The 114,635-nt window shown below is 41.8% G+C and overlaps 5 pseudogenes; 3 read left to right on the plus strand and 2 right to left on the minus strand.

Annotated features, from left to right (window-relative positions):
• Positions 1–10,626: 10,626 nt before the first annotated feature.
• Positions 10,627–54,554, minus strand: LOC143389696 (CD5 antigen-like; annotated as a pseudogene).
• On the plus strand, positions 13,656–14,372 carry LOC143389616 (neuromodulin pseudogene; annotated as a pseudogene).
• Positions 54,555–60,838: 6,284 nt separating the features above from the next.
• LOC143389449 (2',5'-phosphodiesterase 12 pseudogene) lies at positions 60,839–61,307 on the minus strand (annotated as a pseudogene).
• Positions 61,308–67,176: 5,869 nt separating this feature from the next.
• Positions 67,177–69,180, plus strand: LOC143389466 (voltage-gated potassium channel KCNC4-like; annotated as a pseudogene).
• Positions 69,181–80,499: 11,319 nt separating this feature from the next.
• Positions 80,500–90,119, plus strand: LOC143389695 (Fc receptor-like protein 2; annotated as a pseudogene).
• The last annotated feature ends 24,516 nt before the right edge of the window (positions 90,120–114,635 follow it).

Genomic DNA, 114,635 nt, shown 5'->3' on the forward strand with positions numbered 1-114,635 from the left:
CGATGCTCGAGATTCTGATGAAGTAAATGGGGATAAAATCTGCTTCTGGGGGTCATCAGGAGAAGAGTATCACATAGGGCAGAGGAATGCGGCAGAGCTCATCCCTGGGACCTACCATCAGGAGAAGAATTCTCATCACAGGAAGTATCTGAAGGCTCCATGGAAAAGCAGAACCCTTTGCTCCATGAAGCAGTGATGAAAACACAGAGGAGACCCGGGCTGAGATGCAGAGTCTGGAGAATAAGGTACCACTGGCCTGGTCTCACAAGCTGGGCTTGCCTGCTAGAGGGGTAGCTGTGATGTGACTTTCATATGCTGTCTCAGTTGAGCCATGGTGTCCAGATATGTGGCCACACATCCCAGATGTTTCCATGATAGTGTTTTCAGTTGATATTAGCATTTAGATGGCTGGACACTGGATAGAGCAGATTGACCTCCATAATGTGGGTGAACTTCATCTAATTAGTTGAAGGCCTGAACAGAAGACTGGCACCCCCCTCCCCTGGCTGTGACAGCACACTTTCCTTCACACTTGAACTGCAACATCAGCTCATTCCTCATTTTCAGCCGTTGACCCACCTTGCAGATTTTGGACCTAACAACTTCCATAATCCACATAGCCAATTCCTTGAAATAAATCTTCCCTAAATATACAGTCCTTCCTCAATATCCACAGGGATTTAATTCCAGACTTGTATGAATATCAAAATCCACAGATGCTCAAATCCCCCATATGAAATAGCATAGTACTTGCATACAACCTATATAAATATCCTCCTTTATACTTTAAAATCTCTGGATTGCTTAAAATACTGTCTATAATATGAATACTTTATGAATAATAATAATAACAGATATATTGTATTGTTTAGGGAACAGTCAGCTTGGTTCAATCTGTGGTTGCAGAATCAATGGGTATAGGGGATCTATTGTAAAAATATACTCTATTGTTTATATTTCTCCAAAGAACCCTAATACAGAAGCTAACAAACTTTCAGAGGAAGAGTCTTGATATTTTTTGAGTGGATAAAATGTCACTCACAGAGTAGAAACTGGTTTCACAGCACTGTAATAGGTTAGATTATTGCTCCCTTCCTATAAAAGAAGTATATGGGTTTTCTCATTGTCAGATGATCTTCTCAAGTATTTTGGGGGAGAAGTATATGTTCCTGATTCACTGGTCTTTGGCCTGGCTGTGTGACATATTTTGGGCAAAAAGATGTCAGAATTCAAGCATTTGATGTATCCAACAAGACACCACTTGCAGTTCCATGGTTGGGCTTGGCTGCTGCTTCAATCCAGACCCCAGAACAATAAAATAGTTGGAAAAAAATTAAACAGAGCCCACATCCTAGAGCCAAATCCAACTTAGGCCAGCTGAGTCAAGCAAAACTTCAGATGATTTGCAGCACTTAATTTGCCTGAGCAAAACAACAAAAATTTACATTGTAAGTCATGAGATATTGGTGAGGTTTATTATCACAGAAAAAGTTACCAAAATCGGCTGGGTGCCATGGTGCACGCCTGTAATTCCAGTGGCTTCCAAGGCTGAGGCAGGAGGATTGCAAGTTCAAAACCAGCCTCAACAATGGCAAGGTACTAAGCAACTCAGTGACACTCTGTCTCTAAATAAAATACAAAACAGGACTGGGGATGAGTGGTGGAGTGCTCCTGAGTCCAATCCCCAGTACCCACCTCCCCGCCACCCCCAAAAAAACTTACCAAAATTGCACTTTGCATTTGTAGCTGAGCATTAACATACACTATCACTTTGATTTTATTTTCAAAATAATACTAGTCTTTTAAACTTTCTGCTCTGTACTATTAGGGGTACATATTTTCTGCTCCTCATATTTCCATAAAAGGTAGGAATTTGTCTCTATATACCTCAGGAAGAAAATTTTCAAGGAGACTTAGTACTTGATTGGTGAATTCATCCTAGAATCACATAAGATTAGCCCTGGCAAGGTCAAAATACAGGAAAGAAAATATCAACAGTAATCCCTGATTATCTGATGAAACAGGGGAAACATCTTTGAAAACATGAGTTTAGGGAAGGGCTTTACCAATTTGTGAAGTCTTAACGAGATTTCTTTAAGAAACCCAATTTGCTTTATGGAGACTTCCAGTTGATATATTAATCCCATCCAGAAATATTCCCACAGACACATCCAGAAATAATGTTTAATCAAACAGCGGAACACCTCACGACTCAGCAAGTCAACATGTAAAATTAACCACTACAAGTCCCCTCGCCAACTTGGCAACCATCTCCTTAAACCTCACTTAATCTAAATAAAAACAATAACGAGGCCCTCATTCCACCTAACGTGATAAAATTACCTTGCGAAAAAACCGAAAACACTCTAGCCTCTAATTCTAAAGAGGAGATAAAAATCCTTGAGTTAAAACTTCTTTATATCCCACAGTTTACTTTCATGCTAATTCAACTATACTTAAATATTGTGATAATAAGTAATACATTTTGTGTTATAGGATAAAGGAATAAAAATGGGGAAAAAAGCAGAGATATTGTGTATATGTCAAATATCTTTATTTTCCTCCCTTTATGGCACACACACCTACACACAAATACATATTCATACAAAAAGAGAAAGAGTATTCAAAGCATTTATCCTCACCTGCTCTAAAATACAAAAATTTTCCAGATCATATCTGCAAGGCCAAACCTCTACCCTGAACTTTTTTGTTTTGTTTTGTTTTTTGATACCAGGGATTCAACTCAGGGGTGCTGGACCACTGAGTCACATCTCAGCCCTATTTTTTGTGTATTTTTTTGTTAGAGACAGGGTCTTACTGAGTTGCTTAGCACCTTGCCATTGAACTCGTGATCCTCCTGCCTCAGCCTCCCAAAACACTGGGATCATAAGTGTGCACCACAGTGCCCAGATTCCCCTAAACTTTTAATGAATCTCTTCACATGGAGATTCAGTATGTATCAGACTCAATATGTTCAAATAGAGCTTCTGATAGTTGCTCTGCCAAAAACCTGTTCTTCTGGAAGATTTACCACAGGTCAGTAAGTTTGATGTGTCTTAGGAAGGGATAGAAAACCCATGTGGTTGGAATGAGCTGATAGGAAAGACATAGTTTGGAGACATTGAGAATTGGAGTTTCAGATCACAGTAATAAAAAATATATATATAATAAATTGAATAGTGAATTTTTTGGTTTCCCAATACATATAAAAATTATGTCCCCACTATACTGTAGTCTATTAAGTATGCAATAGCAAGTATGTCTGAGAAGCAATGGATGTGCCTTAATAAAATATGCTTTATTGCCACAAAATGCTAACGATCATCTGAGCTGTTGGGAAAATGGTGACAATGGACTTGTTTAATGCAGAGTTGCCACAAATCTTCAATCTGTGAAAAGAAATAAATAAAACAATATCTGGGAAACACAGTAAAGCAAAGCAAGTAAATAAAGTAAAATAAGGGGAGGGGAGGGGAGGGGAGGGGGGATAGTAAAGGATAGGAAAGGCAGCAGAATACAACAGACACTAATATGGCAATATATAAATCAATGGAAGTGTAACTGATGTGATTCTGCAATCTGTATACGGGGTAAAAATGGGAGTTCATAATCCACTTGAATCAAAGTGTGAAATATGATATATCAAGAACTATGTAATGTTTTGAACAACCAACAATTAAAAAAAAAAGAAAGTAAAATAAGGCATGCTTGTATGAGATAAGATTGGGAGAGTAAGTTGGGGCCAGGTCATGCCAAGCCTCTTAAGCCAGAATGAGACATTTCCATTTAACTTATGCACAATGGGAAACTCTCAAAGGGATTTAAGCAAGGTTTTGTAACCTGATTTAAATTACAACAAGTTCTAATTACCTGATTTAGATTACTACAACTTCTAATCATCAAAAATGATTAAAATTTCACCAGATAGTAAAATTTAAGAGAGCCTTTTTGGAGCTGGAGATGTGGCTCAAGCGGTAACGCGCTTGCCTGGCATGAGCAGAGCTCTAGGTTCTATCCTCAGCACCACATAAAAATAGAATAAAAAGATGTTGTGTCCACTGAAAACTGAAAAATAGATATTAAAAAAATTCTCTCTCTCTCTCTCTCTCTCTCTCTCTCTCTCTCACTAAAAAAAAAGAGAGAGCCTTTTCAACATAAAATAGGCAGAAAACATGTCACTTCTGAGTTGTCTATTTTCTGTACCCCACCTTCATTGGATCTCTAATTAATATATTTTTTAATATGGAGGTGATGAGCTTTAAATTCCACTTATGGAGAAGAGATAGATTGGACATTCATCCAGCCAGGGGCACTCAAGAGCAGTATCTCTAAGTGGTACCTCAGCCGTAGGCTGTTTCCTGTGTTTCCAGTTCCATAAATATGATTTCATGAATGCAAAGGAAATTTATTTATTATTAATAATTGAGCTGATACAATCAACCTTGTAAAAGATGAATGAATCATCTCTTTATTAACTTGAAAATAAGAAAACTGTCTGTGGTTCTTTTGGTTGGAAGCACAAAAACCAACATAAGATGAACTCAACCAAAACATTTTAAAAATTATTATGAACTCCCAGCAGTCTGTCACAGAGCCTAATGCCAGGAATGCTGTCGAAGCCCAGGAAAAGAAAAGAAGTGGAAAATGCTATCCAGGATGTCTGTGTCTCTAATGTATGCTGCTCCCTGTGCACATTTTATTATTATCTATCTCTGTGAAAGGACTTCCTCTGGTTCTCTGATCCATGTGGTATGTGCCTCCTCCAGGTCCTAGGCTGACTGACTAGACAACCAGCTACTTGGAGAAACTAATCTACTTTTGGTCACAGTTCCCAATTCCTGGAAAGGACTAATTGATCCAGCTTGGGACAGATGTTCCAAATAACTGTCATCGGGAGGAAGGACTGTGTTGTTTAAAAATGTCTGTGAAGCTCTCTCCATGGACATAGTTGGGATAGTTTTTAGTGGAAAAAAGGCTTAGGAGACTATTAAAAATAAGCATCAAAAATATAGCTAATTAGTAGTGAAAATATAATTAGGAACAATCTCACATTTCCTGATTAGCACAGAAAATATGTTTAGAGGTTTTTAAGAAAGCCAAATGATAACCAGAAAGACTTTAGTGAGCCTTGAAGCAGTGCAATTGATTTCTTCAAACAATCTTCCTGTGTCTGTCCTGCTACATGTGCTGGAAATATACCATCCTGATCTCTGAGTGCTCTAATACAAACCACGTCTGTTTCCTATTAGTGTCGCAGTTGGCTGAGTTTGGGTGAGAGACTCTGTTCTACCCTCCCATTCAGAAATCAGGCTCTTCCATGGTTGGACTCAGCCTCCCTCATGTGTACCTGGGATTTTCTCCAGTCAGTCAGCAGGCAGGGAGAGAGTTCATGGTGAAGGGAAGCCTCTGCCAAGGATGATAAATTCTTATTAGACTTTCTAACACTCTGTCAGACTTCCACCAGATCTTGCTTTCAGTGTGGGAATCGCTCTGTGTTGTTGTTTAGATATGAGGTAGCCCCAGAAGCTCTGGGTGAGACATTGCAAGAAAGTTTATAGGTGAAATGATTGGGTAATGAGAGTTTGAACCTGGTCAGTGCAGTGATCCCTGATAGGGATTAACTGGGTGATAACTGTAAGCAGCGAGGGTGTGGCTGGAGGAGGTGGGTCATCAGGATTACTTTTGGGCATATATTTTGTGCATGATAAGAGGAGTGTCTCCTTCTTCTTCTTCTTCTTCTTCTTCTTCTTCTTCTTCTTCTTCTTCTTCTTCTTCTTCTTTTCTCCCTCTCTCTCTCTCTCTCTCTCTCTCTCTCTCTCTCTCTCTCTCTCTCTCTCTCCCATGTTCCCAGTGGCTTTCCTCTACCACACTCTTCCACCATGATGTTCTGCCTCCTCTTGGGCCCTGAGAAATGGAGTTGGCCATCTGTGGACTGAGACCTCTGAAACCGTGAGCCCCAAATAAACTTCCCCTCCTTTAAAATTGTTGTTGTCAGGTCTTTTGGTCATAACAGTGGGGGGGGGTGGAATTAGCTAAAACATTCGGTCTCTGGCACAAGCATTTTTAAGGTTGGCTCCCAGGAGTAGTCTTACTGGGTTGGGATTCTACAAAACAAATTTTATTGTAGAAATTAGGAAGAAACTAAAGTTATTTTTGTGAAATTCTAACCCTATTCTGCTCTATTAAGCATAAAGGGACTTTTCAATTGAGAAACTGATGTGACTCCATTTTTAAAAATAAATAAATAACAGCAGCTTCTACCTCAAGGCCTGTCTAAGGAAGGGGGCGTGACCCTTGTCCTTGGAAAGACCCACAGAGCACTCCTAAGCACATACCCACCCTGCTGAGTTGTTTGTCTGTAAATAACAGGAGAGATCTGAGGCACCAGGTGTCCCTGACTCAGTCAGGCTAGGTAAGGGCCCATAGCAACCCCCTAGCAGCCACCAATCAGCATGAGACAGAGAAAGTACCTGGGATGCCAGATGACCCCCCAGTAGTCTATGGTGGTTGATAACATGTTGGGAAACCATGTAGTTTAGCATGTACACCCCTTGTGGCCTAAACCAATCAGTTCAAATGAATCCCCCTCTTGTACTAACCTATCACCCCTACCCAACTTGTTCCTGCCATTGAATGTGCTAATCAATGTTGAGAGTTGTCGTTTGATTTTCCTTTGGTATGGAATGATATGCTGTGTGATGTTATGACGCATAGTGTCTCCCCAAAACCTATAAAATATCACTGAACAAAGGCCCGGGACTCACTCCCTGGGACCGCTGCGTCGGGAATGGTTGTGAGTCCAGGCTGGAGCTTGCAATGAAGACTCGTGTGATTGCATCGGATTTGGCTCCTGGAGGTCTATTGGGGTCCCACAAATCTGGCATAACACAATGACTCAATCAAGGCAGTTTAGTTTGCCCATGGATTAGAGGTACAGAATCTTAGTCCTTAGGGAAAATCAGGAAGACTTGTGAGAGCTGATCGTTTAAAGGCAAAGTATGTTTGAGGAAACAGGATAGATCTCATAATGTCTGTTAAGACTTGTTTCTCTTTTAAAAAACAATGTTTCTCTACCTATTTTCCCATTCATTAAACTATTTGAGCTACAGTGGAATAGCTAGTTGGGAGGTGGAAACACTCTCCAGTATCATTAGTAGCCACAGGATCCCACAACCAATATGGAAGACTCTAGCACCCTCTGTTAGTAGTTGGTTAGATTTGATCAGTGCATGTTGCATGCATGTATTGAAATTTCACACTGAAGACCATTAATAAGTACAATTAATACACATTAATCAAAATGAATTTTTTTTCCTAAAAAAGTGTAAGAGTGGCAGAACTTTTAGTTTCAAGCTAGAGCAGGAAATAGGAAGAAAGTTCCCCACCTAGAGGAGATAGCTATGTTACACATGTGGTTGCATTTACAGGCAGGTTCTCTTTTACCTAATCCTGTGTAAAATAAAAGACATACCTGTTATGGGCCAGGCTATACAGGCAATGACCAAACAGACTGCATGTAAGAAATGCTTCTCCCATAGGAAAGTCCCACCTCTGTGCCCATTAATAGTTACCTAGCACAACATACTTGGCAACACAAATGAGCAATTCTTATCTAATGTGAAATTGTTCTCTTTGGTTTCCATTTTTCTTGGGCAATGTACCTTGTCAGAGATTGATTGTGTAGACATTAATAACCATTCTCTAACGTGTACTGAACTAGGGTCATTTTGACCCACTTCCCTTCTGCTTGCTTGCTGCTGTGCCAACCTGGAAAGTCCCGTGGGAAATACCAAGGTGCCCACTGCATTGTCTCGCTAACTGCCCAATTCAGTTTCTGTGCCTGCTTGCTTGCTGCTGTGTCAACCCAGATATGGTTTTTGTCTTTAGATATCCTAAAATGCTCAGGCTCAGGCTGTTCCTTGCAGAGACAGTTATGGGTCCTGTGGGGGGCAGTCACTGACTGGCCAGCTAAATAAAGACTCTTCAATTTGGTACAAAACTGAGACTTGGTGTGTGTTCTGAGTGACCTGTCCCACCACAATTCCTGCTTCCCTGTTGGCGGAAAGAGCACATCACACAAAACAGCAACTGTCGAGATTGCGAGATCTGATTTATTATGCAGTGTAATCCTCAGCATAGCATAAGTTTGGACTTAGCCTCTGAGTCTAGAGTGGCTGATTTTTACAGTTAAACCTTTATTGTCTCCTTAGTGTCATTCTGTACCTTAGGTTTACAGGTCTCCATTAATAAGATAAAAATGGTACTTTTTGATTGGTATACGACACAACTGTAGCTCTCCCCAATTTCTGTCCACCTCTCTCCTGCCTTTTTCCAGGAACCAAGCACAGTTTTCTTTGGATGCATTTCTGAGATTCCTTTGGTTAAACGACAACTATGTTGGCAGGTTGTCCTGGGGTAGACGACAGAAGTATTTCCTGGGAACCATCAGAAGGTGAAATATCTTTCTCTGATGTTATGAAAAGGTTCAGGACTACAGATGGCCGCTGTGCTACTCTCTTGAAATGGCAAACTGCCCTTTTCGAGGACAGGCAGAGAAGTGTGGGCTCACTGTTATGATCAGCTGAAACTTGAGATGAAGATTTCAAAAAGCCTCTGTCTCATCCCCCACCCCAGTTCCAAAGATTTTTCTCCACACGCTTCCTTTAAAATGTTCCCTCTGTCTTTTTCATTCCTGTAATGAGCAGATGAAGATCTTGCCTTAGCAAGGCCTGTGCTTTTGGTCAGAGCGGCCAGCCTGAGGATTCCAGGCAGGTGAGGAAGGGGCAGGCAAGGTCAGAAGCGATGCCAAGAGAAGGTCATCTTTCCCAGCAGGGAAATCAACAACTATATCTCAGGACAGGTGGCGGGGAGCATGCTTGACCCCAAGAACAAGGTGTTGAGTCTCCACAGCACTCAGACTCCTGAGAGACTGAGGTCCAATGTGACCACCAGGATAATCAGGGGCCCGGGGAACAAGGAGGGGCAACTGGGGCCAGTGGGAGCCAGGTCAAGCATCAAGGCCCAGATACTGTCCTGTAAAGAGAAGAGGAACATGTAGTAAGGAGCGGGGAGAGGCCTTGAATTATTCCATTCAAGCTAAATTGGCTAAGGAAGCAGACTGGTGCTCAGAACAGGAAAGAGCTCAGCTACATGGATATCCCACACCGGTGGATGTCACCTGGGTCAGAATCTGGTGTAGTGACCCAGGGGCCAATTGAACCAGTTCCTGGGTGAGGCACAAACTGTACAGTTGTTCCTCTGTATCCACAGAAAATTGGTGCTAGGACCCTCAAGGACAGCAAAAAAAAAAAAAAAAAAAAAAAAAAAGATGCTCTAAACCCGTAGGTAAAATGACATTGTAAAAATTTTCATCGAACTGAAGCACATCCTCCCAAATATTCTAACTCATCTCTAAGTCACTTATAATACCTACCACAATGTAAATGCCACATAAATAACTGTTATGCTAAATTGTTTAGGGAGTAATGATAAGAAAATCCTGTACATGTTCAGGACTGATGTGATTTCTTTTTTCAGTAGAGTAATTGAATCCTTTATTCTATTTTGAAAGAACATCAATATGGAATAAATAGCCAAAATGTACCAGAAATAAAGTTGGTGACACATCAAATATGCATTTTTCAATTCACAATTGGTTGAACCCACAGATGCAGAAGCCACGGAAACAGAGGGCTAACTGTGTTCATGTCTTACACAAAAGTCTTTGAGGGACAGTGTCTATTTTACCGATGAAAACCCAGAAGTTCAAAGTAGTTTAGTGACTACATAAAATTTAACAATTTCAAAGTAGCAGCAGCAAATGTAAGCGTTGGCCTATTGCCACTAAATCTGTCCTTTTCTAGGCATTAACTGTTCCTCGTATTTCTTGGTTAAATATCAGCTCTTCCCTAGCTGCAGCTTTATAGCTAAGCCAAAGAGACCTGCACGGTGGGTCCCCTCTCTAATTCCGCTTGTGACTCTCTTGAGTCAGCCACCCAGAGACCCAGAGGCTACACTACAGGGCTTCCTCCTGCATACTCCCTATAGGGGTCTATTTCAGATCTTATTCTCGCCAATAAGACTCCCAAGGAGGGACTGGGGTTATGGCTCAGTGGTAGAGTGCTGGCCTTGCATGTTTGAAACCCTGGGTTTGATTCTCAGCACCACATAAAAATAAATAAGCAAAATAAAGGTATTGTGTCCAACTACAACTAGAAAATAAAAATATTTTAAAAAATTAAAAGAAAGACTCCCAAGAACATCCTCAAAGTGCCCTTGCCCATAGCCTCACTGCCACTGGAAATAAAATCTGGGGAGTAACAATAAAAAGAATGAGGTGGGAGCATCTGCCATGGTTCAGACTTTAGCCTTTGAGGACTGAAGAGAACTAACCCTGAATTGAGAGGAAAGCTGGGTCGTTATGGTTCTGCTATATGATTGGAAACAATTTTGATGATTTTGAAAAGTGGCGTATATCCTTTCACACTTTTGTTCACACTTAATATAAAGATGTTCATCCGATAATTTTCAAGACACATTCAAACTGTATTTTTTATTATATACCAGCCCAATTCCTCTAGAAAAAAAATAAAAACCAAAATCAAAACAACAACAACAAAAAACATATCAGAAAGCCTCAGTCCTATCCCCAGAAATAGTCACAGGGTAAGGAAGAACTATGAGCAGCTCTGTGGCACAGGCAGAGCCACCCTTGTCCCCAGACTTCACCCCACCAACCCTTCTTCCTCCATTGTCCTCCACAGCAGCCCTACAGGACTTAACTGAGCAGATCACAGCCACATCTTCTTTATGGGTACAGTCATGATACCCCCAAAACCTGTGCTTGCACTGCTCCAGGGACTCCTCCTGCCCCAACAATGAACGTCATCCAGCCAGATGCGGCCAACCCCAGGGCCGTAGGTTTTCCGGGCTTTGAAGGGTAGAGTGAGGGGTTCCCCACAGCCCAGTTGCTTGCACACCACTAGGTACTCCTTTTCTCCCCAGCCATCGTCACAGACAGAGCCCCACACGCCCTTGTGCAGCACTTCCAGTCTCCCAGAGCACTGATTATCTCTTCCTACCAGCCTCAGGTCAAAGGCATCTGCAGGGTGGAGGAGGAAGTTGGAGATTGAAGAGAAAAAGGGAAAAGAGAAAACAATAAGATCATGGGTTGGGGTCCTGGCTCTGCGGTAAAGCATTCTCCTAGCACGTGCAAGGCCCTGGGTTGGACCCTCGGCATCACATAAAAATAAATAAATAAAATAAAGGTGTTATGTTCAGCTACAACTAAAAGTTAAATATTAAAAAAAAAAATCATCTGCGTCCTCCCCAACCAAACCCCATCAGCACATCTGAAACCCTCCACGTGTTTCTGTGACTGCAGTTGCTCTCCACCACTCCATCAGCTTTCAACCCCTGTGGCCAGGTATGTTCCTTCAGCTAGGATCTTTTTGCTTCCTCCACCTATTTTATAAATCTAATATTTATGAATGGCTTTCTAGTAGTTTTTAAAAATTGAAGAACAGATACAGAGTAATGTGCTGTGCTCTATCATATGGAATTCAGTATGATAACAGTTCATATTAATATAGCACATAATATCACTTAAAACATTTTAAGCATTTCACATTCAAAGAAGTTATTAAAAAAAAAAAAACTTTTTTTTTGGGAGGGTGGTATTGGGGATTGAACCCAGTAGTGCTCTACAATGGAGCTACATTCGGAGTCCTTTTTACTTTTTATTTTGAGACAGGGTTTTGCCCAGGCTGGCCTTGAACTTGGGATCATCCTGCCTCCGCCTTTCAGGTAGATGGGATTCCAGGTGTGCACCACCGTGCCCAGCACTGAAAGGCAGTTATGGTAATTGCCATTTTAAAAGAAGAGAATTGACAGTAAGCACAGTAGGTTGGCAGTGATCCTCTGGTGCAGGAGTAGTTCTCGTGAATAATGCTGAATAGAATTCCATTTAACCTCACCCATGACCTTGGTCTCTGGATGTAGGAGCATCACCTTCCATTACCTTCACATTCCACCCATGCGTCCTCGTCATGGGTGCAATTGTGCTTCTCCCAAGGCCCAGAGGGGCAATCCTGAAGGGCTGCTTCTCTTCTCGAGCAGAACATCTCCCTCTCCCAGATGGGACCTTGGCCCTGGGCAGCCTTGTTACAGTGGCTATGGGTCTGCAGGGCCCTGCCGCACCCCAGTTGCCGGCAAACCACCTTCGCAGCCCGGAGGTCCCAGCCCGTTTTGCACATGGTGCTCCACTGGCCCTCATACTGCACCTCCACTCGCTCCTTGCAAGGCCCAGGGCCATTGACCAGCTACATACTTTCTGGGACTGGAGACAAATCTGGGTCTGTGGAGCAAAAACAGGAAGGGTCTACTCCCTGCAAGCACATGGTCGTCTCAGAAAAGGGGGCTCACTGCCCAGGGGCTGTTTCTGGTGTTCAGTACCCTGTGCACTGGAGTGCGAGGCACTGACCAAGAGATGCTCATGGAGAAGTGAGGGAGCGGATCAAGGAAGTGCATGCTCATCCCAGGGCGAGTCATTATCGTGGGATTTTACTCTTTCAAATTGTTTTCCCGTTCAACTCCTCACTGCTCTTCACAAGAGGCAGAGGCAAAAAAAAAAAAAAAAATATATATATATATATATATATATATATATATATATATATGAATGAGACATTTATATCATATTATATGTATAGTATAATTATATGTAAAATTTATATTATTATAATGATGTTACATAAATAAAAATATATAAGCATATTTATAATTATAATATATTATAAATATAAATATAATTGTTTTTACATGTTATAAATTCATTATGTATTATATATTAAAATATAGCATATGTATTTTGGTATTGGGCATTGAACCCAGGGGCACTCTACCACTGAGCAACATCCACAGTCCTTTTTATATATAATAAATATAGTATATATTTTAATACATAATTACAATGTATCATATATTATCATAATTACACACAAAATATTTAATACATTATTATACATATATCTATGTATAAATAATGAATTTACATTAAATATTATATCAGACATTATAAATAAAATATGCATATTACATAATTACTACACATGATATAATCCATTTATGTCATAATTAATATATAATAAATATTGATCATTTTATATAATATGAAATTATAATAATATATAATGTATATAATGTGTGTATTCTATGTCATTATAACTATATTATATATGTTGTTTGTATATTAAATATATGGAGTGAACAATTCTGAGAAAGAGACCAGGAGAGAAGAAAAATCAGGGATCTGGGGCGGGTGGAGAAGAGGGAAAAGAGGGAAAAGAAGAGAAGAGAGAAGAGGGAGAGAGGAAGAGAGAGAGAGAGAGAGAGAGAGAGAGAGAGAGAGAGAGAGAGAGAGAGAAATCGAGAGCGAGCATGTGCGATGAGCAATAGCTGTGGACCTTACAGTTGCTGCTAACTGCCCTGGTGTGTGTGAGGGAGAGAGAGAGAGAGAGAGGGAGGGAGGGAGAGAGAGCGCGCTAGCGCGAGAGAGCGAGTGAGCAAGCGAGCAGAAAAAAGGTGGAGAGGGGGGAATAAGAAAGAGAGAGGAGGAAAGGAGAGAAGGCAGGAAGAAGGCAAGGGACGTTACAACCATGCTGTGCTGTATGAGAAGAACCAAACAGGTGGAAAAAAATGATGAGGACCAAAAGATTGAACAAGATGGAATCAAACCAGAAGACAAAGCTCATAAGGCCGCGACCAAAATTCAGGCTAGCTTCCGTGGACACATAACAAGGAAAAAGCTCAAAGGAGAGAAGAAGGGCGATGCCCAAGCTGCTGAGGCCGAAGCTAATGAGAAGAAGGAGGAAGCCCCCGCTGCCGACGGGGTGGGGAAGAAGGAGGGAGAAGGCCCGGCTGCCTAAGGGGCCCCAGCCAAGGCTGACGAGGCCGGCAAAGCAGGAGACACCCCTTCCCAGGAGAAGAAAGCGGAGGGCGCCCCCGATGCTGCCCCCGAGCAGGCGGCCACCCAGGCGCCTGCCCCCTCGGAGGAGAAGGCCGGCTCTGCTGAGACAGAAAGTGCCGCTAAAGCTTCCACTGACAACTCGCCGTCCTCCAAGGCCGAAGACGTGCCCGCCAAGGAGGAGCCTAAACAAGCCGATGTGCCTGCTGCTGTCACTGCTGCTGCTGCCACCACCCCTGCTGCAGAGGATGCTGCCGTCAAGGCAACAGCCCAGCCTCCGACGGAGACTGCTGAGAGCAGCCAAGCCGAAGAGAAGATAGAAGCTGTAGATGAAACCAAACCTAAGGAAAGTGCCCGGCAGGATGAGGGTAAAGAAGAAGAACGTGAGGCTGACCAGGAACATGCCTGAACTTTAAGAAATGGCTTTCCACGTCCCCACCCTCCCCTCTCCTGAGCCCTGTCTCTCCTGCCCTCTCTCAACTCCACTCTGAAATTTCCCTTCCTGTCCTGCTCACGTCTGTGAGTCTGTCCTCTCCCGCCCACTAGCCCTCTTCCTCTCTGTGTGGCAAACATTAAAAAAAAAAAAAAAGCAGGAAAGATCCCAAGTCAAACAGTGTGGCTTAAAAATTTTTTGTTTCTTGGTGTTGTTATGGTGAGTTTTTGGTAATGATGATCCAATCATTTTGGGAAATTCTTGCACTGTATCCCAGTTTTTTGATCTGGTGCGTGTGGCCCTGTGGGAGTCCACTTTCCTCTCTATCTCTCTGTTCCAAGTGTGTGTGCAATGTTCCATTCATCTGAGGAGTCCAAAGTATTGAGTGAATTCAAGACCATTTTGTTTTCCTCCTTTAATGTGATGGAATGAACAAAAAGGAAAAAAATTCAAAAACCCAGTTTGTTTTAAAAATAAATAAATAAAGCAAATGTGCCAATTAGCGTAACTTGCAGCTCTAAGGCTCCTTTTTCAATCTGAATATTAATAAATCATGAGAGTAATGAAAAAATATGTATTATCTATTTATATATAAATGTATATGTATCATTTCTATATGTACACACATATCTGCATATATGTGTGTATATACATACATTATACAGGTAATTAGATACATAAGCATACATACATAAAAGGTTAAAAAAAATCTTTGTTTTTAAGTAGGAAGGTGGCATGTTCTTTATTTTATTTATTCATTTTATGTGGTGCTGATGATTCACCCCAGTGCCTCACGTTCGAGGCAAGTGCTCCACCCCTGAGCCCCAGCCTCAGCCCAGTAAAAAGCATTTGGATTCAATGTTGACATTAACGAAGTATTCCAGATTAGTGTTTCCAACCCTCACCAATCCTCAGTCTTTCTAACTTATAGTATTAAGGCAAAAAGTGATTGTTTCTCTGATAAATTCTGTGGGGAGACAGAGAAGGAGGAGACATAGACTCGCCTCTCATAAATCACAGGAGGAGAAAAGATACACAGAGACACAGAAAATATTAAAAGTACATAGAAAGCAAATATTTGCTCTCTCTGTGTATGGAAATAAAGGAATATAGATTCATGAATGTGTCTATCAGTCTATCATCTCTCTTAAATTGTGTTGCTTTCCTCTGAGCATGCCCTGTCTACCTGACCGGAGGTAGACTTCTTGAGAACTGGAACTATCAAAAAAGCACAGATTACATCTTGGGGGCTCATTTCTTCACCCACGACCTCAGGCACAGCCCCAGATATAAGATACACCAGTCAACAAGGATTTAGTGGTTGCTGGATCTGTGCATATTTTTTTCATTTCTAAAAATAAGAGAAATACCTTCTCATTTCTATTTAAACTTAAAAATAAAAAAAGCACTAATACAACCAAGTAATAGTAACATTCTAAGTGAGGATGATCTATCTCCAGAGTTGATGGTTAAGGAAGTGTGGGTGAGACGAGAGGACAGGGAGGCAGTTACCGCTGTGTGGAAGTCTATGACAGGGAATAAAATCCAACAAGAGTGGCCAGGGCGGGGTATGGGCATCGAGCAGAGGGCCCTGGAGCCTTGCCCTATTTACTCTGGCAAATTGCCCCGGCATCCTCGTCGTGTGAGCAGCTGTAAACATCTTCGTCTTGGTCACATTGAGCCAGGCTGTCTTCCATTCCACTGCACCTGACCCCTTGAATGAGGACTTCTTGCCCTTTTTCTGTGTATGGCCCATATAAACGACCACTGGGGGTTTTCTTGGCTGCTCCACAGCCCAGCTCCCGGCACACCACAGCCACATCATTCAGGTCCCAGCCATCATCACACACGGTGCCCCACTGGCCGTTCCGTTCTACCTCCACTCTCCCTTCGCAGCCGTGGGGACCCCCCACCAGCTGCACTCTAGATGTCTCTGCAAAGAGACGGGATGTTAGCTGGAGATCCGGGAGGAGTGCAGAGGATGCTCAGGGACACTTCCACCCTGGACAGAAGGTGTGGGGAGTAGGGGACTAGAAAAGAGGGGTCAGAAGGGAAGGGGAGGGAGAGGCACTTCGGGACCCCATTTCTGAGTTCTGATTCTACCACATCTTTAATTGCACCCTACCAAGAAATTCCCCTTCAAGGACCCAGACATGACTGTAGCCTTGAAGATTAAGGGAAAGATTAGTCAAAGAGCCAGCAGAGTTTTTAGACTCTGATGGTCAGAACCATTATAATCCACAGAGATCATCATGTCCACCCCTGTATCCCACAAAGGAGGGAAAGGATGCTCATGGAAGTGATGATCCAGGGGTCACACTGTCCAATAGTGAAAGCCCAGGACAGATCAGCTCCAAGTACTTAACTAGAGGATTTCAGGGGTCCAGGTGGGAGAAAGGCACCGCCGGACAAGTTCTGAGAAATTAGAACTCTGGGTATGGAAAAGATGAAGAGAAATTCTTTCCCTTCCACCACCACACAGAAGTAGAGGAGAAATGGCTGTGTCAAGTGACGAGGGAAGAATGCATCAGACATTAAATATTTGCTAAGCACCTACCATGTTTGGGGTATTGTTTTATGAACTCAGAGAACAGTGATGAACAAGAAAGAGAGGACTTCTATCCTCAAAGAGCTAATATTTAGAGGCTTAAAACAATCTCACCAAGTCTATGGTAGCCTCAAAGCAAGAGAGCAGAGAGCTGAATTTGCCACAGATTTGTGTAATGGGACCATTAACTGAGAGACATGTCTGGGGTTCTAGATAATGTCACATTTGGACTTGTGGTCTGTGCCCTAATGGAATATGAACAGCTTAATAAGGGCCAATGTGGGTGACATGACTCCTGAGGATTTCCCACTTCCTGTCTTAACTCTACACAAACTCCCCCAGAACATGAAATCAACCCAGAGGAGTGGTTAAGTGAGAAAACTCCAATTTGACTGATTTTTAAACTACAGTGAGAAGTTTATGTCTGGTTTATTGATTTGTTTTTGCTTCATTTCCTTAATTGGTGGTGGAGGAAGGGATATAAAGAATGAAGATTAGCTGGAAACAGTGGCACACACCTGTAAGCCCAGTATTTTGGGATACAGAGGCAGGAGGATTTTTTTTTTGAGAGAGAGAGAGAGAGAGAGAGAGAGAGAGAGAGAGAGAGAGAGAATTTTAATATTTATTTAGTTTTCGGCGGACACAAAATCTTTGTTTGTATGTGGTGCTGAGGATCGAACCCGGGCCGCACGCATGCCAGGTGGGCTCCCTACTGCTTGAGCCACATCCCCAGCCCAATTTCAAAATTTTGAAAAGGCTGGGCACAGTAGCCCATGCCTATAATCCAGGCAGCTTGGGAGGCTGAGGCAGGAGAATTGTAGGTTCAAAGCCAGCCTCAGCAATTTACAAGACCCTTAACAACTTAGTGAGACCCTCTCTCAAAATAAAAACTAAAAAGGGCTGAAGATGTGGCTCAGTGGTAAAGCACCCCAGCGTTCAATCCCCCAGTACCAAAAAGAAAAATTAAACAAGGATGGAGATATATCTCAGTGACACAGCACTCCTGGATTCAATCCCTAGTACTGAAAAAAGAAACTAGAGATAGAATTTAAAATCATTTTAAAAAGTTAAAAAAAAGGTTTATACTTTTTACACATTTGAATTTAAAGCTTACTTATCTGAATAAAATATAATTCAAGAGAGTCACCCAGAAATGGCTTTTGGGTCATTGGATTTAGATTAGAGTTTGGATTGTTATTATTGTGTACTCTGGAAAGAAGCTGCCTTCAGAATTATACACAGGTTATCATTTTATTTTGGATTGTAAAATTCTCACTTTCAATGAATTTTCATTTTTTTCCTTCTTTTTGGGGGGAGCGAGGTACTAGGGATTGAACTCAGGGCCACTCGACCACTGAGCAACATCCCCAGCCGTATTTTGTATTTTAATTAGAGACAGGGTCTCCATGAGTTGCTTAGTGCCTCACCTTTGCTGAGGTTGACTTTGAACTCTCAATCCTCCTGTCTTAGCCTCCCAAGCCAATGGGATTGCAGGCATCCACCACCACGCCTGGCTTGAATTTTCAGTTTCTATGAAATAGACAAGAGCAGTTCCCAGGAAAGAAGAAATAAGCAGTGATTGCAATAGTAATAACAACAACCACCACAACAAAAGAAATTCAGCTGGAGGAAATAGAAGAGCTGGGAAAAGATGTGAAAGGAAAGAGTTGAGGGCTCCCCAGAGTGGTGTGCCGACACCAGCCTGCTTTATCAGCACAGAGCTTGAGAGAGACCCAGGGGTGGAGAGCAACATCCCTGGGAAGGGGGAGGCTGTGACAAAAACAGTTGTCCTCCCACACTGGCAGTGAGGGACAGCCCTGAAGACCAAGAAAAAAGAGCAAGTAATTTAAGTTTCTGGACAAGATCCCGTAAGGGGAACTCTAAGGAATCAAATTGCATCCATCAGGGCAGAGGATCTGCCACACCAGTAGCAGATTTTGTAGCTGCCTCTCTCTGGCAAAGGCACCACCATCCAGTGAGAGCATAGACTGGAGGAACGGTGCAAAAGCAGCTGATAATCCACAAACAACCTCCTTGGCTTTGGACGGTCACAGCCTTCCACTCCTGCATACTTATTCCACGCTCCCTTGCTCTCCTTGGGTGCACAAGGGTGTATCGCCCAGATTCCTCCAGGAGGCAGCCGGTAGAGGCCGAGCTCCATCCTTCCCTCTACTGGTGAAGTCATGAACTTCACAGAAGCTGACGCATTTCTAATTTAAAAGTGCCAGGAAGACTAGGAGGAGGACCTGGATTTGCTGGAACCCATCAGGGCACAAGAAGTTCATTCCGGAGTTACACCCCAGCCAGTGAAATGCCTCTGGGCTTTTTTTTTTTTTTTTTAAATGAAGCTGTCTCATTTTTTGGATGCTGGCCAAGCTTCTCTGGCCACAGAGGCCAAGTGGGGAGAGAGGTTCCTTGGCTGGATAAAAACCATTCAAACCATTCTGTGCTCTGGAATGGAAATCCACCCACACAAGACTGACAGAGTGGGATGGGAAACCTGAAAAGAAAGGTACTCGGCCTGTTTGGGACCATAGTCTCTTTTCATAGCCCAGGAACCTTCAAAATCTCCCCTCTCCTAATCCTAGAGGCCTCCTGTCAGGACTCTTCCCACCACACCACCCCTTTGAAGTCTTACCTAAGAGGCCAGGTCCAGCGCAAATGACTGAGGGGAGAAAAAAAGAGGAGGTGAGTGAGATCATTGAGTAAATTTTAAAAAATAGAACTCTTTAGGGCTTTATTTTTAAACAATAGAACTCTCTAGAAGGCCCTTGCCAAACTTAGGGCAATAGATAGAGAACCTCCAAAATCCATCCAACTGTCACCTTCTCGTCCTGGGTCACAGTATCCTTTGATGACCGCCCTCAGAGAACACTGGACACTGACTAGAAACCAGAGACCAATTCTGTCACAGTTGGCCCGGCCCTCTCCCACTACAGTGGCATTGCTTTCAGCCCAGGTGAGGATAGGAGGGTCATAACTGCTGAAGTAGAAGTGTGGTAATGCAGAAAGGATTTCTTGGTTCTGCAGAAAGGAGCGGGTGGGGGGGGGCGGGGGGGGGCTGGAAAGATGCCCTGGTGGGGAAAGTCAAGGTAGCAGAGGGGCAGTGCAGAGAGTGGAGGGGAGTGGCAGGATCTGCCAGTGTTCAAGGACACCACCACTGTTCAGACTGGAGTTGGCAAACTCCTTCTGTCAAAGGCCAGATACTAAATATTTCAGGCTTTGTGGCCATAGGGTTTCTGACACAGCTATTTAGCTCTATCTTTATTTTTTTTTAATTTTTATTGTTGGTTGTTCAAAACATTACATAGTTCTTGACATATCATATTTCACACTTTGATTCAAGTGGGTTATGAACTCCCATTTTTACCCCGTATACAGATTGCAGAATCACATTGGTTACACATCCACTGATTTACATATTGACATACTAGTGTCTGTTGTATTCTGCTGCCTTTCCTATCCTCTATTATCCCCCCTCCCCTAGCTCTATCTTTATAATATGAGAGTATCCATGTCCATGTGGATACATGAACACAGTTGTGTTCTGATACACCTTGATTTATGGAGACACAGATTTAAATTTCATGTAATTTTCATGTGTCATGAAATATTAGATTTTTTTAAAGAAATTTTCCCCCACTGTTAAAAAATACAAAAGCCATTCTCAACTTGTAGGCTGTAGTTTACTGACACCTGATTATAGATTAACAGGTCAGAAGCAACTCAATGTTGAGTTTGGAATCTCCACATTTAAGTATCCAGTACATCTTTGGAACATCGGGCTTCTTCCTATAAGATCTCTGTATAATTGGATCCTTTTGTCCATTAGGCTCCCTCCTAGTCCTGTAAAGAATCGTGAACCCTATGACCTTCAGTAGTCCGTGAGACCTTGGTATTGCTACTGTAGAACTCACCTGCCACTCCCTAATATGTTTCTGAAAGAGTGACTGAATGTCTTTGGAACTCCATCCTATGGCTTTCCCGGCAAATCCAAATATTTTAGTGGTTAACCTGCAATATTTTCTTCTCTTAGTTTCTAGACTCTTTCTCATGAATCCCATGCCCTCCATCTTTCTCACATGGCTTCTCTCAGACTCAGTGAAGTCTTGTCTACAACTCTGGGAGACTCAAGGCAATATTGTACATATGTGACGAGCTGTTGCATAACCTCCCCCACAAAATTACACATGGAAAGGAAAGTGTCAAGCCTGGTGCATAGGTGCAAATGGTGGGTAGCCAGTGAGAACTGGGAGCTCCTCTGCAGGGTCAATAGATGCAACAGCAGCTGCAGACCAGAAAGAATCCATGGGACTGCAGATGAGCGTAGGAGAGCCAGCAATGCACCCTGAGAGGCAGCATCAGCTGTAGGGTGCAGTGGGAAATGCAGGGATGCTAAATATGGCAAGTGCCCTACACGGGACACCCAAGTGCTACATTGAAAGACTGTATGGGATTCAGCAATGCCTAGGCCATCAAGGCAATAAAAATGAATGTGATCAACTAGGATAGAGGTTTATCTGATGCTGTTAGATGCCCTGTAATAGTTACCTTATGAAACACCTCCTTTAAAAGAAAAAAAAAACTCTGAGAAACATAACATTAGTCTTACTGTATAGATTAGGGAGATTTCAGAGATATATGGTAATCTGCAAATTCATAAAGGTAAGAAATTGAAGAGCCGGGAGGGCTGAGGATGCAGCTCAGTGGCAGAGTGCTTGCCCAGCATGCCTAACGCCCTGGTTCATAGTCCCAGTACAAGGAAGGAAGAAAGGAATCCAGGGGCCAGGATTAAAACCTCCAGATCATTATGCCAATTTGTAGACTCGCCTAGGCAACAGGAAATTGGAGAAAATGAGAGAAACATTATGTGAAGCACCTTTCAGAGGAAATTAGACAAAATAGCCAATGAAAAGTAATTGTCTTACATCAGTACCTTCTTTCCTTGCTCTACCTGTTGCTACTTAGCATCTCATTAATTTGTCTTCTTATAATAGTATATTTGGGGGAAACAATGGAAAAGAGGAATGGGGAAAAATGTCATAAATCTGTTGGCATAACTATGGGGCAATAGAAAAAATATGGCAATTAAAATATATTATAAATTGGGTATGGATTACAGGGTTTTTAGGGCTTAGAATAGTTGCCAGGTATAGAAAGAAAGGAGAAAGCCATCCTTCAAAGATACTTGAATCTGGGCAGAGAAAAGATTCTCCTAATGAAATTTCCAGAAAAACCCTAAAATCTAAACCTACAGAAGCAAAGGTACTCACTAAGGATCAAGAAGAGTAGCGGAGCCATCACTCGGGTTGAAGTTGACGAACAGAAACAAGGCTGGTAATAAGCCCCCAGACAGCAGTGCTCAGTTTGGGCCACAAGTGTGCTCAGAGTAGGAAGAGAGGCAGGTCCCCTGTGCTGCAAGAGCCGTATCAGATGACCAGAAGCCAGTGGACTCAAGGGTCAGAAATGATAGAGCTGGACTTGCTGAATTCAGCATGTTCTAGATGAAGGAATGTGGCTATAACTGTCAAAAAAAAAGATGCTGAAACAAACAAACCAGTCTGTCATGTCCTGGTTCTGCTGCAAGTCTAGCTCCAACCATCTCTGCTCCTGCCACTTGCCCTTCCACAGAAAAAGGGGAGTGCCCAAGTGTGGCCCTCTCTCATTAGAAGGTCAGGTAATGCTTAGTCTCTAAGGATGATTTTGGGGTGAAGTAGGAGAATTTAGATTTATTTCATAAAGAATATGGAAGCCGGAGGTCATAGAATAAATGCAGAGATCCCCCTGAAGCCATAGTAGAGTCAAAGTGGTGATGTCCACCTGCAGAGTTGGCTTTCTTACCTTCCCACCAGCTTCCCCACGCAGGCCAGAGGGTCCAACAGGTCTGCTCTGCCTATGTGCTTGTGCCCATCTTTCAAAACTGAGTGGCAACAGGTCCCTGTGGTGATGGGCATCCTGATAACTGAACTTGGCTCAAGTGTTCTTTTTTTTTAACTTTATTTTGTTTATTTAATTTGTTTAAGTGGTGCTGAGGATGAAACGCAGTGCCTCACACAGGCTATCTAGGCAAGCGCTCTACCACTGGGCCACAACCCAGCCCCTCAAGTGTTCTTTACATCTATGATGGACAGAGATGGAGTAGCAAGACCCTCAGTGTTGCCAGGGCCCCTCTGCCTTGTTGTATTATTAAGCCGAGCTTGAAAAGTGATTCAACTCCATTAGTTAAACATTCAACATCACATGCTAACACAACCCCTGCTATTTCAAGCAGAGTCATTGTCCCTCTACAGTGGAATATCTTAGGTTCTTTATAATACTCAGGTCACTTGACACAATGCTTGGTTTGTTGCAGGCATTCATTTTTAAGCCTGTATTTCTTATTTACTTCTCTTATGTTGAAGAAAAAGTTTGGAGCAGCCGTGAGTGCCCGGTGACATGCTGGGTAGGGGGAGTATATCGATGAATGAGGTATAGTTTAGCACACCAAAAGAAAAAGGATTATTAATTGCAATCACACATAAAAACTACTGTGAGACGGGAAAGTATAAGATGCTTTGCAGACACAGTGGGAAAAATGATTATCTCTGCTTGGAGCTAATTGGAGAAGAGTTCACTAAGAGCAGGAATTAAAGGTGAGTAGAGTGGATAGTGAGGATGAATATATATATATATATATATATATATATATATATATATATATATATATATATATATATACACATATGAATGCAATGCATATGCAGATAAATGCAGCATTATCCATTTAAGGAATGACAAGTGGTTTGGAATGAATGGATCACATACTGCTGGTTTAGTGGTGTTATGGAAGATATATTATGAATGGGTTTGTAAATGCTAATTACTAACATTCTTCCCTCTCTAGTTTCTGTAGCGATGCAGTAGCAGATGCAGAATTTAGAAGAAGTTCAAAATAGTGGCAACTGGAACCCAAGATCCTATGCATTCAGCTCCATCCTTTAGGAGCCTGATGTGGACAACTGACTTCACACTTGAAGGATGAAAGCCTTCATATGACCTGTGAGCCGACAAGCCCACTGGGGAGCATAGGTCTCATGATACAGAAATATATTTCTCCCCCTCTCACTTGGACAATTGAGTGAAAGAAGTGGGAGGGGAAGATAAAGCACTTTGCCCCAATAAAATATTTTACAGGGGTTGGGGATATAGCTCAGTTGGTAGAGTGCTTGCCTTGCATGCACAGGGCCCTAGGTTCGATCCCCAACACCAAATATATATATATTATTTATTTATTTATTTTACAAGAACATTAAGAAAGGGAAACGAAGCCTCTGCAGCTGGAAAGGACATGATCCCAGAGGACATAAAGCCACTAAAGGGTGTTAGGCATGTGATGTGGCTATACAGCATGTAGGAGGATGTGGGATGGAGGTAGACCCTAGTGAGTCACAGAGACCCAGGAGGAGAGCACTCAGTACCAGTCCAGAGGTGCAGAGGAGAACTCAATCAGAAGGTATGAGACTTGCCCGACTGTCGCGGTGTCTGGCGGTGAAATGGGCAGTAAGTCGCTTCATGTGAGCCAGGGAGGCTGTATTAGGCTAGTAACCAGGGGAGTGGAGGAGAATGAAGATGGAAGATTGAGAAGCCAAGGGGTTAAGGGAATGGAGAAGAGGTTCTCAGTAAGAGATTTGCCCAGAGAAGGGTGCTGGGCGAGGGGACACAGACTGACTGGGGGAGCTCAAAGCTGTGTGGTGTGGATAATTATGACAGCAACTGAAGCCACTCTCTCTGATACTATCACGAAGGGAAGCTCCACGTCCCGCTGGACTGGCATCAAGGTGAAATCCCTCCGGCAAATAATGGTGTCCATTGTTAGTGGGCTTCATAAGAACAGTGGAGAACATCTGAGTTGTTCCTCTGAACAGTCCCTGTGCTAGGCGTGCCCTAAATGGTTGACAGTTCCATGAATGCATAAAGAGTGACCAGGTGGTGAGCATCGGTGAGCCCACAGATGTTCCAGAAATGCCAACTGTCGGCCCTGCTCCTGCTGTGTTCTATGGTCTGCTGGGACTGACATCCTGAGATGTTTATCAGGATAACTGGGTGTCTCCTGGAGGAGTTTTCTATGAGCAATGATCCAGAAACATGATTTTGGTGGTTTGGGTTGTTCTTTCCTGTGTTCATGAACCCCAATGAACAACAGCACTGATTTCCTTCTGTTTCTCTCATTTGTTAACCTGTCACCTTCCCCATAGTGACCATGAGAGCTAAAAATTATGAGGAATAGATCTGGGACTTAGGATTCAGAGAAATTGAAGAGTCTTCAGGCAATTAGAATAAATGTGTTCTGTGGAATTACTGAGGAGAAAATACCACTTATGTATGGAAATCACCCGGAAACATTTTTTTTTTTTTAACTAATCATGAGAGAAAAAAAAAAAATGAAGACAGAATAGGTTGTCACTGTCACCATAGTTTTTTGCAACTGTACATGTTGCAGTCACATGCATGGCCTGTTAATAGGCACTCCATTACTTATGGCTGGTTGATTATTATTAATATTAATATTCTACACCATCAAATTTCAGGGCTGTTTATTGCAAAAGATTCTAATCAATCCTAAGAAGTGCTAATGACTTCTTAAAATGCCAGCAGTGACCCTGTCATTCTGGATGCCCTTGTGGATGCTGAGGACAGACAGGATAGCACTGTGGTCTCCCCCAGGGGCACAGGAAACTCATAACTGTCTCCTATTTGACAGGTGTTTGCAATGAGAGGTCTAGGAGGAAGGAGGACAGGTGACGGTAGTACAAAGAGTAGAGTCTTCAGGGAGGAAAACCTATCAGCCTGGCTGCCCACTCTGCATCCAGCTAGCTGTCTATGTCCTGCTGGCATGAAAACTGGCCTTCACTGTCCTCATGTCCCCAGTGTGTTCAATTCTGGAACTTCAAGCTGTACTTTTCTGGACTTAACTGGAATCATCCCTAAACAGAAGCATTAAGCACAGAGGCCAAGCGCCTGGACGTTAGAGGTGGGCAGACCCGATTCCAGTTCATTTCAGTCACTTACCAGCTGTGTGACCTCCAACAAGATACTCTGACCCATTCTTGGAATTTTTGTTGAGTAGGATTCATACTTTTTTTTTTGCTAAGTTGATCAGTTTTCATTTCTGTCTTTTACTAAATATACATTTAACTAATTTAATCTTGCTTAATCCACCTTTGTGTTCCTCTTTTCACTGGAAATTCAAAAGTGATAGCAAAGCAAAGAGTTTATACATTGGCACCTCAGAGAAGCACCAAGCAGGCAAGGCTGCCCCCCTTCCAAAGTGAGTTGGCCTTGCACAGGCCCTGCATGCTCCAGGGCAGAGCTGCCCTGCTCCTGAATTTAGACTGCATGAAAGATAAAGCCCAAATTAACAGTCCACATTTTGATCATGTCAGAACAAATGGCTCAGTGTAGGGCCATGGGAAGAGAGGAAACAGGAGCTTTCTGAGAAGTTGGCCTCCGACTGGGAGGTGTCCCTGAGGTTACTGGACCTCACTGCACTATACTGCTTCAGCCTGGAGGGGGTAGGGGTTGTACCAGTGGTGACATGAAAGTCCCCTAAGGAGTCAGATGCACCGCTCACCCCGGCGCTTCCTCCCTAGCCTTGGGAATACTGAGCCGTGAAACTCCAGTCCCTCCTCACGCAGGGGTTGATGGTTTCCTTCATCTGCATGACCAAGTGGACGGTGTCTGTGTACCCAGCCCTGAGTCCTCTTCTTCAGGGTCTGCAGATCCCCTTCTGGGTCTGCATCAGTCCTGTTGCCTGTGACCTGGGCAGGAACAGCTTCCCTTTCAACTCCTCACTCTGCTTTTATTAACCAAAACGTGGTTGGAAATGGAAGAGAAGACAGAGATGGGAAGGATGTCTGAAAGCATGTAGGCGAGGAGGAATTCAAGACAATGAAAGACTAAATTTTCTGTTGCTCTGGGGCTTGGAATTCAAGCAGTGAAGTGCTGCATCTCAGCAAAGGGTGAAAGACAGGATTCAATGGGGTTCCATATTGGACAGTCTCCTAGAGACTCAGGAATTAGGGTCCTTGAACAAAGAACCAAGATGGTTGTGGCAGCATTCCAGCAGCGCTGGTTCATCACAGAGGGGAGGGACCACACACACACACACACACACACACACACACACACACACACACACAGAAACACAATGAACAAATTTGGCTGGAAAAACCTATAGAACAGAAAAGCAGCCTCAGCTGATCCAGAACTGAACTGATCCACAGGCTACCCAGTGAGCTGGTATTTGAAAAGCAGCCTGCCTTTCTCAGTTGGCAAGTGCAGAACTGGGGCAGGAGCCATGCGGAGGAGGCAGGAGCCTGGGAGATCACAGCACACGTGGCCATGTTGTCTCAGCAAGCCCCTACTGTGCGGCCTGTGGTGTACGTAGAAGAACATGAGTGAAACAGGCACAGAGAAGATTGCCCCATGGGGATTCAAGTCAGAGATACCAAGAGGAGTGCAACTCACTTCCTTTGAATCTGGGGCCATTCAATGATCAACTGAAGAGAGTGAGGAAACTGAGCAGGTGGGCGTGAATACCCTTGGGGATGAAGCCAGGAAGGGTTGTATTCATGGCAGCAGAATGTTCCAGACCCTTGGAGGATTGGCTCCCTTGCTCTGGCAGTAGAGCTCTTGGGAGGCTTCTGAGATCCAGACTTTCATCAGAGATGAGCCTCTGCCTGCTCCCAATCCAGATCTGCTGATCCCATCTCTCTAGACTAGATACTACCCAGCCTTGTTAGAGCTCAGTCCCAGCTGCTGAAGCTCCCCACTCTGACCTCTGCAGCAGCCCCCCGGGAGCGCACCCACCAGGTTGGTCGGGACCAAACTCCAATAGACAGTACTTTTCATGTGACTTCCTAGTGGAGAGAATTTTTTCGTTTTCATTGAGAATCGCACACGTTGATTGATCTGTGGATATAAAAGCCTGTAGGACAAGGAGAAAGGACAGCAGCCTGTGAAAGTCCTGCCAGCTTTATTCTCAGAACTCTCAAAGTTGGTAATAAGATTTTCAATGAAGCAATATTAATTTAACCATAGCTACTGATTATCTCCTAGGCATCAGGCACTGTCCTTAGCTCTAGGAAGGAGGAGCATATGAGTTCAAAATAAATTAATGACAATCTTTTCTTTTAAGACCCAAGTACCATATTTTCAATGTTGCAATATAAATTTATGAATTTTAAGAAAATTTTTATCCATAGTTCCTGTTGTATTCCTGATATTAATACAGCCTCCATACTTAATGTTTGCTTAATATTAATATTTGATCCATCATTTAGTTACTGTAACATTATTAATAATAAGTAATATGATTATGATTTATAATTGGTTTAACATTGTAATTGCTATTATTTTTAATTAGTATTTTGTTTTATTTGTTCTAATTAGTTGTACGTGAAAGTAGAATGCATTTTGACATATCATACACAAATGGAGTACAACTTCTCACTCTTCTGGTTGTACCCAATGTAGAATCACACTGGTTGTATAATCATACATGCACAGAGTAATAATATCCAATTCATTCCACTCTCTTTCCTACCCTCATATCCCCTCCCCTCTGTCTAACCCCAAGTACATCTATTCTTTCTTAGCCTCCACCCCGCAATTGTGTGTTAGCATCCGACTATCAGAGAAAACATTTGGCCTTTGGTTTGGGGGGATTGGCTTATTTCACATAGCATGAAATCCTCCAGCTCCGTTAGTTTACTTGCAAATGCCATAATTTCATTTTTCTTTAAGGCTGAGTAATATTCCATTGTGTATATATAACCTTTGTCTCTTGAAAATTACCAGTAAGTTGCAAACCATGGCATAAAGTAAGCTCAGTAATACAAGTCCCTTCTGTAAATGGGGGCAAGGGATAAAACTCTCTGTGGATATAGACAAATTTAGCTGTAGATTCAGACAAAGACCTAAGAATAGACACTGTTATCTTATATCTTGCTGGAAAAGAATCCAGATTCAATTTCAGTGAACTAAGACAAGGTAACTTTGGAAAGAATTGAAATGCTTAGTGGGGATTTATTTGGTGTTTGTCACTGTTGTGAGGAGCTAATGTAGATTCTCGTTTCTCCACTGTAAAATCTTTAGTATGTCTCTTAGTCATAAGTATGATTTTTCAAATGATCTCAGTTTGGGTAGAAGCACCAACACCTGGAACAATAAGTGCTAGAACACTTGTGCAAGACTTATTTAAAGAGTTAAACAGGTTACTGCCATCATTACTAGCCCCTCTTGCACATCCGTGCTTTATAATACTAAGCCAAGAATTCATCAAGTAATAAGAAATATGTAACAGGGAATTTCTTTAAGTAGAGTTTTTAGTGTACTATGTATTTTCTTTTTCATTCCCCCAAATAAACTAAGAGAGGAACCCAAATCATCCATGAGAAAGTTTCCCATGTGTCTTCTGGAGTTTGGAGGGCCATGGACCAGTCCTTGGCTCATATTTGCAATTGTCTGAAGGTGACTGTCTGGAGCCATACTGGAAGCAGCCTGTGCCCTAAGATTTCAGCTGGATATCTGTGTGTTTTTCAGGGTTTCACGTGTACCACCTGGATTATTTTGAAGGTGACCACACTGAGAGGACATCTAGGAAGGAATCTCCACAGGAATGAGGAATACCCGGAAGAGCAAGGGAGTAATAAGTAGCTGGATGGAGGAGACATCATTGATTGGGCACCTGCAAGTTCAGGTGGACAAGTCTCTAAAGAAGCTGCAAAAATACTGCTAAAGAGGAAGAGGCAGCCGTTGGACATGGGCCTTGTTACCAGCCCATTGTAACAGCCCCTCACAGTGGACTCTACCCTTTGTCATAAACACTCCCATCCTGTCCCCACTTCTTGAACACCACCCATCCCCAAATAGCAGATCATGAGTTTGCAAGGAAGTGAAGCAAAGAGAGAGAGGAAACAAACCCCACCCCCTCTTTCCTTGCTTCAGGTTTCCAAGAAGTCAGCCCTGAGCTAAGAGAGGACAAGGAAGGCTGTCACATGGGGAGGCCAAGTTTTAGAATGAACCAGGCTTATTCTTTTGACTTTCTTTCTTTTATTTTCTCTTTCTTTTTTTGGGGGGTTGGGTGGGTACCAGGGATTGAACTCAGGGGCACTTGACCATGGAGCCACATCCCCAGCCTTTTTGTTTGTATTTTATTTAGAGACAGGGTCTCCCTGAGTTGCTAGATAGAGGTGCAAAGGAGACAAAGTACAAGAAGATGATCATTTGACTTTCATTCGAGATAAAAAATAAAACTTATTTAGGCTAATAAATGTTTGTCTTGCAGACATCTGTGGTTTGATACTGCTTACATCAAGTGTCTTAATATCAGGTGTATGTGGAAGATAGAGTAAAATTATGTTAGGCTTATCACAACTCAGATGTACAAAGAATTGACACTTTCATTCTTATCTGTGGCCAAGTATATCTTATTTTTGAGTTTCTACCCTTGCTGATGTCTTAAGAAAATGTATACATAAATAAAAGGAAATGATGGCCTATTAAATAGGCCTGAGACTTGGCTAATTTTAAATGATCTCTTTTATCCAAATTCAGCCTCTTTTGCATACATACTCAGTGAATTCCAAATTTAAATTCCCCAAAGCCCTGTTTTATCTTTGTTTTGTTTCTTAAGATGACAGGTGAAAGTAGAAGAGAGATCTCAAGAGGGAGACCAGAGGAAAGAGGCTGCCTTCCTCTGGAATAGAAGGACCTGTGGGCAGTGAGCTTCCTCCCTGGTGTCCCTGAAAATCGGGTAGCCTGGATTTATCCCTGGACTCACTGGATTGGTTCCTGCTTAGTTCTGAATAATTCTGTCCAGTCTTTTTCTGGGGTATTTGGCGGATACCCATGGCCCATATCTATTATAGCTACATGTGCCTCAAATTATAATTTGTTTTATACTCTGTAGACTTTTCATCCAAACCACAGGCTTCTGCCCAAGCACAGGCCTTCTCATTCTCTCTGTGCTGCTACTGGATCTCTGGAAAGACCTGGGTCTCTGATATGCTCTGCCTTGGCCCATTTATTCAGCATCCTCCTCTGTACCTGCTATCTTGTGGATGCCATGATGGATGTGGCAAGGACAGTCATCTCCTTGGGTGAGACTATGTGAGACCTTAATGTGTTCTAGATGAGCACACAGCTAGGAGCCTAGTGAGAAAAATACATATTCTTCCAGAGTTCAAGCCTCCCCAGGCCTGAGGTGGGGATGGAAGGAAAGAAAGGGAAGGTGAAGATAGAAAAGATGGGCGTCTCCCTCACCACACTTCCTCCCTACTCTGCTCTGTGTGTCTTACAGATGAGATAAGTCAGGGTTCCCAAGTAGAAAGGGACAAATATTAGGCTTCTAGAAAATCCAACTAATCTGAGAAAATCAGCTACTCTGTGTTTATAGGATAAATTGACCATAGTTTTAAGATATTTTTTTAGTTGTATTTTATTTGTTTACCTTTTATGTGGTGTTGAGGTTACAACCCAATGTCTCACTCATGTGAGGCAAGTGCTCTGCCACTGAGCTACAGCCCCAGCCCCAACCATATATTTTTATATCATAAGAGTAGAGCAAGGAGAGCTGAGAACAAAAGGAACTTTTCAGACATTGAAGAAATATTCAGAGGCCCCATGCTCAGGGACTTTGAACATCATTGCTAGGTTTTGGCCAATGTCTGTCCCCCAGCTCAGGTGAACTTTGTCCTAAGAGTCACCAGGAAGCTTCATGAACACAGACTTATGGTAATGAGATGATGAGGCAGGACTCCTATTTTTAAATCCAGGGAAAAGTCAAAAAGTGAATTTTAGGTACAGAAAATAGACTTGCAACTCTATGACCTCTGTGACCCACTTGTGTTTATTTCCACTTAACTGTTGGCAGATTTTAGCAAAGTAAGAAACACAATAACCAGTTTTCAAGGCCAATGAGAACATTTCTTTTGACTACCTGAAAAAACTGATCGCATTTGGAAAATTCATTGCATATCAGTGAAGGTTGATTTTAAATGCCATGTACCAGACAGTAGAGTAGGAAACAGAAAGAACAAAGATAAATATGATACCAAATCTGCCCTCAAGAAGGTGACGAACAGTGGATAAAACTGGGTTCATAAATAACAGGTTACAGCAAAAGAAAACTTGGGACACTGCTAAAAAGAATTTGTGCAAGACAGAGAAAGGGGCATGGAGTCTGGTTAGGAGTGGTCCCTGAAGGATGGGTAGAGCAGCAACAGGGTTGCCTGAGGGCAGGGCATTTCACACTGGAGGAAGGGCCTCATCAAAATCACACAAGGGCAGAAGCTCAAGTATTCTTAGGGAGTGAGGAGGTGAGAAATGTGAGTCAAGTGAAGGATGTGGTGGGAGTTCCATGGAGTCTTCCATAAGGGCTCTGATGGTTGATTTGACTGCAGTCGTTAATGCTAGACTTCACAGGAGAAATTATGCAAATTAAGCCAGACTATCACTTTGGCAGATTGTAGGGGGGATCAAAGGAAGTGATGTCCTTAAGGAACAATATAACAATCTGGAGAGAGACACTGAGGGCTTGAACTGATAAAAAATGGATGTCAACCGAGCCAGAAGGCTCTCAATAAAGCAAAATCATTGTCTCCATCAAGATACAAATCTGAGACTCCACCCTTGGAGCTTCATTCATAGACTCAAATAATCAACAAGTGTCAAATCTGAAAGATATCATCTTTGCATTTATGTAGCTTTGACTGAAACTGAGATGCCAAAAGGGGTCAACTGATTCCTAGCCAGGCAATGTGTCAATTGTTCCACTGATTCCTTTACTATAGGAAAGGAAGCCAGTGGCCTGAGAGCGCTCCACTTTACACCATTTCCAGCTCACTTACCTTAGTATAAATGAGGCTTAGTTTCCATTCTTTTCTGAGGCTTTGGATAGACAAGAGTTTTTCAAAGAAAGGTTTAAATAACTAAGCAAGTAAAGAGACCCAGAATGAGGACAGTGTGAGAATTAGTTTCATGAGGCTGCTGTAACAAAGTACTATAAACTAGAGTGGTTTAAAAAAACAATAGAAATTTATTATTTCTCAGATCTGTGATTAGAAGTCTGTTGAGAGCCATCTGTGGGCGGTGTGTGGATTATATTGGCACCACAGCCTACTGAATAGAAACATCTGGTGTTTGGGAACTTCCTGTGGCAGTCCCACATACACGTGAATTTCTGTTCAGCTCTGCCTGGTCCCACACAGCGCCGGAGATGGGGTGACCTGCTGTAGCCACATAGCCCCTCAGTGATGGGTGTGACCTGCCAAGATTTCCATCAACCTGCTGACTGCAACACATCACAAAGCAAGACTTCACTGCTGAAACTTTATCTCTGCCTTTGATATAACCCCTTAAATAAACCACAGGAGCCATTTTCTAATTGCTCAACCCCAGTTCCTGCTGGGCTGAGTCTATCAGGGGCTCTGCTTTAAAACTATTTTTCTGACTCTGTGTCTTTTTTTTCTTCACTAATTATTTCTGATTTATTTTCTCCAGTGGCTTACACCCTCCTGGGCAGGAAGAAGGACCCCCTGGCAAGATGCTGGCAGCCTCCCCAGAGAAGTTCAAGATCAAGGTATTGACAGAGCCATTTGTCTCTGGATTAGAGGATCCTTTCTGGCTTCTTCCAGTATCTGCTGTCTCCAAGAGTTTCTTGGCTTATAAATAAATGTACCACTCCAGTCTCTGCCTCATTGTCACCTGGTGTTTTCCCCTGCTATCTGTATTACGTGTCCCCTTCTCATAAGGACACCATTCTTATCAATTAGGCTCCACTCTAATGATATCTTAATTACTTTTGCAAGCCTGTGGGTCAGGAGTGAGGACTTTAGCATATCTTTTGGGGGAGACATAACTCAGTGAGGGTCTAGAAACAAAACTTTCTTACCACACACTTACTTTTTCCAGGTTGGAGCTAGCAGTGGGGACCGTGCACACCAGTTATTCATGAAAGAAAAGGCAGAAGCCTGATTCACTATCAAAAGCTTCACCATTTTTGTCACATCTGCAGAGCTCTGATCTGAAAGTCAGAGAGCAAGCCCACAGTGAACACTGTCTTCTCATCTGGGTAACTAAGAATAGCAACATGATTTACATGTTCCTGCAACTAAACAGAACAACGACTGCTAGGGAAATCTTGGGGGAACTTTCTACTCAAAGAAATAAAACATTTTTATCTTTTCAGGGAAGGATGATTTGAATTGTAGATGCACATGAATTAGTATTGATGTTTTTGTGGTGGCTGGTAACAACAGGGCAGTCTTTTCCCCAGTTGTATGGAGAATATTATGAAGGCTCTAGGCTGTTCACCTTGCATAATTCAGCCAGCAAGTGGACCTCAGATCTGACCACATCCCGTCCAAATTTGGAGGCTTGGATAATAATGTCTTGAGTTGGTAATGTCCATTTACCAACTGAAAAATGCATTCTACTGAGTCCCACCTAGAGAGACACACAGCAAAGTTGGAGCCACATTCAGGGCAGGATCCAGCTATGGAGGCTCAGATCCGAAAACCTGTGTCCCCAAGGACTGGTTGGGCTCCCACCCACTCCAGTAGACTTCCTTCTTTGGCTTTTCTGTTTCTTCTAGGGTAAATCTGGAACATAAACTGATCAATAAATCATTGTCACAGTGAAGCAGATAGTAATGGAAATAGCAAATATTTGTCAAGTCCTTAACAGGTGACTGACATTGTTCTAAAAGCTCTGCATGAATCAACGCACTTAAACTTCACAATACAGGTTGTGTATCCCTTACCTAAAATGCTTAGGACCCGAAGTGTTTCAGATTTTGGATTTGTTTGCACTTTAAAATATTTGCATATACATAATGAGAGATCTCAGGGATATAACTCAAGTCTAAACACAAAATTCTTTTCTGAATATATACCCTATACTAATTAATATCCTGAAGGTAATTTTATACAATATTGTTAGTGTGCCTACATTTTGGGCTAAAACCTGTGACAGGTTGCAGCCAAAATGCAGGCACACATACAACCTGTCACTTGAAAACAGGTGCAGAATTTCCTACACGTAGCATCATGTCACAGCTCAAACAGTTTTGGACTTTGGAGCATTACAGATTTGGGAATTTTGGATTAGATGTGTTTAACTTGTTATTCTCATCTTTATTATTTTAAGGTAAGTAAAATTACTGAAATGACCAAGAGAATTTCTAGCCTTCTAACAGGCCCAGAAGGAAGATCATTCCATATATTCAGGATTGGAGAAGAAAACTTAGAAATCAACTGGTCCAAAGCATGTACAGCTAGAGGAATGAGAAGTTGTGCTCCATTTGTGTACTCTATGTCAAAATATGTTCTACTGTAAAATTAATTAATTAATTTAAAAAATTTATCTTTCCATGTGAAGAAGAACAAGGTTCATTATTCAATGAAGGAAAATACTGTTGATATTTGGAGGGTGGAAGAAGAAGCGAGAAAAAAAAATGTAAGGGATTTTTGAGGTAAAGAGTTCTCCCCATTGCCCATTTCTAACTCTTCTGCACCCCTTGAAGGGAACCTGATTGTGGCTTCTAGCCTGTGACTCATGGATTAAGCATTCTTGGTTTAATTCAAGTCCTTTATCTCCAAAGGGAAACTGGTCCAGAGACATGTAGTGACTTGGCAGATGTCACACAGTGATATGGTGGCACAGTTCTGGAGCCCTGGATCTTGATTCTCTCCAGCACATCATGGTAGTAATCACCCACAACTTGGTACACAACACACAACCACAAATGGATCTACCTGGCTTTGCCTTAACTGCTCAGTAAACAGCCAAATTCTAACGTAGAGGGAAAGTGGAGCATTGGTACAGATTTTTGAGAAAGTGACCACAAATATCCACTTTTGACCCTCTCCTCTGTGTGTATTTCAGTCTTGCTTGCTTTTACACTGCTTCCTCTAAGACATTATGCAAAATATTAACAGCTATTTTATGGAAATATTTATTTTACTGTGTACTCTGGGACAAGTTAGAAAATCTCAATGGGAGCCCAGTTTTCTCACTTGAAAAATAACAGGTATGAAGAACAAGAAAAACTCAAGCAAAACTCACTCTGCTAAGGTCTGTTGACCTCTTTCTACCAGTCGTATTGTTCACATAGATAACCCACACAGTTCATGGAACATAAATTAAGCACTTTTTATTCTAACAAACTCTAGGGGAACAAAGTCCAGAGTGTAGAATCTTCTTGATCACTCATTCAACCTCTATTTATGATTAAAACAAAACAGAACAACTCTCAATAAACTACAAATGAAAGACCTATCCTTAAGTTAATAAAGAATAACAATGTGATCCTGTATTAACGTATGCAGATCAAGAAAGAATCAAAGAATTCTACCTACTTGCCTTTATGGTATTGTATCATCTGCACTTAAACATTGTATCATCTGCACTTTAACACTGCAATATCATAAGACAAAAATGATAAAGGACATAAAAACTGAAAAAAAAAAAAACAAAAGTATTGTTATTTGAAGACAACATGGTTATGTTCACAGGAAGTCTAACCTTCTGAAATGAATAATTTAGCAAGGTTGGAGGACCCAAGACCAAAATACAAAATCATATGGATCTCAAAATATTAGGAAAGATATTGAAGATAACATTTCATAACAACATCATCATAATAACATCAAATAACAGGTATCTAGGAAACAATCTCATGAAATATGTACAAAACCTCTACTTTAATTTCTCAGAGAAATTAAAGACCTAAATTATAAAGAGTTATTCTATACTCATGGATGGGTAGACTCAACAATGTTAAAAATGTCTATTCTCTCTCAATTTATCAAGATTCATTTCAATCCCTATTGAAATTTCAGCATGCTTTTTTGAACATATCAAACAGTGAGTTCTAAAATTTATATAAGTTTAAAGGCTTACAATATCCAAAATAATTTTTTGAGAAAAGATGACAGTATGAGTTATTGTTGCAAGGATCAACAAATATATCAATGGAACATAATAGAGAGTTCAGAAATACCATCAGTTGATTATAAAAAAAAGGTGTGAACTCAATGCATTAAGGAGAAGAGAGATTTCTTTACAAAGAATGTTAGGTCAACTGAATATCTGAATGGAAAACAGGAACCTTGGTCTCTTTCTCACTTAATATCATCAACATCATCATAAAAATAGTAGCAATGACATTAGAGCTATGAAGAGGAAACTAAAGTTCAGGAAGGTTAACAGGAAGGTTGCCTGCATCACTTCCCCACTATTACCCCAACCAAATTTCTAAGAACTGACCAACAGTACTATGCCATCCCATCACCGCGTGATGGAGAAGAAACAGTTATGAAGACACTCAAGCCAGTCAATTTGTGATACGTATGAAGGTCTAACAAAAGGTTGAGATGAACAGATGGATTCTGAGAAACATGTACTTCAATTATGTAAGCTATATATGTTTCCCATTATGATGTCTGAACAGTTCATAACAATTAAGATGCAGATTTTTTTGGCCATTAATACAACCACATTTTGTAAATTGTGTAAAAATAACAATAATAATAGTAATTGATATTGATCACAGACCTAAGCACACAGTTCCATAAAGCTTCTAGAAAAAAACATAGGAAAATGTCCTGGTGACCTAAAGGTAATCAGAGATTTCTTAAACAGCAAAAAAAAGCTCTAATAATTTACAATAATTTGATAAATTAGACTTCATTACAAAATTTTCCATGTTAAAAAAGAAGACAATTTAGAAAAAATAGAGAAGCCATAATAGGGAAAAAGATTGTTCCTAGACTATATAAAGATTTCCTACAAAACAAGAATAAGAAATGAGCAATCCAATTAAAACTGAGCAAAACTTTGAACAAACACTTCACAAAAGAATATATATGATAGTCAATAATGAAAAGGTCCTTAATATCATTAGTCATCAGGGAAATGTGAATTAAAGTCATAATGAAATATACATCATACCCACCAGAATATCTTTAATTAAAAAAGACTGAAAACAGTGTTGGTGAAGATATGCAGCAACTGGAATGCTCAGGCATTGCTTAATGATAATAAAGTGGTACATTCACTTTGAAGGATTCTCTAGCATTTATAAAGTCAAAGATGCATCTACTCTGTGACCCAAAAATCCCCTTCCCAAATATTTATCCCAGATAAATACATTTTGTCTTCAAAAATACTTGTACATGCATGACCAATGTAATTTTGCAACCTGTGCACTCAGAAAAATGAGAAATTATATCCCATCTGATTCAAATGTATGATATGTCAAGATCATTGTACTGTCATGTGTAACTAATTAAAACAGATTAAAAAATACTTGTACAAGGTGGAGTTGTACCACTGAGGTAGAATGTTTTAGGTTCAATCCTCAGTACATCAAAATAAATAAATAAAATAAAGTGAATAATAAAATAAATAAAATAAAATATGGCATCCAGCTACAACTAAAAAAAAAAAATACTTGTACAAGAATGTCTACAATGACTTTATTCATCATAGCCCCAAACTAGAAACTACCCAAATGCTTAACAAGATATAAATAAACTGTAATAAATTCATACAGCGATGAAGTATCCAGCAACTTAAAAAATGTAATGACTGATATATGCAAAAACATGGATGTTTCTCACATTTTTTTATCCATTGAAATAAACCAGAACAAATGAGAATATGCTATATGGTTTGATTTATATGATATCCAACATCAGGTGAAATTGATTTATAGTATCAGAAAGAGTATAAAAACCAGAAGGAAGTTGTTCTAGGATGAGGAATGTGTACAGGACAGAAAGAATATAAGAGAACTTCTTGGTGTGAGGTACAAGTTCTCTGTTAGAGGGTGAATAGGCACCTTGTGGTCAAGATAGATCCAAGTGTAGACAGATTATGGATGTGTGTACATGTGTGTGCATGTGAAATAATGGGTCAACTCCATAATGATTAATTGATCATCCAACTTATGCACTAGGTACTTCTGTGAGCACTGAGATACATTAATGAATAACAGACAAAACCCCTTTGCTAATGGAGATCACATGACAGAGAGCAAATAATCAAACTCATTCCCTGCATCATTTTTTGAAACAGGTAACAACTAGACATAATCTTTATTTTTGTCAGAAGAGGGAAGGTTAATTTTCTTACACCTGTGCAATGAAACAGTATTCTGTGCCAGGTGTGGTGGCACACACCTGTAATCCCAGTGGCTCAGGAGGCTAAAGCAGGAGGATCCCGAGTTCAAAGCCAGCCTCTGTAATGGTGAGGTGCTAAGCAACTCAGTGAGACTCTGTCTCTAAATAAGATACAAAAATGGGCTGGGGATGTGCCTTGGTAGCTGAGTGCTCCTGAGTCCAACCCCTGGTACCAAAAAAAAAGACATAAAGAATAGTATTCTACTATAAAAATGAATACATAATTTGTATACCAAATTAGAATGATCTCTAAGAGCTACTGTTTAAAGAAAACAAGATGCACTACAATGTATGGATTTTGCCCAGAGATTTTTTCAATTAACGTAACATGTTACCGTTTTATAAAGGTAAGAGAAGCAAATGTGTGTACTTAGCTGCTTATGCATAAAAATTCTTCAAAATGTTATCTAAGCAATTAGTAAGACAGGTTGCTCCCAAAGATGGGAACTTAATAGTTCAAGATAAGAGTGCATGCCATCTTATCCATTTTTAATTAAAAACTATATAAATATGTAACTTATTAGCAAATAAATATAATTTAAATTGTTTGAAGTTTTTCACAATTGTAGAAACACACACACACATATTTCTGAATCATCTTTAAATCTTTCATAGCTAGCTGGTAGGATGATATGTTTGTTTCTAAACTTGGCTCTGCCTAAGTTCAAAGATTGGTGAGAGTACACTGCCCTCTGCTGGTATACACAAAACCTTTTATTTTCCCTTGAAGGAGAAAGCCTAGCTGTTGACCTACTCAGGCAAGGCTTATGCAGGGTAATTTTTTCCTATTCCTGGGTCATCCATATAGAAGCATCCTGCAGAGCACAACTCCAAGGAGACAATTCCATTGAGCATAACCCAACCCACCCAGGAGATGCACAGGGGACAGATTGCACCAAAGTATGTAGTGTCCCAAGGCTGCCCCTAGAGTGCAGGAGGGGGATAAAAAGATCTGAGAGTAAGTTCTAGTTCCACCTGAATCTTCCACATGTACCTCCTACAACTTGGGCCCAAATTCTTTGTAAGGCTTGGAGTCCAAGCTCTCCTAACTGAACATGTATGCTTAAAATTATATTTTAGTTTCAATTCAATCAGCCTTTTGATAGGCCTGACATACTGGCCAAATTCTCTCAATAGATAAAGATGTTGGGTGAGTCAAATAGTTTAAATGTGTCATGGCCAATGACTTAGGAAAATAAACAGAGTTTCATGGATTCACTCAGCATTTATTGAACACTTACTAGGTACCCTCAATTATGCCAAGATGTGGCAATTCTATGGAGAGTGTGATGAGGTCCTGCCTCTAATGAGACAGGCACCTAAACAGAGTTGTTAGATCACATAAAGGGTGGAGACCTACCTATCTCAAGCTCTGCTTATGTGTACCAAGACTAAAGAGCTTGTAGGTATCTGTGGAGAAGCTGGATTGTATACAGAATTTGAAGAATCTCTTGGTTGAGAAGTCAACCTGCCCTTACTGGTGGGATTCAGTTTCTCAGCATTTCGATGGAGTGATTGGACAGAAGTCTGTTTCCATATGTCATTCCTCTTTGGGACCTACATAATTCCCTCTGCGGGCTCATCTTCCTTCCTCTCACCTCCACAAAATTAATTACTGCATGTAAAAAACCATGAAGTAATCAGTAAGGATGTAGAAAATGTGAGCAACTCAACCAATAAACTTGATATAATAGAATTTATGTAACACTGCACTTAGCAAATGCAGGATGCCTTTTTCAAGCGTATACAGAGTATATTCAAGTTACATTCACTTTATGGCCTATAAAATGGGCATCAAAGGATTTTAATCATCATAAAGAAAATTCTCTGACCACAAAGGAATTAAATTAGAAATCAAGAGTGAAAATATCAATGAAAAATTCATGATATTTTGGAATTAAGTTCACACTTTTTTAATAAGCCATGGATCAAAGAAAAAAATCTCAAGGGGAATTAGATATTAAAAGCACAACATGTCAAAATTTGTGGATAGCAGCTACCGCGGAGCTGAGAGGAAATTTTCATAGCTTGAAATGCTTAAGCAGAAAGATCTATAATTCAATATCTCTACTTACATCTTAACCTAGAAAAAGTTCACATAAAGTCAAAATAACAGAATGAAGGAAATAATAAGGGTAAAAGCTGATGATAAGATCTCTGTTGAGGTCACCTCATCCTCTATGCATCCTTGTGCACAAGGTCACCTTCAAGATGGTCCCATCTGGTTCACAATGACCACAGGAAACATGTATCTTTCCTGCCAAACTCTGAATGAACCAGCTATTCCTAATGCAGCACTGTGCTTTCATGCTGTTATTACAGAGAACTCCAGCCATTTGCTCATGTTCATACAATTTCAGATGTGAGTCAGATAGCAGTTCCAAGGCCTTCTCAACTCCAGAAAGAACACGGTCATCTTTGTACACAAAGAGATTTTCTGAAGCCTCCGTCATTTAGTCTGAGGAGAGATGGTGGAGGAAAATGGAACACATAAAAACCTCTTAAAAGGAGTTCTTTACTACTAATCCATTTTTAGCAAATTCTTGGCCTTATCTTAGACGTCTAGAAGTTCACGAGGGCAGAAAGCAATTTCCCAATCTCTGAGCATTTCCTACATAAATGGTCTGTGACTTATTTTCCTTCACATGTGGACCAAAAATTATTTTCCTAGGTCTGTCAAAACTTCAATACTATGCATGGTAAAATCATAGTCAACAGTTTATGCAAGCAAAGTAGATGTTATTAGTTGTATAGTAAGGAAAATCGAGAAGAAAATTATATCACTTCCCCCCCCACAACAAAAGGCAAAATAAGTATTCCTTGGACATTTTGCTTCTCCTTAATGTTCTCATTTACAATGTGGTAGAAAATAAGCCTTGACCTTCACCCTGACTCAGGTAGATAGATGATAGGTAGGTAGAAGGAAGGATGGAGAGAGAGAGATAGATAAAGAGAAAGAGAGAGAGAATGAATGAATGTGTGGTAAGTATATTTTTCATCAGCTCTGTCACCTATTACAGATTTCAAAAATGACCACAAATTTTTCTGCCCAGACATCATGGGTAATTTGTCTTGAAACCTTCTCCCTTTGAGGAATGGTGTTTTTCTCTACCCTCAGAATCTGGGCTGCCTTTATTATTTGCTTTGGCCAATGAATGGTAGCAAACATGCTGCTGTGAGCAGAGTCTTGGAAAGTACTTGCATATTTACAGCTGCTCTGGGGAGCTCTGTTGTGTGGAAATACCATCGAGTTGGCTGATGGATGATGAGAGATCTGTGGCTCACCACTATTGCCCCACCCCCCTTGACAGTCAGCCAACTCATGAGAATCAGAGGTAACTATCTGTCCTACAGCCAACTGCAGAGTGAGCCCAGCTAATACAAGAACGGTTCTGCTACGCCCGGTCCAAGCTGCTGACCTATGAAATTATGGACTAAATAAACAATGGTTGTTGCAAGAGTTAATAAACAGTGATTATTTCAAAGTGATTGGCTCCATGCCGATAGATAACTGATAAGTCAGGTTTACATGCCCTTAATAAGTGCAATATTTTCAAGCATATTAAAGAAGGATGAATTCTTTATTACACTAAAAATTACAAGGAGACTATAAATAATTTTTTTCCTGTCACCTAAACTATAGCATTGCCAAGATTCTGCCTTTCCCTAATGATTATTTATCTTGGCAAAAGTCAGGGTTTATTCATACCTGTCTTTACATGGAACCTAACACCATGATTGACAGACAGTTGCTAACCTGCAAATACACTGCTATTATTTGGATGTAGTCTGTTCCTGTCAAAACATGTAATTTGGTTGCTAATGTACAGTACTGGGGATGGGTGTTTAAGAGGTTCTTAGGCCTCTAAGAGTAATCAATGTTTTCCTTGTGAGATTGTATTAGTTCTCACTGAAATGGATCAGTTTTCTCAAGAGCAAGTTGTTATAAAGCAAGGTCCTCTCTTTAACCACCCCTTGCCATTCTGTCATGCCCTTTGCCCATGTGACGGTATCTGACATGTTAAGACACAGAATGAGGGCTTCACCAGATGATCTTGAACTTTCTCTCCAGAACCATGAACTTTTTTCTTTATAAATCACCTAGCCTTAGATATTCTGTTATAACAACAGAACACAGACTAAGTAAGACACATAATATTGACTAAATTTATAGTGTATGAATAAAAAATGAAAAAAGACTATTTTAAGTGTGGAAATAACTAGGAAGGTCGAACACATTCTTAGTCATTTGTATTTAAAGGCTCTACTTCCATTCTATCTTTATCTTTTTAATAATGGATGCAAAACACTGAGGACTCCTCCACAGAGTTGGGGCCTTTAACTCATATGATTTCATCTTTTTACTCCATTCCATTCTCCTTCTAGAAGATAGCAATGTGCTCTGAAAATAGCAGTAAATGTCGTGACCTAAGGGAAGTGACAATTCCAGCCCACACAGTGTGGAAGGAGAATGGCCATCCATCATACAGGAGATGATCAGAAGAATTCATAATAATGGAATTCCAAGAAAGTTGTAATGAAAAGTAATTGGTCAAACTAATTAAGAAGAATTCAACATTTTCTAAGAGAGGAAACACTAAATTAAGCACCAAAAAGCAACTAAATCTTATACTTAGTTGCTAGGTAAGATGTATATTTGTGTTCCCGTATATACATCTCATCACAGAACATGGATTTAGCCACTTTTAATGAATTCCTTCACTGCAGGGGCAAGATATTGCCAATAAGACATGACAATACCCTGGTACATTTCTCAATCCCAGAGCAGATCCATATTTACTTTTTCTCTCCCTCTCTCTCATAAGCCCCTGAATTAAATAGTTTACTCTGGAGTAACCAGAGCAGGAGCTTTACTTCATATGAAAATGATAATCTTATAGAAGGTCTAAATTTAGAACAAAGCCTGTCAAACAATCCATATTGGAGCACAGGGAGTGGCTTAAGCAATCGAGATTAATAAATAATCTAAATACACCATGACCAAGCAAGCAAGGCTTATACGAGAGATTTGAAGATGGTTTATTTTGAAAAATAGATTAATGTGATTTGGCATAGAAATAGAATTAAAAGAGATAAATGTGATTTACCTTCATAGATGATGAAAAAAAGCCATTGAGGAAACAATATCCATTCTGCACAAAATCTCTTGAGAAAATAGGAAATCATGGGTAATTTCTTAACATGTTAAAAATATTTACCTAAATCCAAAATGTAATGAGGAAGCATTAAGAGCAGTCCCACTAAAATCAGGAAGAGTGCCTTGCTCAATGCAAGGCAGGACAGGGAGCAGCGGCAACACACCTGTAATCCTGGTGACCTGGGAATCTGAAACAGGAGTATTGCAAGTTCAAGGCCAGTCAGTCTGGGCAGCATAGCAAGAGTCGGTTTAAAAAAATAAAATAAATTAAAAGGGCTGGGAATGTAGGTTAGTGGTAAAGCATTCCCAGATTCACACTCCAGTACACACACATACACATACACACACACACACACACACACACACACACACACACAGAGAGAGAGAGAGAGAGAGAGAGAGAGAGAGAGGAGAGAAGGAGAGAAAATTAATTTAGAAGAACCTGAAGGAGAGTACCTGAGATCCCCAATCCACACCCTGTATTTTGAAGAGACAGAGGACAGTGAGGAAGGAGGTGTCTGGGGTGGGCATGTCCCCACATTCCTAGTGGCTTCTGAGGCAGTGTCTCAGTGACTGAGGCCCCTCCCTAGAGACTGGGCACAGCCCCAGCCTGTTCTGCACCGGGGCGAGATGCAGGTGAGGACCCTCCCTGGGACTGCTCCTGCCATCCAAGAAGGACTGAAGGAGGGACCATGAGAGAAGAACTGTGGAGGAAAAGGAAGGAAGGTGGGTAAAAAGTAAGAACCGAGAGTCAAGAACCACAGAGCAAGGAGACCGCCTGGGAGAGGGAAGTGAGAATGGAAATAGAAGGTCAGAGGAGCAGGGGACTGGAGAGGTCCAGGGAGGTGAAGGCCAGGGGGCCCAGAGGCTGGGCCTCTGCAGCACAGGGTGGAGGGTCTCTGGCCTCATTTAAAGGGTCTTGAGCTTTTAGGTCAAAGAAAAGGAGCGGAATCCTTGGGAAATGGAGGGTTTATGAGAGGATTAGTACTGGGTGTCAGAATCAATGTAGAAGGCAACCGAGGTCAGGGTCCAGCCTCTCCCACAAGCTAAGGCTGGTCCAGGTTCCACTGAGCCACTCCCTCCAGCAAGCAGCCCCCAGGGGCTGGACCCCTGCCTCGGAGGACCCAGGTCAGTTACCCCTTCATGTCCTGCTTTTAAACAGACCTCAACGCAAAGAGATCTGGGAAGCACTGGGCAGTGGTGAGAGCATCCTCTACCCTGGGACTGAAAGAGCCAGGAGGAAATCCAAGTCTTCTGATACCAGGCAGGTGCTCCTAGGAACATTTCACTGCTTCAAGTTTAATGAGCTTTTATGTTCCCTTAGCCCTGCCCCCTCCTTCTCCATTAAAAAGGAAGGAAGGAAGGAAGGAAGGGAGGGAGGAAAAAGATCCAGGTGTAGATATTATTATCCTTCCAGAATCCAGAACCATCATCACAGGTGACTCTGCAGGTTTCTCTGGCACTTCCAGGTGGTCTGTCTGAGCCCGTGAGCCAGGTGAGCAACCCAGATAGGGACAGGCCTGGGCTCTGTCGAATGCTCTCCACAAGGCACCTGGCTTTCCTCTAGTGCCTCTGTGAACGTCGGAGTTGACAGACACTTTACAAGCCCAGGTGTGTCCCCAGGCCCAGGACTGCACCTTCCATACAAACCGCAGGCCACACATGAGCATCTGTAGGTCCCAGGGAGCAGAGAGTTTTACTCACATAGGAACTTTCTAACAGCACATAACTGTGTCCCCCATTACCACAGGTACCCAAGATAAAGCTGGATAACCACCTGGCAGCCACGTTCCACAGGGCTCTCCATAATACACAGGATCCTTTTCAACTCTGGTGCATGGCAAAAGTGGACTTGAGTACGTGGAAAGACAACCACACTTTTGGTTAAGAAGTCTCATCATTGAGTTAGGTTGATACCAAAGTTCATAAGACGGAAAAGGAAAGACTCTTGCTTACAGTGTAAATGCTGAATAAATACCAAGTGGCAAATGTTCAGAGATTGCTGAAGGACGGGAAATCATCACATTTTCACCCTCATGGTAAAGATGGGCTTAGGCAACCAGCAGAGTGAATGTGTGAGGCAGAGCATGAGGCTTGTTGGTCTTAAAGTATCTCCCCTGAAATGACTTATCAGGGGAAACGACATCACCTGAACTGAATGATGAAAATCGACATTGTTGGAGGAGCACTTGGGCGTCATGGGCCTCAGCATGGAGAAGAGCATCACCTTCATAGTTTTCTGGCTGAGAATTCATATGAAACATCAGATTCAAATTAAGACATATCCTGGGGGCTGGGGTTGTGGCTCAGCGGTAGAGCGCTCGCCTGGCACATGCGGGGCGCTGGGTTTGATCCTCAGTGCCACATAAAAATATAATAAAGATATTGTGTCCAACTACAACTAAAACAAAATGTTAAAAAGAACAATAAGACACATCCTCAAAAAAGAAAAGAAAATGGAGACAAGGGGATAATAGTTTTTAAAATGCCAATGATATGGAAAAACCAAACACTGTGGAAATGCTCCAGATTGAAGGAGCCATAACAGTTAGAGGAGTAAACGGCATCCTCCACTGGATCCAGGAGGGGAAACTTTAATAAAATACATGACTCAATAAATTAACAAAAGTGCAATAGTTGTGATAGATTTCACCATGATCATCTCTTTATTCCATTCCTAACTTCTTTTCCAGGAAGAGTGGCATATCCCAGTTGATAAAAGAAAAACAAGGGCCCCGAGAAAAGGAAGCAGACACTCACACCCAGATAACATGGGAAAAAATCATGTGGGTACACAAAATATTGGCAGGTCCTCATGAAGAGAGACATTGGGGTTGGTTAGGACAAAGAGGAGGGACTGGAATTTCACGGCTCAGTATTCCCAAGGCTGGGGAAGAAGCACCAGGGGTGAGCTGTGCATGTGACTCCTTAGGGGACTCTCATGTCACCACTGTTACAACACCCCTTCCCCCAGGCAGGGGCAGCAGAGTGCAGTGATGTCCAGTAACCTCAGGGACACTTCCCAGTCTGGGGCCAGCTTCCCAGAAGGCTCCTCTCTTCCCATGGCCCTACCCGGAACCACTTATTCTGACATGATCAGAATGTGAACTCTTAACCGGGGCTCTCTGAGACCTCTTTCATGAGTTTAGCACATGGGGCCTGTGCAAGGCCAAGTCACTTTGGTAGTGAGCCAGGCCACCCCTGCTTGGAGCTTCTCTGAGATGTCAACATATTAACTGGCTTTGCTGCCACTTTTGAATTTCCATTGAAAAGAGGAACACGAAGGTGGATTAAGCAAGATTAAATTAGTTCAATGTGTATTTAGTAAGAGGCAGAAATGGAAACTGATCATCATGGGAAAATGAAGTGTGAATCCTATGCAAAGAAATGAGGAGAAAGGGCCCAGGTGTCTTGTTGGAGGTCACACAGCTAGAGAGTGACTGAATCACAACTGAAATTGGGTCTTCCCACCTCCAGAGCTCAGGCTCTGGGCCTCTGAGCCTTAATGCTTCTGTTCAAGGATAATTCCAATTAAGTCCAGAATAGCACAGGGTGAAATTCCAGGGCAGAGCACCCCTGAACCATAGGGGCAGCTATTTAAAAGTTAATTTTAGGCATTGCCCTGACAGGATTAAGGAATGCCTAGATAGCTAACTGGTAAACATTACTTCTGGAGGTATCGGTGAGGGTATTTCCAGAGGAGACTCCTGTGAGCGGGTGGGCCGAGTTGGGAAGATCAGTCTTCAGTGTGGGTGAGCATCGTCCAGTCAGCTCGGGACCTAAATAGATCAAAAAAGGAAAGAAAGGATTTCTTCTCTTTCTTTCTGTCCCAGAGTTGGAATGCTCTCCTCCTGTCATAGGACATCAGAACTCTGGGCTTTCTGGCTTTGGGACTCCATCCTCCTGGGTTATCAGGCCTTTGGCCAAATCAACTTTCCTGGTTTTAGGGCCTTTCAACTTGGACTTGGGTGTACGACCAGCGTTCCAGGGTCTCCAGCTTGCAGTCTGTCATGGAATTTCTCTACCCCCATAACAATGTGAACAAGGTTGTTTAATAAGCCCTCTGTCATCCATTTATCTATCTATCTATCATCTATCAGTCACCTACCTGTCACATCTCACCTCCATGCATCCTATTGATTCTGTCTCCTTGGAGACCTTGACAGACCAGCAGGACATAAACAGACAGATAAATACACACAGGCAGCCAGACTGACAGGGTTTCTTCCCGTGGACTCTACTCTTTGAGCTGCCATTGCCTGTCCTCTTTGGATCCCTCACTGCAGATACCTGAAGAATAGGAGAACATTACGGCTTTGTTGAAGGAGGTCACAGCTCAGATGTCCTGTGTGCTCCTCAGCATCCACGAGGGCCCCCTGACTGACAGGGTCGCTGTGGAAGTTGAAGTCTCCTTAGGATGTCTTTCCCATGAGTAATGAGATTTTTTTTTCAATAAGCAACTCTGATATTTAGTGATTTAAAAAAAAAACATTAATAACAGCCAATCAATCATAAATAATGCAGAATCAATTAATAGGTCACGTGGCAACACTTCCTGGAAACCCTACCTCTCTCCCCCAGCCCATATTAGCCCATGTGGCCATAATGGACAAGGAGCACAGTCAAGAGATGCCATTTCTAGGGTTTCTAAAATTTTGTGGGGTTCTCTGGCTGTGAACACATTATTCATTCATTCATTCATTCAGCAACTGTGTATTTCAGGCCAAGTGCTAGGAATATAAGTGGGGAGCATTTAAGATAGATGGTTTTCTCCTCCACAGCCTAGTAACTGACATATGAGATCCATAGAAATTTAGGTAAAAGGAAAGAGGCTTAGGGGGCTCTGTAAGTTCCCCACTTCCTTTAGGTTACTGAAAGTAGGACAATCAAATGGGGAGGGGGGTGGTGATTGGGAGCATAACATCTCACCCAGGTGTGAGCCGGGGGAGCTCCTATCACCAGAAATTTGGGAACTAATCAAATATTGTTGTGGATGGGAGTTTACCTTGGTGCCAAATAATTTAGTGCCCAGCAGAGTGCCTCCCACACTGATGTGTGTCAGATAGCACTGTGGTCTTGGCAAGTGTCTACCTCCACACAGCTTGGGACACCGCCTCCCACTGAGTCCCATGCCATCTGTTCTAGCTGGCCAAGTCTCAGTGCTGTCCTCTGCTCACTTCCTTAAATTCTACAACTTTCACCTTCACCCTCTCCCAGTCTCACGACCTGGGCTTGGTCCTTGGCCAGAACGGCTCTGTTTCTGAAATGTTGAATGCTGCCATTGAGACATCTGAGCACAGCTTTTAATTCCTTGAACTTTCTAACACACTTTCTGCTTCCACCATTTATCAGCCCGAGTTTACTCATCTGTAAGCCTGAAACCATGATTGGCAACTCGAATTGCTCTCTCAACTGGATCCCAACTTATTGGACATTTGGTTGCATGGCAAGTTGTCTTTTAGCTCTCTTTGTCTCAGTACAACACCAAGAAGACAATAAAGTGAACGTTTGCATCTGAACATTTTTACTGTTGCTATAAACCTTAAGGAGTCAGCACTTGATACCATTCTTAGCCTTAAAATTGAAGCCAATGTTTTTTAAGACATTCAAATGTCAAGGCATCAATCCTAAGCAAGGGTATCTTTGGCATTTTCTATACTTAGATCTAGCTCCCATGCTACCTCTAAAACTCCTTATAAGTGTAATCACACTCTATTATTAGAATTCACCTAAACCGCCTTGAAAAATTAGAACCACTTTCTTACATCTGCAGTGATCCTTCAGTCAGCAGAAATGTAAAAGTAAGTTTTCTAATATTAGACTTATCTAATCCAAAATCACATGAGAAAATCAATGATCCTGATAATCTCTCTTGGGGCTGGGGTGCATCTCAGTAGTGCAGTGCTACCTAGCATGAAAAGGACTGAGTTCTGTCCCCAGCACTGCCAAAAATAATAATAATAATATAGCTTAGAATCTGTGTTAATGCCAATCCAAATGCTAATCTTAATTATCAGGCAATATACTGACCTCAAGGTTATTCTAGAAGATCCCTGTCCAATGAGATTTGTAATCAGATGCCCTGGGTAAAAATATATGAAAGTCTTCAACAATGACAACTTTCTTAGTATTTGGATAAGGTAATTGCTATCTCTGATCTCCATCTGACCTATTGACAAATAAGTAAATAGACATTAACCTTTCCAATTCAAGTTAATTTCAGCTATCTCTTAGTTTTTTGGCTTGATCCAGTGGTTTTCCTTCTCACTTATGAGGATGACTCCAAGATCAGGGGCATTTATGCAGTGCAAGAGGGCAATAAATTGGGGACCTGGTCTTCAGCAGTCATTTTCTATCCATGTCGGCTTCTGGATCATGGCGTCTGAACTGCAGCTAAATCACCCCTCCGTGCTGACATCCGTTAAGGGGTCCATATTCTCATAGGCCTCAGGTCATCCTCCATCAAATTGGCTTCCTTGTTCTCAATGTGGCCCCCACAGGAGATGCAATGGGGTTGCCACGGGCTCACTAAATAAAGGTTCCTGCAGGGAGGGATGCTATCTCTTTCGCTCACCATTTTTCCTCCAGTATATAGAATAATACTTGCAATATTTTTCTGATAAATGTTTGCTGACTAATGGACTCTTTGTTCTTTGATGTCCCCACAGCGCCACCTCTAACCTACTATGCCTTGGTCAAATGGAGAACTTCTGTCAGTCTGTCGCTGCCCAGAGCTCTAGAAAAGAAACAGGCATGAGCTTTGTATTTCCTACAACTTATCTGGAGGTTGTGTGGAGCCTACCAGCCACAGCTGTGTCCTCACTTAGTTCAGTTGGGCAGATGTTGGGTAACCACAGGTCATGTTGTAACTGAACCCCAATAATGTAGATCTCTGCTTTCTCATCAAAACCCTTTTTACGGGGGCTGGAGTTGTAGCTCAGGGGTAGAGTACTTGCTCAGCACATGGGAGGCCATGCGTTGGATCCTCAGAACTGCATAAAAATAATAAAAAATAAAAATTAAAAAAAAATTTATAAGGAAGCTCCTTGGAAAAGTACAGATAAGCAATCCTCAGAAGTATTGATCAGTAGCACAGATCTTTAAAGACTGGCTCTAGAGGAGGTAGCAAAGGGGAGCGATGGTAAAATGTGATAGATATTGCAAGACACAGCACACAGCAAAACCTTCTAAAATTCGCTTTGAGAGACCTCTCTTACCAAAGATCCCTCATCATAACACTTGTTTGCTTCAAATCTCTTTTTTTTCCCCAAGTCTTCCGTTTCCTGATCTCACTCTAGATTTCCAATCCCAGTCTCCTCACTTCTCTTTTCCACCCTCCTACCTTCCAGAGTCTTCTATTGCTCGTCCTTACGTGTATTCAATTCTCCTCTCTTCCTTGGGAAGCCCCCAGAAGCTGTGTCTTCTGATCTAGAGGCGACAGTCATGCTGTGTCAATATCTATGACAGCTGTGCACCTGTCAGCTAACAATACGAAGGAAAATTGGGAAGTAATTAGTTGAATACAATCTATTAGCAAAGAGGTCTGGTAGAGAACAGGTGAGGGGTGGTCATAACATCCAACCAGACTTGGCATTTTGTTGAGATGTAATTTGTATCCAAGGACAGTGAACTGAAAACCCAGCTAACTTATAGGACATGGATTTGGGGTCTCTATTGGTATGAAAAGGTCTCAGCCAAAACCTCTTCTCTGTATGCAACATTGGTCCAAAGGCACAGGAAATCCGTGGTGCTGGACAGGGTGTAAGAGATGGCTGGTTGCCTGCCAGTCAATCTCCCTGTCTTGTTGAGTAACATCAGGGAGCAGCAATGTGACCAGATTTCTCTCCACCCCTTTGTAGACAGGGATAGCTACATGACTATGCTCTCAGCAACGGTATATAAATAGAAATTGATGGGTAGTACTTTTGAGAAAACCCCTTGAAGAAAAGGGATTAGTTTAACGCAACCTAGACATTTTTTGGTTCTCCTTCCTTCTTCTGCCTGTAATGAGAATGTCATAGTGGCCACCTTGAGGCACTCTTTAGGATGGAATCTATGTACCAAGCATGACACAATAGGAAACTAAGAGGAGCCCAGAACATTGAGAGAAGGACTGATGTCAAATTCAGTAGAAGGTAGATCAAGCGGAAAGGACCTGCAAGACCAATTAGATTTTGTGAACCTCTCTGGAAAGATTTAATCTTGGCAGAAATAGATCTTTTTAGTTGAAAGAAAACGCATTTCTAACATTTCAAAGCCATCATTATTCTAGGTGTCTGTAACTACCAATTTAGCAAATGCCTGATATTTTGTGACTCTGAATTATATCAAAATGCAAAAATTTTTCCTTTAGTGATGAAGGGGCTCTAGTTCAATGAAGATAGAAGTAAGAATTGGGATATTGAAATAAAGAAAATACATGTCATTTAATATTTTTCTACTGGAGAAATATTTTTGTATATTTAATATTTTGAGTACATAGTTAAGAATATTTGGCATATTTGAGTACTTAATAAATTAGTAATGCAATTCTAAGTCTAAAATGTCTAATAAACAAGTGATTTAGAATTGTGGGCCTGGGGGGAATAGCTTAGTGGTAGAGTGCCTAGTGTATGCAAGGCCTTGAGTTTAATCCCCAGCACCGAGGGGGGAAAAAAAAGAAAAGAATTCTCGGAGGTTTTTAAAAGAAAAAAAATTAATATTTATTTAAGCTCCAATATATGTTTTACACGTGATTGTCCAAAAGTTCCCTAGTTAAGAAGAAATTTCCATTATACTTTAAGGAAAGAGACCCCAATACTCTAAACTGTTGGCATATTTCATGAAGAGAGCTTAGTTTCTTTAATATTCCATGGGTTCAATCTGATATGGAAATGAGGACTCCTATTTTTTATTTTCCCTTTCAATTTATTTCTCATTTTCCCCTTCATTTAATAGTTTATGCAAGTTCTTATTTCTTTTCTGTTTGATATCACAAAGAATAGAATCCACAGAGTAACCAAATTCAATGGGGGCAGAAATCTTATCTCTGTATTTATACAAATGCCCAATGGTATGTATGACAACCGACTTGTTAGATGCTTTCAACAGCAGAAAGTGAAAGGACCCTTAGAGATATACATATCATAACGGAGTCAAAGCTCCAAAGCTCAGATAGGAAACTTCTTTGGGTAAACATGGAGCAAACACTGCAAAGCAGCACAGTCTTCTCCCAGCCCATCTGAATGATGCTCTGAATATCTCTCTCACTATTGAAATCATCTATTCTCTTGACCAATTAAGTACGCTAAACCAAGAGATACTTGCAGGGAAATTTTTTTTCCAACAGAATTTTGATTTTTAAGCTGAAAATTATAAAAGGAATTTTACTCTTTGCAAACATTATGAGAAAAACTTAGTAGTCAATATATAAATGCAATTTCTTTGATTTGTGATTACCTAAGTACATGAAAAGATCTGTTAGACAATTTGCTGGTGAAGAAATCAAATATGGTGCATTAAATTTATAAATATACTGGGAAGCTGTCTAGGAAATTTAATTAACTAAGCTATAAATATCCCCCTTTATAAGTACTTATTAAATGTTCACTAACATAAACTTAATTTTTAAGTATTGTGTTTTGTTTATTGCTGTTGTTAATCGACACATTGAAAACATTTATGCCATAAGCATCTGAAAATCCTGTATATTTGCCTGTGACACCCTCAAATACACTACAAAACTCACTTCACACTCTCCTTGGATTATATTGATCAGCTTAACCGAGCAATAAAAAGAAAATGAATTTTCTGTAAAAAGCAAGGATGGGGGAAAAGGATGAATACTTTGTGTATTAGTTTCTGTCTCTGCTAACTTCTTACACATTGAAATTATTGTCACTTTTCAAAATCAAACGGAATCACTTAGGGTCCCTTCAACTTCTAATTTTATCCTCATCTTTGATATGATCTTGTTCTTAGTGGGTCCACCTGACTCTTTCCTGCCTCATTTTGCTGTCATTTAGACTGACTTGGCCTAGAAATGTGTGCCAAATTTGCTTTAGACAACTTTAGCTTTTGGAAATTTGTAACAGTTTTGATGGAAAAACACACTAACTGGAATATCTGGCTGCTGTCACAGGAATGAGATCTGTTCTGTCCTCAGCAAGATGGCGTGTTCGCAGAGCTGAATTCCCAGTGTGGGCCAGCAGATGTCGCTCTTCTCCACACTTCTCACCCTCCCACATCTTGTGAAGTCCTGGATTTGTTACCAAGTCTGTGACACTGGTGGGTACATTGAAGGTGCCAACTGAATCTCGGAAGGTTTACTTCATCCCCAGTATTCCCATCTTGGCCAATCTGTCAACCTCAGGGGCAAACTCAGAACTGGGACCTTTTTCTTCCTTTTCTATTACACATTCGCTGAGCTTCTCCTGTTTAGGGTAACACATGACCCATAATTACAGAACCAAACTTTATTTATTGGTGCACCTCACAACAGCCACTCAGTCCCCAGAGGGACTGGTCTTAGTTGTTGGGTTGGGGCAAAGGGCTACTGTGTTGAAAATGCAGTCTGTTTTCACCCTTCAATCCACACAGAGGACTTCTATGACCCTAAAAGGTATAGGGGTTTCTCTCCACAGGAAAGCAAGCAAACAGTTCTGTAGCAGCAGACATCAGCTAAGTATCCTCTAATCCAATTTAGTTCAGATGCTGCCAACCTGGAGATACTGTCAGATCTCAAGGTTGAGGGTTCAGTCCCGAAGACTATCACACACACACACACACACACACACACACACACACACACACTAGAGATAACAATCACAACCCTCAGGTCACTTTATCTGTGCTTTGACTACTTGAATATAAATCAGGTTTTCCTCCTTGGGTTTGATTAATTTTCTTGAGGTGTTCACAGAATTCAGGGAACACTTAAATTTACTAGTTTTTTGTAAAGGATATTACAAAGGATACAGATAAAGAGATGCACAGTCAAGGTGTGAGATAAGAGGTGAACTACCATACCCTTCTTCAGGTGTGCCACTCGAGGAAACTCCATGTGCCTAGCTAAGCAGTAGTTCTCTGAACCTAGTTCTTTGAGGGTTTTACCTTGGCTTCCAAACATAAGCATGACTGACTTAATCATTGGCCATTAGCAATCACCTTAATCTTTAGCCCCTCTCCTGTCCCCTGAGGTTGGGATGTGGGACTGAATGTCTCAACCCTACAATCTTGGTTGGCTTGGTGTTTCAGGTGACCTGCCCACCGTGAAGCTACCTAGGGGCTGCCAGGCAGCAAGCAACGCATTAGCCTATGAAAAGACACCATAACTTCAGAGATGTCAATGAGTGGTGTGTCAGGAAGTGAGGGTAAACACAAGTATATTTCACAGTATCACAGATCCCCAGAACCATCCTCCTTCTAAGAAAGATTGAATTCCTTACAAAATTGGATATCCATGGAAGTCAAGTTTAAACACAAAACATCTAACCTGCAGAGGGAGTTATTTCCCTTCATATCAATGAACTCACCTAACAATACAACCCCAGCTCTCCACCCACCACGCCCAGGTCCACCCTGCTCTGTGTCTTCCGTGGCTATTACCAACATCTCACAGTTTTCTCTACAATATCCCTTCAACTTTTCGAGGGTACATTAAAGACCATAACAGTGCAATGGGTACATATTTCTACTTATTTATATATAAATGAGAGGCCATGGTAGTCATGGTGAAGGATATCTCTTTCCTAACTCTCCATAAAGGAAGAAATTTCATTGAATCATGAAAAGCCAAATTTACTTGATATTCCTTTCCTTTTTTTTCTCTCTTAAAATTGCACTCAGCACAACAGCTATTCCTTCCAACACTTAAAAAAAGCTCTTTAAATAACCTAGTTCCCCTAGCTCTATTTTTTCCACCACCTCTTCTATCTCTAACCAGCTTCACTCTTTTGTTTAGATTTTTTTTTTCTTTCGCCATTACCTCTGTACCCTTTCTCAAGGAAATCAATCACTGCACTCTCAGCTCGGTTTCTAGTTCTCTTCCAATTATTGTCTTGATCAGTTCCAGACATTGAGCAGAGCAAGCAAAGGATTCTACTTAGAAAGAGGAACAAGAGGAGAGGCGTGTATACTAACATTTCAGTACTTTCCTAGGTACAATGCAGTTAAATCAACAAAAATAAGTGTAGAGGATAAAATGCAATGATCATAGGTCATTTGGAAACAAGAACATTGCTAGTGGCATCAAAAAAAAATATTGTTTTCAGGAAAAAATAATGTTTGCAATATATAAAAAGATTTGTTCCAATTCTTTCTGATTCAGTAATCTCATTTTAGACAGATACCCTCAAGAGGAAAATAAATGTCATAATGTACAAAGATATTTGAATCAGTGTACAGTGACATGAGGTAACAGAGGATGTCTTAAATACCACATCAGAGTCACAGCCAAAATCATTATGAAACATACACATCAGGATGCAGCCCAGAATCTAAAGAAAAAAATAAATAAAACATTTTCACTTTGTAAAATAGAGGCAAACAAGATCAATGGATAATAGAAGGAATAAGCCAGGACCCATTTATTCCCAACAGGTGTGACCCACCCAAGAGTCGTTTATAGATTTGTTTTAGCCTTGGTAGCTCCCTGTTCCCAATGAGGAGCCTTGAATTGCAAGTTTAAAATAAATGAATGGTTTTCAATCATTTTTTCTCCCTAAGACTTTTGATGGAGATCATATGCTCCAATACAGGCACAGGAGAATAATCTAGAGCCAGATAAACTTGTCTCAATGAGTTGGACGTGTCAGGAGTAAGCAAAGGTAAGTAGTAGGTAGAAAATGAAGAAAAAAGAGAAAGGAGAATAATTTAGTCTCCCTGAGCTTCCAAGATCTGCAGTCCAGAAAGTTCACCTTCTCCCCAGATTCTGGTAACCAGTTATCGATACACAGTCTCAGGTCCCATGCCCCCACACTACTTCAGCCTCAGAGAATCACCATCCTGCACTAGAATCAAAAGTTAAGGGCTGGGGGATGTAGCTCAGTGGGAGAGCACTTGCCTAGCACAAGTGAGACTCTGGATTCCATGTAGGACATGGCGATAACTCAGGCTTTTAACTTAGGAGCTAATAGAAACAGACACTGTATACCAGCATCCAGCATTTAATCATTATTTCCCCTTGAAGGAAAGTCGGTGATAATTGCCTGAGAAGTAACTCTTTTAAGTGATCTAACTCATTCCTGGAAATCCCATTCACTAGTTACTGCTACTTTTCCTAACGTGGTTTCTGTCCCTGGATGACAGACTCAAAGGAGACTTATCAGTGCTTCTGTAAGATCTTCAGAACCACCTTCTGTCCCAGGAGTGAGGAAGGGAGAGGAGGGTTACTTGGCTTCACCTTCAGGGCTGGCCTCTCTCAGCTCAGAAGTGTTTCTCTCCCTTTGGGAAGCCACGGCAGCTTCGTTCTGAACCACAGAAGTTGTGCACTGATTCTGTACCAGATATTGACTTCCTGTGGATCTCCTCTGCACAGGCTGCACTGGTCTCTGCCAGTGATTGATTTGCACCATCTTTTTTCCTTCCTTTCTAGAGCCAGAGCCCTTCCCAAGCAGATCTGAAGAAGCACATGGAGCCTGATCGAAGCTGAGCTGTGATCCCTCTGCAAATCCACAAAGTGACGCTGCAATAAGACGGGACCTTCATACACTGACAGTGCTCATTCTTTCCACCAGCATGAGGCATTTGTGTGTCCGGGGCTCTAGGATGCATGCATGATCTGACAGTAAACAGAAGAGAAAAGTCTTTGCCTATGGGAGACTTATAGTCTAGTGGGAGAGACGACATAAATAAAATACATAGTGCTTCATGTACTGTTTGGTTTTTTTGAAAATTTGAAACAGCTGGTTTTAGTATTCATATTTTAAAAAACAACACACACTGTAGCCAGAAATGATTTGTTTGCTAAAGAATTATGAACTACCAATGTGTATATCTGCCATAGTGGCAACTGTACAAGAGTTTGTTTTCACAGAATAACAGGTCTTAAAATATGTGTACTCATCTGTAACTATAAAATTTTGAAATGTTAATTCCTGCAGCAGGAACTTATGATGTCATCCAATGTGATTTGCTATAAAAGGTTGTTGGACTTCCCATATTTATTCCAATTAAATGTACTGAAAATTCCAAATGTAATAGAAAAAAATTCAATCACAAAGATGGATTTAAACATTTATGAATAACACTTTATCCTTACTTGTGAGTATAGGAAATTTTGGTATGCTACTTATAGGATCTTCTTAGTGTTGCCTTCTTAGAACTTCCCCATTCACAGTAGCCTGAAAAAAAATAAAATATTTGGGAATCAATCTAACAAAAGAAGTGAAAGACCTTTACAATTAAAATGACAGAAAACTAAAGAAAGAAATTGAGGAAGACCTTAGAAGATGGAAAGCTCTCCCATGCCCCTGGATAGGCAGAATTAACATTGTCAAAATGGCCATACTACCAAAAGCACTATACAGATTTAATGCAATTCCTATTAAAATCCCCAATGACATTCCTCATAGAAATAGAAAAAGCAGTCATGAAATTCATTTGGAAAAATTAGAGACCCAGAATAGCCAAAGAAATGAAGCAGGAGGCATCACAATACCAGACCTTAAATTATACTATAGCCATAGTAACAAAAAGGACATAGTATTGGCACCAAGACAGGTATATAGACTGATGGTACAGAATAGAGGACACAGGCACAAACCCACATAAATACAGTTATCTCGTACTACACAAAGGCGCCCAAAACATACATTGGAGAAAAGATAGCCTCTTCAACAAATGGTGCTGGGAGAACTGGAAATCCACATGTAGCAAAATGAAATTAAACCCCTCTCTCTCACCCTGCACAAAAATCAATTCAAAGTGGACCAAGGTCTCAAGCACTAGAGCAGAGACCCTGCACCTATAAGAAGAAAAAGTAGGCCCAGATCTTCACAATGTGGGCTTAGGAACTGACTTCTTTAACAAGACTCCTAAAGTTCAAGAAGTAAAATCAAGAATCAATAAATGGGATGGATTCAAACTAAAAAGCCTCTTCCCAGCAAAGGAAACAATCAATAACATGAAGAGAGAGCCTACATAAATGGGAGAAAATGTCTACCACACACACCTCAGAGAGAGCATTCATCTCCAGGATATATAAAGAATTCAAAAAAACAAATAATCCAATCAATAAATGGGCAAAGGAACTGAACAGACACTTCACAGAAGAAGAAATATAATCAATCAATAAACATATGAAAAAATGCTCATCGTCTCTAGCAGTTAGAGAAATGCAAATCAAAGCTACTTTAAGATTCCATATCACTCCAGTCAGAATGGCAATCTTCAAGAATACAAGCAACAATGAATGTTGGTGAGGACATGGGGACAAAGGTACACTCATATATTGCTGGTGGGACCTCAAATTTGTGCAACCACTATGAAAAATAGTATGGAGATTCCTAAGGAAACTTGGAATGCAACCACCATTTGACCCAGTCATCCCACTCCTAGGTTTATATCCAAAGGACTTAAAATCAGCATACTACAGTGACACAGCCACATCAATGTTTATAGCAGCTCAATTCACAATAGTTATACTATGGAACCAACGTAGGTGCCCTTCAACAAATGAATGGATAAAGAAACAGTAGCAAATATACACAATGGAATATTACTCAGCCTTAAAGAAGAATGAAATTATGGCAAATGGATGAAACTGGAGAATATTATGCAAAGTGAAATAAGCCAACCCCAAAGAACTAAAGGCTGAATGTTTTCTCTGATAAGCGGATGCTAATTCACAACAAAGGGTGGGGTGTGGGAATAGAGTTATTTTGGACCAGAGAGGGGAGTGAAGGGAGGGGAAGGGGTATGGGAGTAGGAATAATAGTAGAATTAATCAGACACTATTACCCTATGTGCATATGTGATAACATGACCGTATAACTCTACATCATGTACAAACTGATGAATGAGAAGTTGTACTCCATTTATGTAGGATGTATCAAAATGCTTTCAACTGTCTTGTATGACTAATTAGAACAAATTAAAATACATATTCAAAAAAGATTTTATGTCTTTCACTTTAACCTCTGTGTATTTTTTCATCTGATTATATAAACATGATTCAATCTGAAATGTATGTCATGAAAAATAATTAAAAGTTCATTTAAATGATACTTAAAATTCTTAATTACTAGCTTAAATATATTTATAAAAATCTACACAATATTTCAACTTCCTTATTTTTCTGTAACACATTTGTTTTTCCTCCAAGTGTAGAGAGAAAAAGGGTCTAGATGATGTAAACGTACACAGTCTTGTAACAAAGACATCTGGAGCGTAACCGTAGGCCATGAACAGGAGGTTTTAGCACAGTATCTAGATCTCCTCTTTGAAAGTTACATATGATCTTTGATTCACATCAAACTTTCTACAGAGTAACGAACTTCCCTTTTAGACTTCAATTCCATTAAACAGAAATCTATTTCCGTTTTGGACCACATACAAGGGCTATGTGATCAGAGGGTTAGGAAACATTAGGTAAGACCCAGTGAGTGGTAACATCTTTATGACGAGGTAATGGAATCCCCTGTTCAACCTGAAAAGCAGGTAAGTCAGTGAAAGTGTGACCTAGGCATCCAGGAATGGCACCAGCACAACTGTGCAAACAGATTTACCAGAAGCACTTTTCAGTTTGAAGAAATGTGTGAGAGACATGTTGCCTCTTTCCTCTTCTCCATTGGAAGCCCAGTTCTTCATGATCCTCTGGAATGATGACAAAATGACATGTTCCTGTTGATGGTGTACTATTAAAGTCCCTACAAAACATAACGGAGGTGCCACAGTACAGATCACATGTCTAATGTGAGCCAAGCTATTGCCATTTGAATGAGATGAATGTACCCACATTTTGGACACCCATAGAAATGGGTATTAGCAGCACATATGTTTTTTGATTTTTACTCTAATTTGTTATATATGAGAGCAGAATGCATTACAATTCATATTACACATATAGAGCACGATTTTTCATATCTCTGGTTATTTACAAAGTGTATTCACACCATTTGAGTTCTTAGGGTAATGATGTCCATCTCATTCCACCATCTTTTTTATGTCCCTTTCCCCCTCCCTTCCCCTCCCTCCCCTTTGTCCCATTTAGAGTTCATCTAATCCTCCCATGCTTCCCTTCCTAACCCCACTATGAGTCAGCCTCTATACCAGAGAAAACATCCAGCATTTGGTTTTTTGGGACTGGCCGGCTTCACTTACCATTATCTTCTCTAACTTCATCCATTTACCTGCAAATGCCATGATTTTATTCTCTTTTAATGCTGAGTGATATTCCATTGTGTATATATATCACAGTTTCTTTATCCATCTACTGAAGGGCATCTAGGTTGGTTCCACAGTTTAGCTATTGTGAATTGAGCTGCAATAAACATTGATGTGGCTGTGTCCCTGCAGTAGGCAGCTTTTAAATCCTTTGGGCACAGACTGAAAAGTGGGATAGCTGGGTCAAATGGTGGTTCCATCCCCAGTTTTCCAAGGAATATTCACAATCCTTTCCATATTGGTTGCACTAATTTGCAGTCTCACCAGCAATATATGAGTGTGCCTTTTTCCCCACACCCTCGCCAACACTTATTGTTGTTTGTCTTCATAATAGCTGCCATTCTGACTGGAGTAAGATGAAATTTTAGACTGGTTTTGATTTGCATTTCTCCAATTGCTAGAGATGTTGAACGTTTTTTCATATATTTGTTGATTGATTATATATCCTCTTCTGGTAACTGTCTGTTCATGTCCTTGATCAATTTATTGATTGGGTTATTTGTTATTTTGGTGTTTGGCTTTTTGAGTTCTTTATATAACCTAGTGATTAGTGCTCTATCTGGTGTGCGTGTGGCAAAAATTTGCTTCCAGGCTGTAGGCTCTCTATTCACCTCACTGATTGTTTCTCTTGCTGAAAACAAGCTTTTTAGTTTGAACCCATCCCATTTAGTAATTCTTGATTTTAATTCTTGCACTATAGGAGTCTTATCCTATATGATGGAGATTGGGGCCTACTTTTTCTTCTATTAGACTCAGGGTCTCTGGTTTAATTCCTAGGTCCTTGATCCTCTTTGAGTTGATTTTTGTGCATGGTGAGAGATAGGGAATTAATTTTATTTTGTTGCATATGGATTTCCAGTTCTCCCAGCATTATTTGTTGAAGAGGCTATCATTTCTCCAATGTATGTTTTTGGCACCTTTGCCAACATAAGATGACTGTAATTATGTGGGTTAGTCTCTGTGTCCTTTATTCTGTTATATTGGTCTACCAGTCTGTTTTTTTGTGCCAATACCATGCTGTTTTTGTTACTATTGCTCTGCAGTATAATTTAAGGTCTGGTATAGTGATGCCACCTGCTTCACTCTTCTTGCTAAGGATTTCTGTAGCTATTCTGGGTCTCTTATTTTTCCAGATGAATTTCTTAACTGCTTTTTCTATTTCTTTCTTTGTGTGTGTGTGTGTGTGTGTGTGTGTGTTGCTGGGGGTTGAACCCAGGGCCTTGTGCATGAAAGGCAGATACTCTACCAATTAAGCTATATCCCCAGCCCCTGCTTTTTCTATTTCCATGAGGAATGTCATTGGGATTTTGATTGGAATTGCATTAAATCTGTATAGTGTCTTTGGAAGTATGGTCATTTTGATAATATTAATTCTGCCTATCCAAGACCAAGGTAGATCTTTCCATTTTCTAAAGTCTTCTTTAATTTCTATCTTTAGTGTTCTGTAGTTTTCATTGTAGAGGTCTTTCACCTCTTTTATTAGGTTGATTCCCAAGGTTTTTTTTTTTTTTTGAGGCTATAGTAAATTTGATATATTTTTATAAGTAGTATAGTTTTCCTTGTTTCCCTTTCAGAGGACTTGTCACTGATATACAGAAATGCCTTTGATTTATGGGTGTTGATTTTGTATCTTGCTACTTTGCTGAATTCAATTACTAGTTCTAGAAATTTTCTAGGGAAATTTTTTGGATCTTCTAGGTATAGAATCATATTGTTGGAAAACAGTGCTAATTTAAGTTCTTTTCCTATACTGTATCCCTTTAATTTCTTTCGTCTAATTGCTCTGGTCAGTGTTTCAAGAATGATGTTAAATGGAAGTGGTAAAAGAGGGCATCCCTGTCTTGTTCCAGTTTTTAGAGGAAACACTTTCAATTTTTCTCCATTTAGAATGATGTTGGCCTGGGGCTTAGCATAGATAGCTTTTACAATGTTGAGATATGTTCCTGATATCCCTAGTTTTTCCAGGGTTTTGAACATGAATGGGGTGCTGTATTTTGTCAAATGATTTTTCTGCATCTATTGAGATGATCATATGGTTCTTATCTTTAAGTCTATTGGTATGATGAATTACATTTATTGATTTCCGAATGTTGAACCAACCTTGCATCCCTGGGATGGATCTCACTTGATCATGGTGCGGAATCTTTTTGATATGTTTTTGTATTCGATTTGCCAGAATTTTATTGAAAAATTTTGCATCTATGTTCATTAGAGAGATTGGTCTGAAGTTTTCTTTCTTGGATGTGTCTTTGCCTAGTTTTGGAATCAGAGTGACATTGGCCTCATTGAATGAGTTTGGAAGTGCTCCAGAGCACAGGGCCACAGCATGGGTAGGGACAGCCTCCCAGGCAGTGCAGACGAGCATCCTCTCTCACTTTCTTGGGGGTAGAGATGCCCAAGGTCAAAAGTGCATGTACCAGGCCCGGCCTCCACTGGACACTCTTCCCCACTCCCTGCTGGACCCAAAGGCAGCCCGTTGCCTGGAGTGCAGGGAAGTTCAAAGGCAGTCGGATGTCAGCATGGGACGGGAGTGGACGGCCCATTCACACCCATCTCAGTCCAAGTAGAAGATGGTGGAGAGTGAGACAATGGCCAAGGTCCACCACTCTCTGGCTCTGCAGCTCCAGGCTTGGCTTCCTTGTACCTGCAAAAGAAAGAGAGCCGGAGGGAACCCCAAATTCAAGGTCGGGGTGCACTGAGAAGCTGGCCATCGTGATGTGGCGTGGCAACTGAGGCAGGTTGCATGCCACCTACCTGCAGCACCGCGTGCCCTGCCAGGCAACACCCTGCAGCACAGCTCCCGCCACCTTTCTGCTCTTTTTAGTAGTGGCTGCCTGAGCCTGGACCTGGAGGGCGTTGGTATCAATCCTGCGGAGGGCCCCGACCCAGGCGGCTAGCTCCGGTAGCTCTGGGTATTACAGTGGCTGCCTGGGGCCAGCGCCAAGGACAAGCTCAGCCTGGGCTCGCAGCGCACATAGCTGAGGAGACCAGCAGCCAAGCAGCCACCTGGTGTCCAGTGGAGACAGAGAAGACTCCTACTGTTTAATATTATTTTAAGAGACAATAAGTACAGTCGGCTCCAGAGACTGAGGCAGGAGGATCACAAGTTCAAAGCCAGCCTCAGCAACTTAGCGAGGCCCTGTCTCAAAATAAAATATTAAAAAAGGGCTGGGAATGTGGCTCAGTGGCTAAGCACCCCTGTGTCCAATCCCTGGAAAGGAAGGAAGGAAGGAGGGAGGGAAGGAAGGAAGGAAGGGAGGGAGGGAGGAAGGAGATGAAGAGGGTTTGCAAGTCCACAGGAGTGCATCAGGCAAGACAAGATGATATAGGCAGGACCTCACAGACCATTGTGAAACCTTCTGGGCTTTTACGCTAATACTAGTATTTTTGAAGAGGTTGGAACACAAGACTAATGCATTTTCTCTCAATCCACCTTCGACTGCTTGAGTTTAGTCTTAGAGCAGTGAACATGTGATTATACAACTGTTCTGTTAAGCAATTTGAAACTAAAGATCAAAAGCCTTAAAATGGTCAATGCCCACCACTCATAAAAAAGTAACAAAAATCATATTTTTGAATAGAAAAAAAATAATGGTAATATAGCTCAGAATAAGATTAACAAAAAATTGCAGAACCTATGCAAACAGTTTTCAAATTCTAAAGAGTTAGATGAAAGGAGATTTAAATAACAGAGCAAACCCCATTCTCAGCCTCAACGGTATAAATTTTATGTATTTATTTTTCACACATATTATTTATATAGTTGCTTGTTATTTATTATGTATTACCTATGCCTATGAATTTAATGTTATTCTTATAAAGATGAACAAATTGGTCTTTTATACTAAACAATCTCATTCTAAAGTTTGTATGAAGAAATAAACTTGTAAGGATGATCAGGAAAACTCTGTAGAAGCCCTAAAGCATACAAGTCCTATGATGTGTGAAAGTGTATTTAAAACATGGGCTGTCTGATCTTACCACTCTCATTCAATGACATGTTCAGTTCTAAACATTGCAACAAGCCCGTAACAAAAGGCATGCAGGTGGGAAAAGAAGAAATAAACTGCCCCTGTTTGCAGATGACATAATTAACTACTTAGAAAATCCTCTGGAATCTACTAAAAAACTCTTAGAACTAACAAGTGGATTTAGAAAGATGAAGAGATACAAGATGACACAAAATCAATTGCATTTCTATGTACTGAAAACAAAAAAAGTGGAATCACAATATAAAAACACAAACCATTCATAATAGCTTCAAAGGAAATGAAATAGTTAGGCATCAATCTAATAAAGCATACCTGATCTGTATGCTAAAAACTACAAAATTCTGGTGAAAGAAATCAAAGCCAACTAAGTATTTGGAGAGATATGCTGTATAAATTGGAAGGCCCAACATAGTGAAATTTCAATTCTTACTACATTAATCCATGGGCTCACAAGTTACTATCCAAATTCCAGCTAGGTCTCTTAAATTTTATTTTTTTAACTGATACATAAAATCATAAACGTTATACATATTAATGGAGCAACATGATGTTTTAATACATGTTTATGCTGTGTCATGTTTAAACCAGGTAAAACACACCTATTTTCTCAAACATTTATCATTTCCTTATTGGCAAAATTTTCAAATTTCTTCCTTCTGTTTTTTTTGGAATTATAGTACATTTTTGTTACATACAGTACATTGTTTCTCTGCCTTTTGGCTGAGGTGGAGTTCAGCAATTTTTTTTTTTTTTTTTTTTTTTAGACCAAGCATTGATTCGGGAAGATTCAAAAATAGTGTTGAAGGAAAATGAAGTAGAAGGAATCACTCTTTCCAATGTTAAGCACTACTTTATAACTACAGTAAACAAGACTGTGTGGTATTGGCAGAGGGACAGATGACATACAGATAGTGGAACAGAATAGAGAACCCAGAAATAGAACAACACACAGCATTCAATTAACATGTGATGAAGAAGAAAAGACAATCCAGCGGGGAGAAATGATCTTTTAAACCAATGACGGGGCAACTGCACATCATGGGCCAAACCAAACCCCAAAACCCTTATGTCACTCAAAGAATCATGGACTTACATAAGGTAACCCATAAAATTTCTAAGAGAAAATTGATAATAAAACCTTTATGACCTACAACTAGGCAAAGAATCCTTAGATGAGACAATAAAAGCACAATTCACAAAGGGGAAGATAGACAAATTAGACTTCATAATAATTTTAAACATTTTCTTTCCAAAGATTCCATTAAGAAGATTAAAATAGGGGCCAAGCCGCAGAGGGGGCCGCCACCGCCTCCTGCCTCCTCCTGGTCTCCTCCCCCTCCGCGGTCTGACGCTGCCTCCTCTGGATGGGTGTTTGGAGGGCAGCGGCCGCCCCAAGCTGGAGCCCCGCAGCGCTTCTTATGATCAGCTCGGTGTGGTGTGTGTCTCCTCCTACCGCGGGCGCAAGTCGGGGAACAAGCCTCCGTCCAAAACATGTCTGAAGGAGGAGATGGCCAAGGGCGAGGCTTCGGAGAAGATCATCATCTACGTGGGCGGCACGCGACATGAGACCTACAGCAGCACCCTGCGCACTCTGCCGGTCACCCGCCTCGCCTGGCTGGCTGATCCCGACGGCAGGGGCCGGCTGGAGTCCCATGGGGCGGTGGGGGCAGCAGCGGCAGCAGAGGCGGCGGAGGATGTGAATTCTTCTTCCATCGGCACCCGGGCGTTTTCGCCTACGTGCTCAACTACTACCGCACTGGCAAGGTGCACTGCCCCGCCGATGTGTGCGGGCCGCTCTTTGAGGAGGAGCTCACCTTTTGGGGCATCAACGAGACCGACGAGGAGCCCTGCTGCTGGATGACCTACCGCCAGCATCGCCACGCTGAGGAGGCGCTCGACATCTTCGAAAGCCCAGACGGGGGTGGCGGTGGAGCGGGGCCCAGTGACGAGGTCGGCGATGATGAGCGGGAGCTAGCCCTGCAGCGCCTGGGGCCGCACGAGGGAGGCGGAGGTCCTGGCGCCGGTTCCGGGGACTGCGGCTGGCAACCACGCATGTGGGCACTCTTTGAGCATCCCTACTCCTCCCGGGCGGCCAGGGTGGTAGCATTCGCCTCCCTCTTCTTCATCCTGGTCTCCATCACCACCTTCTGCCTGGAGACTCACGAGGCCTTCAACATCGACCGCAATGTGACGGAGCTCCACCCGGTGGGGAATATCATCAGTGTGCGCTTCCGGCGGGAGGTGGAGACGGAGCCCATCCTCACCTACAGCGAGGGCGTGTGCGTCCTGTGGTTCACACTGTAGTTCCTGGTGCGCATCGTGTGCTGCCCCGATACGCTGAACTTTGTCAAGAACCTGCTTAACATCATTGACTTTGTGGCCATCCCTCCCTTCTACCTGGAGGTGGGACTGAGCGGTCTGTCGTCCAAGGCAGCCCGCGACGTGTTGGGTTTCCTGCGCGTTGTGCGCTTCCTGCGCATCCTGCGAATCTTCAAGCTCACGAGCCACTTCGTGGGGCTGCGCGTGCTGGGCCACACGCTCCGCGCCAGCACCAACGAGTTCTTGCTGCTCATCATCTTCCTGGCCCTGGGCGTGCTCATCTTTGCCACCATGATCTACTATGCCGAGCGCATCGGTGCCAGGCCCTCTGACCTACGGGGCAATGACCACACCGACTTCAACAATATCCCCATCGGCTTCTGGTGGGCTGTGGTCACCATGACAACACTGGGCTACAGCGACATGTACCCCAAGAGGTGGTCAGGCATGCTGGTGGGGGCGCTGTGTGCACTGGCCGGAATGCTCACCATCGCCATGCCTGTGCCGGTCATCGTCAACAACTTCAGCATGTACTATTCCCTGGCTATGGCCAAGCAGAAGCTGCCCAAGAAACGGAAGAAGCATGTGCCATGGCCACCCCAGCTCGAGTCACCCATTTACTGCAAGTCCGAGGAGACCTCGCCCCGGGACAGCACCTACAGCAATACCAGCCCCCCTGCCCGGGAAGAGGGTGTGGTGGAGAGGAAACGGGCAGACTCTAAGCAGAATGGTGATGCCAATGCAGTGCTGTCGGACGAGGAGGGAGCTGGCCTCACCCAGCCCCTGGCCTCCGCCCCTACCCCTGAGGAGCCCCGGGCCCTGCGTGGCTCTGGCACACGGGACAGAACCAAGAAGGCAGCTGCCTGCTTCCTGCTCAGTGTTGAGGACTATGCCTGTGCCGATGGCAGTGTCCAGAAAGAAGGCAATGTTGAGCCGAAAGCGTGCGTCCCAGTGTCTCACACCTGTGCTCTTTAAACACAGAGACCTGCCAAGACGCCCTCTCGTCCAACTATGCCCAGGCTGAAGTCCTCACCCTGTCTTAAAGCGGCACCAACGTGAGAGAGACAGGCAGACAGACAGAAAGCCAGAGGCTTAGGGAAACTCTGGAACCCAGGCACGAATCTTTCACTGGGAAAGACTCAGATATCCTTGTTTGCACAAGACTGGTGGAAAACCTCCCATGCGACCCTCCGGGCCCAGAGCCATTTGGGCCTGATGTTCTGTTCTACTGTACATTGAAGAGATATATATGCACATATAGTATCTATATTCATACATACTATACTCTTGTGTGTAGTGCATGTGCTATTGGTGGTCTGTCTTCTTTGTAGGCTATGTCTCCCTGAACCCTCTCCCCACTCCTAGTTTCCTATCCTCTTTCCCACAAAGATTCCTTGTTTCTTCTGACTGTGTGTGGGGAATGTCCCAGGAAAAGTGCACCTGAGAACCACCCATATACCTGGGTGGTCCCAGGACACTCTCTGGGGGTGTTTACCCTGTCAACAGGTGGTCTGTTGAAGTCTGTAGGCAGCCAGACTGCCCCCCAGGGTCACTGCTCCACTAGCCCACCCCCACCCCAGGTTGGGGTTCTACCTCCCACCCCACACCCCAGTTGTGAGGGGACTTCCTGGGGCTCCTCTGCAGCCTCTTCCACTCCTTCCAACACCCCATCTGTGTCTTTGATAGAGGGGGGCATTTTGTCACTTTAAGTTTTGATTTATTTGTTCTGTCTCTTTCATCCATTTGTTTTCAAAGATGCTGCTGGGCAGACGGGCAGAAAAGGGGTCTGTCTGCCCATCTGGCTCAGGGGTCTGAGAAGGGGACACCTCGGGCAAGAGGAGACCAGTTGCAATACTGTACTTCCTGGCCGGTGGCCAGAGGATGTGTGCAATAGCAAAGGCCAGGTGACCCCTTCAGCCTTGGCCTCGGCCCTCCCCCCTGCCCCTCCCTGGTGTTGGTTAAGTCCTTCTCTCAAGCTGTCTCCTCATGTGCATCTGAGGCACGCCTAGGCCGGGCCCTGTTGCCCTGTCTGCATGCCTTCAACTGTCATGCTGTGCTGGAACCTCAATAAAGACATCGGAGTGTCCTGTTGCTCCTCTAAAAAAAAAAAAAAAAAAAAAAGAAGAAGATTAAAATACAAACTACAGACTGGGAAAAATGCCTTCACATCACATTTCCAGTCAAGGACTAGCATCTATAATATATATATTTAAAACTCCAAAATTAAACATTGAAAAATGAAAAATTCAGTTTAAAGATGGACAACATAGGCTACATCCAAAAGGATGTACAAATGGTAAATAAGTACATGAAATCAAGTGCAAGATCGTCAGCCACAGGAGGAATGCCCGTTAAAACCACCGACATCACCGCACACCTACTAAAATGAGTCACATGTTTAAAGGAAAGTAATAGGGACACTAAATGCCAGTGAAAATATGGAGAAATAATATCACTTGTAAATTATGGTGGTAAAATAAGTGGTACATTCACTCTAGAAAATAGTTTATTAATCATTAAACTATATACATTAACAACAGACTTGCCCTATAATCCAGCATTTGCAATTTTAGGCAAAGAAGTGAAAACTTATTTTTGAGCAGAAAGTTGTATATAAATGTTTATACACACTTATTCATAAGAACCCAAAACCCAAAACTACCTGAATGTCCTTCAATGGGTGAATGGTTAAACAAATTGGTCCTGGGCTGGGGTTGTAGCTCAGGTGTAGAGCGCTTGCCTAGCACATGCGAGGCACTGGATTCGATTTGCAGCATCACATAAAAATAAATAAATAAATAAAGATATTGTGTAAAAAAAACTGGTACATTCTATGATAAGAAGGAACAAACTAGTTTATAAACAAAAGCTTGGATAAACATTTAAAAATTATACTGAATGAAAAAAAAACAGTATCAAAAGGATGTATACTACATGATTCCACTTATACAATATTTTTGAAATAGCATAATCTTAAAACAAAGAACAGGTAGGTTAATGGTTTCCAGGAACTAGGTAACAGGGATGGAGATGGTAGTTGTGATTAGAAAAGAATAATATCAGAGACCCTTGTGGTAAAAGTACTGTTAGGTATCTTGACATGGTAGTTACCCAAAACTAATAATTGCATAGACAAACACACACACACACACACACACACACACAAATAGATGCACGTATAATGGGTGAGTCTTAGCATGTTCTGTAGATTATACCAATACAACTCTCCTGGTTTTCACACACACTGAAGTTGTGACAAAGTATCTGACGAGAACCATTGAGAGGAGGAGAACTTTATTTTGACTCGTGGTTTCAGAGGTTCAGTCCATTATCAGCAACTTTATGGCTCTAGGCCTGAGATGACGCACAACATTCTGGCAGAAGAGCATGGTAAGGAAAGCAGCTTAGAACATGATGACCAGGAGGTGGGGGTAGGGGGACAGGGAAGACGCACCCTTCCAGGGCACACTCCCCAGGGACCCACCCCTTCCAGCTATGCCCCAGCTCTTTGCAGTTAGGAGCCAGCTAGTCCACTCAAACCAGGAGGCACTGGTTGGTTTATGGCTCTCATACCCTAATCCCTGTACCTTTGAGTATCCCTGCATTAACACAGGAGACTTTGTGGGACACTTCATATCCAAACTATAACGCTACATTAAAAAAAAAAAAACTATTACAATTAAAAGGTTGGGAATAGAACATGAATAAAAACATCAATGAAACCAAACAGAAATTCCAGAAATATGCCTTAATGTAAACCATGAATCAGCATAGGACAAAAGCAACCTGTCAATTTAGTGGAGAGAAAACAAGATAAATTCATGATCAAATTCAGAATACTCTCTTACTAGCCATATTAGGTGTCTATAAATCTTTCAAATCTCTAGTCTGAAGATGAAAAGTAAAAATGACCGACAATGACTACAACTATAATAAGTCACTAAGCAATACACAAAATAAAAAGATGTAAATTATTATGAAATTATAAATTGGTGGGGAGTAAACATCTAGAGTATTTGTATTCAACCAAAACTAGGATATTATCAGCTTTAAAGATCTATGACAACTATGAGTTTTTTTTTTTAACGTAAGTTCCACAACCACCACAATAATAAAAAAAAATACTGCAGATACACAAATGAGAGAGAGGAAACAAAGTTTAGCATTATAGGAAACCACCCAACCATGAAAGCAAACAACAAAAGAGGAAAAACGTACAAAAGCCCAATAAGACAATTAGAAAACTACTCACAAAATAACAGAAGTAAATTCTTACATACAATAATAACCTTGAATTAGAATTTCCAATTAAAAGACATAAAGATACACACACACACACACACCCTCACACAAAATGAGTCCTAACTATGTACTTCCTTCAAGAGACTAAAGGCAGGGGATGGAAATAGGAAAGACAGTGGAATGAATTGCACATACCTTTCCTGTGCAAATATATGAATACACAACCAGTGTAACTCACATCATGGGCAACCATAAGAAGGAGATCCAAATTGGAATGGGCTGCACTCTATGTATGTATAATATGTCAAAACACACCCTATTGTCATGTATATCTAAAAACAGTGAATAGGAAATAAGAAACTAACTTCACCTGAAAAAATATACATAGACTGAAAATGAAGGACTGAGAAAAGACATTCTATGCAGATGAAAGTCAAAAGAGAGCAGAAGTGGTTATATTTATATCACACAAACTAGACTTAACGTAAAACACTGCCAGAAGAGAAAGATGATTATATAATGATAAAAAGGTCAATTCAGCAAAAGTATCTGGAATCTATATGCACCCAACATTGGAGCACCCAAAATATAAAGCAAATATTATTGTATCTAAAGGAAGAAACAAAAAAAAAAAAAGAAAGATCAAGGAAGAGTCAGACTGTAATAAAATGATAGTGGGAGACTTCCACACACACTTTCAGCCATCAGAAGATCATACAGACAGAAAATTGACAAAGGAATATCATATTTAAAGTGCACTGTATGCCATCTGGATTGAACAGATATGTATGAAACATTTTCATAAAAGTAGCAGAATACACGTTCTTCTTTAGGACACGTGACATTCCTCAAGGTGGACCATATGGTAGGCCACAAAGCAAGTCTCAACAAATTTAAGATACAAAATAATTTCAATATATTTTCTACACACAATGGTATGGAACTAAAATGCATTCCAGGATAAACTCAAAAACTCTGCAAATTTTATAAAGAAAATTTTAGGGGATTAAAAAAGAAAATTTTAAATTTCTTGAGACAAATAAAAATGAAAACACAACATAGAAAATCCTATGGGATACAACCAAAGTAGTTTTAAAAGGGAAGTTTGTTTGTTTGGTTTTGGTTTGTTTGTTTTCTAGTACCATGGATTGAACTCAGGGGCACTTGAACACTGAGCCACATCCCCAGCCCTATTTTGTATTTCATATAGAGACAGGGTCTCCTTAAGTTGCTTAGAGCCTCGCCACTGGGATTACAAGTGTATGCAGCCGAGGGACGCAATGAATGCCTACATAAAAAAGGAAGAAAGACCGAGTGCAGTGGTGCATGCCTGTAATCCCAGTGACTCAGGAGGCTGAGGCAGGAGAATCATAAGTTCAAAGCCAGCCTCAGCAACTTAGCAAGGCTCTCAGCAACTTAGTGAGACCCTGCCTCAAAATAAAAATAAATAAAAATTAAAAAGGTCTGGGGATATGGCTCAGTGGTTAAACACTCCTGGGTTTAACTGGTGGTGGGGGAAAAATAAAAAAGGAAGAAAGATAGCAAATAAATAATCTGACATTGGACATCAAGAAATTGGAAAAACTAAGCCTAACCTAAAATTAGTAGATGGAAGAAAATCATAAATACCAAAGAAGAAATAAAAACTGAAAGTATACAAATGATCAATAAAACAAAGAGTTAGTTTTTTTATAAAATAAAATAACATTTTTTTTGAACAGTACTGGGGATGGAACCCAGGGACACGCTACCAATGAGCTACATCCCTGATTCTTTTTAAAATTTTGACACAGGCTCTTGCTAAATTGCCCAGTGTAGCCTTGAATTGTGATATGCCTGCCTCAGCCTCGTGAGTCGCTGAGATTACAGATGTGCACCACTGTGCCTGCCTAATGTCAACAATTCTTTAATTAGACTAAAGAAAAAAGAGAGGAAGAAATGAAAAAGGAGACATTTCAACAGATGCCTCAGAAATACAAAGAATCATAAGAAACTGAGATATTGGAAAATCTAGAAGAAATGACTAAATTTCTGGGTACATATAAATTAGCAAGACTAAACTATGAATAAATATAAAACCAGAACAGATCAAAATGAGTAAGAAAATGGAATCAGTACTAAAGAATCTCCCATCAAAGAAAACCCAATACTTCTACCAAGCCTTTAAACAAAACTCAATACCAATTTTTCTCAAACTATTCCAAAAAAAGTTAAAGAGGAAGGAAATTTACCCGTTCTCCAAGGCTGGTGTTATCTGATACAAAAACCAAGCAAATGTACAACGACAAAAGAAAACTACAGACCAATATCCCTGATTAAAAAAAATGCAAAAATTGTCCACAAATAGTCAACAGAACCAAGAGATTATTCACCACGACCAAGTGTGATTCATCTCAGGGATGCTAGGATGGTTCAACACACACAAATCAATAACATTAACAAGTGAAGCACAATAATCATATGATCATTTCAATAGATGAGAAAATGCATCTTTGCAAAATCCAACATCCCCTCATGACAAAGATTCTCAGCAGGTTAGGTATAAAAGAAATGTACATCAGCACACCAAAGGCCACATATGAAAACCCTCTCACTTAAAGGAGAAAAGTGGAGTGATTTTCCTTTAAGATCTAGAACAAGACAAGGATGTCCACTTTCACCAATTCAATTCAACATAGTACTGGAAGTCCTAGCCAAAGCAATTAGGCAAGAGAAATACATAAAAGCCATCCAAGCTGGAAATAAAGATGTCAAACTGTCACTTTTGCAGAAGGCAATCTTATACATAGAAAATCCTAAAGACTTTCAAAAAAAAAATAGAATAAATGAACTCAGTAAAGTTGCAGGATACAAAACAAAGTATACAAAAATCAGAAGCATTTCTGTATGTCATCTGAAATAGAAATCCCTTTAACAATAGTTGCAAAAAAATATTTGAATAAGTTTAACCAAGGAGGTGAAAGGTCTCTACAATGAAAACTATAAAGCATTGATTTAAAAAAAAAAAACAAAAAAAAATAAGAAGTCACAAATAAATGGAAATATATCCTGTGTTCATGGATTGGAAGAAGTACTATTGTTAAAATTCCATACTATCCAAAGTAATCTACAGATTTAATGCAATCGCTGTGAAAATACCAATGATGTTATTCACAGAAATAGAAAAAGAATCCTAAAATTTATATCTATAATCACAAAAGACCCTGAATGGCCAAAGAAATCTTGAACAAAAAGATCAAAGTTGGAAACATCACAATGTATGATTTCAAAATATACTACAAAGCTGTAGCAATCAACAATTGCATAGGACTGGAATAGAAATGGATGCATAGACCGAGTTAACTGAATAGAGAGCCCAGAAATCACTCTGTACATTTAGTCAACTGAGGAGAATGAAGAGAAGGAAGAAGAAGAAGCCGGAGGAGGAGGAGGACAAGTGTTGATTAGGATCTGAGGAAAGTGGAGCCCTGCACTCTGTTGATGGTAATGCGGCACAGCACAGTGGGAAACCATATGGGCAGTTCCTCAAAGTTAAACACAGACGTACCATATTGTGCAGAGATTCCATTTCTGGGTATTTATCCAAAAGAATTGGAAGTAAGGACTCAAACAGATATCTGGACACCCGAGTCACAGCAACATCATTAACAAGGGCAAAAGCAAAAGCAACCTAAGCATTCATCAACACAAGAATGGATAAATAAAATGCACACACACACACACACACACACACACACACACAGACACACACACGCGCACACACATTAGTTTTAAAAAGGAGGAAATTTTGATATTTGCTCCATGAATCTCAAGGACACTACGCTGAGTGAAATAAGCCAGCCACAAAAATACAACCATTGTTTGATTCTACTTGTATAAAGTACCTCGAGTAGTAAAATTAATGAAGACATGAAGTCTGACATAATGGAGACATAAAGTTGGAAACAAATGGGTTTTTTTTCACAATATAGCAGCGGGGAGAATGGGGAATTACTATTTAATGGGTATAGAGTTTTAGTTGGGGGAATGGGAAAGTTCTGGAAATGGAAGGTGGTGACCAGCACACAACAATGCGAATGTACTTACCGCCATGGAACCACGTACTTAATATGTTAAAATGGTGATGTTTACATTGTGTATATTCTTACCACAATAAAACGTTTTTATAAAGGGAAATAGAATTAAGTCGATACACAGAAAAATGGAGAGGAAAAGAGGAAGGGGAGGGTCACTTCATGACCGCTGGCCAGGGATGGAAGTCCAGATCCCTCACATGGTCTGCAATGATATAGAGGGCACTGAGGGTCTTTTGGACAGCCAACAGTGATGAAAGTTCCTGCTCCAAGTTCGTCATTTTGTGACTGCATCCCTATAAGGAATGGGGTGGTGTCACTACTCTGTAATGAGGGTGGCAGTCTAGGACTTCCACTGTCTTTCCTGGCATGGGTGGGGATGGGGTCACAGTTATGTTCTGTGATGTTTGCCTGGAATAGAGTAGTTATTGTCCTAAAGTGTTCTGTTTTGCTAGGCTGACCCTCTTTCTTGCCCTCTGAGCAGAGGACACAGGCTTTTATCTGAACCCATGGTGTTAAAGGTTGCTTGGCTCCTTCAGGTCCCAGTCTAGGATACGTGAGGCCACAAGAACATCCAGGAAGCTCACACAGTGCCATTTTGGATGATACTGAAGGCTTGTCTGCCTTCTTCTCTTTCTCCTCCTCCTAATATTCAGATTATTCTCTCAGAACTGAGAAATACTGTGTGTGGGACACATTCATCATCCTTCAATTGGGCAGTACAGTGTCTAGTAACGTACCAGATGACCAGTTTAAATTTTTGCCAACCCCCAAGAAAAATGTAGCTCCGCAGTGAGAGAGGTTCCCACCCACCCTACTCAGACACCTGGAGCTTGTTATTGATTTACCCTCTCAGGTCAAAGTCTGCCCTTTGAGCATTTTCCCCAACTTTCTTTCCTTTGAAAAATCTCCTCAAAGGACTCCAAACTCACCAAAAGGGTGTTGGTATATAAGTAAAGGTGTTGGTATATATAGTCTTCTCTGGGCATGGTGACACATGCCTATAATCCCAAGGGCTTGGGTGGTTCAAAGCCAGCCTTAGCAATGTAGTTAGGCACTAAGCATGTTGGTGAGGCCCTGTCTCAAAAGTTAAAGGGAAAAAAAAAGGACTGAGGATGTGACTCAGTGATTAAACATCCCTGAACTTAATTCCTGGTTAAAAAAAAAAGAGTTGAGTAAACTTCAATATTTAATTCCCGGAGGCCCTGAACTCATCCTTGTAATGGAGTCAGGTCAGATTTTAATGACAGAGGGCACCAAAAATTATAGTAACCTGGTCGTAGTAACACACAACATAGCTTCCTGAAATCTTGACTTGTGCATTTGCCCATGGTCCTGCTGATCATGGGAAAGGGAGACTTGTGTCCTCTATCAGTTGACCTTGCTTTGATTTTACCTGGGTCCAGACTGACTTAATAATACACCACATTGAGACCATGGGGTGTAATCCAGTGGTTGAGAATGTGCTTTGCACGAGTACAGCCCTGAGTTTGATCTTCAACACATACAGAGAGGAAAGGAAAGGAAGGGATAGTTACATTGAGGATTTCCTATATAGATGCTGTTTTTTTTGTTGTTGTTGTTTTGTTTTTAAAGAACTAGAGGGCGGATTCCCAGGCAGCTGCAACTTGCTGATGTGTTCCTATTTTCTTTCCCTGGTAGCAGAAAGATGGCCGTGAACATTAGTTAAGATCCGTGAACTTTGCCTTGGGTATCTCTATTCTAAGGAGTGGTCTTGGATACTCACTCTTTCAAAATGACCTCAATTTCCTAGGTAGTTTCTACATGACACTTATTCTGTATTCTGAATCAGAGCTTTCGTGTTTATACCTGTATGCTATCCTCATCATCTTTAACCAGGAAAAAAGAGGAGTCCCTATTAGTGCATGGGGGCTTCAGAAAATTGAGGGTTTGGACTATTACTATGAATACGATCCTGTAGTCAGCATCTGAACCATGAATCTCTCCATATGCACTTTAGGCCAATAGGCAGACCCAGAGTACAGCCAGGAGAAGACGCTCATCAGGGCAACCACCTGCTATTCACATGTACCACCTACTCCAGGTTGACCCTTCACAGCTTGTGCCAAACCTAAAGACACCACTCTACTTCGCTCTGAAAATCTTTATCTGTCCATGTCAGTGACCTGGGTTTGGTGGGGTGCAGGGCACCACTGTAGAATATGTACCTTTGGAAACTGAATACATCAAGCAGGAAGTCTGTTGCCTAGGATATTGTTAGAGACCCTGGGAAAGATTTATTTTCTAATCAAATGTGCTGTGATTCTGCAAGAGGGATGGTTTCCCATTCATTTGTATCTGCTCTCTGGAGCTTCCTAGTTCCTCTGCTCACAGACACGACAGGCCTTCCCAACATCACTCACACTCAAGGAGAACTGCCCCTTACCTTTCTGTGTCTTCTCATTCTCCTGGACATCTTCTTCAGACTGGAGACACGAAAGCAATGCAGGTGTGTGTGGAGAAAATTTCTCAGAGGGGCAAGACTTAATATCTGAGAAGTCCTGCTCAGGCGAGTCTCTGAGTCTTCCCTACCACCCATGTGTAGATCGTTACTTGAATTCCCCTCTCTCAGTTCTTTTGAACCCCGGGATATTACGGTGGCATAAGTCAGAAAGCTACCAGACAACTGTGCCATGGCTGCTCCCTGCCTATTTCCTTTTGCCAAAGGCTGTAGGGATGAGTTTTCCTAAGTCAGAAGTGCTAGGTGGACATATGAATCCCTACCTCCCACATCTGCTCACTCTCCTGGGGGAACAAAATCTGGGAGGACGACAGGACATCTACAGAGGAAAGATGCATAGGCAGCTGCGGCATGTTGAAAGTCCATTTTCTGCAGATGAACAGATGCTTCAAAACTCTCTCTGTTTTCCCCAGCGGGGGGCTCCTCTCCAGTAGGAATGAAGGATACTCCGGGGAACAAGAGCCACAGCAGCTCTGAAAGCTGAGAGATGCTGTGCTCTCTTGCTTGGTGAATGAATTGGCAAAAGCATATCATTTTCCCCTCATGGTTTAAATCTAATGTAATTAACCAAGAGAAGAGCCCACTTTTATCCACTGCTAAGAAAGTTATGTTTTTCAGAAATCTGTCCTTTGAAAATGTAATGGATCATCTCCGTCCTGCCCAGCCTTTGTGGCTAGATAGCAACAGATGAGGAGCTCTTAATCTGATATCCCTGAAAACTTTGAACCTCCAAAATTGCCTCTAAAAAACTCTTAACCTTTGTGTATGTCCGTTTGTGGGGAATAATGTATCTCTGTATTACATCAAGACCTCAAAGGACCATGTAATAACAAAGAGCCATTTTTCTAGAGTCACCAAATTTGCAGCCCGTCCACTGCCGGACGGGATCATGTCTTACAGTTAAATCCTGGGGTCTATAGAATGTTCCAGTGGTATCCCTTCTTTCCTGACTCCAGTCCATCCTGCCACTCATTCCCTTCTTGGTCACATAATTGAGTTTTTCTCAAACACAGCTTTGATTTGAACCACTTTCATCTTTCTGTCTCTGATGAAAAGCTCACTCAGCACATTCACTGTCCACTCTTCTAGAGGGCAAAACTTCAAAGGGGTCACAAGATAGCGCACATGTGGATGCAATTTCTTGAGCCCCCTCTCATCTCCCATGCATAGAGCAAGACAGAGTCTGTCCTCTGGGCTTCCCACTGCCCCTGGGCCCCACAGAAACACATCAGAGAGAAAGGCCTGCACCTTGTAGCTTGGACAGGCTCTGGTCTGCTTCACCTCTTATGCTTATGTATTTATCTCAGGGCAGAAGGCCTTGGAGGAGCGGTCACATCACACAACTAAAGAGAACTATTTGGGGGAATTTGAGTCTGAAATCACCAGTAAAAAGTATGAATTTGTCTGGTTTATGCTTCTGTTGGCATAAACAGTGCTGCTGACCCAGGATGACTGATTGAGACACCCTTTTGGCCCTGACCTAAATATCTTCTGAATCGTACCTCAGCACCCCCACCCCCCACCCCCCACCCCCCCACACACTGATGGCCTCAGGGGGAGTTGGGCAGATTCCAACATGAAGGGGAGAAAAAAGGCTCTTGCTGGGCAAGTAATCCTGGTGCTGGTGAAACTGGTTTTTGCCCGTCAAGGTCTATGGTGGTCATTCTCCTCCTGAGCTGCCCAGCCCACCCCACCCCAGATGCATTCTCTGCCCTTCTCGGCTGCTCTCATGCATCTGGCAGGACCTGGTGCGTGGTTGGACTCTATCCACAAGAGACCCAAAAGGGGGTCAGACATCAAGAAGAGAGTGAGAGTGTCTGTGTCCCTGTCCCGCCGTCTCTGGGAGCAGCTGCACCCTCCGCAGTCACAGCGCCCCCTACAGTCCTTCCTCAGTGGTCAGTTTTCGCTGGGTTTTTGTAACCGTCCCTCCTCCTCCGGCTTCTTTAGCACTGAGGGTTGTAACGACTTCACACGGTCGCTGGTCTCTGCATGGTTCATTGTTCTGAGCCTATTACTGTAGTACTGCCTACATTTCCCTTGACAGCCCTTTTGCTAAAACTCTTTACTTCTTTCTTTACTTCTTCTTACTTCCACCACTACTACTACTACTATTCTCCTCCTCCTCCTCCTCCTCTTCTTCTTCTCCTCCCCTCCTTCCTTCCTTCTCTCTTATTTGGGGCTGGGGATTGAACTTCATGCACAAAAAGCTATACTACCAGCCCCGAGTTCCTCCTTTTAACTAAGGTGGATTCTCTTTCCAGCCTGATACAAGAGCTCTCTTCCGAAATTTATTCTTAAACTTTGGAGTGTAAGAAGACAGACCTGATCTCTCCCATTCCTATGTGTGTTGAGGTCCTTCAGATCACTGTACTACTAAAGCCTCAAGTAGCCATAGGGTGGTATGACTTCTTCCTTCCTATGTGTATCTGGCTGAAACATTTCATGAAGACATGTGACTTGGGTTGAGCAGAATTTATATCTTTCTGGGACCCCAGACAATACATAATGCCATCTTGCACCATCCTAATCTCATCACCATCTCTAACAAATTCCTATTCGTCTTTCATGTGGTCTGGCTGGAGCTCTGCAGAACAGCATCAGTGTTGGCATGGTGTCATAATATTAAAGACAGCATTAAAAAATGTGCATCTTAAGTAGCAAAAAGAAGGTTTCTTTTTGAAAGAGACCAAGCAAGTGTTTTGATTATTAGCAAGTCCAGAACTGAGCATTTGCAGACAGAGCTGAAAGAAGTAGAAAGCGTACCTATAGCAAGAAGACATCTAGCCTTTTAAGAAACACTTTTATCAATTCACACACATCTGAGCAACTCTGTCAAGGAGAAGAATATTCACTTTCTCAGCACTCATGGAGTTTGGGTGGGGACAAAGCTAGCTACTTCCTTTTTTTCTTCTTGATGAAATCCCTGCTGAACTACAGGGCCAAACCCCAGCTTCATCCAGACAGACAGCTGCTCTGCAGACCCGAGCTGCCCCTGACAGTATCTGGGAGAACATCTTGCCTCCAACCTCATGCTGCTGTGGCTACAGCTTCTGGTCCTTGGTGAGTAGGCTGCTAGAGCAGGACCAGGTTGGACCCAGGGGAGAACTCTCTGTTCTGGGGCACAACTCTCTCTGGTGCAATGAGTAGGAATTGATTTCAGGTTCTGACTCAGTACTAGCAGACATTATGCAACTAGGTATTAAGAAAAGCAGGGTCCCAGGAAGTCAAAAGGACCTTGCATCCCTTTACCAAATACCAAATACATCATTTCTGCTTTGATCTCTAGGGAAATTGGAAGGCTTCTTTAAAAGAACTACCAAGATAATGCTTTCGGGAGAAAAATCTGCTCTCCAGAGAAGTTCTCTGTTCAATTATATGCATTTCCTAGTGAACATGTGTTAAGTTTGAAGCCTGGCATAGGAACCATCGATTGTATCTATGGATAGGAATTAAGATTTTACTATGGCTTGGAATAGTTTGGCCCACATTCCTGGGACAAGTCATTTGGGGGACAGTTGTTTGGGGTACAGGCCCCTCATTCAAATCACACCATCTTGAACTGCTTTTTCTGCATGCTTACAGATTATCCTGCCTCCTAAAATTTATATAACCTCATCCCGCCTTCTCCTCTATGAACCATTAAATTAACATGTGGAATCTTCTTTTCTCAAAGACTGGAATAAACACTAAACAATACAAGAGTGAAAAAAAAAAAAAACTACCAAGAAATTTTCTATTGGGGTGAATTCCATTTCCAGCCCACATGGATCCTACCTCCCCAATCCCCACTCCCACTCCATACTATCACATTTTGGGCTAAATTCTCACCTACCTGAACTTTTGGATAGGTTTCATGTCTTGCTGATCATAGATGAGATGATGGCTTTTGTTGTAAATACGGCCCATATAGAGACATGAACACGAAACTAGGTCCAGAATTGGGATGGAGGGAGAAGCAGTGTCAATGAATATGAAAGGCACCCCCTTTTCCTTTGTGACCTTTCCTGGGCTCCGTGTGACTCCCAGGTAGGCAACGTGTCCCAGACCAAAATAGTCAGGAAACGAAAAAAGGTAGGAGAGGAGCAATAAATATTGAAACTTCTCAGGATATAACCAACAAAATGACAAGCTTTTGGTCACGGGTACGGACAATGCTTATGAACTGGGATAGTAAAATGAATATTGGGTTCCCAGGGGTATTGTTTGTCAGTGGGAGGGGGGGAAAGAAATAGGTGGAATGAGGGAGGGGTGTACGGGAAGGAGGCGGGGAGAGACAGAAGGAAAGAGTGAGATCATGAGGAAGTGCTCAGAGGGTTGTAGCTTTTTTAAAAGTGTTATAGATCTCGGTGATGTGCACTGATCTCTCTGACTCTGTTCCCCACAGCTCCTGCCAGTGTCCAGTCCGGTGAGTTACTCTTTGTTTTCTTAGATCTCTGGGAATTAGATTCACTCTACCAGGCCTGGAGGGGTGGCCTGTCCTAGTCTCTTAGCTGAGGGCTGCAGGGATCTGGGCCAAGACTAGGGTGGAGAGAAGGAGGATGCAGTGTCTCTCTCTCCTCCCCCTTGTCCAGCTACAGCAGGACCCTCCAATGCCACATTCATCTCTGCTTGGCTGCCTCTTTTCTCCATGGGCAAGAAGACCCTGCCCTGAGTTTGACAAAGTAACACAAGATTTACCCTTTCCTGTTGAGCCCTGAGATAGGAAAGAAGATAACTGTGAAGGGAAAGCAAAACACGCACTGTGTGGTTGGGAAAACTTCTTCCTGGTTCCGGCTGCAGGGGCTCAAAGTTCCCACCAGAATCCCTGGAAACAGTGAGGGGAAGCGTATTTACAATAGAGTAGAAACAAGGGGCCAAGGAGGCTTTTTGCAGAAAACAAGAATGCCCCTGCATCTTCTAATTGGATTGTAAACTCTTCCATGCCTAACCTGATTTTCCTTAGAATTCTAATATAGTGACATAAAGAGAAAAAATCTGGTTTCATATGAGACTGCTAAAGCACATTTTCTTCTTTATTCATGCCTTTGAGAACACACCCATTTTCTAATAAGCAGCGGGGTGAGGCTTGTGCAGCGAGGCTTGTAACTTTAAGCAAGAAGGTCCTTAAATTCGTCTCTGGAGCAGCCTCGTGGGATCCAACAAATTCCCTGAAATTATGATAGAATGTGTATATATGTACAGTTGTGCCCGCATCTAGGAATGGGTCTGTAGGTAAAATGTCAAAACTCAATGACAGGGGTGGGGCTGTAGCTCAGTGACAGAGCTCTTGCCTTGCATGCGTGAGGCCCTAGGTTCGATCCCCAGCACTACATAAAAAAATGAATAAATAAATTAAAATAAAGATACTGTTTCCATCTATAACTAAAAATAAAAATTTTAAAAAAACCCTCAATGACCAATAACCAGGTATCTTAATGGTTAAAAACTTATTGCAGTTCAGGAAAACCTGGTTTTAGCATTTCCCCATCTCTTGCCCTATCATTATTACCAACTTGGTCACATAAATATTACTCCTTAAATATTTCTTTAATCAAGCTGATTATATCTCTATCATCATCACTGAAAAATCTTTCCCACTGTCAATTTGGAGGAAGAACATATTTGGACTCCCACACTCCTCTCTCTTTATCGATGCTGTCCCCCTGCCACCCACCCCCATTCCCTATTCTACTGGCAGAACTTTCAAAGTGGTTAAATGATGTACAGAAGTTGTCCTTGAACTCGTTTGATCACTTTGCACTATTCAGAACAAAAAAAAAATTGAGCCTGTGTCTTAAATATATTAAATAGATACATGGAAATAGTGAACCTGGTAAAGATGTACAAACCCAGAAAATTTAAAAGATGAGAAGATCTATTATCTATGATGGAAGTTCAAAGTGTTTTCTCTCAATTTAAAGACTGTGACCGAGACCTCGCTGTGAGAGGATGATCTCTCTACGGAGACAGGACCCTGGGCAGGGTCCCGCTACCCCTCCTCCATAACCTCATACCAGAGCACTGAGCTCGGCACACAGCCTGCACAGCACTTGCATGCCCTGTCTCCTCCCTGCAGCAGAATAGCCCAATGTTCAGGTCTGAGATTAGGTGTTTTTATTTTTTTATCAGAACAACAAACATTTTTCCTGGAATCCCACAATTCCAAATTGACATTTGAACCCACATTTTTAGTTCTGTTGCCAACTGAAATGTCCCCCCAAAGCCCAGATCTACAGGGCTGGGTCTCAGAACAGCATGGTGGCTGGCTCTCCTTCCCTTCTTCAGGAAATGGTCTACAGGCTCCTCTGACTGTTCTTCCTTTTCCTGCTGGGGGCAGAGCCAAAACACCAAAGCTGCTCATTATTTCCCTAATGAATACTATCTCCCAAGGGGAGACTATGACCCAACAAATGGAGGGGCCCACTTCCCTTCTCATAGGGATCATCCAGACCCATTCATGAAAACGATTCTCAGAGTCTCTGAAGAAAGCATTGCAGAGGGAACTCGGGAGATTAAAGATGTAGGTCCCTGGGCCAGTGTCTCAGTGACCCGGTTTGCTTCATGCAGGGAGAATATCAGAGAGAAGGCCTTTGGGTTGATGGTACCACTAAACAGAGTCTCCAAGGAATGAAACACGCAGAGAGAATTAATTATGGCTCCTGTAGGGACCCGCAGTCACTTGGAAGGAGATGCTAGTGGGATCATTTCAAATCCATATTTATTCCAAGTGTTTATTGCTGGGGAGAATGGCATCAAAACCTGTTAACAGACAGAAAACTAACAAGATGTTTGTTGGACAGACTGCCAGGGAGGTGGAGCTCAACTTTACTTAGCGGGGAGGCTCAGAGAGCCAGCAGGACCCAAGGCAACTGCAGATGCTCAGACTGACTCACGATAGAGCTCTGTCCCTTCCCCTTATAAGCAGAAGGGAAGGCACCAGGGCAGGGGGCAGCCTTGTCACTGGGTCCCTTTGCTTCTTTTGTAGGCTGGCTGAGTATCAACATACCACACAATGTCTACGAAGGAGACCAGGTGGTTATAAGATGCTCTGGGAAACAAATGACAGGATAAATAGACTAACGTACTATAAGGACGGCTTTCAAATATCCACTTACCATAATGCCACAAGCTACACCATTTCAAATACAAGACGCAGTGACAGCGGCTCCTATTTCTGTAAGGCAGAGAGGACATTATTCCCTCCTATAGGTGTGACAGAAGAGACAAGAACTACATGGCTCATTGTCCAAGGTGAGGCCCTCACTCTTGGAGTGGATGAATCTGGGAAGGATTAGGCGTTTGGTGGGAAGGGGGGGCGGGAAGAGAAGACCACACAGGAGGGAGAAATGGTGGGTGGGCTGAGAGTCCTTGAATCTGGGTCTGTGTGTTGGGTTCTTTGGGGCCACTTCTCATCAGGAACTCCACAGTCCACAGATAACGGGTAGTCTCTGTGTCATCTCTCCCTCCAGAGCTGTTTCCGACCCCTGAACTGAGAGCCAGATCCCTGCGACCCACAGAGGGCTGCTCCATGATGCTGTCCTGTAACACCCAGCTGCCTTCAGCGAAGTCATCAACCCAGCTTCAATACTCCTTCATCAGAGATGGCCACACCCTGAGGTCAGGCTGGACCTCAGCAAGGGTTAAGATCCCAGCAACACAGAAAAAAGACTCGGGGCATTATTGGTGTGAGGCCAGGACAGCGTCTCATCGTGTCTCCAAGCAGAGCCGCCCATCCTATATAGAAGTGCAGAGTGAGCATCGACAGGCTGGGCCGCCAGGGCTGGGTCAGGCAGGGCTGAGTTAAGCAGGGAAGAATGGGGCACAGCCTGGACCAGGGGCTCTCTTCTCAGTTGTGCTCCCCAATCCCTATGGATGAGGGGGCTACCGTGATCCGCCTGGGCTCTTCTCTAATAATCTCTGCAGGGATATCATTTCCCCATAACTTTGCTTTACCTGTCAGAGAAGCAGTGATAATAATAATCCCTCTCTGGAGCATTTATCATGAAACGAGCACTCACCAGCAAACCAAGAAGTAAATAAAAAATCAAGGTGTTTTGTTTGCAAGAAGTGACCCAACTTGGATGCATGTTTAATGGAGCAATGAAGGCACTAAGTAACAATAATAATTAATAATGAAAAAAATGATTACAACAATCCCCGGCACTTATAAAAGGATCACTGTACGTTGTGCTCAGTTCTAGGAGAATCTCTCTGATGGTCATAAATATCTGCAACAGGGAAGACTTATGCACATTCACCATGTAGAAGGCACTTTTCAGAGCATTTTAACATTTAGTAATTATAGCAGCCCTATGAAACAGTACTGTGATGAGTCACTGTAATGTATGCACTATTATTATCCCCATTTTGCAAATGAGAAAACTAATGCCTAGAGTCATTACAAGACTAACTGAAGGGAATCCAGAGCTGAAACTTGATCCTGGTGGCTCTGGTTCCAAGTGTCTGCACTTTTAATCCTCTTGCACCACTTTCTACCTAACAATGGCCGAGATGTTGAGATATTGCTGAACAGCTTCATAGCGAGAAGTGCTTTCTATCTGCATCTCATTTAATCTTCATGAGAACTCTGCGAGGTTAGGATAATTACCCACATGTTTATGTTTGAGAAAAACGAGGATTGGAGGTATTGACTTTCCCAGATCACGCGGTGAATGAGTGGCAGAGTTGAACTGTAACTTCCGTCTGCCTGTCTCCCCAGGCTGTATGATCTGCCACCACTCCTACTGCCCCCACGCACCAGGAGGTCAGGAGAGAGCACATCATTGTAGACACTGGACATTAGTAAGGATGTGTGATTGTTACTGACTGGAACATTACGGGGTGGTCCTGTATAACATCCTTCAATATATTATCTTCCCACTTAAAAAAAAAAAAAAACTCAGGCAAGTGGAGTGGACTCTCCTCTGCCTAAACATTGCATTCAAATATTACTTGCCGTAATGCTCCAAAGGTGGTACTGGACTCCACCACTGCCCTGCCTTCCCCACACTGTCTCCTCTTGTCTCCACTTGTGTTCCCGCAGGGGTCCCTGTGTCTCAGGTTTCCATGAAGACCCAGCCCCCAGGGGTTCAGGCAGTTGAGGGGGAGATGCTGGTCCTTGTCTGCTCCGTGGCTAAAGGCACAGGGGTCACCACATTTTCCTGGCACAGAGAGGACACATCGGAGAGTCTGGGGAGGAAGACGCAGTGTTCCCAGAGAGCAGAGCTGGAGATCCCAGTCGTTTGGGGGAGCCACGGCGGGGGATTCTACTGCACAGCCGACAACAGCTACAGCTACGGCCCCGTGCAGAGCCAGGTGGTGGACATCACTGTGAGGGATGAGGAGCGTTCTTGCAATCAGCCAGCCAGCGACTCCCGATGGGGGTGGGTTTCCTCCTGCAGCAGAGAGTGCTCTAAAGGAAATGACAAGGCTCGGGGCAGAAGGTGCATGGGAGGGCCATCGTTGTGAGGGTGAAGGGGGCAGTGCCAGCCGCGGAGGCACTGAAGGAGGCTGAGAAGGTGGTCAGGAGGCAGGTTCCCTGGCGTGCTCAGAGGCATGTGTCCAGAAGTCTCCATCCGAGCTCACCTGAGCTCCGTGGGGGAACCGTCTCTGCGAAGTTAGATCAGGAGGGGCCGCCTTGAGAAAGGCTCAGGAGGGGGAATTCTGGAGGACCCTCCAGTGAGAGTGGGGGGTGCTGTGATTCCCACCTCCCTCTCCGATGGCACCTCTGCCTCTGCAGTTCCAGTGTCACATCCCATCCTCACGTTCGGTGCCCCTGGGACCCGGGCCTTCATGGGACCTGTGATGGAGCTTCACTGTGAGGACAGGAGAGCGTCTCCCCCCATCCTGTACTGGTTTTATTACGAGGACGTCACCCTGGGGAACAGCTCAGCCCCTTTTGGAGGGGGAGCCTCCTTCAACTTCTCCCTGACTGCAGAACATTCTGGATCCTACTTCTGTAAGGCTGACAACGGCCTGGGAGCCCGGCACAGTGAGCTGATGCAACTCAGTGTCACAGGTAGGACCAGCAACGACGTGTGCCCCCTTTCCATTGGATTTTCCCTCCCTCCAGTCAATCAGAGGTCTACCCGAAGTCTCTCAGCTCCCCAGGCCCTCCAACAGGTCTTAACGACGTCACTGGTCCAAAGCTTACAAACGCCTTCTATCTGTTTCCCTTTCACCTGGATAACAAAATATGCACAAAACAGATTTGCAAGACACTGTACTGGGGTCATCTCAGTGTAAGGAGAGGGGTGGGTGAGCATGGAAAAGAGAGGAAGGCATTGCCGAGAAAAAAATCAAGGAAAGACCTTGCACACCCAGAGCTTCCAGTGAACAATTAGATACAACCAACTCTTGTAAATACCTAAGGAAAAAGTGGGAAAACCAGGAGTGGAGCACTTCCTGGGGTTTAAATTTTTACTAGGATCACCTCATTTATTTGTTGGTAGAGGCTGAACCCAGCTAAGCCTGCACTCTACCGCTGAGCTACCTGCCAGCTCCTTTGCATCCTCATTAAAAGTGAGTTTTATACTTTTAAGGACAGGTTAGCCTCAGAAGAACAATTTCAGGAGTTTCCACAGTTTCTATATCCTGCAGCGATTTAAAACAATGTTGGAATTATCTGCAACTTAAAGAGTCTTTGGAATTAACCCCAACAACTTTCTAAAACCTGCTAGATTTTTATCTTCCTTGTTCAATCTTTTTTTATTAGTCATTTCAAATTTTCCAAAGCTTTAAAACACAATTTAAGCCAGAAGTGATGGTGCCCGCTGTAATCCCAAAACTCAACAGGCTGAGGCAGGAGGATCACAAGTTCAAGGCCAGCCTCCACCACTTAGCAAGGCCCTGAGCCACTTAGCGAAAACTTGTCTCAAAAGAAAAAAAGGGGGGGGCTGGGGATGTGGCTCTAGTGGTTTAGCACACTCCCAGATTCAATCCCTGGTATCAAAGAAAAGGAGATGTGGGGGCTGTCAATTCCCAAATGCACCTATAACTTTTCTGTTTGCAGATACTCCTCTGAAAGTCCGCTTGATGAATGGTCCCCACCACTGTGAAGGGCAGGTGGAGATGAAACAGGAAGGTCACTGGGGTACTGTGTGTGATGATGACTGGGACATGAAGGAAGTGGCTGTGGTGTGTTGGGAACTGGCCTGCTGAGCAGGCAAACGCACACCCGCAGGTGTGTTGTACCAACCGGGGGCAGAAGAGGCCCAGCCTGTGCACCTTCAGGAAGCCCAGTGCAACAGGACAGAAAGGACACTGGCTGAATGTGACCAGACCAAGACCTTCAACTGTGGACACAAGGAGGATGCAGGGGCTGCGTGTGAAGGTGGGTGATGGCCGATGGGAATCGTGGGCCAACCAGCTTCTGCCATAGGCTGCTCCCACCCACTCGCTATCGCCCCTTGGCCCTTCAAAACACGCACCCACTCTTGTGTTGCGTGAGATCAGGGCCAAACCATCAGTTCACATTAGGTTTCCCCAGAGTCATAAAGGCCTCTCCTAGGTCTCCGATGATTACTGCCTTTCTGTCATCTTATTAATAACACAAACCATTCGTATTTTTATCACCATGGATTGGGGCACAAGGCCCAGAAAATAATTATGAAATCCTGGAGTTACATGGTCTGGGTGATTCTCATCAAGGTGACCCAACTTCCTTTGTTGTATAATCTCTTCTGTTCTTCTGAGCTCTCTCCTAAACAAGCCTATTCGTCAAAATCAAGCCCTGGATTCTAGTGGGAGAGAATGGGGGTGGGGGGACATGTTGGAAAGACCCCAGGTCTGCCAACTTAGTCACGCCACCAACCACAAAGGACAAAGCTCATTGAGGGTGAAAATAAAATGAGACCTCTGATGGTGCCAACACACGCGTACAGCCAGGGAGACTGCCCTCTCCAGTCTCAGCTCCCAACCTCCAGGGAACGCTACAGGCCAGAAGTAGAGAAATAGACTTTTAGAGGTCCTCAGTGAGAAGAACCTAAAGGTTCCAGCGGCCCCTGCCCACTCTGAGGAACTGGTAAAGGCTGCAGTTAGTTCGGGGAAATGGAGTCAGTATTGGGCTCTGAAAAGGACCTAGAACGTGGAGTCCACCGTGCAGAGCCTGAAGCCCGCATACCCCACACACCAGCCCTGGAAGCAGCCAGCTTCTCTGAGGCTCATTCTCCTTGTCACGAAGTGGGATTATGTCTAATCCAACTTCCCTGCCCAGGGGGGGTAAAATCCACACTCAAAGACGTGGTGTGCAGGACCGAATCTGGAAAGTTCAAATCTGGCTAATTCAGAGCGGTCAGGAGGAGGGAGGAGGTCCGAGGTTGGAGCTGACCTCCGCCATCCTGGGACTCACTTCTTCTTGGGAGATCCCTTGAGTTTTTTCTGGAATATCTGACCTGGATCTCCCCCTCCTGATCCGCTGGTCTCCTTGTCTCCACCGCGTTCTTGCCTAGTCGGGCCTCACAGGCCTGGTTGGTCCCACAGCTCCCGTAGCTTGTTCTGTTCCCTTGGGCAGAGGCATCAGCCTGAGATGGACAAACAAGGAATAAAACTGGGGTGGGCTGGGCCCCCAAGTCTGATAGAGACACACATCAGCCACATTTCTAATCTTCAGAAGGAACTGCTGTTCTGATCCTTCCAAAAGGTTTTTGTAAGTACGTGGCTATATATGAATGAATACATACTGCAATTGATTGTTCTGCTGACTGCACATTGTTTTATACCACTTACTAGATGTAGCACTGTGGATACTGGGGAAGACTCCCTAGAGCCAGCACCGATGTGGACTCAGGGTGCTCCGTGAAGCAGGCGTGGTGGTGCAGGTCTGTAATCCCAGTGGCTCCGGAGGCTGAGGCAAGAGGATCGCAAGTTCAAAGCCGGCCTCAGCAAAAGTGAGGCCCTAAGCAACTCAGTGAGACCCTGTCTCTAAGTAAAATACAAAATAGCTGGGGATGTGGCTCAGTGGGCAAGTGCCCATGAGTTCAATCCCCAGTTCCAAAAAAAAAAAAAAAAAAGAGAGAAAGTTTCCCTGAGCATGACCCTTGTCATTTAGTGTTTTTTTGTTTTGTTTTGTTTTGTTTTGTTTTTTTTTGTTTTTGTTTTTTTTGTTTTTTTGGTTCCATGAGCTTAAATGAAATACTTTTTTGTCTGATTGACAATTTTTTACTCTCTCTCTCTCTATGTGGGGATTTTTTCCTCTACTAAGAAAACCAATTATTCAAAACTGCTGGGATTGTACTTCTGTCTTTCTCCGTGTTTAGATCAACTAGTTTGTATGTCTTCAAGAAGTAAAAATTCTACCTTGTTGTGTACCTTTCTGAAATGCAGATTCAGGATTTAAGTACTGCTTAGAGCTATGGAAAAGATAATCAGATCAACCATCTAGCTTTTACACACTGGCAAATGATCAATCTAAATAAAACTGCCAAACCTTTAAGGATCTTCTCGTCCATTTTTTGGAATGCTGATGTACATGTGTACTGATGTTGGTGATTTGTCTGTGGCTTATAGATAATGACAGCTCCCATAAATTAAAAACTGTTCAATTAGCCCAAATGCCTTTTGATTCTCATGACGTAAGTATATATTTAACAAGTTAAACTCGTTGGTGAAATCAAAGTAAGGATAGCTTTAAGGTCACTCGCACATGAGCTGTGGACCTGCCAATCAACCAGGGAAATATTTGTCTCTGTTAAACGTTTAACATACAACGTTCACTGCTTTCTATATACAGCAACTTTTAGGGTTTTGGCAATAAATACATAAATAATTTTTTTTAGTTTAGCAATGAAATCTTAAGAGAAGGAAGTCCACAGATATAGAAAAGACACACTCATGCGCATGTATACACTTACATACACACATACACTATGTATTTACGTGCTTTCTTGAAGAACCATTTTAGTTTAAAAAAAATTTTGATTTTACACTAAATTTAGTGTAAAAATTTTTGCATTAAAGTTTTTTTTTCTTCTTTTTCAGTTATATGTGACATTAGAATGCATTTTGACATATCATATACCTCCGATTCTTGTGGTTGGACATGACATGGAATTACACTGGTCATGTATTCATATGTGAACATAGGAAAAATATGTCTCATTCATTCTGTCATTCCCATTTCTATCCTCCTCCCTTCTCCTCATTCCCCCCTGTCTAATCCTGTTAACATATACTCCCCTGTCCCATTGTGGGTCTAGCATCCACATATTAGAGAGAACATTCAACCTTTCACTTTGGGGGATTGGCTTATTTCACTTAGTATGATAGCCTCCAATTCCATCCATTTACCAGCAAATGCCATATTTCATTCTTATTCATGGTTGAGTAGTATTCCATTGTGTATATGTACCACTGAAGTTTTGGGTTTTGCTCTTAAACTGTCCTCTCAAGAAAGCAAATCTCGGGGCTGGGGATGTGGCTCAAGCAATAGCGCACTTGCCTGGCATGCGTGTGGCCCGGGTTCAATTCTTAGCACCACATACAAACAAACATGTTGTGTCTGCCGAAAACTAAAAAATAAATATTAAAAAGTTCTCTCTCTCTCTCAAAAAAAAAAAAAAAAAAAGCAAATCTTGATCCCAAGAGGATTTTTATTCTAATTTTTCTTTTTTTTTTCGAGCATGCAAATGTAAAGGACAGAAAAGGCTACTTGCTCATCCTATAAGCCCTCTACACTTTGATGTTAGTGTTTAGTAAGGTTTACTAATATTTACGTCTCAAAAATATTTGAGTGAATTGTTTCATTTAGAAATTATTAATTAAATTTTGCATCTGTGGATATGGAGAGAAGAAAAATAGCATACTTTTTTTCAGATTAGACATCTGTATTGACAAATAATTTATAGAACATATTATGTGCTCAGTTTTATGTGTTAGCTCTTATTTTTAGAAAAAAGTTCAAAAGTGATTTGGGTATTATAATTGGAATTATATTATAATTTTATTACTATCATTGTTTACTTTTAGGAGAAATTTGATATTTTTATACAAAGCAATCTTTAAATCCAAAAACAAGATTTGCTGTTCCACTTATGTTGTCTTTAACTAGATCACTCAGCAGTTGTCTATTAATTAAACTCTGATGAATTTTACCTATTTCTTGTTGATTTTACTTTAGGATTTGTATACTCTTGAAGTTATCATTTGGAATTTTTATTTCATTATATTTCCCAGTTGTCTATTTTAGCACATGGGATAAATATTGGGTCTCACCCTGATTGATTCTTATTCCCAAGTATTTCACAGAGTTATCATTTCTAATATTCTCAGTTAATTCTCTTAGGTTTTCTAAGTGTACGATCATATCTATGGAAAATTCCGCTTTCTTCTACCAATATATGTACACATGCTTCTTTTTTTTCCTAAATGCGTTGGCTGATCTTTTTTTAGAACAATGTTGAATAATTGTGATGATAATAGGCACCCTTGCTTTATTCACAGATCTAACAGGATGACTTTGAGTTTCACCATTAACTGTGAGGCAGCCTTCTAAAGTAAGAGATGTGCTTATAATATCAAGAGATTATCTACTATAAAGAGCACTAAGAATTTTGTTTACTATGTATTTGGAAGTAGATATTGATTGGTGGGGTGAGGGGGTACTGGGGATTGAACCCAAGGGTGCTCTACATATAAACTACATTCCTAGTCTTTTATTTTGAGGAAGGGTCTCACTAAGTTGCCCAGGCTGACCTGGAATTTGAGATCCTCCAGGCTTAGCCTCCTGAGTTGTTAGGATTAAAAGCCTGTGCCACCATGTCTGGCAAGATGCTGGATTTTTAAAACATCTTTCTGGTGTTATTTTTGCTCCTTTTTCATTTATTATGATGAATTATATTAACATATTTCCTAATAATAAGATTTGCAACCCAACCTGAGTGTGATGTGTATTAATATTCTGCTGAATCCTATTTGATATTATATTATGTAAAACTTTTTCATAGATGCTCATAAAGAGGATTTATCTGCAATTTTTAAATTCTTTCTTTGAAAAAGCTTTGATAACAATGCTATATTGGTTTTTATTATGTTAGCAGGTTTCTTTCTCTATGATGAAAAAATTTAAATATGTCCACATTTTTTTTCTTGAAGATTAAAAAAAAATAGTTAATGTGATATCTGACCTGATATGCTTGGAGGTGTGGCTTCCTAATAATATTTTTGGTGTTTTTCATGACTATTATTCTACTTATTTAACTATCTCTTCTTACATAGCAGCCAACCAATTGTGACATGGGCAAGTAAGCTCACCCAATATAATCTGTGCCCAGCCAATTTCCTCCTGGCTGCAGACACATGAACAAACCTAACTTGCCGCAGTCTCTGGCTGGGCACAAATCACACACAGCTTGTAGATTCAAACAGCAATTCTTTATTCCCGAACTCACACCGGCCGTCTACAAACACGCTCTGGGGGAATCCACGTTCTCTGCCCAAATCCACTCTCTGCCCAAATCCTCTCCACATGGGCTTCTGTCTCCCAAAATATACTGTCTGACCCTAAGAACTCAAGAGGAACTCAGCAGCAGGATACGCCCTATTCTAATGGGGGAACACCCTAATCTCCTATTATGCTAAACTGCCCTATTCTAAAGGGGGAACACCCTAATCTCCTATTATGCTAAACTGCCCTATTCTAAAGGGGGAACACCCTAAACACGGATCCTGCCCTGGTCCTTGAGCAAGGTCACCTTTCAGAAGTCCTTCCACCAGACAGCATGGGAGTAAGCTGGCAAGGAATTTGTCATACCTACTTGGCTGATGGCTCCCAGCAAACCAGAAAACTTGCCACTCCAAAACCAGAATTCATTACCTGTAATATTTAAAAAGGAAACTGATTTGAGTATTTACTAGACACAGAAGTAGAAATGATATGTAAAACCCCTGTTGCTATACTAAGGGGGAAAATTAAGGTGACAAAACGACGAGCCATCACATAAATTCACCAGAAAAACTTAAACAAATAAGACAATATATGAAACCATGAAATGACCAACTTATCATCATAAAAGGGGCATTAAAGGCTTCACTATTAGAAAACTAGACACTTGACAAATAATGTTTTAATGTGACTAATAGCATATAACGTAAGGGTAGGGGTAGGAAGCATTAAGGAATCAGCACCTTGCTGAATTAAATGAAATGTCCAAGTATTCTCTTTGGAAAGGTCCATCCAGAAAACCTGAGTCTTGCTTGGGGATTCCTTCCTCTAGCTAAGCAGGCAAGAACCTAAATTTACCATCTAAATGTTTAAGAAAGCCACTTCTCTTGCTTGGGGTATAAACAATGATACAACAAGCTATACTTGATCTTCTGTGAAAAATCAGAGGACACAATGAGAACAAATAGGACCACAAAGAGAAGGCTAGAGTCAGAGTAAAAATCAGCTTTACTGTTAAAACTTGGTAAATATCTGTGGAATCTCAAGTGCTAAAAAGGAAAGAAGGGAGACCAATACTGACTAAAGGCTTAGAGCAAAGACTTTTACATATATTACTTAACCTTTCCATCTATAATCCTGCAGTTCTGCTTTTAAACAAATGATAGAACTAAAGCTCTAAAGGAAAAGGAAATGTCCTCATGGTACTCCTCCAGCACCTTGTGCTCCTGAACGTCACCACATCTCCTCCAAAACAAGGTCAATGCTTGCTAAGTGCATGGAATTAAAAATATTACTGTTTCATAAGGTGAACTCAAGTACACAAAGTCTCAATTAACATATCATGCTGCAAAAGGATTAAGTCCTAGGACATGTACAGAACTGAGAATGGTGCTTGACATATGGTAAGTGCTTAAGAACTATTAGCTATAATCATCTTTCCAGATCTAGTATAAACATTTTGTAATGTCTACTGCCTAGCTTAATAGATAAATGCATTTAACTATATCAATAATTCAGAGTTCTTTAACATAGTCAACAAATTGATAAATGACTAGTCTGAAAAATTAGTATGTGCTTTTGCCATGACATGAAATTGAACGTTTGATTATAATATAATCATTATTTTGCCTCTAAGAAAAATTGTTGTTAGCTAAACAATGGCATAAATTATAATATCAAGTTAAAGAGTTAATTCAAAGATGCAATATTTTATGTGCCATTATAAATGAAAAATCATTACCAATTAAACTGTAATAATACTTTTTGTTACTTAGAATTTTTATTTTATGTTTATTGAAATAATTTTCTTAAACTTATTTGTTCTTGGATTTTTATCGTACATCACAATATAAAGAGCAATGGACAAGTTCATGCAGTCCCAAGCAATGATAATTGCATCACAATTGCTGCCTGTCTAAGAGTGATTGAAAACATCATTTATTGGATGGTACATTTTGATTCTAGAGATGATAAAAGGCACATGTTAGAATTAATGATATCACATATATATTTATATGGTTACATGTGATAGGGAGACCCTTAGAATATAAAGATTACTGATTCCCACACTTTCTCAGAAGTTGGAGTAGTCTGTGATGGGTGATGGTTTTAGCTTTGCTGAGATACATATTGCACATATTTTCTGTCAGGTGCACAGGACATGGTTCTGCAGTCAGTGAATGAATGTGGTGGGTCAAGCGCTCAATTCACATAGCTATGAGTACACCCATGCAGAAACTCACACTTTCCTTGTCATTGTATTCCTAAATATAACAGGCAAAGATTTCCTGCAGCCCTCTTAAATGACAAAAGTCTATTGTGGGGTAGTTATACACAAGCAAAACTACTCACCCGGCGAGGTAAGGAAGCAGGGCTGGGGTCTGCAAGGTCGGCAGCGGCAGGAGCAGCTTCGTTCCACCTCGAGGTAGGCAGCGGGTCTGGGCTCCTGTGGGCGGTGGAAGCAGCTGCTTCCTTCTTGCCAGGAGATAAGGCAATGGGGGCGCGGGGGTCGGCGCCGGCAAAGTCAGCCTGGTTGGTTCCTGCCGCCGCCTCGTTCCTCCTCCTCCTCCAGTGGCCGCCTGGTTCCTCCACCTAAGGTGGCCGCCTGGTTCCTCCTCCTCAGGTGGCCACCTCATTCCTGCCGCCGCCTGGTTCGTTCCTGCGGCCGGCTCTTCCCTCCTCCTCCTCAGGTGGCCGCCGCGTGGTTCCGGCCGCCGCCTGGTTCCTCCTCCTCCTCAGGAGGCCACCTCGTTCCTGCCACTGCCTGGTTCCTCCTCCTCCACAGGTGGCCGCCTGGTTCCGGCCGCCGCCTGGTTCCGGCCGCCTCCTGGTTCCGGCCGCCGCCTGATTCCTCCTCCTCCGGCCGCCGCCTGGTTCCTCCTCTGGACGCCGCCTCGTTCCTGCCGCCGCCGCCGCCTCGTTCCTCCTCCTCCGGCCGCTGCCTGGTTCCTCCTCCTCCAGACGCCGCCTCGTTCCTGCCGCCGCCGCCTCTTTCCTGCCGCCGCCGCCGCCCTCCTCCTCAAGTGGCCGCCTCGTTCCTCCTCCTGGTTCCGGTCGCCGCCTGGTTCCGGCCGCCGCCTGGTTCCGGCCGCCGCCTGGTTCCGGCCGCCGCCTGGTTCCGGCCGCCGCCTGGTTCCGGCCGCCGCCTGGTTCCGGCCGCCGCCTGGTTCCTCCTCCTCCGGCCGCCGCCTTCCGGCCGCCTCCTGGTTCCCGCCGCCGCCTGATTCCTCCTCCTCCGGCCGCCGCCTGGTTCCTCCTCTGGACGCCGCCTGGTTCCTGCCGCCGCCGCCGCCTCGTTCCTCCTCCTCCGGCCGCTGCCTGGTTCCTCCTCCTCCGGACGCCGCCTCGTTCCTGCCGCCGCCGCCTCTTTCCTGCCGCCGCCGCCGCCGCCCTCCTCCTCAAGTGGCCGCCTCGTTCCTCCTCCTCGTTCCGGCCGCCGCCTGGTTCCGGCCGCCGCCTGGTTCCTCCTCCTCCGGACGCTGCCTCCTTCCTGCCGCCGCCTTGTTCCTCCTCCAGGTTCTGGCCGCCGCCAGGTTCCGGCTGCCGCCTGGTTCCTCCTCCTCCGGACGCCGCCTCGTTCCTGCCGCTGCCGCCCTCCTCCTCAAGAGGCCGCTACGTTCCTGCCGCCGCCTCGTTCCTCCTCCAGGTTCCGGCCGCCGCCTGGTTCCGGCCGCCGCCTGGTTCCGGCCGCCGCCTGGTTCCGGCCGCCGCCTGGTTCCGGCCGCCGCCTGGTTCCGGCCGCCGCCTGGTTCCGGCCGCCGCCTGGTTCCGGCCGCCGCCTGGTTCCTCCTCCTCTGGCCGCCGCCTGGTTCCTCCTCTGGACACCGCCTCCTTCCTGCCGCCGCCTCCGCCGCCTCCTTCCTGCCGCCGCCTCCTTCCTGCCGCCGCCGCCGCCTCCTTCCTCCTCCTCGTTCCGGCCACCGGCTGGTTCCTGCCGCCGCCTGGTTCCTCCTCCGGCCGCCGCCTGGTTCCTCCTCCTCTGGACGCCGCCTCGTTCCTGCCGCCGCCTCGTTCCTGCCGCCAACGCCGCCGCCCTCCTCCTCAAGTGGCCGCCTCGTTCCTCCTCCTGGTTCCGGCCGCCGCCTGGTTCCGGCCGCCGCCTGGTTCCTCCTCCTCCGGCCGCCGCCTCCTTCCTGCTGCCGCCTCCTTCCTGCCGCCGCCTCCTTCCTGCCGCAGCCACCACCGCCGCCCTCCTCCTCAAGTGGCCGCCTCGTTCCTCCGCCTGGTTCCGGCCGCCACCTCGTTCCGGCCGCCGCCTCCTTCCTCCTCCTCCGGCCGCCGCCTCCTTCCTGCCGCCGCCGCCTTCCTCCTCCTCAGGCGGCCGCCTCGTTCCGGCGGCCGCCTTGTTCCTCTTCCTCAGGCCGCCGCCGCCTTCCTGCCGCTGCCGCTGCCGCCTTCCTCCTCCTCAGGTGGCCGCCTCGTTCCTCCTCCTCCTCAGGCGGCCGCCTCATTCCTGCCGCCGCCTCGTTCGTTCTCCTCCTCAGGCGGCCGCCTCGTTCCTGCCACCGGCCGCCTCGTTCCTGCCGCCGCCTGGTTCCTTCCTGCCGCCGCCTCGTTCCTCCTCCTCAGGTGGCGGGACTGAGGTCGACTTTGGGGGCAGCTAGGGCTGTGGTAGCGATGGCGGCAGCTTTGTTCCCGCCAGGAAGTAGGGCAGCGGGGATGGTGTCCATGTGAGCTTCAGCCAGCGGTGGCGGCGCAGCTTCATTCCCGCTGCGAGGTAAGGCAGCGGGGCTGAGGTCCGCGTGGGGGGCAGTAGGGGCGGCCACAGCTTCCTTCAGGTGGCAAGGTAGGGCGGCGGGGCTGGGGTCTTGGGGGGTGGGCAGTTAGGGCGGCCGAGGCAGCGGCAGCTAGGTTCCCGTCAGGCATCCCCGCCACCGGTGTCCACGAGTTGCGGGGCCTTTTGGCTGCTCCTATTATTTGGCGGCTGGGGCAGCGAGCTGTCCGTGGGCAGCTTTCCCCACAAAGGGCGGCGGAGCTGCGTGGACACCGGCAGCAGCAGCGACAGCAGCAGCAGCTCGCCTATGAGGGCGCAGTCATTTGTTGTAGTTCTTGGGGCTTTGTTGTTTTTCCTTGGGCTTTTACCCTTCTTTTCGTTAATTTTGGATAAAATGTCCCCTGTGATGTAAAGATTGAGCAAGGAACCTTGGTGACATGGGGAGCTTTGCAGAAAGTGCAGTTTGGATTCTGCTTTTCCCATGGTGGCAGCTGGATGAATCTTCACTGCTGGCCCTGGAAAAGGCTAGGGAAGCTTGTTAGTTGAGTTTTAAATTTCCCAGTATTGTGTTTAAAGGTTTTACGTGCATAGGTTTTACTTTCACCTTAAATAAGCATATGAGCAGTTAACAGGGAATGTTTTCCTCTGGGAAAGGGAATTTGGTAGCTCTGACCCATGTCAGTCTGTGAATATTTAGACCTGTAGTGACTTTTTAACATTTTTCATAAGAATCTGTTATTTATAGTGTGTCATATGTTGTTAACACTCCTTGCCTTAAGTTCCCCGGCAAATCTTTTTCATGCCTTCTGAGAAAGTAGACAATTGATAGATTATCCAAGGAATGGAAAAAAAATGAGTGTGTGATTTCGGACAATCCCTGAGAGCTGGCATTGTAAAACTCATCCTATCCCCAGTAACGTTTTCATAAATTTGAACACTTTTGAAGCCTTTTTATAAAGATACAATTTGGGAATGATATTAAGATAAGGAAAAGCTGTTGATTGATTTCTTAGATTAAAATTTCTTCCCTTTTCTCTTTAAAAAAGTTTTCCAAGTGATAACTTCATGAAGATGGCCAGTGATAAGCAAATGTCCGATGATGATGACAGCCCCAATACCAGCAGTGGTAGTTCAGATTTGGACCAGCAAGACCCTGCTGCTCCAGAGCCTGAAGATCATGAAGAAAGAAGTCAGGTATTGTGATGATGCCTCCAGCTTGCTTTATTGACTTAGAATCGTTTTGGCTATTCTGAATATTTTATTCTTCCAAATGGATTTCAGGACTGTTTTTTCTAGTTCTGGAAAAATGACATTTATTATTATTATTATTATTATTATTATTATTATTGTTTTAAATATATGTATGACAACAGAATGCATTACAATTCATATTACATATATAGAGCACAGTTTTTCATATCTCTGGTTGTATACAAAGTATGTTCACACCAATTCGTGGGTATTTTGATGGGAATTGCATCAAATCTGTATGTTGCTCATAAAACCAATTTCAAACATATACATTCATATTAGTAGTGATTTTAGTGTCCAAAAAGAGATCTACTAAACAATAATTACTGGGCTGGTTTGGTGACTTGTAGTCCTAACTACTCAGAAGGCCAAGCCAGGAGGATTGCTTGAGTCCAGGAGTTGGAGATCAGGTTAGGCAACATAGCAAGACCCCCATCTTAAAAATAATAATAATTACTGATGTCAAAACACATCTCAATCATTATGATAGTCACTAACTCTTCAGTGTTTTCTTTGAAACTCTAATATATAATTAGTGAATGTCAAGTTAGGACTAATTGTGCTGTTTTATAGAGGAGAAAGTTGATTATAATGGTAAATGAAATCAGCTATCATGAACTGATTTGTGTTTATTTAATTACAATTATCATGCTGATGACTCTACATATTAAGTCTCCACCTATAGTCCCCTAGGTGCTAATTTTAAAAACATGAGTTTTCATTAAAAATAAGACAATAAACCCCTCCATATGCATTTCAATAATTCAAATTGTATCATAATTTGACTATTAACACAAAGGAAAATCAATGTAACTAATTCAGATTTAGATTTAAGATTACACAGTGCAAAAGAGGGAATAGTCTTGGAAAGGGAAGTAGAAAAATGTAAGATCCCTCTTAGATGTCAGAAAAACTAAATTCAAAAATGTGATTTTTTTTAAAGGTAGTGTTAACTTGAAGTGGAAAACAAAAAGCAAAAAACCTTTGAAGCAAAGTCAGTTGTGTTTACAAGGGCCTTTGGGTTTCTTTTTTGTTTTAGTGCTTCTGGTTTTTAAAATGTTGATTTGTGGAGGATGGGCACAGGGGACTGAATCTAGTTGCTTAACCACTGATCCACATCACCAGCCCTTTTTTTACATTTTTTTATTTTGAGATAGGGAATCCATAATTACTAAAGGCCTTGCTAAATTGCTGAGGGTGACTTTGAACTCAAGATCCTCCTGCCTCAGCCTCCAGAGCCACTGGGATTACAGTGTGCATCATGAAGCTCAGCCTTAAATGTTGATTTTAGAATCCTTTCTTTTTAGCTGATAAGAGAAATTACAAAATACAGAATACTTGCAAACTACAAAATATAGGATACTTACAACTAAAGGTGCTTTGTTAAATGATCAGAGTTTAACTTAAGTTTCAAGCAGTGACTCTCAAACTGGGAGAGTAATACTATCTTATCAAGAGAAATTTAGAAATGCCTGGGGGCATTTTGTTGTTGTTTCACCATGTCTGAGGAAACTACTAACATTTTTTGGCCAGGCCCATAGATCGTATATAACCTTCAGATAGAAGGAAGAGTCCAAACCAAAGTACCAATAGAGTTCTATCAAGAAACCCTGGTGCAAAGAAGTAATCTACCAAGGTCTCTTACTTAACTGCAAGGAAAACACAGTTGCAGTTAAGTAAGAGAACAGAGCAGGTGCTGGGTGCAGTGCTGCATGCATGTAATCCCAGTGACTCTGGAGGCTGAGGCAGGAGGATCCTGAGTTCAAAGCCAGCCTCAGCAAAAAGTAAGGCCCTAAACAATTCAGTGAGACCCTATCTCTAAATAAAATACAAAATAGGGCTGGAGATGTGGCTCAGTGGTCTAGAGCCCTTGAGTTCAATCCCTGTTACCAAAGAAAAATAGACCACCCAGGTGACTTGTTTGTACCAGTAGGTCTACCTAAAACGAAAAGGGATTTTATGCAGTCAAATTGTTTTATTATCCATTTAAATATAATTCTTTATTTCTTTATGTTTGTCAAGAAGTAAATATATTTAAGATAAAAATGAAAAATAATAAAAGAATGACAAGTGTAGGAACCTAATGATGACTTACACTTTTTGATTACAGACTTGAGATTCATCTGAAATGACAATGCAATCCCTAGCTATTGCAACAGAAATCTTAACCTCTGAGTGAAAAAAAAGAGGGATGTTGAGATACCTTCAATCATCTTTTCTCACTTCTGTGTAAGTACCAAGAGATGTTGGCCAAAAATATTTTAAAACCTTAAACATACTTTTAAACTTGGCTTTTCTTTAAAATAAGTGCAAATATATGATATGGCCTAGTGTTAATTTGCAATCCCTACTTTCTTATGCTGCGACTGTCTGTAAATGTGCCCAGTTTGAACTGAGATGTGCCATAAGTCAGATATCAAAGACTTATTATGAAGAGTGTAAAATAACAGTTATATTTTTATTTTGATTACAAGTTAAAAGGATGACATTTTGAATATAGTGAATTATGTAAAATGTATTATTAAATGAAGCTCATCTGTCTTACTTTTTAAAATATGACTTCTAGAAAATTTGATTTACATGTAGAGTTAATATTATATTTCTATTGGTGGTTCTAAGGGATCAGTGAGAAATAAGAGAAAGATCATGTTCAGATTCTCTATTTCATCATTTGGGTTTGATGTCATTCACTGATCCTCTTATGTATTCCAAACCATTTCAAATTTCATGTGGATTTGGGTAAGACTGAGCTTTCATACTAATCGCAGAGAACTTACTTTCCCATATATGTTTGATCAGTGTCCCCCACTGAGTATAGTCTTCATAATAGTGTTTATGATCCTGTTTCTAATTTTATACTGCATGCATCAGTTAAAATGCTGAAGATTCAGGAGGGCTTGCTTTGCTTCAATGTATGCTCTGGTAGACTATATGTTATCCCAAAGAACATATTTTCTCCTCCACTCTCCCTGTCTCCTCCAAGAGGTGCTTGTGATCTTCCAAGCATACTTTGGGAGGATGTTATCAGCCTTACTTTGTTTCAGTGAGAAGAGAACAGTTTCCAGAGTAGGCACTATTTAAAAATGGCTCCTTAGTGATGAAAGCATTTATTGCCAAGACTTTTGTTGCTTTGTCAATTGTCTATATTGGCTGTAACAGCAAGGATTTTGCTGTTTAATTATTTAAACCACATAAATGGGCAATCTTTCATATATTATCTCATTTTCTTCTTAAAAAATGAACTATACAATTTTAACTTTGACCCATATTTGTATAGATGAAATATCTGAGACTCAGAAAAGTTAATGATTTGCCTATAGTCACACAATTAGACTTCTGACTCTTACTACAATCCTTTTGGCTATATTCCTTACTTCTGCTGTTGTTCTGGTAAGGAAGTAACTTATATTTCTGAAAACTAAATGGATCAAGCCAAACAGTGCGGGGCTGGGGATGTGGCTCAAGTGGTAGCGTGCTCGCCTGGCATGCGTGCAGCCTGGGTTCGATCCTCAGCACCACATACAAACAAAGATGTTGTCTGCTGAAAACTAAAAAATAAATATTAAAAAAAAGCCAAACAGTGCACTGTGGAAATTGAGATGTATAGGCCACATGTCCCCAATATCTGTTCTGCATTTATTTCAACACACCAAATATTTGACCTCCATGAAAAGAATGCCAAGGTAAATTAGGCAGAACCAGAAACAGGAACTCATATACATGCCATATATTAGTGGCAATTTCAGATGTTTGAGTTTCTTTCTTTGTACAATTGAAAGTGGAATAATATTTGTCAGGGCTAGACAAACAGTAGATGCTGGCAGAAGACCTTGCCTTGTATATGACTCACTCCCATTAGTACAGTACACTTCGACATGACTTTTTAATTGTAGGGAATGCCTCAGCCCTACTGGTCATGCCCAGCCTAAACCTCCATCTTCCCTGGATTTAAGGACAAGATACTTGTTTAAATTCCACTGAAGTTATATGATCCCTTTACTTAAAGTCTAATATTTTCTGCATTTTTATTCTATTAAGTCTAAATCCTTATGCTTGATTTTCAAGGAATTTCATAATCTGACCTAAGCACACAAATATGTCATCCTTTATTGAATCCTTTCCTCTTAGCAAAATGAGGTGTCTTTACTGTCCTTTAAACATATTTCTTTCTGCTGAGTCTTTCTTATGCTGTTTAATTCACTTGCCTTTTATTCTCTTTTTAGAATCTGAATCCTATGTACTTATCCAGATCTAACTCAAATCCCAAGGCTCATCTCTTACTTTTAACTCTTTAGTGTTTACAATTTGTACCAAAATACATTTTAGCATTTATTTTGTGGCAGGGTAGGGCCCTTGCCACCCTCCCACTACACTAACTCTTACCAAAGAGGAAACTGGTGTTACCAAGAAAGACCTGTTTATTTTTTAGGAGTTCCCACTCTCGAGATTATAATGAGGATCTAGAGTGACCTCCACCCTTGGAGATAGATCCAAGATTGGGGTCCTTAGGCACAGGTGTAAAGGTTGATCCATTGCCTAAACCTCTTACACTTGCACAGAAGATGATGTACACACACACACACACACACACACACACACACGCCAAAACTCAGGAAGGAAGGAAGGGAGGGAGGGAGGGAGGGAGGGAGGGAAGGGAAAGAAGGAAGTAGACCCTTTGAAATCCATTGAGAAATGATATTGTTCTGGTCAACCTGAGAGAAAATGGATATTTGTTGTCATTTTCTGTCTTACCATATTGTGACTAAGCATAGTGCTCCTATTTTTATTAATTTTTTTACTAAGACTTTTACTAGGATTCACCTGGTTTATAACTTTCTACCTTTAAATATAACTGAATCTGCTGGGAGGTGGTGGCAGAGTCTGTAATCCCAGATATTTAGGAGGCTGAGGCTGGAGGATCGCAAGTTTGAGGTAAACTTGGGGAACTGAGCCAGACTCTGTTTCAAAATAAAAACTACACTGGGCATGGTGGCACACACCTGTAATCCCAGTGGCTCAGAATGGTGAAACAGGAGAATTGGGAGTTCAAAGCCAACCTTAGCAACTTAATGAGACCCTGAGTAACTCAGTGGGACCTATCTCTAAATAAAATACAAAAGAGGGCTGGGGATGTGGCTCAGTGCTTGAGTTCCCAAGAGTTCCATCTCTGATAGCAAAAAAAAAAATAAATAAATAATAATAATAATAATAATAATAATAATAATAATAATGATAATAATAATAATAATAATAAAAGAATAAATAAAATAAAAAGGGCTGGGGATGTAGCTCAGCAGTAGAGCACCCTTGGATATTTGTACTAGGGAGTATAAAAAAAAAAGAATTTTTCAATGCATATTACTTTTTGTCTAGTTTATTTCATTCAGAATCTCCCTGTTTTTGCTATTATCAATAGTTCTTTATTCTTGCTAAGTATGTTTCCAAAATTTATTATCTATTTTCCTATTGATATACATTGGGGATTTTTTTAAGGAAACCAGGTTATATTTATACAGTGGAAAATTATTAAGCAATGAAAATAAGAAGTACATTCACATTCAACAACTTGGATAAATCTTATAAAAATACATATGGAACTAAAAAAGCCACACACCAAAGAACACATGTGTATGATTATACTGAATAAAGTAACAAAACAGGCAAAACTAATCCTTGTTATTAGAAGTTAAAATAGTGCCTAACTCTGGGGGAGCGGAGGGAATAATTAGGGGAGCAATGAGAGAGGGCTCATGAAGGTGCATTTGATGTCCAATTTCTTGACCTGGGTTAGGGTTTAGTGGATATGTTTACTTTGTGATAATTCATTGTGCTATATGTGATTTTCTTTTGGCTGTTATATTTAATAAAAGAGAAGTTCTATTAACAGTAAAAAAATCAATCTCTACATTCATGGAATAGTTAGTAATCAAATGCCTACTATATGGTTAATATGAGTATAAGGATTCTGAGGCATGACATGTTCCCACAGTCCAACATTGGGGATTTTTGACTATTACAAATAAAACCACCATGAATAGTTGTGCACAAGTCTCAGTGTGGATGTATGCTTTTATTTCTCTGGAGTAAATATCTCGACAGATGTGATTTAATTTTTAAAGCAACTGCCAAACAGTTTTCTAACAGTTTGCCATTGTTTGTACTACATGTTATAGTCTGCAGTTCTAAGAGAGATACTATAGTCTTCATCTTTGTCAACATTTGTTATGATCAGCCTTAAATTTTGTCCATCCTACTGTATGTGTAATAACACTGCAGTTTTGATTTACATTTCAAATTATGTTGGATATTCTTTCATGTGCACATTCACCATATTTGTATCTACTTTGGTGAAGAAAACAATCTTCTGCCCATCCTTTCAAATTGGGTCATTTTTCTTATTAATAAGTTGCAAGAATCATTTGTATATCCTAGATATCATTCTCTTGAGAGATATATGTTTTGCCAATACTTTGTCCTAGTCTGTCAGATTACCTTTCCATTTCCATAACAATGAATATAGAATAGACAGTTTGTTGTTGTTGTTGTTTTTAGTACTGGGGATTGAACTCAGGGGCATACCACCACTGAGCCACATCCCCAGTCCTATTTTGTATTTTATTTAGAGACAGGGTCTCACTGAGTTGCTTAGTGCCTCACTTTTGCTGAGGCTGGCTTTGAATTTGCAATCCCCCTGCCTCAGCCTCTTGAGCCACTGGTATTACAGGTATGTACCACCACGCCCAGCATGAGACAAAGTTTTTAAGTCTGATCTATTTCTGAGAGGAGAGAGAGAAAAAAGAGAGCATGAGGCAGAGAGAGTCTCTGCCAAGCGGCTTTTTATATTTTCTTCCAGAAGTTGTATAGGTTTAGCTGCTACATTTAGGTCTGTAGTATATCCCTACCAGTAGTGTGTGAGGGCTCCCATTGATCCACATCCTTGCCAACTTATTATTACCTTTTTGATTATAACCATCTTAATAGATGTGAAGTAGTATCTCACTGAGGTTGTACATTTCCCTAATGGTGCTGGGTATCCTTTCATTTGCTTATTGGCTTTTGCTTATTTTCTTTGGAGAAATGTCTATTCTAATTTCTTGCCATTTGTCTTTTCATATTGAACAATAAGAATTGCTTATGTATTCTAGGTAGTTATATTCTAACTACATGAATTGTAAATATTTTCTTCTATGATTGTATTTTCACTTTCTTCGATGGTAGCCTTTAAAAGTTTCAAATTTGATGAAGTTTATTACTTTATTATTTTTTCTTTTGGTGCTTGGGCCTTTGGTTTCTTAACTACAAAGTCATTGTCTACTCCAAGATTTACTTATGCTTTCTTACATTTGGTTTTGGTTCTTACATATATATGTGTTGTCCATTTTGAGTTCTTACATTTATGTCTGTGGTCGATTTTGAGGTAATTTTTATGTGGGGTAGGGTTTAACTTAATTCTTTTGCATTAAAGACTACATCATTTTGAAATATATTTTCATTTGGTATGCAATTCTAGGATGTCAGTATTTTTTTCTTTCAGAACTTGAAAATATTGATGTACTGTTTTCTGGTTTGCATGGTTCTTGAATGAATTTTGACATTTTACTCTCACTCCTTTGTACATAATTGTATCTGTTTTCTGTAGATGCTTTTCAATTTTTTTCTTAGCACTGGTTTTAAGCGTTTAGTGTATATTTGTGTCATCTTTATCATTTTTCTTGTTCATTGAGCTTTTTGAATCTGAGTGTTCATCAGATATGGAACATTTTTATTTATTATTTCTTCAAATGTGTTTTTCTCACCTCTTTTAGGAACTACCATAACATATATATTGGACTGGTTGAAGTTGTGCATTCTGATGCTCTGTTCAGTTCAGTCTCTTTCTCCGTATTTCATTTTGGAGAGTCTTTATCACTGCATATTCAGTTTGCTGATATTGACTTCTTCAATGTAGAATTTGCTGTTGATCTCCTTCAGTGTAATTTTCACCTTAGCCATTGTTTTATCTGAGTTTGAATTAGATCATTTTTATATCTTCTTTTTTCTCCTTTACATGCTTATGCTTTTCCATAGCATCTTGAACATATGGTATACAACTGTATTAATGTCCTTGTATAATAACTCTATCACAGTGTAATTAATGATCATTTCTATTAATTTTCTTTTCAACATGGGTTATATTTTCCTACCTCTTTGCATGCCTCATACATTTTTATTGGATTCCAAACATTGTGAATTTATCTTGTTGAGTATTGGATATTTTGTATTCTTTTAAATATTCTTGAGCTGTGTACAGCTTTTTTCTGAACTATCTTGGAAACATTTTTATCTTTTTAAGATTCTGCTAGACAGGAGTTACCTTCAATTTTGGGCTAATTTTTGCCTTTTACTGACTATGTTACTTGATGCCCTTTTATTATAGACTTTCCATTCCAGCTGGTGATTACAAAAATTGTTCTCCATGCCAACAATCACCACCACCTTCCATCCTGTTCCTTTCTGAAGATTTTTTCTCTGGCCTTACATGTGTGCCCATTGTAACTTAACCACAGACTTCAGGGGAAACCTCCATAGATGTCTAGAGAGCTAGTACATGTACACACTCTCTCTCCCTCTGCAGTTCTCTACTCTCTCCTTTACTCTGATCTGTGACTTCTAGCTGCATCGGTCTCTTCAGACTTTAAAATCCATCTCTTCAACTCAGGAGATTTTCTATTTGAGTTTCCCTTCTCTGAATGTGGCCTGAAAAATTCTTTCCAGGGAGTAAATTGGGATAATCCTAACTCATCTCTCATGCTTAACTTTATCTTAGAGGTCACTCTTATGCTGCTTACTATCTAATATCTGAGAACTGTTGTTGTTTGTATTTTGTCCACTTTTTTCCAATGTTTCATATGCGAGGGTAAATCTGTTGCCCCTCTTGGAGAGATTTAGTCCTCCATAATGTTTAACACTATTCTCTGGCAGATCATTTACAATAGATGAGGTTCTTCCTGGTAACGGCAGTGTTAGGCCTTCTGTATGCTCCTAGGCAAGTGCCTTCACAAGTTTCCAATGGTATATGTTATTATGCTGCCAATTATTTGTTTCAGATATGTTTTTCTTGTCTCATTTAGATTGTACTCTGACATTAGGAACCCTTCATACTTACAATTTTATGTCCCCTCCACCCAAACTGGATACATTTACCTTTAACAATTACTCAACCCTTACCCCGTAAGAATTCCCTTTGAGGTATTAAAGAATAATGCACTTGAGATTATTTATCTCCATGCCAACAATCACCACCACATTCTATCCTGTTACTTTTCTGAAGGTTTTTAACATAACCTTATATTAAACATCAATGCCACATATTTAAATGCTATGAGTAAAAGTGAATGCTGATTTATCCACTAATTGTATGTATCCTGGTAGAAAGAACTACCACTACCTTATTGTGGCCAGTTGAGAAATTTTCTTCTCATTATCCACCAGACTAGTTAATATGTCTTTAAGGCAATAAGTTTAAAAAATAATACTGATAAATCCAAATATTGAAAACTCTACAAACTAAGCAGCTAGTTCTTCAGTAACTGGAAGCACTAACTATGAATATAAAATTATATCTAATTATGAGTCAAAGTAAATATCAAGAAGATAATATGCAATTAGATCATTTTGCTATTCTGATTTTTCCACCAATGAATTATCATTAATCTCTATTCTATAATAAGAAAAATTCTACAACATACCATATTCTATAATAAGAAAAATAAGAAAAAATTAAAACTAGGGCTGGGGATGTGGCTCAAGCGGTAGCGTGCTCACCTGGCATGCGTGCAGCCCGGGTTCGATCCTCAGCACCACATACAAAACAAAGATGTTGTGTCTGCCGATAACTAATAAAAAATAAATATTAAAACTCACTCTCCCTCTCTCTCTCTCTCACTCTCTCTTTAAAAAAAATTAAAACTAGTTTTTAAAGATCTGTTTAAATATTCCAGTATCATCTAACCAAACAACTACTCTCCAAAACAACTATGTTTTTATTCAACACAAACATTCAGGGGTACATTCCTGGAGTTGAGGATGCATGCTGCTGAGAGGTGGACCTTAAATGCCTTGTTCTCATAGCTTATTTCCTCTCAGTACTATTTATATATGGGGGCTTAATAGTTAATATATGTGTTTAGGTTAATAGTGTAGTATATTTATAATATCATTGGAACCATGAGTTTATCCAACAAATCATTTGTTAACTCTCTCATACATTCTAGGCATTTCCCTAGTCACTGAGGTAACAGTAGTGAACAAAACAACTAATTTCCTGCTCGTATTGGAAATTGTGTTTGAGGTTGGGTTGGAGCACTCAAGTAGATAAACAAATGTAAGGCAAGTAGTAAGAGAATTCTAAAGTGGTAAGGCAAGTCTGAAGAGAAAGAAAGGCAGGGTGATGGGCTTGATAGTCATGGCAAGAGGCTCTATTTTGTGTAGGGTGGCCAGGGAAGGCCTTTATCACATGAAATGCCACTGTTACAAAGACATGATAAAGTGAGGGGGTAGTTAGCTAGTCAGATGATTTGGGTAGTTAAGGTTGAGGCAAAGTTGCAAGTGTAAATGCTCTGAAGCAGGGGCTGGGCTTGGTGTATTTAAATGGAACTAACAGAGCAAGAGAAGAATGTTAGGAAATGGGGAGAAAAGGATGAGGGGAGTCACATTGATTAAGAGCAGTCCATAATAAGGCAGGGCAGTCCATAATAAAGTCATGGCTTTTTTTCCTTTTTTTTCCTGATACCAGAGATTGAACCTCCAGGGGCACTTAAACACTGAGCAACACCCACAGTCCTTTTTAAAATATTTTATTTAGAGATAGGGTCTCACTGAGTTGCTTAGGGACTCAATACATTTCTGAGGCTGGCTTTGAACTCAGGATCCTCCTGGCAGCCTCCTGAGCTTCTGGGATTACAGATGAGTACGACCAGGCCTGGCTAAAGTCATTGCCTTTTATTTGGAAATGGGAAGCTATAGGAAGATTTTGAACAGAGAGACACAATCAAATTTATATTTAAAAATATCACTCTAGTTGCCATCAGGACAATAGATATTGGGGAAAATGAGGGCAGAAGCAAGGACACAAGAAGGCTATGGAAATCATTCAGGTGACTTATGATGTGGGTTTGGCCTGTATATTGGCTTAGCAGATGCAGAGGAGTGGTCAGATTCTGGGCATGTTTCAAATGCTTACTTGGAAAGAAGGAAGTCAGAAAAATAAATAAATAAAATGCTGTATAATTTATATCAAATTCTAGAAAATGCAAAACAATCTATAATGACAGGAGATGTTTGGAGACAGCCAGAAAAGGAGAGGGGAGGGATTACAAAGAAGGATGAAAGACTCTTTTGATTTTGGTGATAGTCTCATGGGTATATTCATGTCAAAACTTATCAAATTTTACACCTTAAATATTTGCAATTTATTGTAGGTCAACTATATCTCAATAAAATTATAAAAATAAAGACATAATATTGTCTAATGGACTGGAGTTGGAATGTGAGAGAAAAGAGATCAAAGATGGTTTGTAAGTTTTGGGCTTTGAGCACTTGGATAAAGGGAATTAAATTGTCATTCTTATTTCTGAGATAGGGAAGACTGAAAGGAGCAGATTTTGAGAGAAAAATGAGTTCAGTTTTCAACATGTTGATAGAGATGCCTACTAGATACATTTTATAACTTAATAAATACATGGTAGAAAAGAAATGAAGAATGACTCAGACAGTTTCTCTCTATGATCCACTGGTTCTCCAGAAAGCGCAGAAGTACACTGGACCAACGGGGACCTCTCATGGCCCCTGTAGACAAATGTTTGTGCACACCTTTTTTCCATTGTTTTCTTTATTTAACATTATGAACATGGTGGACTACATTCTTTTCTCTAAGTTTTAAAGATTCAGTTAATTTGGGGAAACAACTGATGGGTTCATTGTTGGAGGTTGATGAATAACTTTAGCAGAGACTATAGTAACAAGCCCTTGGTCACAGACAAATGAGAATGGCTCCACCAAGGATGGGAGCATTGCAGACACTCTTCCTTGGGCTGGCTAGCTTGTGCCTTTCCCCCCCTTAACTGTACATATCAGTAATTCAGCTATATTATGATTTAAATCATATTTTGCTCCTCTTGTCAGAAAGTACAACATTTGCTTGTTAGTTGGTGGGTTGTGATGAAAAGGAGTCTACTCCTTGGGTTTGAAACTTAGTTCCATTACTCACTGTGTAAAGGTCAGGCGAGTGTCGGAGGAAGAGACCACCAAGAGACTATCTCATGCAATGGCAAAGGGTTTATTGACCAGCATGCTGGGGCTCAGAGCTCACTTGAACAGAGCAAAGAGAGAGCAAAGAGCCCTGACAACAGCTTAAGCAGAGCTTATATACTTTCCTTGGAGAGGGCAGGGAGGGAAGTTACATTCTGCAGTTTGGCAGTTGGGGACAGCACATTCTGGGAACAAGATTAGTAAACAGTTCGGCAGTTGGGGACAGCACATTCTGGGAACAAGATTAGCAGACAGTTTTTTAAGATTTCAACGGTGTTTTGTTGAGCATACAGAAAAACAGAGTAACGAGTACCTGTTTTATTAACCTTTCAACTGGATGTGTGACTGCCTCAATTTACTCTAAAATAAGGATTGGAATAGGACCTACTACTACTGTAAGGTACTATTGTTATGAAAATTAAATGAATTGATATGTATAAAACCTTCAGAATAACAACTGGACATAAAGAAAGTGTTCAAGAAATGTTAGCTAATAGCTTTCTTCTCTGACAACCGGTTTTGACAGTTGGTTCCCACGAAGTTGTGGACTTTTTCAGACCAGGACCAGATATCTTATCTTTTGATTTTCATCCACTCCCACACCATGCTAGGGCTTTGTCCAGCATCTGGCATGAATGGTAGCACAAAATGAAAGTTAAAAATATGCTGTTGAATTAAATGATTTCTTCCCTTATGGATAAAGATAAGAATCTCAAGATCTTAGCCCGAAGACTACTGTCCATCTCTCTGCCCTCACTTGTCCCCGCCTTAAAAAAAAGCAGGCCATAGTCTCCAGTTTACACCCTCACTCACAGTTCCATTCACTTTCCCACTTTTCCCTTTCCTAATCAGGGGGATCTTGGGGTGGGGCTTCAAGGAACCTCTAGGAGTTTGAAGGGGAGGGAGCTTGGAACCATAGACTAGCTGTGACAAGTCATGGGTGGGATTTGGTAGTTCAGAAAAGGTGGTACCAGACCAGGAATGGGGGATGGGAGTGATGGTGAAGTGGAGTAGGCTAGTTCAGGATGGACCACAAATGAGACGTTGAGGAAAGCCAGAAAAGACCGGTTGGCGGAGTGGCGGGGGATGGTGGGTGACGAATGGAATCACGCGGAGGGTCGCTTGTGAGGGCACCAAAGCAAAGGCAGGTGATTGGACGAGAAAGAGAGTCCTAGTTGCCACGGCAGCGACTAGAGGAGAAGGTCTTCAGTTGAGGAGCAGGTCT

The sequence above is a fragment of the Callospermophilus lateralis genome, unplaced genomic scaffold (genome assembly GCF_048772815.1).
Source record: "Callospermophilus lateralis isolate mCalLat2 unplaced genomic scaffold, mCalLat2.hap1 Scaffold_63, whole genome shotgun sequence".
NCBI lineage: Eukaryota > Metazoa > Chordata > Mammalia > Rodentia > Sciuridae > Callospermophilus > Callospermophilus lateralis.